This window comes from Platichthys flesus, chromosome 1 (assembly GCF_949316205.1).
Source record: "Platichthys flesus chromosome 1, fPlaFle2.1, whole genome shotgun sequence".
Lineage (NCBI taxonomy): Eukaryota > Metazoa > Chordata > Actinopteri > Pleuronectiformes > Pleuronectidae > Platichthys > Platichthys flesus.
Window position 1 is genome coordinate 30,520,687 of NC_084945.1, and position 144,179 is coordinate 30,664,865.

Here is a 144,179-nt window from a genome sequence, read left to right on the forward strand (position 1 = left end):
CAATTAAAAAAAACATTGAAGTATGCCGCATTAGTTGCTTTCTCCATGTTTAAGGCTAAGTGTACGATTCATTTCACACAATAACTGGTAGAATCACTGATACTATTTAATATATATTTAGTGTTTGGGCAGATTTAAATGTATGCATATTGTTTGTTAATCAGATCAATTATAATGTAATATTTAACAATTGTATTGTTTAAAGTAATTATCAGTGTGATTTCTTGCCAGATTTATTCAAACTGCGTAATGAACTAGCCCGGAAGTTATCACTACCACATCAGATCATGAAGGAGTTTGAAGCTTTGCGCTGCTGTTTGACCTGCAGTCAGCACAGCTGCATAAGTTAACATGTGCAAGTAAGTAATCAATGAATAATAATATTATATATATATATATTAATTAATTAAATTTAACATGTTCAATTTAATCCATCAATTAAATTTTATTTGTATAGCCCATGTTCACAAATTACAATTCATCTCATAGGGCTTTAACAGGGTGTGACATCCTCTCTCCTTAAGCCTCAGCAAGAGTAAGGAAAAACTACTAAAAACTCTTTTGACAGGGTAAAAATACGTAGAAACCTCAGAGAGAGCCACATGTGAGGGATCCCTCTCCCAGGATGGACAGAAGTGTAATAGATGCCACGTGTAGTAGAACATCATCAATAATCAAAGTCTCTAGCAGCATTTGATTACTGGCAAAAAAAACAAACTCCCACGATTTGTTGTGGTTTCTCTATGTCAGAAACGATAGAGTGCGTCGAATGAGAACACGACAGACAAGTACTTCGCGCTAGAACTAGAGATGTCATGAGAACCGATACTTACGATACCTTTCGATACTAAAATAACAAAACACCGACAATGCCCATTTTTTTGAAGAACTATAAGCACCGTGAGCACCGATGCCAGCTGTTAGCATCGGTGCTGCGCCTCTTCTGGAGCTGATCTCGAGACCAGAGAAACTCTGTGTTTTCACTGTTTCCACTAGAGATGAGCCGGATACTCGGCTGAAACGAGTATCCGGTACGGATAAAGCACTTTTGCCGAGCACAAGTATTATACAAGTAATACGAGTCATTATCTGTGCTCGGACTGAATGAAAATCCTCACACAGCGTCACAGCGCTCCTCCCCTTCACACACCGCTCTGCTCACTCACTCACAGAACAGCTCTCTGGCTCTCAGTCACTCAGGTTCGCGGGTCTTTTCCGTTAACGTTTAGGGTTTCTTCAGCTTGAAGTTTGTTTTTATTTCAGTTTTTACTTACTTATTAACCAGTAGAGGTCTGTTAAACGTGGGTTCGTTCAGACGTGGTGCTGGTAGAAAGCGACTCACGTTGAGTCTCTGCCTGTCGGAGATTATTATTGTTTTTTTTTAAACAGTTTTTTTTTTTACTTCACGCATTGAGTGTCTGACTACTCTCTCTCACTCTCTCTCTCTCTCTCCCTCTCTCTGCCGGTCGTTGGAGTTTTTTTTTTTTTTAAACCGTACAGATACAGATACAGATAATGCTGTACTCGCTCATCCCTAGTTTCCACTGATAATAAGCTGCCGGTCAGTCAATGAGCGGCTGCTTCACGTGAACGAGGCACTCAAAACAGGTCAATCTGAGTTGGGCTGTTTTAGACAATGTAAAAAGGGTGCTGTTTAAAATGATCCTTGTGGTATTTTGACCAAACTATGCTACAGACATTTCATTAAGACCCCAAGGAACCATACCGTAAAATGGGCATAATATCAATCAAATTTTATTTGTATAGCCCATATTCACAAATTATAATTAGTCTCATAGGGCTTTAAAATGGTGAGACATCCTCTGTCCTTAACCCTCTGCAAGAGTAAGGAAAAACTACTAAAAAACCTGTTAACAGGGTAAAATATGTCCCCTTTAAAGAGCTGTAAGTACCTTATCAACCCACTAGAGCACTGCCCTCCCAGAATTCAGGCTTGCTTGTCGTCCCTAACGTCTCTTAAAGTAGAGTAGGAGCCAGAGCTTTCAGTTATCAAGCTCCTCTCCTGTGGAATCATCTCCCACTTTCAGTTCGGGAAGCAGACACCATGTGTAAGTTTAAAACCTTCCTTTTTGATAAAGTATATAGTTAGAGCTGGTACAGCTTGTCTTAGACCTGCTCTTAGTGATGCTGCTATAGGTCTAGAGCAGGGGTGTCCAAACTACGGCCCGCAGTAAATTTTAATTTGGCCCGCCTCAAAAGAAATGTAAATTAAAAAAAAAGTTTCGAAGAAGTTGTACTTTCTTGATTCTTGTTGTCCCCCCCACTGTCAACAGTCAGCTCCAGTGCAGGGGGGCGTGGCGACGTGAGTGGCCCAGACCTTCATAACTTTTTCTATATATGGCCCTTGGGATAAAAAGTTTGGAAACCCCTGGTCTAGAGGGTCGGGGGACACATGACACACGGTGCCTCTTTTCTTGGACTGATAAATCGTAATCGAATCGTGAGGCTGGTGCTGATGCAGACCTCTAGTGAGCACACTGTCATCACAGTCACTGAGCTGAGTGGTGATGAGCAAAGACTATGCCAACAGTGCCTCAAGTTAAAACTAATTTGCCAAACGACAAAAACAGATATAGTTAATCCGTATGTTAAGTAATAAGTTAGGGCATATAGGATAATGTACTGCACTTAAGGGGAGACACAACATGTCTACATATTTTTCCCCTGTTTTTGTTGTTTTTCCTTTTTTGTTGAGGGTTAAGGACAGAGGATGTCTTACAATGTTAAAGCCCTATGAGACCAATTGTGATTTGTGAATATAGGATATACAAATACAATTTGATTGATTGATTTACAACAGGTGTATATATAAATTTGTATCTAATGATGCCATCAAAAAGGCCACCTTGATATTAAAATTAGGCATTCACTACATAAAATGCACCAATTGACACTGAAGTTGCATAGGATAAAAAACATTTGCTCTGAAATGTTGTTGGTATACTAAAACTAAGTCCTTGTCACCAGCTATTGTGTGTGTGTGCATGCGTGTGTGTGTTATTCTAAAAAAATTCTAAGATGAGTGCCTTGGAAACAGCCACAGCCGCCCTGAAAGATGGGTGGCTGTGGCTGAGGGGTAGAGTGGTTGTCCTCCAACCTGAAGGTCGGCAGTTCGATCCCCAGTCTGACCCATCTGCATGCCGAAGTGTCCTTGGGCAAGATGAACCCTGAATGGCCCCCCATAGAATAAAAAAGTGCTGCGAATAGATGCTATGTGTGTATGAATGGGTGAATGCAAAACTGTACTGTAAAGCGCTTTGAGTGGTCATGAAGTCTAGAAAATCGCTTTATAAATACAAACCATTCACCATTTATACTAGAATCTATAGTGGCATATAAAACATGCACATTGTGGAATAGTTTCCTTTGTTGTTGCCTGCTCTTGTGATAAAGCTAGTGAATACTAAATAAAACCATTGTCTGTTTAAACTGTTGAGTATTAAACTATTTTAAATATTATACCTGAATAAAGAAAACATTTTAACTTCACTCATGTTCACGTTAGCCTTTAACTTTGTCACACTGCCTCTCCAAAGGAAAAGCTAATAAAGGGAAGGCCAGGTTACATGCCTAAAGGTCTTTTTAATATGTTAGATGGAATATTTCTTTAGTGTTTGTGTGTGTGTGTGTGTGTGTTGGGGGGGGGGGTGGGTGTGTGTGTGGGTGTGGTGGCTTGTTTGAAGGGCTTGCTTCTTGCATCTGTGTGTGGTGAGACAGACAGACAGACAGACTGATGACTCTGACAGGCCAAACAACAGGTGTGTCCTTTGAACATAGCCCGCCGGCACACGAACTCCCTCCTAAGCTTTAGCCCGCTGATTCTTGTTTTCATCAGCAAAAGAAAAGACTTCTCCTCCTCCTTCTTGCTGACTGTCTTTCATCTGTGAGAAATACAGACAACACCTCTCTCTGTGCCTTTATGTCCCTCTACTGTCTCTCCTCATTGACGCTCTCATCTCTTTACGTTGCTATGTCTAGGCCTTGACTATACATTTCATTGCTCTGTTACTTAACAATAAGACTCACAGTGGTGAAAGAAGTAGCATTAGCAATAGAAAGCCCCAAATTTATGAAAGGAAGTACTTTTTTATTTTTGCAGAATGATCTGTTTCATAATAATGAGCATTTTATGAAACCGTTTCATAATAATGAGCATTTTATGAAACAGTTGAGCATTTAGGAATCTAATATTAATCGAGCATTATGCTGGGTAGTTCCTCTCCTTGCTTTCAATTAAACTCAGTTATTTTTATCATGGATTCAATAAACCATGAAACAATGAAAGCATTCCCCTTATATTCTATATCATGTTGACATGACAGCATCACGTCATTCATGCAGATTTGCCATCTACACATTCATGCTCTCACATTCCTGTTCTGCCACATCCAACAGATTCTACTGAATTCTCATCTGGTGGAGGTGAAGTTCACAGAACTCAATGTGAGGTTCATGAAACCAGTTTTGTAACCACTGGTTATCTTGGTTACTGTAGCTTTACTGTAACCAATTTAGATACTTTCCCTCCTTTCTTAAACAACATTAACCTTAACAATATGAGATAGAGCTTTTTTGACATTTCACCAAGTACTCAGGGAAGAATGCATTGGACACACTAAAAAGCACTTCTGAGTGTCGTTTGGTCCAAGACCCTGTATAAATATCTTCTCACACCGATTTTTCCAATCGGTTTATTTCCTGTTCTAACAAAATCTAGTCAACAGGGCTGTGAAGTCTTGTATACCCTAAAGAGTGCGGTCCTGGTCCACAGCTCGTATCTGATGCCAACGCGACACAGGATCCGCCATTACCACTATGCTCAGCCCACACAATATAGAATCCGCCATACTGGATCCACCATTGCGACCTCTGAGCCGCGATTCACAAATCGTATCAGGTATTCCGGGGAAGGGGGATAGGGATGGAGAAGAGGAAGGAGAAGCTGGAAAGAGAAGCTCCGTGTGTCATGTGTCATAAATTCCCTTTGCATCTTAGCGTCATCAGGGGTTTTTGCCCTGTAATCAATGATACAGGCCGGACTTAAGGCTACACTGAGGCTCAAGGTAAATCTGACTGGCTACTGGTTTGTATGATAGTACTATGAAAACCATGTGGCCCACTCAGTAGATCAGCCATCAATACCGCTATGCATTTTTAGACTAAACGCTTCCTATTTTGGAAAATAACAAGTTACGTTCTGCCTCACTAATTAGCTCTAACTATAAGCTTTATCAAAAAGGAAGGTTTTGACTCTACTCTTAAAAGAACAGATTGTGTCTGCCTCCCGAACTGAAAGTGGTAGATTATTCCACAGCAGAGGAGCTTGGTGGCTAAAAGCTCTGGCTCCTACTCTACTTTTAGAGACTTTAGGGGCGACAAGTAGGCCTGAATTCTAGGAGCGGAGTGCTCTAGTGGGTTGATAAGGTACTAACAGCTCTTTAAGTTAAAAATGCGCTATATTATTAAGGGCCTTGAAGGCGAGGAGGAGAATTTTAAATTCTATTCTAAATTTAACTTGAAGCCAGTGTAGCGATGCTAATACTGGAGAAATGTGCTCTCTTTTCTTGGTTCTCTTCAGGACACGTGCTGCTGCATTTTGGACAAGCTGTAGAGTCTTTAACGACTTACTGCTGGAGCCTGATAATAATGAATTACAATAGTCCAGTCTGGACTAGTTTTTCTGCATCTTTTTGCGAAAGGACATGTCTGACATTAAAGGGTAAATTAGGATCGAAGATCACTCCCAAGTTCCTCACTGTTCATTGGAAGCAAGAGCAATGTCGTCTAGCGCAGCTATATTATTAGATAATGTATCTCTAAGGTGTTTGGGGCCAAGTATTATAACCTCTGTTTTATCTGAGTTTAATAAGAGAAAATTGCGGGTCATCCACGTTTTTATGACCTTGAGACATGCTCGAAGTTTAGTTAATTGATTACTTTGTTAAGGTTTTATTGACAAGTATAACTGGGTGTCATCCGCATTGGAAATTTACCAAGTGTGTCCTGATAATGTTTCCTAGTGGAAGCATATATTATGAGAATAGAATTGGGCCGAGCACAGAGCCTGGTGGAACACCATGGTTAACTTTGGTGCGCACAGATGACTCATCATTAATTTGCACGAATTGGGAGCGATCAGAAAAATAAGATTTAAACCAGTTAAGGCTGGTTCCATTAATGTTAATTAACTGTTTGAGTCTTTGTTATAAAATTTGATGGTCAATTGTGTCGAATGCTGTACTGAGATCTAACAGAACGAGGACAGACACAAGTCCCTGATCTGAGGCTATTAGAAGGTCATTAGTGACTTTTGCCAAGGCTGTCTCTGTACTGTGATTGGCTCTAAACCCTGACTGAAAGTCTTCATATATATTATTTTCCTGGAGAAACTCACACAGCTTTCTCCACAACTCACAAAAGTCGTAGCTGATTGGCTACGACTTTTTCTAAATTTTTTGACATCAAGGGGAGATTAGATATTGGCCTGTAATTGGCTAAAACCTCTGGGTCTAGGGTGGGTTTTTTGAGTAGGGGTTTAATTACAGCTATTTTAAAAGACTGTGGCACATAACCTGATGATAATGACAGATTGCTAATGTTAAGTAACAAACTATCAATTAGGGGCAGAAAGTCATTTTCTAGGAATGGGATCTAAGATACAGATTGTTGGTTTAGAACCTGAGATTATTTTGGTAAACTGATCACGGGTGATCATAGAGAAGCTGTCTAAGTAATGGGAAGGATTCTCAGCCGTTTATGAGATCTCTGTTGTTGGGAGTGTAATAGTGCCAATTGAGGGCAGGAGTTGGTTGATTTTATTTCTAATAGTTAGAATTTTATCATTAAAAAAGGTCATAAAAATATTGCTATTTAGGGATCAAGGAATACTGGGTTCGGTGGAGGTGTGACTCTCTGTCAGCCTGGCTACAGTGCTGAAGAGAAACCTGGGGTTGTTTTTATTCTCTTCTGTTAGTTTTGAATAGTAGGCAGCTCTTGCTTTGTGGAGAGCCTTTTTATATTCCAGTCTATGAGATTTTCAACATGGTTTCTGGAGCGCCACTTCCTTTCTAGTTTTCTTGATAATTGTTTTAACTCATTTGTGTGGGAATTATAACACGGAGACTTAAGATACATCTAAGACTTAAGATACATCTCCACCGACTATACCTATAAAGAACCTATACCTATAAAGAAATAAAGTTTCACTTTATTAGCACTTATACAGGACTTACATATAGCACTTTATAGTTTGGCTTTCTTGAAGAATATTGTACTTTCTTGATTCTGGTTGTTCTGGGTTTGTACCCTCATGGTTGCATGCACTTATTGTAATTCGCTTTGAATAAAAGCTTCAGGTTAATGAAGTGTAATGTAGATAATATAACAAATTGCTGCTATAATAGACTTCACAGGAGAAGATGTAACAAATAATGTACAATAATAAACACTTTCATAACTTCAACCAATGAAATTACACAACCTGAATTAAATGTTGATGTACTGCTTTAATATTAAAAAAAGACTGAGCAGGATTCCTTTGAGAACTTTCCACTCCAGTCGCCAAAGTACTTGCTCATTGCAGGAACTGTCGTGTTTCCGCAAATAAAAAAATAAAAAAATGTAATTGAATTGAAATTAACAACTGTAAATCTAGATCTTGGGCGAATATGTTCAGCTGAAATGTTAATTAATGGAAATGATAGTAATAATAATTAGGTCATAACTCTGAAGTATTGTGAAGGGGTTGCCAATTTTTTGCTATATCCTGTTGCCATTGTTACAGATAATTTTCTGGCAACTATTCAACTGCTATCCTCCTATGGCAACAATATTGTGTGAACAATATTTCTTAATGATGATTGCATTGATTTTATTAGGTGTCTTGGTGATTGAAAATTTGATTTGGTATGCCTACTCACAAATTCTACCATTACTGGCAATAAAGCCTTAATTTCAATTGTAATTGCTGCTCCCTTCATTACTATCAGACATTCTGTGTGTACAAATACTTTAAACATTGACCTTTCCATTATGTTTCAAACATTTTCTCTTAATCAATGTTGTAAATACTGTTATTTTGTTGATGTGTTTAGTTACACACAACATCTATCGCACTGCTGTCAGTCCTGGCAGACCCTGACATGTGGCTCTCTCTGAGGTTTCTAAATCCCCCCCCCCCCCTTAATATAGATTTTTTTTGTAGCTTTTCTTACTCTTGTTGAAGCTTAAGAGAAGAGGATGTTGCATCTGGTAAATATAGGCTATACAAATACATTTTCAGTAATTTATTACATGGCAAATCAATGTATTAAATAGAATTAAAAAAAAACACACTGATGAAGAAAAGATAATTGAAATCATTTGCTGGACAAAGCATGGTGTGCTGGATAAGATTTGTATGACAGTTTTTCATTTTGCTTAGTTTGTTTTTACACCATTATATTACAGATATAATGCCTTGTCAGGCTGTTTTGTTTTTACTCATCCATTAGGAAAAGAAAATATCTCTAGTTTTACTTGCAGACAAATAATTTGAAACTCTAAAACATAATATGATGCCTCATGTGTTGCATCTTTAAGATTAAAGTTAGAATCATCCTTAAGGAAAGGAATGTAATGAAAATTGTCCCTGTAAAGGCTAAAGTTTGTGTTGTATGGACTGGGATGATATATTTGTACCTATTTATTTCAGAACTTCAGACATGTGAGTCCATATCGAAGATATGCACTTGAATGGGTGACACTGTGTGGAGGTTCAAAGATGATCCACCTGCTGCAAAGTTCAAAGCTCTTCCACCTGCCGTTGATCACACTGTAAGGAATTGGAGGGCCGGGCCTGATTCCAAACCACAGAAGGGTGTGGAGCATCATAACAAATGCATACGTGACTTTGGGGATGAAAGGACTTTGATTATATTGCAAACACACACACACTCGTACATGCACACACACAAACGCTTGCACATAGACACAAACACACAGACTTAGTACGGACCTTGCAGTTTTCTTAGTAAAGTAATCAGAGAATTTACTAAAATGTTATGTTATAAAATTTGTATGTATTTGTAATGATTGTAAATTACTGTAACATTTTACCTAATCAGAGAAGTTACATAGGTAAAAGCTGTCTGTAATAGATACCACTGCTTCCTGTAGGTTCCCTCGCCAGTGATCTCCCGGTAATCTTGAGTTGCTCAAGAAGTTTTTATTTTTACCCTTATCGCCCGACTTAGGATCGAGAGCTGTCCGGCTAAACCTTCTTCCCCGCTCTAATAATGGAAAAGGAAGTCAGCCACAGCCAACTCCCAGACTATGGATCACCTTCAATTTAAAGGGTTGACGGAGAGGGGAGAGGGGGAATTGCCTTTCAAACTGTGAAATGTCATTCACCTTGTGATAGTCCTTACAGAGCTGTATAGATCAATCCTTCACCAGGCACTGCTAGACTCTTCTATTACATCCCATCTCTAGCACAGCTGTCAACTCTTTCTGAAACACTTTTTGCTTGTGATCAGGAAGCCGATGGGGTTGAGAACACAGCCTCACCACCCGGGAAAGTCTCAACATGATGTTGTATGAGGTTAGTGCATCCTGGCAGGGGGAGAACAAATCAGCAAAATGCTACTGCAACATGGTTACATCCACTCTCTGGGTTAGGAAAAAACAAAAAATGTTGTCATTGTGGTAGGTGGAGAACAATCCACTGGTTGGTTGGCATCTGTGGTTTTAGATGGAGCTTTTGTGAGTCTTGGGCTCAGCTTAAATCTAATGCGTTGTGGTCAAACTGTTTCGCCTTTGGTTAGCTTTTGTTTGGAGTCCTTCCACCTTTGGTAGTTTTATGCCTTGTTTCTTTTTAGGGAATCCATGGTAGTAATTCTTAGTGTGGTGGCCAATGTGGGTAGTAGCATCCGCTCCAGAACATGTGCAGTGGCTTTTGGAGGGTCGCTGATTTTCTCAGGTTCCCTTCAACCCGCTGCGATTGAGTGTGTAAATACCCCCCACAATTTGCTGTCTGAGACGGTTGAGTTAGGTAGGTAGTGGTTTGAAATAGTCTTAGTGAGAAGAGGGCTTGACTCCATTGTTGTGAATATTGGTTGTTTGTATAACTGGCCCTTTGTAATTGGGTGTTTGGTAAGTGGTTTACTTTTGCCTTGGGTAAGTAATTTGCACTGTTTTGTTAACTGTTGTGTGAAATATGTCTGCCTTAGTTGAAGATTTCATATAGTCTCCCTCACAGGAGCTGTTTGAACGGTGTACTAAGGATCAGCTGGTAAAGATTGCTCAGCAGTTTGGAAATTGATATACCTGACTAAATGTTGAACGAAAATGTGAAAATTGCTGCAAAAAACAAAGGATGTGAATAGTAAAGTTCACCAGTAGTCACTTCTGTAGCTTTAACATTTGAACAATAGAGTTAACTTCTAATCTTACAGCTAGAACATGACAAAAGCAAAACAATTGGAAGTGGAAGTCATGTGACAGAAAACTGAACTAGCTAACATAGAACTACAGCAGTATAAACATAATTGGATTAAAAAAAAGACGGAAAACAGGTGGTTGAGGGGGCTGTTCAAAGTAAATATGAATTTGATGTGGCATCTAACCGTGTTCCTAAATTCACAGAGAAAATCCAGACCTATTTTTCTCTTTGATTAAGATGACAATTGTACCCTCCTGCTCCAGTGTGTCTTGGTGGGTGAGGCCCAAGAGGCTTAACCTTCAATACCACAGTCAGACATTAAAGAGTATGAGGTAGTCAAGGCAGAACTATTAAGAGCATTTAAGTTGGTACCTGAAGCCTACAGGCAGCGCTTTAGGAGGTTTAGGAAACCTTGAGACACAATTTAACCGCTTTTGTGTTTATTGAGAGCTTAAAACATTTGGAGACCGAGGACAAATATAAGATAGTGTGCCGGAAAAAATGTCGTAAATGTATATTTGAATAAATTACTTGCTTGAAAATACAAAGGTGTTTAAGGCACCTAAGCTACACACACCCATCAATATTTGGAACACAGGTATTGGCAGAAAAGATAAGATAATATTCAGTGTATCTAACATTATTTTCTTATCCCTGCAGGTAAAATAAGAAAGAAGCACCATACAAATGTTGGACAGCAATATGATCTTCCAGTTCTATGGTAGGGTACCCAAGCTGAGGTCCTATCCAGGAGTCCCTCCACAAACTTCTCCAACACCACCTTTTTAAGCATCTTGCCCTCTGCAGCAAAGCATCTCAGAACCTGAGCCCATCCGGGTTTCACGGAATCTACTGCAATGATCACCAGGCGACAGACCCAGTTGGTCCAGTTTAGCCCTCTTAACATGTCGGTATTCCCTTATTACTCACAGCGGAAGACCCAGCACCCCAGTGTGAGCCTCCCAAAGCAGGGGTAGAGGCCAGCAACACACCTCCGCCTTCGTCTCAAACATTTCCAAAAGGATTGTGGATCATGCCTATGGAGTGGCAATCTAATTTAATCTATAATCTAATGGAGTGTGATGCCAGCTAAAAGAGTGGCAGCCGACCGGGGGAGGAGTAGCTCCAACAAGCAGGCTTCCGCCAAGTTCTCAAGCACCCGCAGGAACTGCAGATTGTGTAGAGTGATAAGCCAACGCAGGACACCTGTGCAAAATCTATTTAACACTTGACCTGGCCTTCAGGAAGTACAATGTTCACAAATGAATGAGCTGCTAAAATCTCTCATTTTACTTAAGGATGTTTAAGAGAGTTTTTCCCTCCTACTCTAATTCAGTTGCACTTCTGGCTGAGCCCAACCTGCAGTGCATGACTGGAGGGCTGCACCGAGACTCAGAAAATGCTCAGGATCCAGCGCCAACCTGACCAGCTCCTGTTCTTCCTTACCGCAGGGCAAGCACCCCTCGCCATTCGGGGCAGACCACACAAATTAACCCTTAAATGCCATCTGCACTGGTGGTATCAACTCACTTCGTTTTGGAGAATACTTTCCCGCGCCTAAATATTGGCCCTGCAAATCCTGCAAATCTTACTCTGTACAGTGGTGGCTGTGCTGACGGGGGAACTAGAGTTTCCCTTAGTTGAGGACTCCATCGTAAGGTTTGTTGAGATTCCGAAATGAGTCACATCATATTTCATCATATCGGACTGACACAAACATTCATGGGTGTTGCAGGCGCTGTCATGGCAACAACATTAATATAAATTATGCTGCCCACAGTATATGTACTGTGATACACCTCAGCAGTTAGACAAACTCCTTCTTGACATCACGACTCTGAAGAAAGTTGTCCGTTGTCCACAGGTTTATTGACGTAAGAAAGAGTAAAACTAAAACACACAAAAGGCATAATGAATATAAACAAAATGCTTTCTTTTAACCTTACACATACACACAATGTAAATATACTGATTCTTCAATGAAATTAATTGCTTTGTTTAACCGCTACTTTTTATGAATTTACTGCTGATTTACTTACCTATGTTCCTGTAAACCACTGTATTTTAACATATCATCGACTATTTATTCTGTCATAGCGGAGAAGTCATTAACTATAATGACTCGATGGACTTTGTGCATAAAACTTCCCAAACTAAACATTGTCACAAAAATAATCATCTGCGATCATAAGTGACAATAAAACAAATCAATACATACCAACAATGCTGTCTAAAGGCATAAGATGCAGACAGACTCAACTGGATTGGAAAACTACTGAAAACAGCGGCTCTGAGCCATGCTCTTCCTTCACTTCCTGATCATAAGTCACCTGACATGTTAAAGGAAATTTCCTGTTTCAAAATAAAACGTATGTTTCAAAATAAAACGTATAACATTATAATTTAACCATTGTAACAAAACACTCCCCGTCTGTCGTGATTACACGCCACTCAATAAATCCTAAACAGTTCACTTCACTGAGCCTCTGGGAGGAGAAGAAGCACTATCTCAGAAACAGAAAGAGTTTAGTCACTGTGACCTTAATCTCGACCTTCCGCACCTTCCCGTCTTCGCTGGGGAAGGTCTGTGTTACCAGTCCAAGAGGCCATTCATTTCTTGGTACTTGGCTATCCTTGAGGAGAACAACACTTCCTGGGTTGATGTTCGGATGAGTGGACTGCCACTTCTTGCGCGCCTGTAGTGTTGGGAGGAATTGCTTTCGCCATCTGTCCTAAAAGGTGTTGGACAGGTGCTGGACCTGTCGCCACTGGCGCTTGTAGAGGTCTGAAACTCCAAACTCTCCAGTAGGAGCAAAAGGGACATTCAATATGGACCGCTCGTATGCTCATACACGTGAAGATTACGGCCCATCGTTTGCTGTGTGAATGGCCCCCTCTTGTTCTACGTGAAGAAACACTCCAAGGGCCGAACACATCAAGCCCGACATTCGTAAAGGGAGGTTCTGTCGAAAGACGATCCGCTGGAGACTGGCCATCTTTTGAATTGTAAGTGGGGCTCTAAGCCTTCTGCAGGTAATACACTGGTGGATGATGTTGCTCACTTTTCTTTTGCCACCAACTATCCAAAAGCCAGCTTTACGGATAGCCCCTTCTGTAAACAGACGGCCTTGGTGATAAATTTGTTCGTGGTGATGCTTGATGAGTAAGGTTGCAACCTGATGTTTGCCAGGAATAATCACTGGAGTCTTTTCTCTCTGATCAAGGTTTGCATTGTGGAGGCGGCCTCCGACTCTGAGAAGGCAGTGTGCATCAATTAAAGGATCCATGTTTTTGAGAGGACTACTTTTAGGGATCTGCTCATGTTTTTGAATACATTTGATCTCTTGACTGTAGACTTCCTCCTGTACTGCTTGAATGATGATGTGTGACACTTGATCAGACTCCTCAACAGTGTAGCCTGTTTTGCAGTGATGCCAGCCCTTACAAGGGCTGTTCTTCAAGGTCTTGTTGAAAAGACGGGCTATGTGTATGAGGTGAATAATGGCCCGAGTTAGAGACTTCCAGGATGAGAACTTTGAGAATCGTTGAGAACCAAGCTGCTTGGATGTTGTTGTAGTACTCAAAGTGGACACCAGAGGGCGAATGTCTGGGTCTGAACCTGGGTCCACCAGCTCGTAGGTGCTCTCTGAGGCATTTGTCTCCGGTGTGTACAGAGATTTAGGTCCACTCCACGACAGTTTGTGTCGTTCAAACGGCCTGCAGCGACAGAACGTGTAGCGTGGTCCGCAGGGTTCTGTTCTGTTGACACGTAGCGTCATTGATCTGGGTGAGAGGACCTTCGGATACGTAATACCCGGTTACTCACATATACAAAAAAGCGCCTGGTTTCATTAGAAATGTAGCCAAGGACTACCTTGCTGTCCGAGTGGAAAGTTGTAGCATCGAGCTGAAGGTCTAGTTCTGCCGGGATTAGGTCTGCTAACTCCACTCCAAGCACTGCTGCGCAAAGTTCCAGTCTCGGAATTGTTTGCTCAGGACGGGGGGTCAGCTTGGCTTTGCCCATTACAAATCCCACATGGTTATTTCCAGCAGAGTCAGTTACTTTTAGATATGCCACAGCGGAGATGGCTTTCGTGGATGCGTCAGAAAAGACGCACAATTCCCTTCTGACAGCTGCTGTGGGTGAAGTTGTAGTGTAGGCTCTGGGAATAGAAGCTGGGACAGTTCTTTCAAAGATGCTCTCCAAGATGTCCATGCTTCCTCCATTTCTTGGGGCAAAGACGAGTCCCAGTCACCTTTCTCAGTTGTGAGTTCTCTCAGAATTGCCTTGCCTTGTATTGTGACTGGCGCTACAAACCCTAGAGGATCATAGAGGCTGTTGATTGTGGACAAGACACCCCGTAGAGTGTAGGGTTTTATCTCATCAGAGACGCTGAAGTGGAAGCAGTCGGTCTGGAGGTCCAAATTGATTCCAAGACTACGCTGCATTGGCAGCGTATCTGCACTGAGATCCAGGTCTTTAAGGTCTTTTGCACGATCTTTGGCCGGAAAGGCCTCCATGACCTCCTTTTTGTTTGCTGCGATCTTGTGTAGTCTTAGGTTTGATTTGGCGAGAACATCCTGTGTTTTTTTCAACAGGTTGACCGCAGCTACGACTGTGGGCAGGGACTTCAACCCATCGTCTACATAGAAGTCACGCATCACAAAGCGTTGGACGTCAAGGTCGATGTTGAGCTCCCTGACCTGAACAGACTGGTGCAGTCCATGAATCGCTACTGCGGGTGAAGGACTATTTCCAAAGACGTGGACCGTCATTCGATACTCTGTAATGTCTTTGAAGGGGTCGTTATCTTGGAACCATAGAAAACGTAGGAAGTTCCCTATCGTCTTCCCTTACTGAAAAACAATAGAAGATCTGTTCTATGTCCGTTGTAAAGGCAATTGCTTCCTTTCTAAAGCGCATCAGTACACCGAGCAGCGTGTTGTTCAGATCAGGCCCAGTCAACAATACGTTGTTGAGCGTCACACCGTTGTACTGGGCACTGGAATCGAAGACCACTCGTATTTGTTTTGGTTTTCTTGGATGGTACACACCAAATATTGGCAAGAACCACTGTTCTTCATCCTCACTGGGAGGAGGGGCTAACTCAGCGTGACCATTCTTGAACATCTTGTCCATGAAAATGAGAAAGTGGTCTCTCATTTCAGGCTTCCTTTCAAAGTTGCGCCTGAGCGACGGTTCAATGCCTGTGGCCTGTTATTGGGGAGCCGTTGACGTGGACATTTAAAGGGTAATGGAGCTACCCAACTGTTGTTTACATCTTTTGTTAGTCCTTCTTTCATTATTTTCATGAAGGAGATTTCCTGGATAGACGGAGCCATGTTGTTGTCCTCTTTGGTCTGCTTGAATATGTTATGTCCTAGGCTGTCAACATCACAGTTTGATATCTCCTCAGGATGTGATTGGAGGTGATTTGTGGCCTGGATGTCACTGACTTTTCCTTTACATGGAACACGTTAGGTCACGGTTCGAAGAGAGTAGGGCCTCCCCGTTCAGTGGTGTTTGTGTAGAAGGCACTCGCTGTCGGTGGTTTGTGAACGTGGCCTAAACATACATTTCCCACGATAACCCATCCCAGATCCAACTTCTGAGCATAAGGTAGGTTGTGTGGGCCATTGACCTGTTTGCGGACCTTATGGACCCTGATAATATCCCGACCTAAGAGAAGCATAATTGGGGCCTGTGGGTCGATATCTGGGATGAGGTGTGCAACTGACTTTAGGTGTGCTTGATAAAAAGCTGCATTGGGAGTTGGAATCTCATCTCTGTTATTTGGAATGTCATCACATTCTATGAGGCTGGGTAGTGGGATGCTGACGGTCTTATCCAAAGATTCCACGACGTAGCCACTGGCCCTCCTTCCTGTCGCTTTCTTTACTCCAGCATATGTTTTCAATGAGTAAGGAGCACTTGGACTTTGGTCATTGAAGACTTTGAAGAACTGTGAACGAACTAGTGATCTGTTGCTCTGTTCGTCCAGAATCACATACATCTTCACTGCTTTGTCAGCGTGGCCGGCTGGATACACTTTCACGAGGGATACTTTAGAGCAGGATTGGTTCGTCACGTCTCCGCCACAGACATCTGTACATTTGGTGGTGACATGGGGTTGTGGAGAGCTATCCTGCTCCCCACCATGCTCTGGAGCCGAGTATGTGCCTTCAACCCAGGGTGCAGTTCCAGGATGAAGCGCTGTGTGGTGTTTTTCACTGTTACATTCATAACATCGAACATTAAATGTTCAGTTCTTTGCAATGTGTGATGATGAAGCACAGCACTTGAAACAGACGTTATTCTCTTTTAAGAATGTCTTCCAGTCTTCGATGGACTTTTCTCTGAATGCACGGCATTTGCGTAGAGGATGAGGTTTTTTATGGATCGGACACAGTTTGTTACAGTCGTCGAATTTCGTTGAGGGCTCCCTAGGATCAGAGATGGCTTTTGGAAATATCTCAGTTTTGTGAACAGAGACTTCTCGCTGTCTGTTTGGCTTCCAAGCTGTTTTTTCTGCCCTGGGAGACATGTCTGAGTGAGAGACAAAGTTGAAACTTGGGTCATTTTATGTAATGTGATACACCTCAGCAGTTAGACAAACTCCTTCTTGACATCACGACTCTGAAGACAGTTGTCCGTTGTCCACAGGTTTATTGACGTAAGAAAGAGTAAAACTAAAACACACAAAAGGCATAATGAATACAAACAAAATGCTTTCTTTTGACCTTACACATACACACAATGTAAATATACTGATTCTTCAATGAAATTAATTGCTTTGTTTAACCTATGAATTTACTGCTGATTTACTTACCTATGTTCCTGTAAACCACTGTATTTTAACATATCATCGACTATTTATTCTGTCATAGCGGAGTAGTCATTAACTATAATGACTCGATGGACTTTGTGCATAAAACTTCCCAAACTAAACACTGTCACAAAAATAATCATCTGCGATCATAAGTAACAATAAAACAAATCAATACATACCAACGATGCTGTCAAAAGGCATAAGATGCAGACAGACACAACTGGATTGGAAAACTACTGAAAACAGCGGCTCTGAGCCATGCTCTTCCTTCACTTCCTGATCATAAGTCACCTGACATGTTAAAGGAAATTTCCTGTTTCAAAATAAAACGTATGTTTCAAAATAAAACGTATAACATTATAATTTAACCATTGTAACAAAACATAAATACTTCCCCTGTTGCAAATTGTCTGCAAAGCACAGTTAGTTTTGTTTCTGTAATGCTTTTCATTAAGCTGAATTTATTTATTGAAGTGTCTTTATTTTTCAAAAGTTGTGAACTTGCATCTAAAGATTGTGACAATTGCTTAACAGTAATAAATTAAATTCAGTGTCCTGTCATGAAAAAAAAAAATATAAGACTATAAAATCCTAACTGTAGAAAAACTAGGGAGGATGAACGCAGTTTTAAATTTCACTCTGCACCATGGACTGTTAATAAAAAGCTCTGCACCAAACAAACAGCTTACAAACAAATAAAAAAGATACAGTATATTGAGGAGCACTCATTAATGACAATTAATAATTATTTTCAGTAGCTCCAGAGTATCACATCACAAACAACTACTTCCAAACAAGCATTTGTAGATTGGGCATTGCACAAGGACAAAATAAAAAGTAATTAGTGAGCTGTCTATTGATTTATCTGAATTTATGGGGTTGACTATATGAAATTGAGATTATTTAAATAATATCATGAAAACATAAAGTCTGTGGCTCTCTTGTTCTACCTAATCGATCAGCAGATGGCATTGACAAATGATGAATAGATTGGGCACGGTACACCTCTAACCCTTGAGATGTGCACACACACAAACACACACACTGAACTGCCCCTGTTGGTGTCATCACTCTTGTCCTACAACACTTCTAACACCCCAGTGGCATGGGAGAGTGAGCGCATCAAACCACCAAAAAAACAGCCTTCCTTGCTTCAGTGCGACAGAGAGGCTACACAAAGGCATGAGAGAGAGAGAGCAAGGAATAGGAGATTCCTTACATAGCTTCCCATTTGTATGCACGACTGCTGTCAGAGAAATGAAGGTATCCCCAGATATCCCATCCCTCCCTGTCCTTTCATGTGGCATTCAAAGGCAGCTCTTTCCTCTTTGGGCCTATTGAGATGCCACCACCTGTAACTGGATGCAAGGTTTTCTGTCTTTGTTCCCCCCCCTGCCCTTCTCTCTCACACTCTCACACACAGTCACACACACTAGGACTCTGGGATTGAGTGAAAAAATGGTAGAGGGAGTCAATGAGTAAAAAGGTTCCCATCTCGCTCTCAAATATCTCAATATCTCAATAACCGACTCTCATGAAGAAAGTGGCTAAGTGCAGCTGCATAGTGATAAATATAACATGATTGTCCCTTTATTGAAAAACAAAATTTACAGTCACATTGACAACAAATACAAACTATCAGATGTTTGAACTAAACAGGTTCAACGGTTTGTCTTTCACATATCTCCTCTATATATAAGCAAATGAGGAAGAACAATTACAGACATTGATATATAACAGCATTTCTTGAGAGAGCATCAGATGGTTCTTTGATTGATTGGTGTTTATTTGTTCTCATAATTTTTTCCTTCTGAAACTTCTCCAAAATCATCTCCTCTAAGAGCATGTAATAATTTATTTCTTATGATTTTATAATGCTTTTATGAAAATTATATATATTTTTTGATCACAAGGAATTGGATTTATATCAGATGAATCTGTTGCTTAATGCCACTCAAATACACATACAAATATAGTTGAATGAACGAATGAAACCAATATTTACAGTATTTTCTTAACCTGTCATGATAGAGCATTTTAGTCTGGACAAGCAAAAACTGAGATATTCCGAAATAATGATACAAGTTTCTTTCAGACATGAACTAAACTCTGACTTTCACAGCCTGGCCAGGTGGTATTATGTCTGTAGAGCTGCAGAAGTCGATGAGAAAAACAGAGCAGGAGATCTCAGGGTGAAAAACCGTCGTCATACATGTAGAAGACACCGAAAAACACGTCAAGAGAGTGTATGGTGAGAGCCAACACTTTCTGTGTCTGTTTGTTGTCAAGAAAATGACATGATCTCCACAGCGGAGTCAATATGTTACTTGCTGCCTCTGCCTGCTGCACCACGCGCCTGAATAATGCACTGTGATTGCAAGTGTGAAAGGTAGACTGCTAGTAAACACTGTAGCCAATTCTCCGGATTTCAGCTGCAGATCATATCTGAAAATGTCTATACACTCTCATAACCGCTGGCTGATTGTGTCTTTTCGGTCAGTATTTACTGGCAGGTAGCAGTGTCTACCAACAAACAATTACAAGCATTGCTGACCCTGTTGTTGTTGCAGCTGTTGTGAGTTAAATTTGGAATGTTATAGTACTGCTTACATGTTTAGGAGACAAAATATTATTCAAGTAATCTGCAACAATTCCAGTATCATTTGGGACATGCATGCATACCTGTTAACATCGGCATGTGTTTGCCCAGTGTTTGTGAGTTCTCATGTGGTATGCATTATCTGGCATGTAAGTACAGCTGAGGATGAAACTGATAAGTAGCCAAAATATATGGCAGGCAGAGATTGTATTAGTTTGAAAATACTGTTTTCAAACAAAAACTTAGTAGTATTGATGTAGCCTAAGACCTAAGGACCTATTACGCAGCAGCCAGAGGATTGGTGATCTCACCTTTAACCTGTCTAACCCTCAATCAGCACATGGGATTTCATTACTTTGTTAAGGGATGCACGTCTTAACCCCTCTTTCTCTCTTTTGAACCCTGAGGGTGTCTCTCACTCCCTGTGGGCTGAATGTTGGTAATGAGGTGACAAATTACTGTCTTAAATCTTGATTGAGAGGCCCCCCACTGACATCCTGACAGACACACAAACACACTCACACACACACACACAGACAGAGCAACTCTCAGGGATGTCCTCAACCCCCTGCCAACTGTAAAACAACAATGTTCCTGTTCCACACTCTTTACTGATGAGACAGCAGTGGTTTTCACTGACTTGTCATTTCCATTCAGCACTTGAAAGATCGCCTCTTCACTGTTTTCACAGAAGCTTCACCATTTGTTCTTCTTCTTCTTTGTTCGGTTTATTGACAGGTGGCAACCAACATCAAGTTGTATCCCCGCCATCGGGCACAGAAGATCAAAGGGCTGGTGTGTAAGCATTGATGTGTAATAATACATGATGAAACAAATGGAGTCGAAAACAATATGGAGATTAAAATTTGGTTTTTGTTACTAGGTTTAACAATCTAAGAAATCTGATAGAAAATTATTTTTAGAACAGCTTTTTCTAGTTATGGTTTTTAAACAGCATAATTGTACAAAGACTCATCTGACAGCAGAAGGATTAGAAGAAATATTACTTACTGCATCATCAAACCTCGAAGGTGTTGGTGAGGTATCATCTTGTCTTCTCTGAAATTATGACATGTATTGGCTGATAATTTGGGATCTGGAATTATCATAGTCATTGTTAATTTCTAACTATCTGAGATCTCAAAAGTAGTGTTAAAATGTTTACATGTCATATTACTTTTTCAGTACAATATCAGCTCATAACAACAACAATATTATAGTTTTGTGTTGCTGTTGCCTTAACCTTATCCGGGACATGTGTACCCAGTCCAATATCTGTAGTGTCACTGTCCTGCACTACAACCACCATCTACCTCAACTCCATCTAGGGATTAATTCATAAAAATACATCTGAACATTAAACTGAAGAAACAATTAAGTATTATACACATTTTGCAAAACACAATTTTGTTTTATATAAACATAACTATTGGTGACAGAATATTATCATTTGTGAAAGAGTCGTGCCATATCGAGACAACTTTCCCAGATGAAAAGCACATAAAATGCATATAAATGCATGTGTTAAAGATCAGGTGGTTGAACAGGTTTGCATGTCAGCATCTAGTTAGTGCATCTAGTGTAGTTAGCATCTTAAAAATATGTTCACATAAAATCTCAAGTTCATAAACAGAAAGAAAATAAATAAACTGTAAAGTGAGGACAACGGTTAAATGACCATTGACAGTAGCCAAGATATCACCAGTGCTAGTGAGCTTCTCCACATCGTCTTGTTACTACAAATTAACCTATGGATTGGTTGTTTATGTCTGACTTCAAATCTGTCTGATATGTTGGTAATGCTTATCATCCTATTTTACTGCATGCAAAAACAGGATGAGAATATTGTGCAGAAGCAGCATATAAAGGTTCAATGCAATAATATTTGTGGATCTAACAATTTATCATGAGGTTAGTTATATTTCTTAAGCCGTTTTCAGACATGACCTGCAGTTAAAAAAATCCAGAGAATTGGCTACAGAGTTTACCCACAGTTTACCTTTCACACATGCACAATAAAGTCGGGGGTTGTCTACACAGACGCATTCACAACAACAGCAAATCCTCGGCATTATTCAAGTGAGAGGTGGTGCAGCTGGATCCAGCGGACAGAGACAGGAAGCTATGTATCAACTCTGCTACAGAGATCATGTAATTTTCTTTACGACACACAGACAACATCAGCTCTTATCACCTCAAACTCTTAACATCTTTGTCGGTTTCTTTTATCTGTGTGTCGCCCCTTTTTCACCTTGAGATGTTTGTTATCTTTTAGTTTTTTTCATTTTTGCCTTTGAGGGATCCGTCTCCCAGGACGAACAGATGTGCAATAGATGCCAAGTGTAACTGAAAACATCTGCAAAATAACAGTATTTATAACAATGATTCGAAAAAACAGTTTTTAAGATAATGGAAACTAAATTAATAGACTACTCCTAGATTAGGATCCCCCATCACAATCAGATGCCACCATAATTCCACAATCCATCGTCATGATCCACTGCCGCCATTATGATCTTCCATCATGATCTCTGATTCGCGATCCACCATCATGAACTAAAAGCTGCGGCCCTGGATCTGCAAACTATAAAGCACAAGGACTCCGGGGAAGTCAAGTCAATAACATGAATTTATAAGACATTGATTTATTTAGTATGATAAAGAAGGAGAGAAGGAAAGAGAAGGTGCATGTGTCATGTGTCCCCCAACCTTCTAAACCTATAGCAGCATGACTAGGAGCTGGTCCAAGAAAAACCTGAACCGGCTGTATCTATAAGCTTTATCAAAAAGGAAGGTTTTAAGCCTACTCTTAAACGTACAGAGGGGGTCTGCCTCCCGAACTGAACCTGGGAGATGATGACATAGGAGAGAAACTTGATAGCTGTAAGCTCTGGCTCCTACTCTACTTTTAGAGACTTTAGGGACGACAAGTCAGCCTGAATTCTGGGAGCGCAATGCTCTACTGGGTTGATAAGGTACTAACAGCTCTTTAAGGTATAATGGTGGCATATTATTAAGAGAAAATCCTCCGAGAAAATACGGACTATCAGCGGACTTCAGTGGATTTCTGAAAGCAGCTTTATTTAACAAATTCCCTGAAAAAGTCTTGCCCCCCAGTGAGCTTTCTCATGGGAAAAATAACACCTCACTCCTTTTTTGCTCCCTCTCTCCCTTCTTCTCCCCCTTTTCCCTCTTCTCCAATAAAGAACAGAGAGCCGAGGGGCCATAACCGTGGCGAGGCAGATCTGTTTGATCCCCATGCCGTGCTATCTTCAGTTTTTCCATTCAGCCCGTACAGACGGGGATCATTGGAGTGGACCGCCTGTCTGCCCAAAGGGACAAAAGTCCCCCTGCTAATTGCTCCCACATCAAATGAAGAAGGACATCCCATATAGGAGCCCTCATATTGATGTAGAGGGGGAGAGGGGAAGTAAAAGGGACAACAATTTATCTTAAACTGGTTTTACTCTGATTAGTACTTGGTATTTGTTAATCATCAGTTGATAAGGTCTTCCTATTTGTTAAAATTTTGCTTTAAGGTTAGCCATGTGTTCTGGATTTGTATTGTACATTATTAGCAATTAGAAGTGTCAGAGTGGGTCCATCCACAGTGAAGCTTCATTCAGATTCTTCACTGCACACACATATATATAGCTTCCCAATATTCTTAAAGCTGTATTAATACATTTTATTATGTAAAAAATATGTTTTGATAAGACCATAGCAATCCTTTTTACAGAGCTCTTATCCCAGTTGCTGAATAGCATCTCTTAGCTGTGACTTTCAAGTTTACAGTCCACACACAGCCAAAACAATAGATTATAATTAAAAAAATAGTTTTCCAATGCTTAGTTGAAGAATAACCCTAAAAATATGCTTGAAGAAGATGAAGAAAACACTTATAAGAGTCCGTAATAGAATTTGATCTAAAACAAAAATTAGATCTCAGGTGAACACAGAAACAAAATATTGGGGGTGCGATGACTGTTGTGGTATCACATAGCTACTGAAGTCTCGTCGTAAGGTACACTCAAAGAAAATTTGCCTTTAAATGGTGTCCTCACAAATATATACTTTTTTATTTCTTCTTTTAACCACACTAAAGTCATTTTCATATGTGAATCTGGTTTCTGTATTGACCAACTGTTTGCTTGAAATAAAAACCAAGAAAGTTTAAATAAAAGCAATCCCTTCCTCAGCTTAATTCATTTATGCGACGGAATAATACAATTTGATTTGCAATTGGGACCAACTGTAATTATGAAATGCTATTTGCATATTAGGGCCTCATTCTGAAACTTGACATTTTACTGAAATGTGTCTAAACTATACTACACTTTACTCTGGTGAAAGGTTTTGAATCAACTACCTAGTTGTCAAGGTTGTGTACTAGACTAATGGTTTAACTAAGTTCCAATAGTTATACTTATTTCATAAAGGGAGAAGGATTTAAGTTAGAGGTCCACATTTTCCTCATCGAAGATGAGTCTTTTGGAAAAGAATTGGAGAGACATTACAAGATTAGTTCTGCCCATGCGACTGCCTGCTATGTTATTGGGTAGCAGACAGAAGCTGACTGACTGCCTGTTTGACTGGCTGCCCTCTTATTGTCCTACAGCAACGAGAGAGTTCAGTGGACCAGGACCCAGCAACAAAAGGCTTGGAGCCACCACTCTGTCTGTTTGTGTGCTCGTGTATGTGTGTAGCTGTCATGGCCCAGTGATATAAGTGTCTCGGGGCCCTGGTTAGATTCCTGCACCTCACAGGGGCTAAAAAACAGAGCTTTCCCGTTCGCTTCATAGCACCTTTACAAAATTGTATCACTTTAGAGCAAGCAGGCCCTGCAAACACAGTCCATATAGTCTTCAGACCAGTCACATGGAAGCTCCTAAACTTCTGCATCAAATGATTTGGTTCTCAAACTCCATCCTCCCACCTCAAATTCACCCCTCACTCACTCAAACCAGCCCTTCCTTTTCTCAAGTCATGCATTCCTGTTTTCCAATTGTGTTGTCTTTGTTTGACAGCGAGGCTTTGTTAGATGGCTGTTTTGGCTGGCGGTGCAATTTCAAAGTGTTTACTGATGTGCAGTCACCACATGATGTTGGATCTTGTTGTCAGAGGTCACAACCTGTTAGTATTCCGGTGTGGCCAGAGAGAAGCTCACATCTTGATCCATGCCGGCAGGTCACGCTAGGCCTTTCAAAGCAACCAGGCAAACACATCTTTTGGATGTCAGCTCATCCATCAAGCACACCTTAGGACTGTATCAGCCAAGCATGTAGCGCTGTCACTCAAAGGTAAGAAAGCTGTTGGAAGCAGGAAGCAGGGTCACAGGAGGACCTGCTGTAAATAAGTTGGTCAGAGCAGGGTTATGGTATGGAGCATTGATTAAATTAATCTTTTGTCTTGCAAAATATTTTAGTTTTGAAAAACTCTGAGGCCTTAAAAATAAATCAAGTTAAACAATTACTACACATCTGATGCAATCTATGAAATGATTTGTAAATATTAAGCAATCATAAACCAAAAAGGCTCCACATGGCTATTGAGTATTTAATTTTCATTGTATCAGTGTTCTTTTCCATTGTTGTAAAGAACATTTATAAAAGTCCACATGGTGCATTGTACCGATACGTTTGTCTTTCATTCTGATGGTGAAAGCTGGCAGGGCTAACTAGAGACTTGCTGCGTGTGAGTGATCTCTGTTAAAGAGGTGAAGTGTGCAAAGAAAGCACAGCAGATAAAGCCCCAATGTACAAATTGAAGTTAATTTAAAACATTTTGAAATAAACCAGATTAATACAATGTTGTTTTTGTTTGTTTAACAAGCAACAAATCAAACAAAAGAATACCAAAGGTTTAATAATATCAGGTATGTTTCAGAGATAATGTGTCTCTTAATGCGTTTTCTTTTTTTAATGAAGCATGACATTTATTAACAGCAGTGGAGTTATCAGGAGGAGATGGATAATGGACAACATTGTGCACAGCTGTTACACCAGAGACCAGTTTGATATCCACTACCTGTCGAAGCATTTGGACAACAAAATAATTATATTTGTTCAGTGAGAGGTTTCAGTTTAGGTCATATTACATAGATCTTCGGAAGTCACTAGGAACTTTTGAACTAAACCATGAAACATATAGAAAGGTGGAGTCACTATAGGTAGACATAGTTCTGTAAATTCTGATATGTGATTGAAAGTAAACAATTTCATAGAGCCATTATCAATATTTATTAGCAGTGGGATTTGAACCAATGACCTTGTCCGCCCAGATTATTCCAATTCTGTTTAATTATATTTTTCTGGTATAGCGCCAAATTACAAATTACAAAATACATAATCTCAAGGTACTTTACATAAACTAATAAAATTCTGTACATATCACTAGACATGGACCTTTCATCAGTAGCAGGAGTGATACACAATGCCCCTTATGATAACTCAGTAAAGAGAAACAAGATCTAGGCACACAAAATAAGATAGTTTCTCTTTTGTTAACAGCCTGCACAGTGCTAGAATGTGCTCCTGTTGATTAAGTCCCTGCCCTTTGTACACACATCGCTACTCCCCATTGGATGGTTTGTTGAGGAGCTCGGATCAGCCCCGCCCGCAAGAGTCGGTCACGGACCTGGCGGAGCGCCGAGAAGACGATCAAACTGGATTCTCTACAGGAAGTAAAACTCGTAACAAAGATTCTGAAGATGAACCTGCGGAGGGATTATTACCAAACAGCCTGCTTGACCCCGGTCGACCAATGCAGCCCAACCAACCTCCGGACGCTTAGGGTCTCGCGCTGCCCCCCAGATATGTGAAAAATCGACTTAAGTTCAGGAACAAAGTATTTTTACTTCATTAGTTCCCGCCACTGGAATTAGAAGTAAAAAAGTTCTGGGTCATCCAGGCCTTGATGTTCTTGAGACAATCCTGAAGTTGAACTACGTAATTAGATTAATCTGGCTTCGTAGACATGTACAGCTGGGTGTCGTCTGCATAAGAAAAGAAGAAGTGTGCGTGGGGCTTTCTGAAGATGTTGCCTAAAGGGAGCCTTTATAAGTTGAAGAGTATCGATCCAAGGAAGGAAACTTGTGGAACTCCATGACTAACTTGTGTGTGCATTGAGGAATCATTGTTAACAAATTTAAATCTATCTGAAATATATGACTTAAACCACCCTAATGCCTTAAATCCCTACATGTTCTTCCAGTCTCTGTAACAGAATCTTATGATCTATGGTTTCAAATTCTGCACTAAGATCCAACAGGATGAATATAGAAGTCCATTATCTGATGCCATGAAAAGTTCACTTTTAAAAGTGCTGTTTCGTTGCTGTGATGGATTCTAAGTCCTCGCTGAATTGTCTCCAAGTAATTCCTTTCCGTCTAAGTAATTGCATAACTGGTTGTCCGTCTAAGTAATTGCATAACTGGTTGTGCCAGAAAATGCCAGTGACATAAATTGTAGATGTAATTATAATTGAGTAGCTTATTTTGTCAGAGCCACCCCTCCTACATTCAGTGTTATGACAGTTTGGCTTTGCCTTTGTATTCATCAGTTTTATCAGACTTTTTTTGGGGTCCATGTCCTGTCTTCACTGAAAAAGTTCCCCAGTAATTCCCATTTCTTAATGGCATTTCACAAAGGTGGAAGAACTTACTGTAGGTGTAAGTGTGTTGTATTGACCAGTGTTGTTGTGCTGATTGTTACACCTGACTGTCCTAATCAGCTCTCAAGTCGCTTCATCATGAATTGGATGTACTACCCATCACAGCCCACCAGTGTGACCTATGACCTCTACTTCCTTTCAACCAATCAAGATTTTTTTACTTCTCATAGCCATCTGGTCAGATGTCACACAATATGTAAAAAATTATGTGATAATAATAAGGAAAATGTTGGGGTATGACGAATACAACTTGACTTCCAAGTTATGTGAAAATGAACACCAACCTTCTCGTTATATATTGACCCTCCCCAGTGTGATCCAGGTCATGTTTCATCCTCCCATAATTAGTCTCTATACCAACATTTCATCACAGATCTATTGATGAGTCTATACTTTGTTTTACATGATTTGTTTAAGAAACAAAAAAAAGGGAGAGTAGCAGCCATATTTATTAAAGATTTTTTTTTTCATATAACTTACAGATTTATTGACTTTGAAGAAACAAACACAAAATGTTTTAATGGTAACTTTTACTCTAGGCATTTAGAATTACACATTTTCAATACATCTTAGTTACAACTGGGAAGATATAAACAAAAAATCTTCAGAAGAAGAAAGAAATATAACCCTATATTTCTCATTTGTTAGCAATGAAGGGGTGGAATTGGGTGGGGTTGTGAGGGCCAGGCAGCAGGGGTCACAGGAAGGATGGAGGTAAGGATTAGGGGGCAACAATGAGTTAAATGTTCCCCCTCCAGACCACATGGAGGACGAAGCATCCCCCCAGTGTCCATAATTTGTCTGGAGTAATTGAGAGAGAGAGAGAGAGTGTGTGTGTGTGTGTGTGTGTGTGTGTGTGTGTGTGTGTGTGTGTGTGTGTGTGTGTGTGTGTGTGTAACCATGGCTCAGGCCTTGCTTTCTGGTAGTTGGAGTGGAGGGGCTCTCCAGAGTGGAGGACCCTCGCTGTCGAACAGGAATCTGAAGAGACCTCCCAGTAACCATCAGTGGTGGGACCCTGCAGTTCTGCTGATTCACAACCCTCAGTGCTCAGCGGGTGAGAGTGTAAATGTTGGGTGATTTAAAATGGGTGTTAGGATCATATGGGAATGCATGGACCAATTGCTAATAAGTCAATACAGGTAGAGTTGAATGGTCCTCATTCACCAATATCTTCTTAAAAATGTTCTTAAATTTGTTCTTGAGAAGTTTCCTAAGAAAACTCCACGTCAGATTCATGAAGTGTTCTTGAACTCCAGAATTGTTTGCATCTGTGTTCTTAAATTAATGAATAACATGTCTTCATAGGTAAAAATGATCGAACGGAAATCAAGAGACGGTGCCGCACTGGACTCAAACCATTAAATAAATTAACTTAAAATTAAGTGAAGCTGTATTGGGAGAAAGTTCCATAATTTTAGTGAAATATACAGATTTTAAGTCAAAAAATATATACTTTCAAACACAGAGGGAAAGAGAAGGAAGGGAAAAGAAATGGAAGGTGCACAGAGTTATCTGAGCTGGTGGTGCGCATCATTGGAACATCAGCACTTTAGGTCAACTCTGAGCTGATCATTTGTGGATACTCAACCTGAACCATGTACATCGGGACCCAACATGCCAGGTCGGGTTCAGACTAAATGTTCTGAGCATTGATAAACCCACAGAGCTGGGGGCACCCACAGGCCCTCACTATCTACTCACCACTATGCCGATTGAGGGGTGGGGGAAGTGGTTGAATGGAGTCCTAGCTCCTCAGTCAAACGACCCGCAGACAGAGCCCTGATCTATATAAGTCATTTTCAGAAGTTACAGGATGAAAGAAGAGGTGCTCTGGAGATTGTGTTGCATAACAACATCAAAATCAATATAGACCTCTATCTCACCGCTGAAGTGCTTAAGAAATGCAGTGAATAAGCTGAAGTCAAAAATAGTTAAAAGAAAAACAAATTAAGTTCCGACCCTATACCTCACAAGTACAGAGCGGAGATCAGTCTCCTTTCCACCTGGTAGGGGACAGGGGGACATCCTGACTGGCAGAGAGATCAGGAACTGGATGCGGCAGATGGCAGCACACAAGCCATGAAGAATCATCACTCTCAATTCAAAGAAAAACTTCAGGAAATTACGATAACCAGACTGGTCACATTTGACCCATAGGAGATATTCCAGATCTTGGTTGTGCCCAGGAATATATTATGGAGTTCCACACTAGTGGCGAAGAGAGTCTCGACTTGCTAATTGGTGGGTCATCTGCGTTTTGTTTTATTTATTTTAATTTGAACATTGGCTAGCATGAGGTCATATCATAGTGCCCCAACCATGTTTCATATTGGCCCCCGTTATTGGGGTCTGGACTTAAGCCAAGCCACTTCTTCAGAAACATCTGTTCTAAACATTTTCATTGAATCGTTGTTAGAGCTGTTCCATTGCTGTATTTAGGTTTCTTTTCTGAGATTTCACTAGTGCACAATCTTGACACAGGGAGGGGTTTCAAGAGAGAAAATACCTGTGATAATTTAATATACTATGAATAAGCAGTTCATTTAAGCCATCTCATTCAATGTAAAAGGGATAATAAACCCAGCAAACAGAATTAGAATATTATCAAAAATGAAATAGTTTGGGGTTGCAGGTCGTGTTCTTACAGGTTTCTCAAGAATATATCACTCATCGTATAATTAGGACGAAGAGGTGTAGCAATACTGTGCAATACACAAAAAGTATAATTTTAACAACTTTCAGAGGTAACAGACAAGGAAGGAGGTATACAATAGTTTCAAGAAAAATAGACTGCATTATGGTAACCTCTGGAAGTGTTTTTGCTTTTTACATAAGGATGTTTGATTTCATGACACGGGGTGCAGGAACTATTATATGCGGTGGAGACTGGAACATTCGTCTAAACATAAAGCTGGACTACTAAAACAAATTTGACTATTACATCAGTGCATAAAACATGTATGTCCAAATGGCAGAGCTGGGCATATTAGACGTCTGGAAGGACTTCAACCCATCAGATCGGGATTTTACTTTTTATTCAACACCTAATACCCCTAATATGTATCATATTCAAGCATAGACCACCATAGAGTACATTGTTGTGATGTCGGAAGTATTAATTTGTCTGACCATGCACCCGTTTTCTGCACTGTACATATTGGTGATAATGCAGTTAGAATGAGTGTTCTAAACAACCAATGATTTACGACCCAAATGATAAAGGACATAAGAATGTTGAATTGACTTATTGTAAGTCGCTTTGGATAAATGCGTCAGCTAAATGATGTGTAATAATAATGTAATTTAATGTTTTACATACCTGTAGTTTGTTGGAGATATGTTAAAATTTGTCATCAGAGGAAGAATTATATCCATAATAATAAAGAAAAACAACTAAAATTAACAAACCTTAACAAAGAATTGAAAGATCTTGAAACCCAACATAAAATGATACAAAGACCACATTAAATGACAAAAACTAAAAAATTACGAATGAAATAAATATTTTATACTCTCAAGAAACAGAAAAACATGACATTTGGAAAACAGAAATACTACCAATTTCTCTCAAAATCCATGAAACATCTGGGGAGAAAATATAAAAAAAACAACTAGCAGATACCACTGTGCCTAAAAGGGATCCATTTTCGAAAGAATCAAAAATACAAACAATATTCAAAAAGGGCTACAAATCTCGATATACTCAACACACTCAAACCTAGAGGACGAATAACAAATTGACAAGTTCCTTTACCCTCTCAACCTACCTGCTTTATTTGAGGACCAAAATCTGATATTAATAGCCAAAACAGAGTAATAGCGCAACACCACCATCTCTAGGCTGAAAGTGAATAAGTCACGTGGCACTGAAGGTCTATCAGACTGGTATACAGCTTTCAATCAATCAATCAAATTGTATTCGTATAGCTTAATTCACTTCCAGTAGGATTTAACACCAATCCTTTTTCAATTTTGCAACAGATGTTACATTTTCACCAACAATGGAATGAGGGGGTAATCACAGTTATTACAAAATAGGAAAAAGACAATTTCAGTGTTGAATGTAGACTACAAACTATATACAGCTATTCTCGCCAAAGCACCATCCCTATCCCCCAAAGACAAACTCATGATACATTCGACGATCAGTGAACATTCTTTATCCAACAGAACAATCTCAAAGGTCTCTTAGTAAGTTGGGACAAAAAAAGGTCTTTGATTCAGTGAGTTGACCTTTCTTAAAAAAGGTCTTGAAAAATTTGGCAGGCATGCCTGAGCATTTTTATTAAAAAGATATTCATACACTATATAGTGAGCCAACCGGTCAGATAACATAAATGGAAGCTATCAGGCAACATAATATTATAGCGTGGATCGAGACAGGTATACCAGATCTTGCCACTTCTTTTGGCGCTTTACTTTATCGAGCCTCCTGCTCAGTTGATAAAACGGACAAAAACATTACGGCATTTGCATAAATGGGATTGTGGCACTATATGCTGATGATTTTTTGGTCTTCACCATCGCATTCCTTAATTAATTAATTAACCATTTAACAGATAAGCTTGATATAAAATTAATATACAAAATACACAAATTCAAAATGTTAATTATACACCTTCAAAACAACTTAGAGAATTTCCAAATTAATTGGGACCAGACCTTAAGGAAATACATAGGACTGCATTTACAGAAGAGAATATTACCTTTAGAAAGATATAATTACTACCCTCTTTTATCAAATTACAAATCATTCAGTGGTGTGCCTATGAGGCTTGGTTTAAGCCTAACAACATGGATCATAGCTTTAAATCATGGATACTAATGGGAACAATTTATTTCCTCATAGGAAAGGGATAGCTGAAAGATTTTGAAAACCTCAAGATACACTATAACCTGGAAATTTCTGTTATTTTATAGATACCTTCAGACATGCAATTATTATGACCATAGCATTTTAAATAAAATGCTTTTATGATCCAATACTAAGAATATGTTAGAAGCATACAATTGAAAAATGATTCAAATAAGGGCATTATCACCCCAACCCTACCAAGGCCTTAGGACAACAATATCCCACACTACACAATATTTTAAGGTTTAATGGGAAAAAGATAATTTCAATTTCAATTTCAAATGAGGACTGGCTGGACTGATGTGAATTCAATTTGAAATGCAAAAACTTTTATATATGGTGGGAATTCGAATGGAAGTCCTCAATCAATTTCTTCCAAACACCAAAACAGGAAGCATATTCTACAAGAGGAGATGCCGTATGTTGGAGATGGTGTGGATCTCAGGAAGCCGATCACTGGCATATATTTTGGGGGAGTGACCGGCTAAAGCCCTTCTGGCCAGACTGTTACAAAGTGACGAGTGTACTTGACACTGGATGTACCCCTGCAGTTTTCCAAAATGTTTCTAGACAATAATCATATTTAGGTCAAGACAATCTGATAAATATGTTTGGTATCTTGACAACGGCTTGAAAATAAGCCCTTTGGAGGCCCTGGTTGCTTCCTGAGCGCCAATCCATCCAGGAATGTTTTTTTATTACTTTTTGGACTAAGTGGGTTAAGTACATAAAACCTTTGCAATCAGGATTTGTTTTGAATGAATGACTGTGATGTCTTTGTTTGTTTCTGCATATGTATGATATTATGTATATACAGTGCTTCCGGAAAGTATTCACAGCGCTTAACTTTTTCCACATTTTGTTATGTTACAGCCTTATTCCAAAATGGATTAAAGTTATTTTTTCATCAAAAATCTACGCACAATAACCCATAATGATAATGTGCACAGATTTGGGGAAGGGTACAGAACAATTTCTGCAGCATTGAAGGTCCCAATGAGCACAGTGGCCTCCATCATCCGTAAATGGAAGAAGTTTGGCACCACCAGGACTCTTCCTAGAGCTGGACGCCTGGCCAAACTGAGCAATCGGGGGAGAAGGGCCTTAGTCAGAGAGGTGACCAAGAACCTGATGTTCACTCTGACAAAGCTCCAGCATTGTACTGTGAAGACAGGAGAACCTTCCAGAAGGACAACCATCTCTGCAGCACTCCACCAATCAGGCCTGTATGGTAGAGTGGCCAGACGAAAGCCACTCCTCAGTAAAAGGCACATGACAGCTTGCCAAAAGGAACCTGAAGGACTCTCAGACCATGTGAAACAAAATTCTCTCGTCTGATTAAACAAAGATTAAACTCTTTGGCCTGAATGCTTGGTTAATGTCTGGAGGAAACCAGGCACCGCTGATCACCAGGCCAATACCATCCCTACAGTGAGGCATGGTGGTGGCAGAATCATGCTGTGGGGATGTTTTTCAGCGGCAGGAACTCGGAGACTAGTCAGGATCGAGGGAAAGATGAATGCAGCAATGTACAGAGACATCCTTGATGAAACCTGCTCCAGAGCACTCTGGACCTCAGACTGGGGAGAAGGTTTATCTTCCAACTGGACAACGACGCTAAGCACACTGCCAAGATAACAAAGGAGTGTCTTCGGGACAACTGTAAATGTCCTTGAGTGGCCCAGCCAGAGCCCAGACTTGAACCTAATTGAACATCTCTGGAGGGATTTGAAAATGGCTGTACAACAACACTCCCCATCCAACCTGATGGAGTTGAGAGGTCCTGCAAAGAAGAATGGGAGAAACTGCCCAAGCTTGTAGCATCATACACAAAAAGACTTGAGGCTGTAATTGCTGCCAAAGGTTATCCAGAAAGGATTGAGCAAAGGCTGTGAATACTTGTGTACATGTTATATTTGCGTTCTTTATTTGTAATAAGTTAGCAAAAAAAATGTATACAAACCTTTTTCACTTTGTCATTATGGGGTATTGTGTGTAGAGTTTTGAGGAAAAAAATTAATTTAATTAATTTTGAAATATGGCTGTAACATAACAAAATGTGGAAAAAGTGAAGCGCTGTGAATATTTCCCGGATGCACTGTATGCCGCTTCCTGAGCCCTTCCCCAAGGTAACGCCCACCATTCAATACTGCCTTTCTCTTCCAAACTGTATGAAGTTCTTATATTTGAAAAATATCTGGATAGTAGAAAAATTGAACTGTTCTGTTCTTGGTTTACATCTTGTCATATGAGTTGAAAACTGATGTTAAGAGAAGCAAATGTGATTAACCAGCTTAATGACAAATAGTCTCTAAATATTATTACGCAACTGACAGTCTTTAGAAATCAAACTAAACCCTGTCTTACAGTTTTTACTGAACTTCATCTATTTCACAAATTTGATCACTAACAGTAAAACAGCCTTTATTATAATTGATAACACATACACATACACAAGAAATTTGCTGATTTTTTTTATAACTCAATAAAGTTCTCAATAGAGGACAAACATGATTACTAAAAATGCCAAAAGCACATTCATCTCATTCCCAAATAATGTGGAATAGTGTTGTAGTGGTGGACATGGTCTTATTGGAGGATCTGGAGGTGATGAAGGTGGGATCCAAGGCTAAGATACAATTGGAGGATACTAGTGCATTGTAGTACGAAAGTATGCAAACAGATCACCTTAAATCTGACATCACACAATAAAAGGCTTTTCAGAGATACTCCAAGAGGTGAGATCAAACCCTTGTGTGACAGCAAAATTAAATGATTCAATGCCATCTAGTGTCAAGAGAGAAACATGTGTTCATTTTGTCCGTGAGCTTTGACTAACTGGTTTTCACAGAGGTGCAGTGTCCACCAACCAGGGTATCTCGAAATTGTACATAGAAAATGTTGAATGCCAAAAACTCATTTTTTAAAGAGGTTATATATTTGTTTGTTTTTCAGACCTGGTGGGTTTTTTGATGGCGTATTTCTGATCAAGGACTCTGAGGTGTCCTCCTTTGTTGACTACATCCATGGGACGACAAAACACCTAAGTTAATAAACATTGTTCCTTATTTTACGTTATTTAATGTTAAATTAATTCTTGTACCCTGTGAAAAAAGTGTTCCTCTTATGTATAATGTCAAACACCATTTTAGCAATATTTACACCTTCAATTAATGCTGATTATTGCTATGTATTTTGTCTTCTTAGAATCCTGCAAAAGGGCGATGAGGTACAAGTCAATGGGCGGCTGCACGAGAACCGCAAACAAGTCTGCAAGCAAAGTAGAAGAAGGCGTTGAGGTTGCTGTCTGCCGTCATGGATTCTTGCTTAAGGGACTGAATATGTTCTGTGGAGAAATATTTGCATAACCCTTGTATCTTCAAAGACACCTTGCTTCACAGAATGTGCAGTTTTTTTGCTCTGATGTGGTGTGCAAATACTGGCCGTATCTGCAAAGGGTTGTGCGTCACTGTCCAGAGCTGCAGGACTATGCGTCCATTTCTCTCCATCATGCATGCTAGAGCACATTCCTGGATGTGTGAGGTAATGATCATCAGTCTCATTATCATTTTCAAAACAGTGTTTCTCTTTTTCAAATGGTAACATTGAAGTGAATTTGTTGCAGTTGCAATGGGGAGGACGTGATCAACATGGGGCTGGGACAACCATTGGGGAGGAGGTTGAACAAGTCAACGGCTTCCTCTCCTGGGCAGCCATTTTTCCAAGTACGTGTCCAAAGCTGGTAAGTCTTTTAAATTTATTTATACATTTTTTGTTTTTCGTCTCCTAACCTGATATGAATTTTGTCTTAAGTTTGCACAGATATACTTACACTTCAAGCAATTGGCTGGAACAGGCGAAAAGCAGAAAACCTTGACTGAACATTGACCAAAAGATATATCAAGGTACAAACCAAGATACCTTTTTTGTTCCGGGGGTGGGTGATGTAGACATTATCTAAATTTTGTTTTGTTTTGTCAGACAATGCAAAGGATTACAGAGGCAACAAAGGACCTTGAGGAAATCAACACTGAGTTGTCTCTAGAGAAAGACACGGTCAAGCAATGGGTGTCAGATGTTCAACAGTGGACGACAGGTATTGTTGACAAAGAAATGATTTTATTCTTGCACAATGTCCTTTGTCTCTGTTTACACAAGGTCTACTCAAAAAGCTTGACTGTAACATGATAATGCCATGAATACATAATTTTTTTTCTTATCTTCACAAGGACCAACCAGCCCAAATGACTTGCAGAAGACCATTGAAGGACCATATCTGAGCATTTAGCATCGGAAATTTCAGCTTTATCGTCAGTCTGGTAAGACATAATGTATTAATTTCTATTTGGGGGGGGGGGGGGGGGGGGGGGGGGAAGTAGCCCATGATTTAAAAATAAACTACAATCACTGCACTGTGGTTATATACCTCCGCTAACCAGTGCAGTTTCTGTGAAAGTATTTTCAAATCCTTTTTTTCATATAAATATCACTAACATTTTGAAAACTGAAAGACAATACGATCATTGTGGCCTTGGCCTGTGACCTCAAGGTACCAAAATAGAATCCTTGATTTGGCAAAAGTTAAAATTTGTCCCAAATTTTAGGAAATTCTGCAATGTAATATGTTATTGGTGTAAGATTGGTCATCTAGGGTTAACTAAAAATGTTGTCTTGTCATTCTAGCCATCATTAAACACAATGCTACTGTGGAGGAAGCAGACAAACTCCCTCCTTCTAACGAGCTATTCCTGGCAATGGGAGTGTAAGTCCTTGATTGAAAGCCAGAGAATACAAAATCTCTCTCTCAACCCCTTGCTATATATGTAATATATATATACATATATGAGAGGCGGTGGTCTAGTGGCAGAAACTTGGACTATGGGAAGAAAAGGTCTCTGGTTCGTCTCTGGTTCGACTCCACGGAGTGACAACAAGAGACAAACCTGGATTAATCTGTCCAAAAATCCAAGAGTCTCCCTACCCTGTCTAGTGCCCCTGAGCAAGGCACCTTACTCCCCCAACATCTGCTCCCCGGGCACTGTTCATGGCTGCTCACTGCTCTGTGTGTCCTGCACCAGATGGGTTAAATGCAGAGGATACATTTACCTACCATTGCATGAGTGTGTTGTGCATGTCTGTGCATGTGTTTGGTATAAATAAAAACGAATCTTAATATAATTCATAACTCTTTTGATATGATATCCAGGTCATGGTGATATGGTACAGGAAAAGAAAGTGTTTGACAAGGTAATGCTGCTGTCCAGAATTAAAGAAGAAGCTGTCATTGTTTTTCGTGAGGTAAAGCAGCACTTGCAGTACATGAGAGGTGTGGTGGGAGAGCCTTCCTCTCAGCTTTCTGAGGCCATAGGCGGGCAAGGTAAAATACATTTTATTTGTTCTATTAAAACATTTTCCTTTTTGAAACATCTCAGGCAGTACTGAGGCATCAGCGGGGATGGAACGTGCAGGACTTCTCTACGTGCTGAAGAGGAGATTGCACGAAGTTCAAGCTCGTCAGGCTGCAGCAGGTAGCACATACCAACAGATTCTTGGGCAGCAAACTTATTTAGATGACTCCTCCTTTGAAGAGGAAAACTTGAAGAGTAACTCCTCCAGTGATGAAGAACTGTGATTAGGTAAGGGTGTGAATGAACTGGTGTTGTATGATGTCAGTACAATGTCTCTGTCTGTGCAATGGAATAGGCTGGTCTGTAAGGACGATTGTTGACTCTGGTTGAAACCATTTGTTTCTGTAGCTTATTGGTAGGTAGCCGTTGGCTTTGACAGATTTAGGTTTTAGCCACCTGCCTTTAAAAACAAAGGGAACCATCTTTATAGTTCTAACACTATGGTTTGTGTGTGTTCTACTCAAGTGAAGCTGTACAACTGTGCTCCACCACCACACTCCTTCCCGCAGCCTCCACTCGTGACGCTGAACCTCCTGTCATCATCAGACCAAGCAGCAAACCTGGGGTGCCAGAACTGTCTCCGTAGCTGACCGCTCTCTCTGGACCCCCTTTCCCCAAATGAATCAGAATGCACAGATCTGTCACTGCCCTACTGTATTTTTTTGTACATAATAAATTACATCTAACATAACTTATTGGGGGATTTCCTTGAACTTAGACACCATGTTATTGGCAGATAAAATGCTCAGAGTTGAACTGATGGGATGGGTGATGCAAGATGAGGGAGATATACCTGGATGCTGTGTGGGACATCTTTAGACATAGGAGTGACATTTACTCATGTTTCTCTGTTAGTGTTTGTATATTGTTCCACCTTCTGGTCTCCTTGGTACGGTGGCCCTGAGAGCTCAACGAACAACAACTTAAGAAAACACATGCAAGTTGACAAAACACATGCAAGTTGACAAAACACAAGCAAAGTAACAAAACATCTTCAACAATTTCACAACACAACACATTACAGAAACGCACTGCAAATAGACAAATGTGTTGCAAATAGACACACGCGCTGCAAATAGACAAACGCGCTGCAAATAGACGCACCAACACAACGGAAGTGTTTCCAGAGGACGGCTAAAAGGGATGGACACCGCTGCCACAGGAGACGCAAAAACGTCCAATACATCATACGTATTTGGTTCCGCACAGGGGTCGGCAACCCGCGGCTCTGGAGCCGAACGCGGCTGTGTTGTGCATATGTTTCGCGATCGCTGAACTTAACGAATCAGTTTTCATAATATTAACATGTACGTAACGATGAACGTGAGTGAACGTCACGTTCATTTTTTAAATCATCATCGTATCAGGCCCTCATGAAATACCAGGAGCGGGCGCGTGTGTGTGTGTGTGTGTGTGTGTGTGTGTGTGTGTGTGTGTGTGTGTGTGTGTGTGTGTGTGTGTGTGGCCAGCGCACCGGGGCTCCGACACCGCCCACTCGCTCGGAGAGACCCATAGTGAGCTCTGAGCTCTGAAGATGGTCCGATCTAGAGACATGCCGTCTTCTCCTCAGCGCTAACAAGCGCCTCCCACAGTCTGAAACTGGGGGGTGTGAGAAATTGGTTTGTTAATGAACGTTGGTCCAAAAGTGAAACATATGATTGTGTATAAAGCAAACATACATATTATGACCATATCTGGCCATTAAATACCACTTAAAACCGATTTGACAGATTTGATCCAGCTTGGACCTCAATGGGGTCGGAGAATGTACACCCCAGAGGGCCTGTGTTTGGAGCAAGATGAAATGTAAATTTTGTCGTAGAGCAAAAGGATAGACATCACCGTAAAGGTCTTGGCCTCGGGAGTAACATTATGTCAGTGGGAAAATTGTGGATGGCTCCTGCTCCTAAGGGATGACCTTTGAACCTTGCATCTGAGTCAGTTTTGATGGCTTACAGGATAGAAACTAAATATGCAACAGACATGGTATGAACTGTTTTGGAAAGGTCTTGAACTCCACTACCATAGCCCAATGAAAAACTATGAGGGGCGCCACTGAGTAGGGCCAAAACCTTGAAAAAACGTGATTTTACTGTTTTTTCTTAGACCAAAATACCACAAAGAAGCATGCGAGGTTCCATGTCACAATCTCACATAATAGTGAAAATACATTAGAACTACAAAAGGTGAGAACAACACACACACACGTACTTGACCATCATTCCGATTTGTAGTTCTTTGTATCCTTCTTCCGGGTTGAGATTAGGGTTCTAAAAATAGGGTTTGGAAAACATATTAGCGGTTTGTTTTTAACCAAATATGCTTAACCAAAGCATATGTGTTTAAATCCTGAAATCAATATCGTTATAAAAAACAGACACATATACGTCTACCAATGCTTTTTCACACTTTATTGTTACCGTGCTGTTCCGCGGACAGAAAAGAGTTAAAAAAGTTTAAATGGTTTACAATTTGTTTACATACAATCTGACTTCCAAACAAAAAAAAAAAAAGCTTTTAATGTTGCAGAAAATAAGATTTGTTTAACAGAATGAATAATAATGTAGACTGTTCGTACACTTGTTTTAAAAACTACTTTCTTGGCAATAAAAATTAAACATTGAATTAGGAATAACTAAGATATGCAGTGACCATATTTTATTGAATACAAGTAGAACATCAATACATTGGAAAACATACTAAATTATGATGGCTTAATTTTGTTGAAAAATGTTTAATATCGATGTATTCAATGGCTTTCCCTACATTGATATTATTTACAAAAATATACAATGAATACATAAGTGCGACATCCTCTGTCCATAACCCTCAACAAGAGTAAGGAAAAACTACAGGAAAAAAAAACTATTAACAGGGGGGGAAAAATGTAGAAACCTCAGAGAGAGCCACATGGGAGGGATCCTTCTCCCAGTGCAACTGATGCCGCTTTATCAGATCTGACAATTAAAAACACTTAAAGTAAACTTAAATATTAAACCCTAACCCTAACAGCAGTATTTAGGATTGCTAAGGGTCAACAACGTCCTCCTCTGGAATCTGCTGTCCACTGTCAAGACCCTATATAGGAAGATATAAGGAAAGACATGGTAATTTGCATTTAGTCCAATGTGTAAGATCCACAGAAAAATGCATTTCTCATAAATGTTTAAAACAATATTCAACTAATCACAGTGTCTGTGATTACTGTCCCATGTTAAAATGTCATTAATCACCTGCATGTCCATGTCCTCCTCATCTGAGAAGCTTTCATAAGCGCTTCTTAAAGCTTGCTCCTCAGACTCTTCAGGCTCTTCCCCCCAAACAAGGTCCAGCATTGATCCTTGAAGCCCTGCCTTTATCAGCTCCAAGTACTTTTGCCTCACAGGCAAGTTGAGATCGCTGCTGAAACAATCTGTGTGTTTAGTCTTGGTGGGTCTGTGCTGCCCTCTACAACAACACGGAAATATAATACACCTCCTCTCTGTGTTTTCTTTGCCGTCATTTGATTTCATTATAAACAATTAAGGAGAAACCGGTAGACACAGGCAAGTGATCCTAAAGCATCGACTAGAGTGATATAAATCTTTATCATCACTGATTGACAAATAAAGTTCTCCCTGCTCTTTTTAAATAATTGCAATGTCAATTCCAGTGAACCCTTTTATTTTTTTCTGCACAAACCATTCAGCACTAACAAACAGTGCAGTACAGCTGCCATTTGCACAGCTGTGCTGCTCTGGAGTACTGCCAGTGTTTTTGAGCCTACACAGGCTCACAAAAATACACACCCACAGACAGTGAAAGAGAGAGATATTAGAAAATTTGACTGTCAGCCTTTATTTACAGCAGGCTGCTTTAGATAAGCCATGTGATATCATTCAATTCTCATCTTATATAATAAAACTACAAGGATGAACGGAAGAAATAAGAGTTAAAGGATCATTTTCAGTATCTAGAAATAAAAGCAGTTCAGCTGCTTCAGACCCCACTGAAGAAACACCACCATTTATCTTGCTGTCCCCTCTAATGTTACAAATCCAGGCCTCAACTAAAAACTTTGGATTTTGATGCAAATATTATTGATATAAAATATTTTTGATTAATCAATAAATGAACACAATATTGTTGGATTAACTGATATTGACTAATTGTCACAGTCCCAGCTGTCGGAGACAGCAAGTGACATTTTTTATACTTTGATGCACTGAAACTGGCTGTTTTACAATATACAGCTTAAATGAGCTCAAACAAGTCATAAGACCTTCATTGTAAGAATGTAACATTTACTGTGTAAACATTGAGTTGTGGCGAAGGTTGATCGTTCGCCAAATGAGATGAAGTTGTCATAAATCCACTCAGCATTGTCCAGGCCTGAACAGCTCCATATGTCAATATTAACTCAAGGTCAAAGTGCAACCTACTGATCAGCGTGAACATTTGGTTGTTGTAACTCCACTGTACATTGTCCAATCAATCAATCAAATTAGTCCTGCTTCACGATGGCTTGGACTGTAATTTGTGATTAGTGGGAGTGGCTTGGCGTTGCGCAATATGCATGCAATGTAAAGCTGTTTCACTAAATGGACCCCCTATTATTTCATCTTAGCTCATCCTTAAATGATTGATATTCATACTCTTGTACCAAAACTATCCCATGAGCTATTACAACTATTTTAATTATTAATCTATAGAAATTTCAGAAACCACAAACAAAAAAGTTTGTGGATGCATTATTATGCACAGGGAGGTGCTCGAAGGGGAGAACACAATGTATATGTAAGTCCTACTAAAACTGGAGTTTTAAAACAAATGGAAACATGTTGGTTAACCCCCCTGTTCACTAACAGCACAGATGAATTAAGTTGCAATAACTTCTGGGTTACTACTTACTTGTCCAGATGATTTGGCTTGAGCAGCCATCAATGCGGCCATTAAGTCCAATACCAAAGGGTGTCAGTTTATAATAAGAGTCCATGTGCCAGATGAAATTTGGCCCAGGGACGCTGTATTGCATTCTTTGGAGTCTCCCATATCTTCTCCGTTATATGCCTTCTGGGTCCAAAATGTATTGTATTGCATATAAAAAGGTTTCTAGTGACCCGCAATCCTGCCTTTCAACATCTCTCAGTGAGCATTCAGAATCCATGGAGACAACCAGGGCCCCTTAGCTGCTCAGTGATGAAGTTCACAACTGAATCAAAGTCAATTTAATGCACCGCTGATAAAGTTGTTAAGTGTCTTCTGAAATGAAGAACACTCAGATATAGGTTATATCTAAAAGCAAGGCATAAAGCCATCTTGGCCTGTGTCAGGCCTTGATTGAAGAAAAATATGATGTGATAATCAAGCTCTTGCTCATCTGACATTTCTACAGTGAATGCAACAGTTCCTGTAATGATACGCTTTATTATGACTTATCTCGGATTAATAAGTTATTTATCCTGTTATCTCTGTAAAACAAAGGTTTGTTATCTAGAGATAGAAGAAGATAACAACAAAAATTATAGTTTAAGGTTGCACACACACAATACATATTAAAGCTGCAGGGATTATTAAAGGAAGACGGTGATATGTCTACAATTTGGATAATCTGCACATGATAAAATAATATAGCAAAGTACTAAAATAACAATAATGAGTAAAACTTAAATTTTGTCTATTTCAAATTAATAAATATACCAAACTGCGGAAATTTAATTAAATAATTAGATATAACAACTCTTGGTAATCATGATGATCAAAGCCAGAGCACCAATAGCTGGCAACATATCCATTAAGACTGAGCTTTAAACTTATTAACAAAAGAAAATGTGTGTAGATCAGCAAACATCACCATATAGAAGAGGCTTTTCTTCAGACTTGGTCCAGACCACCTCTGGTTTATATATAAATATATTTTGTATCTTTTTAATAAAACCCAAATCATCATTGTTTTTAAAAGTCTGCCATTGGAATTCTTTTGTTTTCTTTTAAAGTAATAATTTTACTTTTCTAATCAATTCAGCATTGGCATAGACCCTGAAGTCAGTTTAAATGTCAGTTTAATATACACATTTGTGTAGTGCAGCCCTCTATGTGGATATGTGTATGACATTTATTGGAGGGATATGATGTTTTCCAGACTCACAATTGAATTTATTTTACGTATTCCTAATAAATAATGTGAATAGATGTCCAAGCTGGGGAAAGAGTCGGGTATAAAGCTGAGGTAAGTACCTGCTGATGACCATTGCAGTAATGATTGGTTCCCAGCCTGTGCGCAGCAGGATGTGACTGGCTGGATGTTTGGAGGAGATTACCACCCACAGAGGCATGAGGCACAAAATCAACAGTTCCACCAGGTAAAGCACGTAGGGCAGCAGCTCTGTCCAGAGAAGAGTCTTTATTTATCATTTCCTTTTCACACTAATACATGTTGGCTCTTTGATGTTTGTGAAACAAGTGAAACAGGAGTCATCTGCTGGTCAAGAGTGGAAACTGCTCGGGATCATGCTCAGAGAAAATGTTTTCTGATCCTGAGCGTGTGTTACAGAATCTCATAATTATGACTTACTATCTCATTATTATGACTTAGTATCTCATAACAATGAGATATTATCTCATTATTATGACTTACCATCTCATTATCAATACTTTGTATCTCATAATTATGAGATACTGACTGTGGGTGGGGCGACACAGTGGGTGTGGGCGCCCCGTCAACACTCAGTATCTCATAACTATGACATAGTATATCAGGCCCAGGCACTAATCCACTTTATTGGAAATTATCCTTTGTAGGTCCTCAGGTCCGCCATTCACCAAACTTCGCTGGTCGCTCACGCACAAACAATCCCCCCCTTAGACGTCACTTCCCCCCATTTATAACATTCATGCCCCATGTCTGACAAACACTAGACATCTGCTGGCTTGTGAATTGGGGGCCCCTGGTCTGACACATGGTAGCTTGGAACACCCCAGCGATTGAAAATTAAATTTTTCAGGACCTGAAAGACCTTTGGCGTCTTCCTTCCTTCAGGGCGAAAAGCTCCCCCCATTTGGTGTAGTAATCCACAACTACCATCAGCACTGAATTCCGGGACTTGCTGAGTGGTAGCGGTCCAATGAAGTCCACTCCTATCATTTCCTCCCAGAGCCTTGACCTCTGTGGTCTGGAGTTGCCCTGCTGGTTAATCATAAGAGGGCTTATGCTGCTGGTATACAGTACAAGCTCGGACATGGCTCCACACATCTTTACTGACCATTGGCCACCAGGATACCCCCAGGATTTTTAGGAGGGTTTTCATCATCCCCAGATGTCCTCCAAAAAGACTGTTATAAAATTAAGCCAGTAACTCTGGCACAAGTACAGCAAGGACAACCATCTGGTAATTAAATCCCCTCGGTATAGCACTCCTTGTTGGTATTCATAGTGAATGCGACCACAGGTGTGGGCTGATTGATGGAAAGACTAAGCTCTTTACAAAGTCTGTTGGACTGCTGGGCACTTCCGATACCCTGAAGGGAGCTGGGTAAGACAGACCAGTACGATTTTGCAACAGAAACACAAATGCTCCCTTCTGATAATTGTGGTGCCTGGGATAGAGCATCAGGGACAACATTACAGCAGCCCTTTTTATAATTGACTCTGAATGAGTAAAAGCTGGAGCCGCTGAGTCCATCTGGTCAGGCAAGACAATGTCTTGCATTTAAGGGCCCAGGTTAGAGTGCTGTGGTCTGTGATTTCTTCGAATGTCTCCCCATCTAGGTAGTGCCACCATTTCTCAACTGCCCGGGCGACTGCAGTCTGAGGTGGAATACCACCTCAGACTGCTCTCTGAGGTGGAATACCTCAGTTCAGCAACCCGCAGTGTTCTTTAGACAAAGGCTATAACCCTTGATAGTCTGCACCAAGACGGCCCCTAGTCCAACATTGTTAGTGTCACAGTGAACCTGAAAGCCAACACTGCATTAACCCATCTTGGTGCAGGACACACAGAGCAGTGAGCAGCCATGTACAGCGCCCGGGGAACCAATGTTGGGGGAGTAAGGTGCCTTGCTCAGGGGCACTAGACAGGGTAGGGAGAATTATCTTGGATTTTTGGACAGATCAATCCAGGTTCGTCTTTTTGTTGTTTCTCCGTGGAGTTGAACCAGAGACGAACCAGAGACCTTTTCTGCCCATAGTCCAAGCCACTAGACCACAGTCACCGCTTGTTTATGCAGTGATGCTCTGTAGGCTCTCCTTCACACTGGCAGCTCATCTGTGGTTATGATCTTGCGCTTTAGGACCCCAGTTGCACCAGAGGACTCTGTCTAAACTGTAGACCACTTCTGCAGCAGTGGTCTAACCACCTCAGGTTGAGCCTATAAGAGAGGAAGGCCGGACTTCTCGATGCTAGCATTTTCTAATACCGCCATGTAGAAATTGACTATTGATTCACCAATGCAATGCACCCCGGGTTTGGGGTAAAAACTTCTGCTCTTTTACCCCTGGCAAAACATACTGCCTCAGGTGCGGCATTAAGACAATCTGGCTCGCACACATAAAATCTAGACCAAGCAATAAAGGCATGTACAGCTGATCATACAGCTGTACAAAAATATGTACTGTACGCTGATGGAGATGTGAGTATCATGGAGATTGAGGAGCAGGTTAGTTTTCCCTGGAGCCTTACTCTCTTGTCCATTGGCCATAACAACCTTTGGGATTTCGCACACGTTCAGAGTCTCTCCACCCCTCTTTAGGTTGTTCGATAAGATTCTATTCAGCAAATCTGATCCGCTGATTTTGTACAACCTTATTCTTTTACCTCCTGTCGTGGTAATTTCTACAATCCCACTCTACCAACGAGGAACGAGTGACAAATTCTCTTACAGTATTGTCACACTTTAATGCTCAGAGCATGGTGCATACAACAAAGGTCAGTTTGTAATATTGTAATATGCACAATGATGGGAAGCAGTTCTTTGTCTTTATACATTTGGCTCATCCCTCCCACTCTGTTTAGGGTTGTTACAAATTCAGAAGTCTTCTGATGAGATCAAGGCAACAATGCCTTAGTTAAAGCAATCAGGCCAAGATTCATTCAGTTATACAGGATACAGCATGATCAAGGTTACTTTGTATGAGTTTCAATCATGATCAATCAAAGGGGAAATTAACATGAACATAATGTGGTCAAAATGTTACATTTCCCGTACACCCCCTACCCCACAGAGGCAAATAATATCAACTGAGACAGCTTTAGTTAGTTACTTTTCAAATTCAAAACTATCACCCATCAAGCCGAAAAACCACAGTGGCGCTCCAGGGAGCTGTACCAAGGAAACGTGACGTATGTGTTTGAGCCTGCTTTGTGTTTGACGTGAATCAAGGGGCTTCCACTTCCCCAGTGGCCGCAGCAATTCGAGTTGGGGCCTGGACCGTGGTGAGGAAGAGAAACAAACGATTTTCAGAACCGAGAGAGAATATGGCAACAGCGACATGATGCATCATCTTATATCCGTGCTGCATGCAATATTGGTTCAACTGATCCTGGAGGTAAACCACAATATCATGGATATCGAATGGTCTTTCTGTTTGAGCAACCGCAGAATCCTGAGGGGCCTGCATAAAGTCGACAAACTAATAAAAATATCATCTATATTACTTAAAGACACAAGTATCACCCAATGTCTCAAGCCCAAAACAACCTCAAACTCAAAAATCTAAACAGACAGGACATTGTTGCTTCCATGAACACCACATCTCCAAAAAATTAGAACATTTTGCAGGATTTTGAGTTTTTTCTTATCTCAAGTGAATGCAATACGCTTCAGTAGCCTTGCTATTAGAAAGGGGGGAAATCATACATCTTCAGGGACATAAGACACCGGCACAAATATGACAGATTGATAAAAACTGAGTTCCAACTTACCTGCAGGTCTCAGATGAGGCAAGTGTAGCAAAGAGGAGGAGGCGTGCTCACCAGGGTGCTATGGCGAGCCAAGAGTCCTAAAGTCAGTCACATGACTTTGTTGATATATGGTCTTAAGGATATGGAGATGAGGGCATCATTCAAGGGCAAAGACCGTGGTGAGGTCGTAATAGATCTACTGTGCAAGTCTATGGAGTTCACTTTGTTCAAAAAGAGAAAAAGAATACCAGGTTAGAGTTTGTTTGACAGTTAATAAAGGTGACACATTATATAAGTATATAATACATAAGTCTGACAGTAAGAGAACATATTTTATGATTTTGAAGGAGCCATATAATTATAATTGTAATATTAGAGTCAATCTCAAAATTGTGCTGTTAATTCTATTTTTCAATTTTCGTGACAAATTTAACAGAATTCAAGATTCAAGTTTCAGAGCGGTAAGCCTTCGGGCCACCAGGGGGCTGTATGACGCTTCTATGCGCTGGTGATTCCGGAAACAGACTGAATGTAATGTGTACGTGAACAGTCACACACATTTTTCAGCGACGAGCTGCGGATACATTTTCAAACCTTGGGACTGATATTGAGAAGGTGGAGATGGCTGGCGGCCGCGGACACGAAGAGCTGTTTGACAGTATTTTCCTCGCGGATGAAAGGTAAGCTTTTCTGTATGTCAACAAGGGTCATGTTTTGTTAAAGCTCAGCTGGTTCAGCGAGAGCGGTTTGGCTTCGTTAACTTTCAGACAATAATTTTTCATAGCAAAGAAACACAGCCCTGCTTGGCTTTCTTGTCAGAATAAGAATAAAAAATGAGAAACCAACAATTATATATCGTCGTTGAGTTAAAGAATGGCAAGAAAGAAAGACGTGACACGGAAGTAAAAGTAAAATTTCAAAATAAAAGACTTCAACATGGAATGATAACCATAGGAGATAGATTTAAAAACCCATGCATTGGAAACATTTGTTCCATTACTTTATTCTTTAACTACACAGTCTTTTTCTAGGACATATTGAAGATAGTTGCTATTAGAGTACCTGGTTGTTATAGCCAGGTTAGTGTTGACCTCAATATAAAAGCACTGTATGAACATACATGAATGTTGGCTCTGTACTTAAAGGAATGGTTCACCCAAAAATAATTCACTCATTATCTACTCATCCCAATGCCGATTGAGGGGTGGGTGAAGTGTTTTAACTCCACAAAACACTGCTGAAGCTTCGGGGGTAAACAGCATAGCAGCCAGGTAGCAGCTAAATCGAATACAACTGAAGATATTAGGGGCTTATCTTCAGACATCAAAAAACAAACAGACAAAACAAAACATTAAAGTTATTATATCATACAATACCTGTTAAAACTGTACTACTTCAGATACTTACTGCTCATAGTTCTTATATCATACAAAAGCTGTTAATACTGTACTATTTCCTTTATTACTGCTCATAGTTCTTATATCATACAATACCTGTTAATACTGTATTATTCCATATATTTTTGCTACTGTACATATCTTATTTATTTACATTTCAAATACGCACCATACTCTGCACTTTAACTCCTTTTTTTGCACTTCTGGTAAGACGCTAAACTGCATTTCGTTGTATAAGTACTTTTACTGTGCAATGACAATAAAGTTGAATCTAATCTTATGCCTCTATACTGCTCATGTGATGTGTCATCCAAGTATCTGCAAGCTCAGACATTAATAATCTACTCTAAATCAGTTTCAGATATATCCAATTTAATTTTCATTAGTCATGGAGTCATAAGTTGAGGAGGATATTAAATTCTATTCTAGATTTTACCGGAAGCCAGTGTAGCGTAGCTAATACTGGAGAGGTGTGGTCTCTTTTCTTGGTTCTTGTCAGGACACATGCTGCAGCATTTTAGACAAGCTGCAGAGTCTTTAACGACTTACTTCTGGAGCCTGATAAGGCATTTATAATAATCAAGTCTGGATGTAACAAAGGCGTGGACTAGTTTTTCTGCATCTTTTTGAGAAAGGACATGTCCGATTTTTTTGATGTTATGCAAGTGAAAGAAGGCGGTCCTAGAAATTCGTTTTTTATGTGAGAATTAAAGGACAAATCAGAATCGAAGATCAATCCCAAGTTCCTGACTGTTTCATTGGAAGCAAGGGCTCTGTCGTCTGGCTATGTTATTAGATAATGTATCTCTAAGGTGTTTAGGGCCTCTAGAACCTCTGTTTTTTCAGAGTTTAATAAAAGAAACTTGCAGGTCATCCAGGTCCTTGAGACATGCTTGGATTAAGTTAATGGATAACATTGTTCTGGTTTTATTGACAAGTATAACTTGGTGTCATCCGCATAGCAGTGAAAATTGACTGAGTGTGTGTCCTGATAATGTTTTCTAGTGGAAGCATATGAGAAAAAAATTAGGCCCAGCACAGAGCCCTGTCGAACACCTAACCCTAACTTTGGGGGGCACAGATGACTTATCATTAGGGCTGCAACTAACGACTACTCTGATAGACGATTAATCGACTCATCGTATTCTGAATGTCACAAATCCTCAATTGCTCTTATTTACAGCTTTCAGATTTAATTTGAGGTTGTTCGAGGCAAAATAAAGATCGATACTTCATTAAAAAAAAAATTATTTGAATAAGCTTTGTTGCATATAAGGGTACTGTTGACACAAAAGCAAAAAGAAAAATCACGTTTTTGTCCAATTATAACCAAGGACAGGCAAAGTGCTAATAAAAAAAAATTATTTAAATTCAAGTTTCCCTTTTTCCTGTTAACATAAAGAACAGGGAAAGTATCAGAAAGAAAAACATCAGAAAAACTAAACTACAGTCTTCTTCGGACTGCATAATTGTGATTAAAAAAGACATTTGTCAGGCAATAGTAAAACATTATGCTTTTAAACTCGTTAAAAAAAGTTTAAACCATATTTTTGTAATGGATTCTAGAATCCTACGCACAGGTATATACGTTTTGTATAGCAAGCTAGCTAACAGGTTATCTTACCAAGGCGAGTCTGAAACGTTTACGTTAAGATGTCAAATTTTTGTTGACAAAGTGAAATAATGATAATAATAATAGGAAAAATCCTTACAATTTCAATAGGGCCTCCCACCGTAGGTGCTCGGGCCCTAATAAATATGATCCTATTAAGTGTTTTTTTGGAACTGATAGATCTCGGCTTACATTTGGAATTAAAAAGTAATCTTGGCTAAAAAAGGTTGTTTACCACTGGGTTAGAACATTGATATCCAAGGCAATATACATTTTGACTGTAGTAGGACAAGATGGAGTACTGGTTGGGTATAAATAACCAACCAGGCGGCAGCTCTACCAGATGCATATTTTTTTCATATAGTTTACTTTATTTATCTGTTGTTCATGTATCAAAGATAATCTTTATCTTCCTGCATGCATTTTCTAAATAAAGAGATTCAACTTAAAGCTGGGAAACTATGGACTGTTTAGAGTGGAAGAAAAAAGAGAAGAACAGGGAAGAGAGGGGAGAAAACAAAATCTTCATGGCCTGATCACCCTTTGCCAAAGTTTGAGGTTATTTATTCATTTATTTTTATTTACTGTTATTATTGGGAAAAAAAAACATTTGTTTTCACAGTACTGATTATTAACATAATATTATTGGTGTATCATTTCTTATGAAATTAATTGTTAAATTTCAGTTTTTTCCTTTTATCCACAACACAGAAGGAGAAGAACAGTAAATATTGACAACTAGAAATGAAAGAGTTTGAAAATGTAAGTACTCACAACAGCTATTGTTTCAGGCTCACAGTAAAGAGTGGGACTGCAGCAGGCACACCATTGGCTGAATCTGAGGATATTCAGTTGTTAAGTCATGACATGTGATATCTGTTTCCAGGTCCAAGCTCTGGTCCCTGACTGTTATTGTGGAACTCGCATGGTTAAATAGTTTAAATACGAAGCAAAACTGCAAGTTAGTTTTTTGCAAATTTTTTAGGAATCCTGACAAAAACATTATAATGGTTCTGACTTTTCTCACCCTAAGCTTTAACACAGCAGCTGTTTTAGTGTAAACTGAGCTTAATGCTGCAGATGCAAATGCACTAATAGGTCACTTACAAAGAAACCTGTCCCATGTCTCACGTTAACAACGGTGAAATAGTTTTGAATCAAGTACAAGTAAGCTAAGCAGCATCTAAATTAAGATCTGAAATTTACAGATTGTCTTAAGCTACTGCCACTGAGAGAGTGCAGTGTGACTGTTTTTCAGGTTCCGAGGGGTGGGCTACAAGGAGGGATTTGAAAGAGGAAAATGCAGAGGATTGCAGGAGGGCCACAGACATGGGGCCTCTCATGGCGCCAAGTTGTCAATTGAGGTGAGTGATTTTTTTTCTATGATGTGAAGCTTAATGTCAGTTTTTCAGAGAGCTTATTCATTTGGCACAAGCATAATTATATATGTATATATATGTATAAGTATATGACAGTAATTATGTTGTCTTCATTCGACAAGAACTAGTCTTTACAACCTTCCTATGTCAGAAATATTGAGAATATACATGGTCAGTCTTTCTTTTATGATTAGGAAGGGTAGTGTTACTTTCAAGTTGCTTACTGCCTCTGGCCCTCTAACCCCCTACAGATGTCCTTCTATTATGGGTTTGCCATCACATGGAAGTGCCTTCTCCAAAATAAAACGGAAATCAAATCAAGGTACAGTCTCTACAAACAAAGCAGACAACTACCATCACTTTTTACGTCAACACTCTGGAGCAGTATAATGATTGGTCTCATATTCTACATACTTCAATAAGTAAAACAATAGGAAGTAGTAGTGACAAGGGCAGCAACTAGGGCTGGTCGATATAACAATATCCATAATTATCCCAACATAACTTTTCCTCCATATAGATTTAAGACGATAGTCTTAGGTCGATATACGTCGATAGAACTCATCTCGTCAATGTCACGTCAACACAAACAGCCAATGAGAATGAAAATAGCGCAGCGCCAAACAATCATGTGGCTGGAATAGAGTAACACCCAAATCAAGTTAGGTTGACACACAGAACAGAGCTGCAGAAGAGCAACAGCACACTTCATTTTTGGGCTACTGCAGAGAGGAGGACGACTCTTCTTCAATGCAGTTACTGAACATTAAAATGTTTTCAGCTACGTTCATAGACATACCTTGACACACACAGTCAGGACATCAGGATTAAAGTGACCGGAACGATCAAGAGTCATGATCCGCCATCAACAATTAATAACTAAATACATGTGTTTATCAGTCTGTGGGTGAAGAGGGGCAGATACGAGCAGAGATACATACACACTCCTGCAGACAGAAATTCCTCCCACAGATTACAATGTAATTCAGTGTATTAACTTCACTGTTGCAAAAGAAGTGACACCCCGTTTATCCAGAAACATAAATATAAATTTAGCAGGTTTTTATAAAGATCAGTTGTACGTGTGAGTGATTAGAAAAAATCAGAGGAGCAGAGTCACTTGTTAACCTGCGGAGTAATGCGCCTCACTGCAGTGGCGCTGATTTAAGATAAGATACAACTTTCATGATCCATGCCACCGTGGGTAAGTCAGTTGTTACAGTAGCAGTCACATCAGAATGAGGAGCACAAGAGAATAAAGAAATAAAAAAAATGATATGCAGTAGAATAAAAAATGAAACTTTAAAAAATGCTGAGAATGTACACCTTTTCCCATAAGGTGGTTTGTATGAAATGTTATAAGTAAAGTGCAGTGGCACAGGATGATTGCACTAGCAAATGGACGGTTCAGAATTTGTCACCTCGCATCTGGCAGAAAGATGCAGTGGGGTATGGAGGGGCTGAGCAGACCAATGTGTTGCATGTAGCTTTTCATTGAAATTTAATTTTACTAATTTGAAAGAGTTATAAATACAACATCCATGTGTTGGATACCACGGTAAAAAAAAAATGATTTTCTAAGATACCATGTACTTGAACTTGAAACATGAACTTCTTTGTTAAAATATTTGAAAAATTGAAAACATACATACAAAGACATACAAATAATAGAGCATAGCACAACATAATAAAGTGCAATTAATGGTCAAAGTGCAACAACTAATGTCCCTAGTCACATTCCAGACTTCAAGGCATCTTTTCCAAAGGTACTGTGCAAAACAAAACAGTGGCTATAACAGTGCAGCCATTCATATGTTGAACGTGAATGAAAGTGAGGTTCATGTTCATTTTTTAAATCATCATCGTATCAGGCCATCATGAAATACCAGGAGCTGAGGAATGTGTGTGTGTGTGCGCGCGCTCACAGATAGCGGACACACAACAGGCCCCGGGGCTCCGCCCCTCGCCCCTCTCACATGCTCAGAGACCCACACAGTGAGATCAGAGCTCGTTCACATGAAGCAGCCGCTCAGTGACTGACAGGCAGCTTCTTTTCATTGGAAACAGTGAAAACACAGAGTTTCTCTGGTCTCAGCTGCTCAGAGATCAGCGTCGCAGCTCCAGAAGAGGCGCAGCAGCGATGCTAACAGCTGGCATCAGCGCTCACAGTGCTTATGGTGCTTAAAAAAACTGGGCATCGTCTGTGTTTTGTTATTATAGTATCGTAAGTATCGGTTCTCGTGACATCTCTAAGTATTAAACCCTGTCCATTATAAAGCTGTAGAGGGTACAGTGGGTGCCTAACAGTATATTTTGTGGTACTTTACTCTCATTTTTGCATCAGTTATGCTACTGTTGTATAGTCACTACTGCAGGGCTTGCACTTTGCATCCAGTAATGTACATTCTTAGCGTATTAAATAAAATTTAGCATTACTTTTGAATTCAGCCATTGACAAATGTTGATCTTTGTTGACTGCTTCTTGTAAAAATGCTAAGCTTATTAACTTAGACTGAAATACTTTTCCTTACAGGGAAAGGCTCTCCCACCCACGTCCTTACTATTACTTTTGACGACCCTGTGTTAGCCCCCACCCAGACTGCTAGGAACTTGGGTGTGACACTCAACAGTCAACTTTCCCTTACTGCCAACATTACTGCAACAACATGTTTCTGTAGATACATGCTGCACAACATCATAGAATATGTCCCCTTCTCATGCAGAAGATGGCGCAGGTTCTGGTCCAGTCTCTGGTCATCTCACGCCTGGACTATTGCAGCTCCCTCCTGGCAGGTCTACCTGCTAGTGCCATCCGACCTCTGCAACTCATCCAGAATGCAGCACCTCGACTCGTCTTTAACCAACCTAAATTCACTCAGACTACTCAGCTCCTCAGGTCCATTCACTGGTTATCAGTGGCTGCTCGCATCCGATTCAAAACATTGATACTTGCGTACCGTGCTGTAAACTGTGTTAAATAGGCCACCTGTTAAGATGGATGTCTATTATAGATGGTCGAGAGGTGAGATATGTCACATGATCTATGTCACATGATTGGAGCAGCGCAGCTCCAGTTGGCTGCATGAATTAGCTCGCAGGCGTCGCTCCAAAAAACTTCATACTACTGATCAGGTCCTGATAACTGATGAGTGTTTAACAGTTAAAGTGAGAGCCAGTCAGAGTGGAGGAGGAAAATGTGTGCATGTGTGCTGTTTGTTAGCACGGTTCTAGTTTCTGTAATGTTAGTTGCTAATAACTTAAAAGACAGCTAATAACTTTAATCTCTATTCATGCTTCACACAAATTGCACTGGATGTTTTTGTGTTACACATTTTTGAAACGGAAATGATGGTGATATTTTCAGGAGTGGAGCCTGTTCCAGAAACTGCTGCTGCTTGAAACTTCCATTAAACCACTAACTTTTCTTTTTCATGCCACAAAGTGGGGCAATTGAAACCCAAATCAAACAAAGAAATGCAATCTCGTTTAATTTAATTTGATTTATTGTTGTTGCCGTTGCTTCGATGTCACGGCATACACACAATTTTATACCCGGTAAGCCTGTACTAAGCTGTAGTACCGGGCCAGCTGCGCTCATTTTAAATATTGTTTGTTTCATTCTCTTCGGAGTTTATTAGACAAAAACATTGAAAAAAACTACTGCTAAAACACAACCTAGAGGAAACACTGATTTAATGCCTTACAATTATAAACACATTTTTTCAAATGTTCATTCGGTTGATAAACTTGTTACACATGTACAGTAACAGTGGCACAGGGACTGTTCAGAGATTAATTCCTTGATGAACTGTTTCTCTAAACGTCGCAAGATTCAAATCAGAGTTTGTGTTTGTGTCTGTGTGCCTTCAGAAAGCGTATAAAAACTCTGGAGACTCTCTTGGGTTTAATCCAAAACTCTTCTCACAATGATCCACAGTCTGCAACACTACAGGAGGAATTGGAGAAGCTTCGGGCCAAGTTCAGACAGGTACTCAACTGTTATTGATGAAAGATATCTTTGTATGGAGGTAATCATACTGGAATTAATTTATTTGCAGCAGATGTCCAATGTCACTTGTACATTAGCTGTTGTAGCCACTCCATGGCTCAGTTACTGTAAATTACCATTGTTTTTCCATCTTAACTATGTTACTGATCAATGGTTTGTTTAATACAGAGGTAAATTTTTAAGTAACAATGTGCTGGTTTGCTCAAATATTTGTGTTAAAGCCTATATCCATCGGCAGGTTATTTCTTATACTAAATCCAGCCAACTGTCTCATCTCAAAGGTTTGTTTGTCATACGCCGATGAGCTGTTTTTATAAGTAACTATGCCATTTATCCAATCCCGACATTATGACTTTTTTGAAAGAATATGGTATAGTTTCTTGTATTATGAGTTAAATCTGACGAAATCATAAATCTTCCCAAGCATTACAGCTGCTCAAAGCCTTTCATAAACACATTTGCAAATTAACAATGAACTAAATATCTGAGTATGGTGGTGTCTGAGACATAGCCGGCTTGCTCAAAGCAAACTTTAAGCCATGTTTTGAGTGCATTTGACTAATGGTGTTCCCAGCTCCCCATCTCTTTGGCAGTCAGAATCAATTCCAAAAAAATTACATTCTTTCCAAATTTCTATTCCTATTCCAAAATATATAGATCTTCTTAACATCAATTGACAAAATAATCTCAAATATAATTTGGAACACGAAGAAACCAAGAATTATGAAATCGTATTGCTGGATGAGTCAATGGGAGCTCCTGATTTCTGCCTCTACTACTGGGCGTGTATTGTTCACGGTCTCTCTTTTATAATATGAAGAATGTAAATTTTTGGGAATTGATTCTGACTTCCAAAGAGATGGGGAGATGGGAACACCTTTAGCTTAAATGTGTCAAAACATGTCTTTGAACAAGCCGGCCATGTCTCCGTCACCGCCATACTCAGATATTTAGCTCAATGTTAATTTGAGTGGCAAAAGTTTGTATGAAAGGCTTTGTGCAGCTGTACAGATTAAGACAAGAATCTGTAACATATTCTTTTAAAATAGTCATAATGTCGGGAATGGATTCAAACTGCTTAGTTACCTATAAAAACAGCTCAACGGCGTATGCCAGACAAAAGTTTGACGAGACAGGCGGCTAGATTTAGTATAAGAAATAACCTGCCCATGGATATAGGCTTTAAAAGCCTCCCAGAGTGTTCCTCTTGATACCTCTCCGATCTCATTATTACAGATATTGGTCTCTATCTGGTCAGAAATAAATTCAACAAAACACTTTATTTAGACATATAGTACAAACGTATTGATCTGCTGAAAAAGTAAGCTGAACTTTTAGTTACCCTTAGCACAGATTAAATACCTGTCCCACCATATTTAGTAACCTCTGCACTAAACACACTTAGCTGCCCACGATCTGTTTAGAAAGAGAGATTTGTATAGCATAATAACCTAGACATGTCAATATAAAAGTGCATAGTTATATCAATAGTGATATACAGTAGCAAATAAGCCATATATGCTGTATAAGAGGAGTTGATAATTGTCTCCATGTTGTCAACTCTTTTGAATGGAGCATCGAATACTGTAAGTGGCCCCTTCAGTCGGGGTAACAGGCAAAACTGTAAACACCAGAGCTTTAGTTTGCCAGAAGCATGGACTGGATGATGTTCTTAAGGCCACTGCTCATATCCAGCTTCAGTTGCTGGACCTGCTTGCAGTCTGTGAGGCTTGCACCATTGCATCTTCCAATGCTTTTTATAGGTTTGTCAGATTCCGTTGGAATGGGTTCTTCATTAATGTCGAACCTATGATCTGATCTCTTACCTTTGCTTATTAAGATGCTTCTTAAACTTGATGGACAAAAACAACATAAAGGAAATTATGGAGATTACTCACAAAAAAATAAATTTCAGACTTTCCAAATATGTCCCGGGGTGGAGGTTAGGGTCCCGCTTATGTGTGAAGTAATCAGTCTGATTCCTGTAAACAAATACTGTGGTAACACGTTTGTGTAATGCTGTTTAATAGATGCAATGTCAAATAATCAGTATATTTCCTTTTATTTATGATATTCATATAATAAAAATAGAATATAGATTATAATCATATTTTTCATTTTTTTCTGGGTAGTGGAAGGAAGCAAAGACATGTCATAAATATTTTTATACAGTCTGGTACACAGAGGCAAATGGCCGACGCCGCTGCTCCTGCTTTGAAGCCTGTCTTATATCAGTCTCAGTATGACTCTCCTGCCTGTCTATCATGTAATGTTCCTTTATTAGTAGAGCAGTTAAAGCAGACAGCTAACTTCTGTCTGCTATCATCTAGGTCTGCTCTATGTTGAATGTCCCAACTGACTTCAAGGATCACATCAAAACCTCCCAGGGGACCTCTTTCTGAATCACTCTTGATCGTGATGATGAAGAGGAGGAGCTGAGAGGACACCTGCAATCCGGATAGGGGAGGATCAGGATGAGCTGCTCTCAGTCAGCAGTCCTGCTGTTCCTCTCACAGGAGGCAGCAGCAGGTGACTGGTCTGTGGTACCTTTATTGTGTAAGGCAGTGACAGCAAGGGATTGGTCTCTGCTCTCAGGTTCTGGTGACATTTACTCGAACAGTAAGAAGAGATGACTGTTTTTATCTGTAGAGGGAATCTTTTGTTAAAAGACTGGATTAATTGCAGTGGCTCAGTGTGTTACAGGACCTGAATTGAGAACCTGTTAATGTAATAAACCGACTGCACGACATTGAGTTGTTTTCAACACAATTTCTTCTTTGATGTCCATTTACCGAGATTTGCCTTGATGGAACTTCCAATACTTTTCAATTGTGTAGGATTACAATATGTTTTCTTTGAGGTACTTTTTTGAGGTACATTTTTTTAAAATGTTTGTTCTTAAATTGTTTGATCAAATGATGTCATCAAGAAGAAAATGAGTCCTTACATTAATAAAGAATTTTTCATCTACTACACACGGCAGTGTGGTTGTACAGGCTATCATTCAAATATCACAAGCAACATCTTTAAACCTTGAAGTTAATTGGTGAAGCTTACACTAATTACCTTCAAATTCTGAAATGTGTGTTGGTTTAAATACACCAACGAAGTAGCCATCCTAAACATGCCTGTTTGGAACCATTCATTCTGACAGATAAAATAACATTTTAATTTGTGCAACACGATTACATGTAAATTGAAATTGCAAAGCAAGAAAAAGGATCATAAAAGCAACATTCCAAGATGAAGTATACACATAGTTAATCTGGTTGGACACTTTCCATTTTCATCCATTGTCCATTTTGTAATAGGGTAGGGGCTTTCCCTGGCCTTATGGCTCATTTGCAGGGCTATCAGACAGTCTTTTGTAAAACATAGAGGTAAGTCAATCTATATAATGATCCTAACATTTCATAGTTCCAGTTTTGTTCCAGGGTCCTGTACAGATAAGACTGGTATGGATTTGGAGGTATTGTTTGCAATTTCAATATTGTATTGTGTCATGATCAGCTACTATGCTCAAACTACAGCTTTTCTTAATACATGGTCATTCGAAGCAGACCTATAGGAATGGTTGTCCATCTGACCACAAATGCATATAATACGACTGAATCTCCGGTGATAAATATTGTCCCACCCAGTTGTTGTACACTCACATCTTTAATGAGCACAGCATACGGTGTTCCCCAGTAGTCGGCCTGGGTCCAATTTAATTTTTCCTCATTATATGCTTCTGTCACATCATAAACAAGCATGGTGTTTCATTTTATTTTCATGCTGATGACATGCAGTTGTACCTGCCTGTTAGACCCAAAGACCCTGGTGTTCATGGTTCTTTAAACAACTGTCTTTCTGAGATTGAGAGCTGGATGTCCAGAAACTCTCTGCAGTTGAACCCAGTCTAAACTGAGATCATTTACAGTTTTTCACAATTGTTAACACACGTTTTTCAAAACAATAACGGCTTTCTCAAAACTGCACACAGACAACTCAAAACCTCACACACAAAATGCTAAACCTGACACTCCCTTTGCAAGATGACTCTTTGCTATCAAATGTCTTACCTGTTCACAAAATGGAACTCGTGTTTTCATTTGGTAGACACAGCCATATTTTCAAATGACATACACATACCATTCATTGAGTACACACAACTAAGCATTTGCTTGCACACTACCAAGCATTTACAGCACACTGAAGTGCATAATTGACAACAAAATCATCGAAATGGAACACACCATATGAATGACAATGACTGGAGAATGATCCATTTCTCCTTTTGTAAAATGTCTGTGTAGACCTACTTTTTTCATAGTCAAACATAAAACAGCACACAAATATGCAGCAAAAAAAGGTTTATTTCGGTACACACAGAGAACAGTACTGTAAACCAGCCTGCCCCCCCCCCCCCTTCCCTCCCCTCCCTCTTCACAAAAATGAATTAGGCATCATGCCCCCAGTTCCTGTCTGGCCAAAGGGCTTCATCCAAACCAAATCACAGGCAATGTTCTCCCTATCCAAGCAGCGTTGGAAGAAACTACTCGAGTGGCGCATGAAGCCCTGACAGGCCTCGATACTCATGTCGCCACAAGCCTCCGCCATGGCCTGAAGCAGTGGGACCCAGTCCTGTGGGTTCCGTTCATACACCTTCCACCTCCAAGCTGAAAATAATTCCTCAGTGGGATTCAGGAAAGGAGAATAAGGTGGAAGGTATAGAACGGGAAAATGTGGGTGGTCCTGGAACCACTCACCCACTTGAAAGCTCACATTGTCCCAGATGATAACGTGAATGATCCGCTGTGGTTCATCTATCTGGCCAGGTGGTACCAGCAGGTCATGCAGGCCAACCAGGAAGACGAGGAGACGGGCAGCGTTATAGCCCCTAGGTGGGCATGACGATGCAAGATCCCATGGTGATTCATTGCAGCACACATTGTGATGTACCCACCACGCTGGCCTGGGACCTCAACAATGGCCCGCTGGCCAATGATGTTTCTGCCCCGTCGCCTCCTCTTCACCAGGTTGAATCCCACCTCATCAATAGAGATGTACTGGTACAAGTCATGAGCTGTGTCATGCTCCTGGATCCGATGACACAGACAGCATGAGAATGCAAGTTACAGTATGGACACAGAGAGGTCAACACAGTGGGCTACAGTGAGACACTGTAGAAAAGGAACAATATTGGATTACAGGTACAATACATGCATGTGTCAGTGCTGAATGTATGGTACTTACAAGCACAAACTCTTGCCGTAACTCCTTCATGCATGTGTTCCATTCTAAAGGGACCCTGAACACTTGTTTCATCCACATGGCATTCCTATGAAGAATGTGGTCCAATGTAGAGACGCTGACGGTCTGGACGTTTCTAAATGTATCATGGTCAGCCAGGATCCTAGTTTTTATTTGTTTGAGTGTGATAGAGTTGTTCTCACAAACCATATCTACAATTTCAGTCTCCTGTTCGGCTGTGTAAATGCAGTGAAATTGCTCAACAGACCTGAATGTTTAGAGAGTTGAGTATTTGTATGTTGTAGGTTGATGCTTTGAGAATTTACTTGAGAAGTGTGTGCAACAACTGAACATTGTATGTAGGGTTTTGACAACAAGGTGATTTGTAATTGACATCAGAGTGTAGTCAGAGTCTAATGCAGATAAGGGAGTGTGAAATAGTGCCAAATTGGGTCAAGCGATTGGTACATGAAGTGAAGGTTGTGCAAATTGTGCCGAATTTGCTTTTTGTGTGTTAACAACTGAGAAAAACTGTAAATTGGACCTGAACACAATACAAAACATATACTGCCATCTGCTGGTCTGTTATTGGATCAACCCTGCTGCAAAGAACCTTGGCATCTTGTTTGACCACAATTTAACTTTAAGCAATACACAACAAAGCTGGTAAAATCATGTTTTTATCTTCTCCCCTGTTAATAGTTTTTTTGGGGATGTTTTTCCTTACTCTTGTTGAGGGTTAAGAACAGATGATTTCGGTTAACCCTAACCTTGTCAAGCCCTATGAGTCCAATTGTAATTTTTTAATATGGGCTATACAAATAACATTTGAAAGAGTGATCTAACGATCCATTCCATTTTATTTTAAGATTTTGCTGATTACGTTTAAACATATATAACATATAACATAGTCAAATCAAAGTCAAATGAAGCAGCAGTTTACAGGGTGAAGAAGTGGGGAATATTAAATAAATGAATATATGTAAAGTAAGTGTATTTGTATGAGTGGGGGAGCAGAATGTACATGGTGACTGTTCAGAGTTTAGAAAAATAACATACTATGTAACATAACTTAACATAACATCGTAACATATAACATAGTCAAGTGAAGCAGCATTTTACAGGGTGAAGGAGTGGGGAATATTCAATTAAATAATATGAATATATGTATAACATCTAACATAGCCAGATCAAAGTCCAAATGAAGCAGCAGTTTACACGGTGAAGAACTGGGGAATATTAAATAAAATGAATATATGTGAAGTAAGTGTATTTGTATGAGTGGGGGAGCAGAATGTACATGGTGAATGTTCAGAGGGTAGAAAAATAACATACTATGTAACATAACTTATAACATAACATCGTAACATATAACAGACGGCAACATATGCCAGACGGCAGCAGTGTGAGAAGTCCACAGCCTGGGTGGCTCTGGTTTCTTGATGATCTTCAGTGCAGCCAATGATGCGCTCCACTGTCTTTACCACCCTCTGTAGGGCCTTGCGATCAGCAGCGGAGCAGCTACCATACCAGGCAGTAAGGCCTGAGAGGATGCTCTCAATGGTGCACCTGTAAAAGTTTGTTAAAGTTTTTGCAGCCATGCCAAACTTCTTGAGTCTCCTCAGGAAGTATTAGCGAGTTGAGAGAATTGAGGGAGTTACAATAGTCTAGGCGTGAGATGACCAGAGCCTGGACCAGAACTTGCGCCGCCTTCTGAGTGAGAAAGGGACATATTCTCCTGAAGTTGTGCAGCATGAATCTACAGAGGCGTGTTGGCAGTAAGGGAGAGTTGACTGTCGAGTGTATGAATACTGATAAATTTGGGTAAAGCAAATCACGGTTGGGTATAAATTCAAGGGCCTAAAAATCATTCTGGTGTAACCTTAGATTTGTTAACAGTGTAGCAGCTTTGCAGGGTAAATGTGACACACCCTCCATCTCTGTCAAACCAAGATACTCTTCCTTACACCCCACATCAATATCCATACACACCATACCTACTTTCACATCCCCCTTCAAGGTGAGAGCATCATTCAATACATTTGTGACCTCGATCGGCATGATGCCCTGTTCCACGTTGTAATGATCGTGGTAACCATGATATTGCAATTTTGAAACAGTGATTCAGCAGGCTCCAGCATGCCCTCTCAACCAGGCCATATAACAGCTAGTGCCGAACCAGGTCTATCTTGCCAACATATTAAGGGTAAAGTCATCCGCAGTGATATATGCGCTACTGGCCAGCCTCCTCAAAGCATTCCCAAACTCCTTAGCTGTCTTGTTCAGCTGCTGGCATCAGCCAATAAAGCTAGCCCTGCTCTATTTCCCATTGTCACATGGCTAAAACATCTTTTCATGGCTGCCTTGAGCAATGTAAAGTTGTTCTTAGCCTCCCTGGGAAACCCATTGCACATTTCCCTTGCATTACCTGTTAATCAAAATGTAGGTGCCTGATCCCAATGATTAACCTCAGCAGACAAATCTAACAAATCAGACGACTTGTGGCCTACTCCTGTATATGCTTGCGGCCTGAAGATTGGGTGGAGAATGGTAATAGTTTGTATTCCTAGTCGTGGGCAGCTGTGGCTCATGGGGTAGAGCGGTCATCGTCTGACCAAAATGTCAGAAGTTTGAATCTAGTCTCCCAAATTCCGCATGCAAGTTTCTTTGGACAAGATATTAAACCCCAAATTGCCCCTTCTTATATAAAGTACTGCACATATATGTGGTAAATGCCTTTGTATTTATATAGCGCTTTTCTAGTCTTGAAGACCACTCAAAGCACTTTTCAGTACCGTTTTACATTCACCCATTCACGCACACATTCATACAGTGCATCTATTCCCAGCACTTTGTTATTCTAGGGGGGGGGGGCATTCAGGGTTCAGCATCTTGCCCAAGGGCACTTCGGCAAGCAGATGGGTCAGACTGGGGATTGAACTACCGACCTTCAGGTAGGAGGACAACCAATCTACCCCTCAGCCACAGCAACCCAAATGAGGTCCAAAGGGTATGGGGCCCTTTCCTAAAATACTTTCAGAACCTTGAGTCGAGCCCTTGTCATGGTCCTTTGGTATTATAAAAGTATTACTGCTATTACTGTTGTTAATTATACATTTTTCTTACTTTATAGATCTGTTTGTTTTGGGTTTCGTTTATCATCTGTCCCTCAGTTGACCTCTGCTAGTATTATACTATGAATAACCGTATTATTCTCCAATAAAAATATTCACCTGAAAACAAAATTAAGTAGACCTTGGGACTTGGCCATAGACATTGTCTTCTTTCCCAACTCTACTATCTCCTCGTCATGTGAACTCAATAACTTGTGTTCAAGATTAGCAATTTATTTTCAGCATCAATGCATGCAGTGAGTTCCCTTCATTCCATCTGCAGAAGCGACAGCCACTTCACCAAACTCCATCTACAACATGTTTTATTGTGTAGTTGACGCAAATAACTCACTGTTCCAGCTGAAGACAACTGGCATGAAGTAAACAACTGTAAGGAATGATTTGTAAAAACAAAACAAAAAAAGGTCTATGGCTTACTGAGCAAGACACTGAATCTATTTATATACTCAAATCACTTAACCAAAAGTTTGAAACAAGAAACAAAAAGCTTTTTTTCCTTTCATAAATATAAAAAAAGGGGGAGGAAGGAAGGCAACTATGTGCCTAAAGGGGGAAACAGTCTCTTTCACCGAGACAGCTTCACACTCCCATTTACTGTTATGGCACCAGCATCAAAAAATGCCATGGCATTGTGGGTTTCCTTCATGGATGTTTCACCTCAAACAGATTTAACAGAGCAAGTAGGTACTGAACCAACAAGTAGAATAGAATAAGAGCTAAACAAAGACAAATACCTAAATTAGATATATATATGTTGACCGTGACTTGAGGTATTGTGGATCAAAGCATTTCAGTACATTGTCTAGTTTTTCCTTGTTTTTTGGAATAGTATTGAGAATCATATTACATAATTAGAAAAAACAAAAATGTATCACATATGATCTACATAAAAGCTGAGGGTGTAAATAACAAATTTTTACTATTCGAAAATTCCAAACTAGAATGGCAGAATATTGACATTTATGTATAAAAATGTAGCAGCAAACATGAGAAAAGCATTGATTTAAATCCATAACATTTTTTTTTTACATGTAGCTGGAATTTATTTCCTATAGCAGCAGAATACAGGGAGTGTTTCTCTCCTATTCTCTATCCTTAATGTACAATCAGAAAACTAATTCACAGGGTTCCTACATAGTTAGACACACTGAAAATTAAGTCCTGTGTAGGAACCCTGACTTGACAGAGTAAGGACACACCTCACTGTTGAGCCATAACCTTTGTTGCTCTTTGTTGTCTCACCCGTTTGTACTCTTGTCAAGTTTGCTCATCTTTTTAAGCAGGTCCCCAAAAAATGCAGGCCATGTCTTTTAGGTTTGTGCAAAATCACATCAATAGTTTCAACGCTCACCCTTTCTTCTAAGCTCCATCCAAGAGTCCATGTGCAGTATTTGAACAGAGCTGGAACAATGGAGGAGATGCTCCCTTGGCAATTTAGAGTCAGAGTGGAGTTTTAGGTTTATAAGCATTGATGGCAAAGCTGCTCTTGAGTTAAATGTCAGTAGGTGAAGCCTGGCTAGCAAACTTGAAAATCCAAGCTTTAATGAAAAAGAAGAAAAAAAAAGTATTATTTTAACTCTTACATTAGCTTCTGTGAGCCTTTGGCTCTGCACACCGAAGATCACCTAACAATGACATATCTTAAAATGCAGGTGAGGCTCTGCCTGTGTGAAATATTTGTTGGACAAAAACTCCAACCTGAGATTTAAAAGGCATGTTAAGTGATCCACTGACTGTATGAAACATAAATCAGTGTCCAGCAGCATTCAGTTTTGTTTTAAAAAGTAGGTTTGCCACGCTGGTCACTTTTGTGAATGAATCATTTGTACGCTGGTAACAACTGGTCAAAGCCCCATTCCATTTTCATGCTGTTTCACAAACTTTATCACGGTGTTCTTTTTAGACAAGCCAGCAGTGCTGACCAAAAGTGCTTTAAAAAAAACCAAAGCTGGAATGGTTTTAAGTTTAACTAATCAGACAAAGACAATATAACTAGATGTGGATTGCTCTGCTTTTGTGTGCATCTACTTGATCTTATCAAATTGTAGTGAGGTGAAAACGGTTAAGTGCAACCAACAACTGAACACAGAACCAACAAATGAACACAGAATTCCATTTGTACACACCTTAACCTCAGCAGTCCACAGTCCACAGGGTGGTAAAACAGAGCTTCTCACACTAGGTTTGGAAGAGGTATAAGACTAATTGATAGAAGTGTCAAAAGGATATATAATAAAGTGACTAAACATAAGCAATCAGGGATATATGACTGTCTACACGGCAACAACACAAAAAAGACGAGCTTAAACAGGAAGTCTAAAACATTCTAGGTACAACAAAGATATGAAAAGAAGGCCTATTCTCTATAGTACATTTCAGATGAAGACCTGAAGACAAACTACAAAGCTACTTTCTTGACGCTTTGTGATGTTTTAGTAGGCAAGGTGAGTCTGCTGTAATTGTATCATTCCTAATTTAACATTTTAGGAAACAAGAATAAAACAACAAGTAAAAGTGTTTTTTGTGGCTTCACTTCCAGCCCACACAGGTCATCAATATTCATAGTTTTTCTCCTGGCACTTGTCTAGTGTTTAGTTCATTTCCAAGGATGGGAGGGGACACTAGCAGGAAATGTAACGTGGGGTTTACTGCAGGGCCTGCAGAGGGCGCTCTGTCCCTTTTTGGCAGTCATAGCAGATGTCGTGACATGTTGGATAGGATAGTAGACCAACAGGTTGAAGAGGCATGAGGGGCTGATTTAAACTAGGGCACACACCTCTCCTCAGCAGTCTCTTCAACAACCTCTATCCATAACTGATCTTCGATCATCAGGTCATCGTGCAACGCAGCTGTTGATAATTCAGATGTTTATGTCTCTGACGTCTGTTGGAGTGCAGGACAGGTCCACGTCGTCGTCCATTAGTTTGGTTTCTGTTGTGCTGCTATGTTGCTGAGCCTGCTGCAGGCTCAACTCTAGCAAAGACTCTATCTGCTCCTGACATGAACGTAGGCAGTCCTGCAAGCAAAACAAAATCAACACTGAACCAAGACATTGAAAAACCCATTCAAATATGGCTTTGGGAGTGTGACCGTTTGCATACCGGGTCACTGCGAATGACTTGTGACAGGAAGTTGGTGAGGTTTTGGGAGGACAAGGAGGCATCTTGACTCTTCAGGTAGAGACCTTGAACAGCTGCAACCACACTTCCCGCTGCCACCATTGATGGAGGACTGGCAATGAAGTTAACATCTATTGGACAAAACACAGTTTTAATATACTAAAATATCCCTCATGACAGCTTGTCTGTCCGAACACAAATGACAGTTGAACAACTGTTTTCATGCTCTCTCTCTCTCTCTCTGCCACCCACAAAGAGGCTGGTTCTACTAGAGGTTTATTTTTATCCCACAGTCGCTAAAATGGTTGTTCATTGTGGGAACTGATGGGGCTATACAAATAATGCATGTATATATTTTGTCTGTTCATATAGAAAGCAGAACTTCCTAGATCGACATGGGTGCATTACCTGTAGCACAGAGTGCAACAAAGGTCTGGGCATGCTTCCTCAGGATCTGCTTGGTGGACGGGTAGATCTTCAGCTTGGACAGGAAGTGATCAATGAAGTCGTGGGGTGTGACTGAAGCCAGATCCCACTTCAGCTTGTTGAGAACCAGCAGTTCCATTTGCTGTGGATGGACCAGACCAAACACATTCACTTAAACTGACCCACTTGCTGCAAGAGAAAAATTAGCTACTCCTCACATCTGCTGTATCGTTCGCTTACTACAGCAGTCACACTTTGTCATTTCACCACCATATTGACTACAACCAAGGTTCTTATATGACTTTTTTCATTATTTAAATTATTCTAACATCATTTGCATCTCTAAATACTACATGCACATGAAATATCAGGAACCGTCTCCACCTAGATGGAATCACAGCAATGGTAACAGAAACATCAATAACTCAACAGAGAACAGTGAGACTGTGGTTTTTCATGTTCAGTGCACCTCTACCATGAAGCCACTGGCTGTCGCTGTGAGTCTGGGTTTTCTTGGCAGTCACTGAGACCATTCATGAAATAAGAGAGGCCTTCTAGTCACCATGGAAAAGTCTCAGACGGTAATTTAGCCACCACTGCACCAAAGCTGCGTTTCTATTTTCTTCAATTTACCCATATTTATTTGTGTTGTTTCAACAAAATGTATACTTAATGATCACGTGACATTGACAAATCAGATCAAGTGTTATACTGTTCTGGTCATGTGCTCTCCAATGTTTGCTGCTAATGTAGGTACAATGTGTGTTATACATCATCCATGACTGCAGACGGCAATTACCAGTAGTTCTCCAGGCTGAATGGAGTTGTCTGTGTAGATACAGAGTTTCTCTGCTGTTAAGGGAACGGTCTCCTTCATCTTAGATGCTAGAAACATGCATGTGGCTCCCAGCAGCTGTAGTCGGGTTTTCCTGGTGGCCTCCACTGATAAAAATCTGTCCAAATAGTTCATAGCTAGGGGGAAAACCTCCTCCTCGCATTTCTGTTCTTCGCAGACCTGAGAGGTGAGAGAAACACTTAGAGGTTGCGGTTGCTTTGTTGAAACATTCTTACATTAAAAAGTAAATGAATTAGAAGTTTTTTCCCCCACTGGCTCTTTTTTATACCAAACACATCTGTACTGATCCAACAGCTGCTCATAATCATCGTAAATAAATTCAACAGAAATGTAACGTTTTATGCACTTAATTTGTTGGATTTAAGAAATCATATAGTATGTGTAGCACACAACTGAATATAAACAAAATTTCGTATTCAACTGAAAACGCCTGGAATATATGAGATCCATTTTAGTGTTAAAACAACCTGCTGGAGTAAACAGGCGAGGATTTGTTTGCAGTCAGTTCAGACTAAGACACAAAGGTGGCGTCGATGCAAGTTTCACTCTCTAATTTCACCTTCGTCATCTTTTCAAAAAATATTTATAAATATAAAAAAATTCTCAGAGAGAGCACAATTAGCTTGAAAATGTAACACATCGAACGCTTGGTCGAATGAGGCGAAAATTTGTCGACTTGTAAATCGTTTGGTTTAAAAAATATATATATATAATTTCTCGGACTGAGCTCTTTTAACATGCTGCGGGTGCACTTCCCCGGCTCCGCGGCGCGCTGTTTCAGAAATTATTTAGAAATATTTAACTAGAGATAATTCAATCGAAAACTTAATGTAAATGTTGACAAACATTTGATGTATCAAAACCGACGTGTAAAACGAATCAAACGCTTCAGCACATATTAAAAAACTGGTTTCCCCCCGCGGCAACCTTCACAGACTCCTGAGAAGCATAACAAAGTTGAGCCGTGGGTTCCAGTTGAGCAAGCTGCAGCAGTCCCCATGTTTCAGTGTCAGGACAGAGATGCTTCTCTGACTCATTTAACACATTCACTGTCATAGTTACTGGTGTTAAATTATCAAAGACATTTAAATCCTTCTTATTTACGACGACAAAGATGGCGCATAATACTGGCACGGTCTAGACTGCATACGTGTACATTGCTGTTATTTGGGAATATTTTCTCAATTAATACAAAATCTGACATTTCATGACCATTGGGTGAATATAGGTGGAGAAACAATCAAACACAAAGTCGTTTTCGGTGCAAAATTACTGCAATCTGTATCCAATGCTCCTGTTAACTGCGAGGACCACCCAGCACTTGAGAGGACATACTTCTCAGAGCGTTTATGTAACGTGTGAATGTGAACAGCCACGAGCCTCTCGAAACTCAAAACTGTCACATCTACACTCACGTCTCATGTTTTCATGTACAATAGCGACAGCCCCACCGCTTAGCACCAATACCCATGCACATAACAATTGTAGTAAGGAAAAACAAACCTCTAACATCCATGTGGAAACTATTTTCCGCATTTTAGGAATAATATCTTTCTGAACACACTTGAAGTAGTTTGGAGACGGTAGGTAAGTTTCCTCTGCCTTCAGCATGGTGCGGAGAACTCGATCGTTGAGCAGGTTGACGTCCTGGTAGGCTCTCCTGATGGAGTCCACCTCGCAGCACAGTAGCTGGTCCTCCATGCTGCGATTTATATAATCACCGCAGATGTAATGATGTTGAGAGGTCAGTGTGTGGAAGCAGGGACAGGCGGTAGCAATCGGGTGGCTGCACTCAAATTGTTTTAAATCACGTTCTTTTTGCTACTGCTGCTCCTACGGCGTGCGCGAGCCCTCTGAAGAACACAACGCTGCCTTCCGCCGGACAAAAAACCTTGCCTCACGACCATGATTGTGCGCGCGCACACACATGCATACACAAAGTGTGGTGGCTTGTGCACGCTAAGGGGGAGGAGGCAATGGGTGCGCGCTTTGACGTCAGCTGTTGTGAAGATGGGGGGGGGGTCAAAGAGACAGGCAGTCTGCTAGTGAGCGCGCGAGGAAGGGATTCGATTATATAGATATATACAAGGAAAGAGAGAGGGGGATGGGGTGCACCCCCTCTCCACCATAGCCAGTTAACTTCTGAAGAGGAGGTAGGAGGCCCGGGGCTGAGTCTAGGGAACGTCTGGTTAAAAGCGGACCAAGGAGAGCTGGTGGGTCAGCGTCGATAGGGGGGGACCACGGCCCCCCCCCCCCTTTCCGTCTTACTGTATGTGCTTCAGACTGAAAGAAAGCAGCAGCTCTCTCAGAAAGCATGAGGTGACCACATGGGACAATAAACTAGACTCAAACTCACCATGGTGCTTTTTCACATTTACATTTACTCACGCTCCAAATAGCACAGGGGCTGGATTGCCTACTACACGTTTATTAGACCAGTCAACATTTTACAGGCTAATTGTCAACCCAGTGTTACTTAGTAGTTAAGAATATTTCAAACATAATGGTTCAATAAGAGAAAGAGACATGGCCACTATTATCCTACACCTGACCACTGTTAACCTAATGTGCATAAAGTAGTTAAATTAACAACCTCAGACTGAATCCCGTTTGAAGACTTTTTTTTCACAAGTACAAACACTAATGCAAACACACACACAAACGGAGGAGACTGTAGTTGCACCAATCAGAGGAACTGTTGTTACTAAAGTCAGCATTACTTTCATGTGGGGAAAACCTTAGTTCACTGTAAAGATGACATAGTTATTGATAACCAGAATGAAGGTCTTTTGACACTGTATAATAGTTTAAATAATTAAAAGAGACATTTCGTTATGCACAGCACTTTTTTCTCTACATGCATGCTTCTTTATTCACCCACAACCTGAAACCATTGAGTTGGACCGGAGAAGGCAAATCAATTAATTCAGGATTCATATATTCTACAACCTGTTGTTTACACAATGTACACCACTCAGGCCCTGTTAGTTGTAACTGACTTAGTTATTTAAGTTAAAATCAGCCATTCAGTTTTTTTTGTGCACATTTGAATGTAGTTTCAATTTGAATAGGAGCTTTTCACATTCCTGAAATTCCTGTCTGGGCTATTGGTGGACTACCGTAATAACTGGAGTGTAGAGTCAGTTCATACCATATCACCAATCTGTTGTTTTTGGGGTAAAAAATACATAATTGTTCTTTATGCAAAATATGTATTCACCATGCATTTACATGTTTAGCTGAACTGTGAACATGTTGATTTTTCCAAACATTTTAACTCTTAATCACCTTTACCCGCACTACATTTGTGTCCTGGCTCATAAATGTTTTCTTTTCCTACACATACTGTATATATTTATAATAAAATTTGTTGTATGACATTTACCAATGAGTCTTCCTCCTGTAAAATACACTGTTGAACTCAAACTGATCTAAACTACCTTACCATCACAGGTCTGTTGATGACCTTATTCAAAATATCAGGTGAGTACTGTATTTACATGCATTTTGTAGCAATTTACTTGCAGCACTTAACTAACTTCTTTTAATTTCATTATTTTTAAAAACGTTTGTTAATGGCAATGTGTTGAAAATAACTGCTGACACAGAAGGTCAGAAAAACAGCAAGCAGCAGTTAGTTCAACCCACTTGTTACTGATACAGGCTTTCTCTGGCAAACAAAGGGAGCTAGAGCATGTGACTTTTGCAGTGAGGCTTTTCTAGCAGCTTTATGGTAATAGGGGAAGGAAGTGTTTAAAGGGACAGCAAAGAGCTGAAGTGAAACCAGCAGGACACAGACTGGTTTAGACTACTGATCTCACCACCACCGCCCATGGTTACAAAATAAATTACTTAACAAGGTTGTGATTTTCAACATCAAGTCCATTGATACTGCTTTAGTTTTTTACTTTCTTTCACTTGTCCTGCCATGTGATGTTTTCACATTTTTACTCCTTTGTGTCGTCATTTTGCTTAAATTACTATCTGATTTCAACCATTTGTTGAATTGGCTCGACTAAAATGTTTAAGGCAGATGTATAATATATAATGCAGATTTACTTGTCTTGTGCTCTCTTGAGAGGTGAATGTCAGTGCTTGCGATGTGGATGATTGAAGAAATATAAAAAGGAACAGAAAGAACATCTAGTGATACTGTTAGGATTTCAATATTTTACCTAGTCTCTGTCTGACTGAACTCTAAATGAATAAAGATAGAAGCAGTTTGAGCCAGATAAGGCCTTCACGCAAATGATTAATAATAACCTTTTCCTTCCTAGTGTGTAATCTTGAAATTAGAATGTGTGAGGGTCACAGCTCTGTTTCGTTGTTTTGGTTAAATTGTTTTGAATGTCTGTACAAACAGAACATTGTTTTGATATAGCAAGAACACAATAATCTTTTCTCAAATTGTCAACACCATTGGCCCACATGCCATCAGCTGTGTCAAGGCCTTGGGAGTGGCTCCTTGTCACTTCCTTATTCCAATACCAAGAGGATGGCCTACGCCTGCGCACTTTCGAGGAGGAAGAACCAAGACCTACTGTTATAAAATAGACAGGCGCCGGCTGTTTGATGCGTTCTGATGGGTCTCGTGTTCTGATGCGACTTGTTGGATGCCCATTGCTTTGCTGATTGATACCTTTCATTGCTTTCTAAATAAATACTTGATTGAACAAACCGAGTTCGGCTCATCTTCTCATATTTAGGATAAACCAACACGCCTGACACTACCTCAAATGAAAATACAGAGGTTCCTAGGATATATTTTTCTATTGTCTAAACATACAGCTATTAACCATTATAATATCATTATTATAAGGTCGCTTTTTGATATGGTTTGCATACAATGTTCACAAATGAAGACTTCAGCTTACAGTTGATTTAAGAGTTTCACTTGGTGCACAAGCCTCAGTCTCTGGAGCAGTAAAACACACTTCACACTGTCCACATTCATTCAAGTCCCAGCTCTTCGTTCGTCGTCGACTTATGTCAAATTGCCTGCTGTGTAGCCCACACACATCTGTTTTCATCATCAAATGCATGCATTTTCTCACCCCCAACCATTCATTCATCTGTTTCCTCATCCTACCTTTCATTTAGTCAGTGGTGTAGCTGTTTGTGTGTGCTTTCATCTCCAACTCCCCCATTCTATTTTACTTCATTCTGTGCACCTTCTCCACTAAAGGCTGGCACATGCTTCTGCAACTGCGTCTGCGGCTTTTCAAGCAGCTGTGTCGGAGTATTTTTTTTTGTCGAAGACGGCCCTAGAGCGACTTCTTTGTGTGTGGCAGTCGTCGTCGACTGTGTAATAACATCGCCACTGCGGCTCCTCATAGCCTTTTTCTGGCGGACAAATCTGCCAGTCAGTGACAGGTTATGCAAGTGGTCATACTTCCGGATCTCTTCTGCTAAACAGTCTTCTATTTGGTCCCTATTCGTTCTTCTAAATCTTCCGTGGTTTCTGCCGGTATTATGGGGCATGAAACCGGAAATGCGACTCCGGAAAGGACGTAGTAAGCAGACCAATCACAGCCTTGCGGGCTTCGTGAGGTTTGCGGAGCTTTGCGGTATAGTTAGAAAAATTGGGCGATGCACGCAAGCACGTAAGAAGGGGTACGTAAGCATGTAAGTTGCCCGCAAGGGCTCTTGCGCTTGCTGATCAGCTGTGTCTCCTGGGCAAACGTTGATCACACAGCGATGATGTCCAATCGTGACTCCAGATCGTTCCGGTCACTTTAAGCCTGATGTCCTGTTCTGTGGACGTCACGTTATGTCTGGTGTTGTGTAGCAGGTTAAAACATAAACTCAAGAGCGATGTTAAAAACACAAAGTAAACTTCAGTCCTGTACGTATCCTAATAACTTGATCAGTGATGGTTTTTATTGTTGAAGTGTAAAGTGAGCGCAGGTCAGAGGGGGGTTGAGGAGTTAGCACACTCCGAAAGAGACTCTGACACGGGACTACCTCACCTTTGATGAGCGTTCTGGTCCTTAAGCAGCGGTGGTTGTAAACATTACCCAACCTGACATGGTTGTAACTCTATTCCAGCCACAGGATTCATTCAGCCCAGTGCTGTTCTCATTGTCATTGGCTGTATGTGTTGTGTTAAAACAAGGATGGCATGAATTCTATAGAAATTCTATCGACCTTGTCTTATATTTCAATCAAGGAAAGTTATATCACGATAATTCTCTTTATCTGTTTTATCGCCTAGTCCTAGTGGTACATAAAGGAAATAGGCGAGACTCTGCAACCATATTTATGCGTCTGCGTCAAAACTACACCATAGGTATGTACGTAGCCTGTGCACTTTGCCGAGTATTCACAGCTGTGCGTAGGTATGTGTGTGAGTCGCGCTGCATTACACCGCCGAAGCGCTAGTGGCGGTAGAGTTTCTATGTTGGTGTTGAGTGTCAGGTTATTTACAAATTCTCAGGCAATGAAGAGAAGGACGTTGTCTGTGTTCGTTTCTTTTTTGGGGAGGTACACATCAGGGTATGGTGTAGGACCCTACATAGAGTACACGTCTACATTATATAACATTTCATTTAACTGACGCTCTTATTCAAAGCGACTTGAAATAAGTGCATTCAACCCCGAGGGTACATACCCAGGACAAGAAAGTACAATTTCTATAAAATAAAGCAAAACTACAAAGTGCTATAATTAAGTGCCATTTAAGTGCTACTCAATTGTGTTAGTATTTTTTCTTATTCTTATTCAAGGTAAAGTCGGAAGAAGTATGTTTTTAGTTTGCGGCTGAAGATGTGTAAACTTTCTGATGTCTGGATGTCAATGGGGAGCTGGTTCCACCATTTAGGAGCCAGGAGAGCAAACAGTCGTGATTTTGATGAGTGTGTAGCTAGCAGTGAGAGAGCAACGAGCCGATTGGCCGAAGCAGAGCGAAGTGAACGTGTTGGGGTGTAACGTTTGACCATGTCCTGGATTTAGACTGGACCTGATCCGTTCACAGCATGGTAGGCAAGTACCGAGGTTCCGAGGAGCGGAGTCTACATATAGGTGTCGACTTCAATGGAGAAGCATGAATCGGGCAGTGTGAAGGGATGTTACAGTGGGGTCATTTGGCTTCACCCTCATTCTATTTCTAGCTTTGAGGTACTGATGCCTTCGTATTCTCTCTCTCTCTCTCACACACACACACACACACACACACGCACATACACACAAACACACAGTTTGTGAAGGCTTCCTTTGAGCCTGTCGAAGGGACAGGGTGAAAAAAAGACTGCAGAGAAAGAGGGTTTTTCCTTTTAATGAAACTTCATTCTCAGCTGAAGGCAGGACTACAATGATCCTGCAAAGATGGATAGGGAGATTTTCCTGTGTAGTTATCCGCATACACAGATTTGCAAGGTCAACCTGGGCGTGTGTGTGTGGGTGTGACTGGTTGTGTATGTCCTACACCACAACTGACATAACAGTATCTCTGTACTGGCTAGATGGGTAGGTGGGCAGGCCAATGTAGGGCCAAGGGCAATGATAAGAATGGGTCAGTGGGAGTATGTGAGGCGGTTAGGGTCGATGAACTGCATTAATCCCATATCTGTTATGGTGTGAGTCAGGTTTGGACCCCAAAGCAGACACAGACGGGTAGGTTGTAGAAGAATGAACAGAGTTTATTGTAGAAGAGGTTGGTGCAGGCTGGGGCGGCTGGGTGCTGGCTGGCTGGGTGATCCCAGACGAGACCAAGATGAGGCGCAGAGCGGAGAGTCACACCGAGATTCTGCGTAGGGGGAAAAACACAAGTAAGATGGTTTCCAAAAGCAGTTTGAGGTTGAGAGCTTCTGCAGCGCAATTGCTACCATCGGAGACGGAATAATCCAGCACTGAAGTGGTGGAACGACCAGGCCTTTATGGAGGGGATGATGAGTTGAGATTGAGAGCAGGTGTGTCTCGTCCGTAGCAGCAGGAGCTAGCCACGCCCCCTGCCACACCCAACCTGCACAGGGAGAAGAAGAAGGGAAGGAGGAGAAACAACAAAACCACTGACAGCAGCAAACAATCCTCACAATATCTCTCTGACAGACACACATGCCAAAGCTTGTGCTGGTTAATGATGCTTCTGGTAAGAAAGCGGTGAAATACACATAAAAGCCACTGCCGAAAATTTCTAGAGAGTTTGTGGTGATAAGAGTTTACACCAGTGCCTGTGTGTTGTCAATAAAATCAGGTGATCTCTGCAGTGGAGTAAAACATAATTTCCTATCTCTGTCTGCTACACCTGGCTGCTGAACCGGAATAATTCTGAGATTTGATACTGTTGTCAATGTGTCTTTGAAGAAAACCTCCCGCAGTGTTCAGCAGGTTTGAATGGCAAACTGCGGCTAAGCTCATAGTCAATTCTCCACATTTTACATCCAGGTCATGTGAGAAAACGGCTCGAAAGAGACACAAACTCATCACAGTTGTGTGCATTGGGTGCTGCGTTGACAAGATCCTGAGAATGAAATATTTGACATTCGGTAAGGTCAGGGTCCCAGCTGGTTCAAAGTGGCTTCATTTCGTGCCTCATTGACACTTTCTAAATTGCAATAAATTATTTGAAAAGTAATGTTTTCATCTGGGCATTTGGTAATTTCTATTTATATAATTTAACATCACATTTTAGAACACATCATGTAATGCTTGGAACTGGAGCCAGTTCATATTGCATTCCCATTTTAAGCACTGTTGAGTTTCAGGTAGATATTCCTCTCCTTTGGCAGACAGACCCTGATTTTTTTCATTTTTTCTGTAGGTTTGGCTTGAATAAATGAACTGGGAATGAGTGGCATTGCTAGTGTGGCTGAGCAGATTACAAGACAGAAGAGATGCATAAGCCATTTTCAGATAGGACCTATAGAGGAACTCCAGAGAATTTGGTCCGGACTTTATCCAGACGTTTCCATTCAAAAAAGTACAATGCAGCGGAAGGTTTTCTTTTCAGACCCCACAGTGAATCCTGCAGAGGATCTCCTACTGTGTTCTCACATCGGATCCGCAAGAGTCTCTGCAGAGTTTATACTAGAGGGCAGGCAAAGAAAGTATCTGGGAAACTCCAGACACCTAAGTTCAAAAAGCCCCTGCGTGGAAACTCTGGAGGATCTCAAGAGTTCAGTGCATGTCTTATAGCAGCTAAAGCCTGTTTGCACACATGAAAGTGCATCTTATCAGCCAACGCACTTAAAGAACCAAGTCACTGCATTGACCTCATTTGTATGTGAAAATAGCAGTTAGTGAGTCCAAAAAAATTAGTATTCTGTTAAGATATCTAGCATACTAGCGTTAGCATGCTAGTGATCTCAGTCACTAATCACTGGCTCACCCCATTTTATTTGCATATGTTTGCATTGATTTTGCATCATGTCTTTAAAGTGTGAAGAGTGTTCCCGAAACAGTTTGGACACCTCTTTACATAGTCACATGAAGCACCCTAATTTCAACAGCATGGAAAAACCCAGAACACTAAATCTATTTTACAGAATTAACTAGGTAGTACGTTATACATATAATATGTCCTGTATAATTGATATTGTTACAAAATCACAGCTACTTTGATGCATTTGTTTGGTTATGACTGACAAAACGGTACAGAATACGCTTTTGAAGGAGCAGATAACAGTATGTTTTTAAAGAACCACTACTAATTTAACTTCTGAATGTTTGCCTTATCAAGCAGTTGGCCAAAAAGAACCCTATATAAGCATATTTGAGAGCACTGCTTTTATTTCCTCAAACTGTACTCAGATCTTTGGACAGAGCTGATAAGGACTCCCTGCAGCTTAACCCCGAGGTTGAGGGTGTGGACTGTAAATATTTAACACAGGCTGGGAAAAACAGCCACATTGTATAATACTTCAGGTATGTAAGTAATAGTGCAGATGTAAAACTTTAAAAAGGGTGGTTTAAATTTCTTCAGTCCATAAAAGGTGCTTCACAAATTAGCAGATTTTCTCCTGCATATAGTTGGGGATTTATTATAGTAGATTTGTAGACTTGTATATATTTATTTGTCACCTAAACACAAAGCATTTAGTGATACAATAAAATTGTCTCCAGCTAGCTGTCCATGTCTCTATTTTGGTGCATGCACCTGTGTTTGTGTGTGCGTGTGTGTGTGTCTTAAAGTCATAGAAAGTCCAAAATTAGAAGTTACAATTAAATCCTTTATTTATGGTGTAGGCAAGGAGACATGGAAACACACACGCACACAATGCAGTGCAAAGTAAAGGCCCCATGATATGGTGCAAGGATGAATCTGAAATCTTAGGCTACATTGCAACTAATACATGGTCATTTTAAAACAATATTTCAAAACAAAAACAATCTCCATCCACATGTAACCCAGGTCTCATGACTTTAAAATAATTAAAAAAAAAAAAAAAAAAAATTCCGAACCGGAAGTGCAACTACTACTAAGTGCAAGCACTATAAATATCCAGATCGAGAGGCGCACTTCCTCTTTAATGGCTGAGCAGTGCAAAGTGCAAAGTGCAAAGTGCAAAGTGCAAAGTGTCATGAGTGAAGCTACCGGCAATCAACGGGTGCAGTGTGAAGCTACCGTTGACTCAGCGTTTGGAGCAACCTGTACACTGTTCAGCTCAGGTCAGGTTTTCACCCCCCCCCACCTTTCTTTTTCCCCCCTGACAATTGATGGCGAGCTATCCCTGTATGGACTTTTCAGAACCAACCTTTCCCTACGAGCCTCCTTGCCCTGCGAGCGGTAGGAGAGAACTAACCGTAACCTTTTTTTTTCCCCCTCCTTGGAATAACATTTTTTGGACCAACAGACTCTAATTAACTGAATCATATAACTGAATGAATGAATGCATGCATGGAGTGAATTAATGTATATAATACAACTTATATTTAAAAGCACCTTTTTGTCTCTGTGTCTTGGTATTCACAGGGGCTCCAACCGAACCTTATAGTCCACACTTGTTACACACACAAGCCACACTTTTTGTGGTGCAGACCACAATACCATTACAACTTCTTTATGAGTCACTTTAGTAGGAGTGAATGGCCAACCCTTTGTTATGCATACAAAGAACAATTGACACGTATGCCATACCCTGCACATAAATAACCTTAATGTTGGAACTCTGCAGTAGCTGTTTCTAAAAAAACATTGAAAGCTGTTACTCATACTTGAATATACAATAAAGCTTATTTTTTTCATCAATATTCTTCCACAATACAATTGAGAAGACCATTCATTATTATTTTTGATTGTTGTCACTGAAGCAAACAAACCAGGATATTCCACCCACTTTTGCTATTTAATACAGAGTGGCATCAGTGAAGCCAGAATTGGAGAAATAAACACCCTTGAATTTTGAAAGTACTGCGTTGTGCTGTTTGTACTGTCTCTGCGCTGGGGCAGATACATCAACTGATACTCACTAACATCCGCTAACATCAATTGGGATTGGGATTAATTTGTGTGGTTGATCATACCATGGATATTCTATATCTTGTGTTATGTTCTAGATTGGGACAGTGTTTAGTTTAAAAAGGCATAGAGTTACAGATGTGAATAACATTAGGAAACAAATGATCCTTCCTGACATCATTTTAAATGCCAAGAGGGACATTCATACATATTTTTGCAAATTTGAGCCTGTGTCACTGTCGTTTTTATCTGAAATCATAAGCCACATGAAACTAACTACATGCAGCCTTGACGTCATTCCCAAAAATGTATTAAAGAGGTTATCGACGCACTTTTATCAACACAGTGCAGCCCATTTGAATGATTCTTAATTGATCCCTAACAGAGGAAATTTTCCCTTACAGTTTTAAACATGATCTGGTCCAACTAATTTAAAGAAACCTAGCCTTGAACCCTTTGTTAGATTTTTGGCAAATCTCTCTTTGCAAAACCCAAGCAAAGTAAGAAAACATCTTCATAATTTTCACAACACATTACAGAAACGCGCAGCAAATAGAGAAATGCGCAGCAAATAGAGAAATGCGCTGCAAATAGAGAAACGCGCTGCAAGTAGACAAACACGCTTCAAATAGAGGAGAAACCACAACGGAAGTGTTTCTCGAAGACAGCTAAAAGTGATGGACACTGCTGCCACAGGACACACATAAACGTCCAATACGTCAAATTCAGTTCTACACAGGGTTCGGCCACCCGTGGCTCTGGCGCCGAACACGGCCCTTCAGCCCCTCTGCAGTGGCTATACAGTACAGTGTTGTGCATATTTTTTCGCGAACGCTGAACTTAACTAATCAGTTTTCATATTACAGTTTTTCTCCATTGCTTTGGCTCATTTCACAAAACAGAAATGACATTCTCAGAGCTCTAAGTGCAATTGGCAAAATAGCCCATATGGTTCAGCACAACTACATAGATCACCTTCAAAAGGTCATATCTCACCCAAAACAGTTAACTCAAGTTTCAAAACCAAATCATTTTATCATATAAAAGTCAGTGCCCCCATAATGAAAATGTCCTTCTCGATTGCTGTGGCTCATCTCTCAAAATAACATAGATGGTTCAGCAAATCTCCATAGCACACCTGCAAAAGGTCATATCTCTCCCAAAACAGACAACTCATCAGTCAAAACTAAATCCTTTTCTCAGTGCCCCCAAAATGAAAAGTCCCTTTGGCATTGTTTAAACACTACAGGTCAAAATGTTTAGATGTTTTTAGCAGTATGGCAGTGGACCATAGAAATATCCCTCATGTGCACATTTCAATCTTGGCTCAGTCCTTGAATGGTCACTGAATGGTTACAGTAGATGTTTTCTTTCCAGAATATTATGTGTATCAAACAGAAAAAAGATTTATTCAAGGTTTCACATAAAATATGTTTATTGAACTCATACTGCCATGGGAATTGTTACAGTAATTGCCATACATCGTGCTTACAGTAACAGAAAATGTGTACAGCACTATATACTGTCAAACAATAAGCACATCAAAACTAAAATTTGGTATAGTGAGATATGACCTTTTGAAGGTGATCTATGTAGTTGTGCTGAACCATATGGGCTATTTTGCAAATTGCACTTAGAGCTCTGAGAATGTAATTTCTGTTTCGTGAAATGAGCCAAAGCAATTGAGAAAAACTGTAAACTTACTGTGTGACTGGTGATCAAATGTGTGAAACTCAACCTTGATTACTAAAGTTCTAGTTGCACCTGAAAATGAAGCCGATGATCAAAGATATCCTTATTACAGTATATACCATGATGTTTTTCATGGTATTATGTGCCTGTACGATTTTGACAGTGGAGTGAACTATTGTGCAGGTGATGATGTAAACAATGAAATTATGCCAAAATGTTCTGCAGAGAACGACAACTTGACTGAGAAGCGACAGTCAGTTTTGACCAACAATATATATTCAATTGGTAATTGGGCTAACTGAAGGCAATTGTACCTAACCGTTTGCAAAGGTGGGCTAAATCATTTGAAATTTGTGCAAGCTGTTGGAAATTGTACTTGTCATTGCAAGGATGTGCTAATACAATTGCAATTTGATTAAAGGAATGAGATATTCCAATCTGTTGTGAACAAGTGCCCAGTGGTTTGGAGGTTTGCACGTGTTGTTTTGAGAATGTCATTTCTGTTTCGTGAAATGAGCCAAAGCATGGAGAAAAACTGTAATAACTTGAACGTAACGATGAACGTATGCTTATTGAGCATCATTAAAATAAAAATGAGGACATACAAGAGGACATGAAAATGCTCACAATTTTCAAATTTTTACTATTTAAAGTTCAGCAAAATGCGCCTAGCCAACAGAGTGCAAAAGGCCATATAATGTCGTGCCTCAGCCATTAAGATGTTGTGTGGGATACCAAAGAGGGCAGAGAGGGGATTGGGGTCAGCCACAAAGTGGTAAGCATTTTGAAGGGTATCAAATATTTTGGACCAGAAGTCTGTAAGCTTTGGATATGACCAAACATGTGTATGAGGGCTGCAGAGGACTGGCTGCATCTATTACAAGTGTCAGCTACATTGGGATAGAATTTAGACAGTCTATTATTGGTGTAGTAAGTCCTGTTTATGAGTTTACACTGAATCAGACCGTGTCGGGCACAGAGAGAAGAGTTGCGGACTAATTTAAGGATATTGTCCTTCTGATCTTCTTCAAAATTTAGCCCCAGATCCTGTTCCCACAAAAGTTTTCAGGGTAAATCAGGGTAGTTTTTCTGGGCAAAAATGTCTAATTTGAAAAAAAAACGGAAAAGGTGAGATGAGGTGGGATCAGTGATGCCGGTAACGCGCTACTTAGTAACGCGCTACTTAGTAACGCGTTACTCTAATCTGACCAATTTTTTCAGTAACGAGTAATCTAACGAGTTACTATTTCCAAACCAGTAATCAGATTTTAGTTACTTGTCCAAGTCTCCTTGCGTTACTATTTCAATATTTGTGGTTAAACCGCTGGGAACGTCCTGCGGCTGGGGGAGCAGTCGCCCCCTCACCCTCCTCACCACGCCGCCGGCGGCTCGGTGTACGGCACTCCTCTGCGTTTTTTTAGGGGGGGAGGTGCTCGTCCGCGGTGCGGGGGCTTTCCTTCTAGTATGCCGCGGGGCATACGGAAGGCGGGGACCGGTTGGAGGGGACCGGGTACGGCAGTCGGCGGCAGCAACTCTGGACGTGTGTCGGGGCCCTTCACGCGGATCACCTCAGCTACAGCGCCCGGGGGCGGGGGTGTTGTCGGCATCTGCTGAATGTAACTAATAAAGTAACTTGTAATCTAACTTAGTTACTTTTAAAATCAAGTAACTTGTAATCTAACTTAGTTACTTTTAAAATCAAGTAACTTGTAAATTAACTAAGTTACTTTTTCAAAGTAATTTTGGCAACACTGGGTGGGATTAAATTTAGACGATACGTCACTGAAGGACATGAAGGTACCATTGTCGTAGAGGTCCCTGATAGATGATACACCACTCTCCGACCACAACTGAAATGTAGAGTCCATGATGGATGGTTTAAAACTGTGATTATGGGATACTGGGGAATGAATAGAGGAACCTTGCAAGCCAAAATGTTTCCTGAATTGTAACCATATCTTATATGACTGCTTAACTACTGGATTATCACTGGCTTCAGTGGCCGACACAGGAAGTGGGGAGCACAGCTATGACCGCAGCGAGACCTGAGATGATGACATTTCAATATGGACCCAGGCAGGCTGGTCGGTGGTAGGTTTGTCAGTTCAGTACAAGAGCTTGAGAATATTAGCTGCCCAATAGTAATATAAAAAAATTGGGAAGAGCAAGGCCCCCTGTGCTCTTAGGAAGCTGCAATAACCTTTTCTGCATACGCACAGGTTTATCTGCCTGGAGAAATGTTGATATTGCCTTATCCAGTTTAGCAAAACACTTTTTTGATGGTAAGAACAGGAATATGCTGGAAAAGGTAAAGGAATTTTGGCAGAACCGTCATTTTGATGAGGTTCACCCTACCGGCCAACAATAGAGGCAATGAAGACCATCTATGAAAGTCCTCCTCAACTCTGCCAATCAATGGGATAACATTATTATTGAAAGTGTCAGTGTTAGAGACCTTGTAATAAGTATACCCAAATATTTAAAACAGTTATCCACTCTTTTAAAGGGAACTATGTGGTCTGGCAAGTCACCAACTAAGTTATTAATTGCAAATAACTCACTCTTTCCAAAGTTGAGTTTGTAGCCAGAGAGTTGGCCAAATTGCTTTAGTATGTCCAAAACTATCTGGAGAAATGTGGATGGATTTGATACATAGATAAGTAAATCGTCTGCGTACAGTGACAGCTTGTGTACTGAACCTTGGCGGGAGAGGCCCTCAAATCCATTCTCAGATCTCAGTCAGATGGCTAGGGGCTCAATAGCTATTACAAATAATAGAGGGGATAGTGGATACCCTTGCCTTGTGCTGTGGTGGAGCTTGAAGGGGGGTGATACTGTATTGTTTGTTTGCACAGAAGCTACTGGTGTGGAGTATAGCAATTTCACCCATGAAATAAAACCTGAACTTAGACCAAACTTCTCCATCATCTCAAATAGAAAGTCTCACTCCACACTATCAAAAGCTTTTCAGCGTCCAGCGACTACCTCTGGGGTGCTGGAGCTGGGTATGTTCAATATGTTAAACAGTCTTCTGGTGTTGTGGAATGAGTGCCTCCCCAGCACTCATTCCAGTCTGTGGAAGAATCTCCTGGACACAGAGGGCTAAAATCACCAGCTCCCCGTCCACTCTAGGAAACTCAACAGTGTTTAGTGTACTGGCTGTACTGGACTGGGGTGGTCAGTGGCATATAAATAAGAATAAAATTTGGTGAATGTTTCATTTATGGATTTTGGGTCAGTAAGAATTACGCTTGGTGTTTACCTAATACTGTGAATAAGCCTGGAGGCAGATGCGGCTCTGGCTTGCTGGGCAAGGAGTTTTCCAGCCCTGTCCCCTGATTCAAAAAATCGCTGTCTAGACTTGAGCAGTTGCAATTCTGCTTCATTTGTAGATAAAAGGTTAAACAAAGTTTGGAGTTGTAAACGCTTTTTATAAAGTAGCAGGTCTGGGTTATTAGTGCAGCTATCATGGCCTCTCAAGTATGCCTTAAAAGTTTCCCACAAGGTTCCTTTTGATACTTCTGGTGTGTCATTTATTTAAAAAAATAGTTGTATATTGAATCTCAGGAAGTCTACAAAGGGGTCATTAGATAATAAATGTGAATTAAAGATAGATAGATAGATAGATAGATAGATAGATAGATAGATAGATAGATAGATAGATAGATAGATAGATAGATAGATAGATAGATAGATAGATAGATAGATAGATAGATAGATAGATAGATAGATAGATAGATAGATAGATAGATAGATAGATAGATAGATAGATAGATAGCTTTATTCATCCCCGAAGGGAAATTAAGTCATAGCAGCCGGTATATTTGAATACAATGAAATACAATAGAATAAAATAAATAAAATAAAATATTGAGGTAGGTAGAGAGAATAAAAACAGAAACACAAGATAAATATGTAGATAAAATGCAGTGGCAAGATGATGGTAATAGTACTGATGATATGATGGTAATGTTATTGTTACACAGTATATAAAAATAGTACAGTATATATAGTATATAATATAATATAACATAATATATATTAATACATGATAGTAATTATACCAATATAATAGCAGTATATAGTAGTAATGACAGCAACAGTATATATAATAATAATAGTAAATATAATAATAATAACATGTACACATGTATAAATATGTGTATACAGACTTATATATACAAAGAATATACAAAGAGTATGATATAATATGATATGATATATAGTAGAGGTATAAATATAAGTATTTGACTACACAATAGATAATATAATATACTATGAGTGTAAGAATATGTAGACAGAGTGCAAAAGACAATATTATTGTATAAAAAGATATAGAGTTTCAATATGGTTTATATTAACACATATCACATATGATATGAAGTAAGTGTTCCAGTATATGTATATAGTGTTGTACAGGGTACACAGTGCGAGGAGACAGGTATATTTAGTGCAGTTCTGTGATGGTGGCTCTGACAGAGGTAGATGAGTTGTACAGTCTTATTGCGGTTGGGAGGATTGATTTCCTATATTGTTCCTTAGAGCAGCGGGGTTAAATGAGTCTGTGGCTGAAGCTGCTCCTTAGCTTGTCCAGTGTTTTGTGGAGGGGATGAGAGGGATTGTCCATGATTGCCAGCAGTTTTGCCAGCATCCTGTCCTCCACCACCTCCTCCAGGGTGACAAGCTTAGAGCCAACCACAGACTCTGACTTCCTTATGAGTTTTCTCAGTCTGTTGGCGTCCTTTGCCTTGATGCCCGCACCCCAGGACACCACAGCAAAGAAGATGGTGCTCGCCACAATAGACTTGTAGAACATCTGCAGCATCTTGTTGCAGACATTGAAGGACCTGAGCCTCCTCAGGAAGTAATGCCGGCTCAGGCCCTTCTTGTAGAAGGCCTCTGTGTTGGTGGACCAGTCCAGTTTATTGCCCAGTGTGACACCCAGGTACTTGTATGTATATGTATACATGAGTGTATATTAGCAGTTAGTCTGTTGTCCCCCCAACAATGATGTGGTATCTTTTAATGTTGGGAATAGAATTGAAAAACCTGGATATGAATTGTTCATCATCACAGTTTTGCGCATAGACACGATAACCTTAGCGGAAGGTTAAAAAAAGAAAACAAAATAGAGAATAAAGAAAAAAAGAAAAACGGGGCAATGAAAAACAATAAAAGAAACAAAGTGCAAAACCCCATCCCCCTCCCCAGCCCAAACACACGTTCACAGTGCCCCCCACTTCTCTACCCCACACACACTGACCCCACAAATATCCACAACCCTTGCACGAAGGTGCCATATTTCCTTAGCAAATTCTCCCGGGGTTCCTTTCCTCCAGTCTCCCGCCCTGCAAAAAACAGTAGTCTGATCGGTAGAAAATAATAATAATAAAATAATAATAAAGTAATCCTCATATATGTAGACTGGCTTGTCGTCATATTTAAGTTCGCCTCTTTTTTTACCGGCAGCAAGAATGACAGCGTCTTTGGTCTGGAACTTGTGAAAACAGATGATCACGGCTCTAGGTTTTTCCCCCTCTGCTGGTTTGAGAGCGCGATGAGCTCTATCGATCTCTGGGGGCGAAGGAAACACATCTTTCCCCAGTACATCCACCAGAAAGCCAGAGAAAAAAGCTGTTGGCCATGAACCCTCGACTGCTTCAGACACACATATGAGTAGTGTGTTGCACCATCTGCTTCTCCCCTCCAGGTCAGTTAGCTTGGCTTTCAGCTTTGGATTATTTTCAGCCATAGAGGTTACTTGAGTTTCTATGAACTGCAGCTGGTTCAGCCCAGATTCCAAATCAGATATTCGCTGTTCATGGTTGGTTACCGTGGATTGTATCCCATCTAACTTTGCGTAGATGTCCGTCAGCTTGTTTTCAAATCGTACAGCGAGTGAGTTCATTTTGGTTAGCAAGTCCACTCTCAGCTCCGCTAGCATGTTTGCTAATGTAGCATTGTCGATAGCAGTGTCCACTGGGGCAGCTTGTTCTGACTTTTTCGACGGCTTGCTTGGTCTGGACGACATGTTGTTGGGCAAAGAACTTCTTTGGGTGCCGTTTGGTATTCAGTTGTCACTGAGTTGAGATAATTTATATTGACTTGTGGTCAAAATGGAAACTTTGCGGCAGGAGCCTGAAAAAGCGCGACTTTTTCTACTCACCAACCGGAAGCACGTTCATTTTTTAAATCATCATCGTATCAGGCCATCATGAAATACCAGGAGCGGGCGAGTGTGCGTGTGTGTGTGTGTGTGTGTGTGTGTGTGTGTGTGTGTGTGTGTGTCCAACAAAGAATGTATAACCAAGAGGCTGCAAAGAGACATTTCAAGCTTCACCTGATTAGTTTTTCACTGGCTAGCCCAGTTGTGTTTGTACAATATTTGTGCTGTATGTAAATAAAGCTTGACTCAACATATACCATTTCTCTGTACAATATGTTCAACATATAACATCAGGCATCACATGAATGAATCTTTAATCTTGATTAACTGCAGTACTTTTGGTGAAGGATTACTAATACATTATAATATTTATTAATATATACATTATTAGTAACAACTACATATTCATTTTGTATTATTAATATTGTGTGTGAGGGGTTTACCCACGTTTGTACTGCAATGACCCAGGATGACCAATAGCAACACTTCTACCAGTCAATCACGAGTGACTATTCCTGTTAACTTGTATGAACTGAACTTTGTACTAGTTTATGAGAGGTGTGAACGTGTACAATACTTTGGAACCACAAATAAATACAAATTATCCAGTCCTGCTTCCTACAAATCAGAACCATCTCCAAAATAAAACCCGTACTTTCACATCCGGACTTGCAAAAAGTTATTCATGCACTAGTCTTCTCTAGACTGGACTACCATAACTCCCTCCTCTCTGGCATAAGCCAAAAGTCAATCTTGCCTCCAACTAGTTCAGAACACAGCAGCTTGGCTTCTTACCATTGGCTGCCTGTCTGCTTTTTAATTGATTTTTAGATGTATTGATCACCTTTAAAGCATGCCCCCAAGCTACATAACATAATTAATTACCCCTTATGTGCCTCCAAGCACAGGTGGAGCCCTGTTTACTGTTTCAAAGTCGCGGTTGAAAACAATAGGTGACCGTGCCTTCGTCATCAGGGCCCCATGGCTTTGGAACAGCCTACCTGAGGAAATAAGGCTCGCTGAGTCAGTGACTTCTTAAAACCCACATTTATAGACTTGCTTTCATGTGATACTGTGATTTTACTGCTTTTTTGTTTCAGGTTTTAAATTACTTTCTTTCATTGTTGTCAAAGCACTTTGTAAACTCTGTTTTTAAAAAGGACTATATAGATATAGTTTATTATTATTTATAAAACGGAAAAATGTGTAAAAAAAAAAAGTGTTTCGAGTAGTTTAAAATGTCCAGATGGATGTGGCATTGTTAATCTCCATTGGCAGAGCATTCCAGAGGGTAATGGCCACCATTCTGCAAGCTTGGTCTCCACAAGTTCTGCATTCTTATGTGGGGAATGTTTAGTAGACTTCGGTCAAAGTATTGAATAGATCCTGGTTTGTAGGTGATCCTGGATTTAACTGGAGCTGAGTTTTGCAGGTCCAAGACATTGGACCTGAAATTTTGTTTGGTATCCAAGCCAACACTCAATTGGAGTAATCCAGGGGGGGCGGATGAAGGCATGGGTTTTTAAAGTGAGGGTCGGATTCTGCTGATGTTTTAGAGTTGGTGAAAGGCAGTTTTGGTGACACACTTGAGTTCAGGATCACGCCTAGGTTGGAGACTTCAGGAAGATAGGTAGATCATACAGTCCTTCACAGTGAGAAGTAAGTAACCCACCCTCTAGGGCATTTCTTTTATATTGAAGGCGCCTTTTAAAAAACAAACATTTTTACCCGACGTACATCCTGTATGCACACGATCGTATGATGTGTTGGCAAAGACAGTTTAGGAGAGATGTGAGTTAGCTGTTAGTCCGCAAAAATGTCAGCCCACATTAAAAAAAGAAAGATCGATACAGAATGTATCGTTTTTAACAAGACATGTACTGCTAAGTATTTATTTACTGAGGTCAAGGGATGGAGCTGTGAAGACCAGCTTTGTTATATCCCACAAAATTGCCAAAAATAGTAAGCCATTATCTGATGCAGAGTTTATTAAGGAGTGTTTGGTGGACTATGCTGTACGAATATGCCCTGAAAAGAAAGAGCAATTTGAGAATGTATCCCTCTGCAGACGAACCGTTACGAGAAGGATCGCGGACATCGTGGGAAATCTTGAGCTTCAGCTACAAAAGAAAGTAGCGATTTTTACTTTTTCTCCTTGGCTCTGTATGAGAGCTGTGATGTCCCCGACACAGCCAAGTTACTCATCTTTGTACGTGGGATGAGGAAAGACTTTGAGATTACGGAGGAGCTGGCAGCAGTGCGGTCAATAAAAGGGATGAGGACTGGGAGTGTTTCACGGAGACTTTGAGATCACGGAGGTAACTTCATGCTTGGACAAGCTGTGACTCAAATGGGACAAACTGGCAGGTGTTACAATCGATGGTTGTCCAAATCTGACAGGGAAAAACATCGGACTTTTGAAGTGGATGCAAAATAAAGTGAGGGAAATTAACCCAGAAATTAAATTGCTTTTTTGCATTGTATTATACATCAGGAGGTGTTGTGTAAGTCAGTGCTAAAAATGAATCATGTTAATGATGTTGTTACTAAATTAGTTAACTTTATCAGAGCAAGCGCATTGAATCACAGACAGTTTGTTGCACTTTTGGAAGACCATGAGAATGAACATGGTGACATAGGCTACCACACAGTTGTAAGATGGCTCAGTCTGGGCAAAGTGCTTAAAAGAGAATGGGACTTAAGAGCAGATATTCAAGAGTTTTGTGAAAAGAAAGGCAAGGACATCCAATGGCTCTCAGATGCAGACTGGATGGCAGATCTTGCATTTGCTGTTGATGTCACTGCATTAATGAATGAGGTAAATACCAAACTGCGAGGCAAGGGCCTATTTGCACATGAAATGTACAGCCTGGTGAAGGCTTTCATGAGAAAGTTGCAGTTTCTTTCAAGCTGGTTGGAGGGTGCCATTCTCAACCACATACCAATACTGAAAGAAACCACACCATCAGTTGATCACCTCCACAAATTTCAAGACTTCAAAACAGTTGAAAGTGAAATGCACATGATTTCTTCTCCCTTCACATGCAGTGTGGATAATGCACCCAGTGATGTTCAGCTCAAACTCATTGACCTGCAATCTGACACACTATTGGCAAAGCACTTCAACTCAGTATCACTGCTGGAGTTTTATTCTTCTCTCAAAGAGGAGAACTTTCCATACATGAGGAGGCAGGCTCAGAAGATGCTGGTTCTCTTTGGATCTATTTACATATGTGAACAAACATTTTCTGTGATGAAGTCCTCTCTCACTGATGATCACCTGTCAGCTGTCCTTCGCATATCCACCTCAGATATTCAACCTGACATCAGTGCACTTGTTCATGCCCAAAACAAACTAGATTTCTCTCACTGAACAAGAAAAAAACCCCAGAAAAACAGCAAATGGGGTGATTAGACTATATGCAAATAATAAGTTCTTTGAAATACTGCAAAAAACTTGCATATTTTGTTCACAACTGTTCTTGTAAATGTTGATTAAAGTGTGATATAATGTTGGCGTTATTACTTTGCTTGCCTCACTTTTTCATTGCCTTATCATAACATTTACTCTTACCAGTAGAAGCTTATCAAATTAATATGAGTAGAATTGAGTTCAGCCTATTGGTCCAGCCCTCCACAACTGTTTATGTTTCTCATCTGGCCCCTTGGAAAATGATTTGCCCACCCCTGCTCTAGGGAATAGGCCATTCATGTATTTTCATTTTGCATGCATTGTCCTGGAATACCCTATCATTGAAAGATGGGATGGATGTAGCATTTATTTAGGAATTGGCTTGAGGAGATTCAAGATTCAAGATTTGTATTCTCAAATGCACACCAATAACATTAAGCAGTCGCTGACAGTGAAATGCTTGAGTCTCAGGCTTTCTTCTAACAATGCTCAAGTAATTACAACCTATACAATAAAATAAGATAGAAATAGTGTCGTGCAATAGTAGGAGTAGAATTGACGTTGGCTAATTATTAATAATCATGAAATATGATTATTAAAATAACAATTATTTATTAAAAATAATCAAAAATGATAAAGCTATTAATTAAGAACAGTAACACATTTAATTTGAAATGATACGGTTATCCATTAATAATAGTTAAAATAATTAATGAAAACAATAAAATTGTCAATTAAGAATAATACAAATCTGTAATCATTGCTTATTGTCGCGGGGCACCACCCTGGTTACAGGGACCAACGAGTCAATCTATAAAATATCAGTCTCAATGATATAAGTTATATTAATAATCTCAATATTTAGTATTAATGATTATATAATAAACAACGAAGGGTTTTAAGTTCGAGCACAGGTAATCATAATCCAGCTGCAATCACATACATATGCACAAATAATCACAGACTACAGATACTTTAATTACAAAAGCATTTATTAAAAAGGGGAAATAAAGTTATAATGTTATTCAATGATTCATCATTTTAACAAGCTCCGATATTTCAAAGATAAACACAGCAGCAGCACTTATCACAATTCAGAAAATACATGTAAAACCGGCGGTCTACCTATGTATGTCTGTCTCGGTATGTGTGTGTGTCTGTGTCAAAGTGTCTCTCTGTGTGTGTGTGGGTGTGTGTGAGAGAGCGAGAGAGAGAGAGAGAGAGAGAAAAAGAAGAGGGGGCGTGGCGATGACGCAGTCACGTCACAACCAAGATGGCAGCCGATCATGAATCGTGGAATCAAGGCCTAAAAACTCTCAAAATGGCGGATTGACTACAAAACAAGATGGCGGAGCCGTTATGAATTTAGAGCCAGAATGGGAGGAGAGGGAGAGAGGAGGCGTGGCAATAATGGACTCAAAATGGTGGTTTAACTTGCGTTATTCAAAATGGAGTCTATGTTAATGACACCATGTGGCCGGAGCTCACCCTGGTGGTCGTCACATGAATTACACAAAGGGATTTTCAGACAAAGAGAATTCTTTGTCTCTGCTTTGGCGTTCGGCCGCATGGCTTCCAGATGTGTCCAGCCTCTGAATATAGATTTAACTATGTTACATGAACTGTATTCTAAATACAGATCAGATGTGTGTATAGGTCGGCTTAGAAGGAGAGAGAGAGAGAGAGAGTATACAAGGACAGAGCAAAGCTCTTAAAAGCAGCGTCAGAGACAAGTTACATTTACTTTACCACTCAGCACCCAAGTGGCATTGTGTGCTGAGGTTTGACCGGTAAAGTATCTTTAAAGTTGTTCAAACGGTCACAATGAGCTGGAGACGCTGCTCACGGCGCTTAAAACTATGGCACAAGGCCGTAACCGGAAACCGGAAGTGGCGAATCGCCGCTAAAACACTGGAGACTCGGCGGGTCTCATACAAAACAAATACATTCAAGTATTAAAACAATACGCTACGTATTAGATTAACATCTGCCCAGACAATAAAGCCTCTTACTTTGACCTTCACGGTGTTGCATGCGCGTCTCGCGCGGATATTTCGGAAGTCCAGTGAATAATCGTGGCCGCTCAAGCTCTGTTGCGCTGGTTCCTCTGTCGCAGCGGCGTCGGCTGGCCGAATAGGAACGGATTCTGCTTGCTCCTCAACGGGATGAACGTCGGTTGACGCAGCTGTGGATTTGGAAAGAAAGTCTCTGAGCTCGGCCAGCGAGCGAGCGAGTTCCTGTGCACGGCCTTTTCAAGTTAAAAACAAAAATAGTCTCTATCAAAGTAAGATCAAACTTAAGATAAAAGAAAATGAACGAAAATAACTCTGGTTGCCCCCTTTAGCAACTAAATCATCTGGAAAGACCCGGAGGGGTCGGTTGACGTCTTCAGAGCAGGGGAAAATGGCTGATAAACTAGAAGTTAAGGTTACCCCCTTTAGCAACTAAAACAGCTGAAATCGTGATGTCTTCAGAGCAGGGTAAAAAAAATGGGCGATTATTGATGTCTCAGTGGTTTTATTCTACCTGAGAGATTCTGCCTCCTTGAGGTGCTGGTCATAGGATGATGCTGGCTTTAAGCCAATTGAGTGTCAGAGTTGGACCTCAGTGGGCGGGGCTTGGAACTCAGCGGGGGTCCTGAAGGCTCTTCAGGACATTTTCCAACCACCAGGGGGAGATTCTCAGGCCTACTGGAGAATGTTTTCCCTCCAAAAGTTTTACAATCCTTTGTCCTCACCGTCGGCTCCAGGCTGTTTGAGGAAGGTGTGAATTAAGACTGAAAACTGGCCAAACTGGTTTCAGCTTGGCCTAGCAGGGCCCAAGTATTTACAACCCACTGGGGAGTCTACCCCAACAATAGTGTAAAATAGAATAAAATGGAATATCAAAATTTAAAAAAGAAAATAATGTATATATATATCTAAATATATATAAACAACTGAGGAGAAAATAAAACAACAAAAGTGCAAATATGCAGATATGTCACGGAGAGGAGTTTAAAAGTCTTATGGCCTGCGGGATGAAACTGTCTCTGAGCCTGGTGGTGCGGGCCTGGATGCTGCGGTACCGTCTGCCAGATGGCAGCAGGCAAAATTGTTTATCGCTGGGGTGAAAGGGGTCTTTAATAATCCGGCTGCTCTTCTTCCTGCACCGCTGGGTGTAGAGATCCTCTATGGATGGTAGCGCTGTCCTGGTGATGTGCTGGGCAGACTTCACCACCCTCTGTAAAGCCTTTCGGTTCAGGGCGGTGCAGCTGCCATACCAGGTGGTGATGCAGCCAGGATGCTCTCTATGGTGCATCTGTAGAAGTTGCAGAGAATCCTGGAGTCCATGTGGAGCTTCTGCAGCCTGCGGAGGAAGAAGAGCCGCTGTCTGGCCTTCTTCCTGATGGAGTCTGTGTGATGGGTCCAGGTCAGGTCATCAGTGATGTGGACCCCGAGAAACTTGAAGCTGCTGACTCGCTCCACCGTGGCCCCGTTGATGGAGAGGGGGGCGTGTTCTTCTCCTCGTCTCTTCCTGTAGTCCACAATCAGCTCCTTCATTTTGCTGACGTTGAGATGGAGGTTGTTGTCCTGGCACCAAGATGTCAGGGCTCTGACCTCCTCTCTGTAGGCCTTCTCATCGTCGCCGGTGATCAGGCCTATGACAGTGATGTCATCAGCAAACTTAACGATGGTGTTGGAGCTGTGGGTGGCCACGCAGTCATGCGTGAACAGGTAGTACAGAAGAGGACTGAGCATGCAGCCCTGGGGGGCCCCAGTGTTGAGAGTCAGGGTTGAGGATGTGTTGCTGCAGATTCGCACCACCTGTGGTCTGCCCGTCAGGAAGTTCAGTATCCACTCATGGAGGGCGATGTTGAGCCCAAGGTCTTTGAGCTTGGTGACGGGCTTCAGGGGCACGATGGTGTTGAATGCTGAACTGTAGTCGAAAGGTGAAAGGTGTAAATGAGGTGGCCGAGAAGGGCTACTAACTGGTGTTTGGTGCGTCTAACTGCCAGGAGACAGTTTGATTAGAGTAGAGAGGTCCACTGTATTTTACTGAGGAAAGGTATGCAGGGAGATTTCTACTAACTCAATAGTGGAGCAACGATGTGACGTTTTGACGAGATGAACTGATGATAAGAAAGTCATAAAGAGTTGTATTTTGGCAGGCAGTTTGTAATTGTTGTTTAGGATCCAACATAGGCTTCTGAAAGAGAGTCAAAAGAAACATTTGGTTGTTGGGGAAGTTAAAGGGTTGGGTGGGGAGGGAGAAAGGAAAGGAAGGATCAGATATAAGAAAAAGGATTGACTGGGAAAAACCAACATGATTTGCTTGAGGTTAGGCCCTGAGAGTTACTGGATGGGGCTCTTGGGCTGCGTAGAATGAAAATTGATGAACAGAATCCATACTGTTGTAAGCAGCTGAAGGAAGGGTAGGACTGATGATGGGATGTGCCAGTTATGTGAAAGCTGCAGACACAGGGATGAAAAGAAAGATGACATCACCTGAGATAAATTTGACACAGTAGACACAAAGCATTCCTCAGCTGTGGAGGCAGCAGAGAAAATTACTAATTGCATGTTGGTGCTAGTTACCCCTGACAAGGATGCATGGAGGCTTGGTCCATGTTGTAGCCAAATTGTTGCTGGAGACTGAATCGAGATGAATCGATTTTGGTTTGTTGCCGTTTTGGTGGAAGGAAATATCTTTCCCTTTCAGGAATCGTTGGAGACAGGAGCTCCATCAATGAACCTTGGAAGTAGTCGAATAACTAATGTGGTGGATTAGCCGGTCACTGAACAGTACAGAGCAAGACTACGATGAGGAGAGGATTCTGTAGTCATGCCTTTGGCGTTCGCGGTAATGGGCAAAAAGTAGAAGAGGACCCCTGGAACCTACTGTTTTGAGAGTCAGTTGGGTTGAACCAGGCAGAAAGTCCACTTTGTTAAAGAAAAGTGTAAACAAAAAAGGAAAATTCAGGGGTTTTCACTTTGTTGTTCAGGGCAGAAGCAGCGGTTGGTTTGCACCATACAGGAGTTCCCTGTGTCCTCCCTGCCCAGTCCTGCTGACCTGCACTAACTTTAACTAATAAACACCGACAGGAATTGTTGTCATTTAGTACGTCGCAAGACGTGGCATACAACCACAGTGCCGGAGGAATCCAGATTTATGATCTGACACGTCGATTTATTAATGATTACATTATTTAAGTTTGTCATAAAAATCATAACCATCCGATGCTTTTTACAAAGCTGGTTACATATACTCTGTGCCAAATGTTGAATATTTATTCATGAGGAATTTTGTTCAACTCAAAGCTGCCTCAGTAGAAAGTGCAGCCTAACGTGTGTGTCCAATCAAACTCCAATCTAATCACAAGCATCGGACCACAACCCCACGTAATCTGAGCCAACTCATAGAAGTGACTAGTAGCCACAGAGCAATGATTGTGGTCGTCAGAGATAATTGTCTGAGAGTTGTCACCGCTCGGAAGCAAACGCCTTAGCTCTGAAGTTGGACTCACGTGCTAATCAGGAGTAAACTGGATTGATTCCCTGGAGCTGCCGGCTGGCTTATGCCTGAACGACTGACAGACTTGTGTCTTGACAGCAGTGCGAGTACCCTGTACATATTGGATATAAGAATGCTGATGTTAAAGCAGCGACATGGACACTTCTCTTTCTGATTACTTTCCTGACTTGTTAGTATATGAAGATCCGCAAAACTGAACAGATTATTTTTGTTGCACCTGTTTTTCGGAGGTGAACTGGATTGAACTGTGTTGCGCTTGTGAGGGAGACTGTATAAGACATTTTTTATATTCCAATTGAACTCTGACATTAAGACTGTGGGAGACACATATGCACACCCTCTTTCCTACTCTACTTTTTTTACTTTTGTTTGGGTAGTTTTATGTGAAGTCAAGTCCAAAATGTTCTCTAGTGTTCAATACCACTGTGCCCCTGAAGCTTATCATCAAACTCAGAGATCTTGGGCTAAACATCGCCCACTGTGATTGAGTCCTGAACTTCATGACGGGCAGACCGCTGGTTGTGTGAATAGGCAGAATGACACCTGACTGTAAACACTGGCGCCCCCCAGAGCTGCATGCTCAGAATAAGTCTGCATGCTCAGAAAAGGTCTTGCGGGAACTAGCTTGAAGGAGGTTGATGCCAGGGAGTGTGTTAATATCCCTGATATATATAAATAATCAATAAAAATGAATTATAAAAAACTTTGTACATGTACAACAAGCTAAGGTAGATGTCAACTTGGAAAGACAATTAAACTTTCGAGGGCTGGTGGCAAAATGCAGCATCACCAGTGTGGATGTGCCGAAAACATATACACACACACATATATATATATATAGTGTTGTGCATTAACGTTCAATGAAGAACAGTGGCAAAAAAAAGTTAAATGAAAGTAGATCGAGTTTTCGCATCTGTTGCTAAATGACCAGATATGAAGTAACGGCTGGTTTGTACCGTACTGAAGTTTCCTGTGTCCTTCCTCCACACTCCAGCTCCACTTTAACTAAACAAAAACACTCATCGCAACTTATTATTACCTAATCAGTACATGAAGTTACTTAGTGTTGGTTTGATTCGCTTTATGAGGCTGAATTTAATCATAATCTCAGTACAACATGAGACCTGACGCACAATCAGGACTCAGTGTTAAAGTGACCAGAGCGATCTGCATTCATGATATAACACCATCGATTAATACCTAAATATATGATTTTAAGTTTGTCATCTAAATCATTACCATCCCAATTAAAAGAATTTAACAAATTAATGTGAACTAGGTCATTTTTGGAACTGGGAAATTTTGCAAAATTCTTAAAAATAACTAACTCATTTTCATGTATTAACTGGACATTGAACTGGCAAAAAAACATTTCCATTGTGGCCAGACTCCTGCATACTCTACTCACGCGCTAGACCTTACCTGAAGTGTTAGAAATGGTCCTGTATTGTGAAGTGTTTGACTTAGACAAACTCCTGCTGCATTCATCATATGTAAAAGCCAAACTCCAAAAGATACACATACACAGAGTTCATGTCTGAAAACAGCTTTAATGTGACATTTGTTAACATTCTGGAAATGACCTTGGTTATTGATCGCAGCAGCTGCTCCCTAATCGACTAAATATGCTCTGCTGCTTAATTCCTTATTAGAATCATGGTAATATGGACTATTGATCGTGGAGCAGAATTTATTTGTCTACACAGAAGGACATCCACTGTTGAACATAAAACAAAAGACTGAATTGATTTGTCCTGTATTCCCAACCTTATGTTCCTTATGGTAATAATCCTAAATTTTTTACATTCATTTGTGAAAATGTAACCTTAAAATGTTGCACTTCTGATCATAGTATAAGTATACTGTACACCTTCAAAAAGAAAAGAATAAAATCATTTACAATCACAGTGGATTGCATGTGGTAGGAGGTTCGAGAGTTGTTCAACTCAAAGCTGCCTCAGTAGAAAGTGCAGCCTAACGTGTGTGTCCAATCAAACTCCAATCTAATCACAAGCATCGGACCACAACCCCACGTAATCTGAGCCAACTCATAGAAGTGACTAGTAGCCACAGAGCAATGATTGTGGACGTCAGAGATAATTGTCTGAGAGTTGTCACCGCTCGGAAGCAAACGCCTTAGCTCTGAAGTTGGACTCACGTGCTAATCAGGAGTTAACTGGATTGATTCCCTGGAGCTGCCGGCTGGCTTATGCCTGAACGACTGACAGACTTGTGTCTTGACAGTAGTGCGAGTACCCTGTACATATTGGATATAAGAATGCTGATGTTAAAGCAGCGACATGGACACTTCTCTTTCTGATTACTTTCCTGACTTGTTAGTATATGAAGATCCGCAAAACTGAACAGATTATTTTTGTTGCACCTGTTTTTCGGAGGTGAACTGGATTGAACTGTGTTGCGCTTGTGAGGGAGACTGTATAAGACATTTTTTATATTCCAATTGAACTCTGACATTGAGACTGTGGGAGACACATATGCACACCCTCTTTCCTACTCTACTTTTTTTACTTTTGTTTGCGTAGTTTTATGTGAAGTCAAGTCCAAAATGTTCTCTAGTGTTCAATACCACTGTGCCCCTGAAGCTTATCATCAAACTCAGAGATCTTGGGCTAAACATCGCCCACTGTGATTGAGTCCTGAACTTCATGACGGGCAGACCGCTGGTTGTGTGAATAGGCAGAATGACACCTGACTGTAAACACTGGCGCCCCCCAGAGCTGCATGCTCAGAATAAGTCTGCATGCTCAGAAAAGGTCTTGAGGGAACTAGCTTGAAGGAGGTTGATGCCAGGGAGTGTGTTAATATCCCTGATATATATAAATAATCAATAAAAATGAATTATAAAAAACTTTGTACATGTACAACAAGCTAAGGCAGATGTCAACTTAGAAAGACAATTAAGCTTTCGAGGGCTGGTGGCAAAATGCAGCAACACCAGTGTGGATGTGCCGAAAACATATACACACACACATATATATATAGTGTTCTGCATTCATGTATTCCTGTATTGTGAAGTGTTTGACTTAGACAAACTCCTGCTGCATTCATCATATGTAAAAGCCAAACTCCAAAAGGTACATATACACAGAGTTCATGTCTGAAAACAGCTTTAATGTGACATTTGTTAACATTCTGGAAATGACCTTGGTTATTGATCGCAGCAGCTGCTCCCTAATCGACTAAATATGCTCTGCTGCTTAATTCCTTATTAGAATCATGGTAATATGGACTATTGATCGTGGAGCAGAATTTATTTGTCTACACAGAAGGACATCCACTGTTGAACATAAAACAAAAGACTGAATTGATTTGTCCTGTATTCCCAACCTTATGTTCCTTATGGTAATAATCCTAAATTTTTTACATTCATTTGTGAAAATGTAACCTTAAAATGTTGCACTTCTGATCATAGTATAAGTATACTGTACACCTTCAAAAAGAAAAGAATAAAATCATTTACAATCACAGTGGATTGCATGTGGTAGGAGGTTCGAGAGTGTGTGTGTGTGTGGTGGGAGTTGTTATCAAACACAGTTTTATCCGAGAGGAGGCAAACAAATATGTGGCTCCACATGCTTGTAATTTTCTCATTGCTCTCTGTCTATTTGTTGCTATACCTTTCTCTCCATCGTCTCCTCCCACATTGTGGTTGCTCCATCACCACATCAGAACACACTGAGATACAGACCATTTCCACCAAACACATTTATTGTTTGCTGCATGTCTGTATTCTGTTTGTTTGTTGCTGGTGAGCGCCAATTTGGGGGGGATTATATTTTCAGATTGTCCATTAGGGACAATTCAATTCAATAAAATTGTATTTGTATAGCGCCAAAACATAATATAGATTATCTCAAGGCACTTTACATAGGAGGTCAAGGGAGGTGCTCAGTGCATGATGGGTGTTGCCTCAGCAGTCTAGACATATAGCAGCATAACTAAGCGATGGTTCAGGACTCACTTGATCCAGCCCTGACTATAAGCTAAATGATATATATAAATAACATTACGGTCATGTTGGGAGCCAGGAAAAACAGAAGGCAACCGGCATCAGAAGGTGAGCATTTTTTAAGATGAGCTCCATCAGCCTAACCTCCAATCACCTGCTGGACCTGAAATACCGCCATAGGAAGGGTAAATGGTTTTGTATTTATATAGCGCTTGTAGTCTTGATGACCACTCAAAGCTCTTTAAACAGTACAGTTTGACATTCACCCATTCACACACACAATCATACAGTGCATCTAAAATGCAGCACTTTTTTGTTCTATGAGGGCCATTTCGGGGTTCAGCATCTTGCCCCGATGACACTTCAACATTGGGAAAACTGGGGATCTGTAAAACATCAATATATAAAGGGGGCGGGGAGGGGACACGGCTTACCACTAAGAACAAACAAAAAACTAGGGCTACGTTGTAGCACTTGCGGGCCCGAGCACCCGCACGTTGAAGCCTGTTGCGGTCGGTGGAGAGAGCGATCGATGACCAAGCGCACATATCCGATCGAGCATGCACTTCTCCACGTTGTATGCGTTTTGCGCTCTGCGGCAGTAGGTTTGACAGTAGGTGGCGCCATCACTATTATTACGCACAGACATATAGATCTGTTCAAGTAGGCGCTCTGATGTAGCGTGAGAAATTTTGTGTCAATTGGACAATGTTTCCGCAACTTAATTTTCACACTGATCAATAGGTGGCGCTATGATCCTGAACTAATATTCATATATGGAGCTGTTCTATTCAGGATTGTGATCATAGGTCAGTAGTTTGGAGCCGGTTGGATAATGCAGAGTGGATTAACAAAGTACTTCCTGTTTCCTGGCGAATCACTAGGTGGCGCTATGACACTGAGGAAATATTGACACATAGAGCTGTTCAGGCTTGGACTCTGACCATGTGACAGAAGTTTTGTAGTGATAGGACAATGCACAGTGGAGTTATGATAACATCGTGTCCTTTGGCGAAGGAAAATCCTTCGCCGCACATCAATGTTTACACGGTTTGAGGAAACGTCACAATTCTGACCATGATCTAATGACTTGACTGATCTGATTTGAGCTGTATATTGTAAATCAGCCAGGAGCAGTTCATCAAAGTATAAAACATGTCACTTCCTGTAGCCACCAGGGGGCGCTGTAATTTCAAGTCATAATTTCTGTGTAGATGTCTTCAGGATGGCACCCTTGTCTTACATGTCTAGTTTGGACTCGATTGGACAATGTATGTCCGAGATACAGAACCTCGTGTTTTGATGGCGTTTAATCAAACTCAAGACGCCACGCCACGGTCACACGGTGTGACGAAAGGTCAATCTCTTAATCACTTTTTATCTCCATCTTGTTGTGATGGCACTGATCTTAATTTGAAGTTAATCTGATGAAAGCCCTGGGACAAGTGCATCAAGTAAAAATGTGGAATATGGAAAAAAAATGGCCACTTAATCCAAAATGGCGGCCTCCCTGTTTGGTCAAGCATACCTATCCAAGATATTTTTTTGTTTGTTATGAAACGACACATGTCCCGATAGATTTGTATAAATGTCGGCCATCGTAGTGCCTGGGTTGCCCTATAGGGGGCGCTGGTCAGTTTTTTTGCCACGCCCATTTCTTAAAACCATATGAATATCTTCAGGGGGGGGCTGTTGTTACACACATGTAGTTTGAGAGAGATAGAATCATGAACACTGAAGTTACAGCAATTTCGTGTTTCACGGCGAGTTGATGAACTTTAATGCCACGCCATTCATATGGCGTTTGACGAAAAGTCACGGTAATCTTATGTCTTCATTGTCAATGTCTTGGGACCCATTTGATACAGTTTGACATGGTTGAGGTCAGTGGATGAGGAGAAATTCATCCAAGTGTAAGACAAGCAAAAAACAAGACATTTCCTGTTGCCACCAGGGGGCGCTGCGGTTTTAAGTCATCATTTATGCATAGATGTCATCAGGCGGGGACTATTGTCTTACAAGTCTAGTTTGGACTTGATTGGAACATGTATGTCCGAGATACAGATGCCCGTGTTTTGATGGCGTGTAACCAATTTTTAACGCCATGCCACGGTCACACGGTGTGATAAAAAAAAAATCCCTCAATCATTTTTTATCTCCATCTTGTTGTGATGACACTCATCTGAATTTGAAGTTGATCTGATGAAAGCCCTGGGACAAGTACGTAAAAGTAAAAATGTGGGATATTGCCAAAATGGCCACTAAAAGCAAAATGGCGGACTTCCTGTTGCGTTTTTCATAATGCTCCATGAGACTTTTTTTCATGACTGGTCACGATACACCTATATCCAGATTTTGATGAAAATCCGTTATGTGGAAACCTAGGGGCTGGTTCCAGGGGGCGCTGTAGAGCCATTTTGCCACGCCCAATTCCAATTACTCCAGAATACTAAAATATCCGCAGACCTTGAATTTCCTGCAAAGTTTCATAACTTTTTGAGCATGTCTAGACCCTGAAAAAGCCCCCCAAAGGGAAATAATAATAACTAGGGCTACGTTGTAGCACTTGCGGGCCCGAGCACCCGCACGTTGAAGCCTGTTGCGGTCGGTGGAGAGAGCGATCGATGACCAAGCGCACATCATCGATCGAGCATGCACTTCTCCACGTTGCATGCGCTTTGCGCTCTGCGGCAGTAGGTTTGCCAGTAGGTGGCGCCATCACTATTATTACGCACAGACATATATATCTGTTCATGTAGGCGCTCTGATGTAGCGTGAGAAATTTTGTGTCAATTGGACAATGTTTCCGCAACTTAATTTTCACACTGATCAGTAGGTGGCGCTATGATCCTGAACTAATATTCATATATGGAGCTGTTCTATTCAGGATTGTGATCATAGGTCAGTAGTTTGGAGCCGGTTGGATAATGCAGAGTGGATTAACAAAGTACTTCCTGTTTCCTGGCGAATCAGTAGGTGGCGCTATGACACTGAGGAAATATTGACACATAGAGCTGTTCAGGCTTGTACTCTTATCATGTGACAGAAGTTTGGTAGTGATAGGACAATGCACAGTGTAATTATGAAAACATCGTGTCCTTTGGCGAAGGATGATCCTTCGCCAAACATCAATGTTTACACGGTTTGAGGAAATGTCACAATTCTGACCATGATCTAATGACTTGACTGATCTGATTTGAGCTGTATATTGTAAATCAGCCAGGAGCAGTTCATCAAAGTATAAAACATGTCACTTCCTGTAGCCACCAGGGGGCGCTGTAATTTCAAGTCATAATTTCTGTGTAGATGTCATCAGGATGGCACCCTTGTCTTACATGTCTAGTTTGGACTCGATTGGACAATGTATGTCCGAGATACAGAACCTCGTGTTTTGATGGCGTTTAATCAAACTCAAGACGCCACGCCACGGTCACACGGTGTGACGAAAGGTCAATCTCTTAATCACTTTTTATCTCCATCTTGTTGTGATGGCACTGATCTTAATTTGAAGTTAATCTGATGAAAGCCCTGGGACAAGTGCATCAAGTAAAAATGTGGAATATGGAAAAAAAATGGCCACTTAATCCAAAATGGCGGCCTCCCTGTCTGGTCAAGCATACCTATCCAAGATATTTTTTTGTTTGTTATGAAACGACACATGTCCCGATAGATTTGTATAAATGTCGGCCATCGTAGTGCCGGGGTTGCCCTATAGGGGGCGCTGGTCAGTTTTTTTGCCACGCCCATTTCTTAAAACCATATGAATATCTTCAGGGGGGGGCTGTTGTTACACACATGTAGTTTGAGAGAGATAGAATCATGAACACTGAAGTTACAGCAATTTCGTGTTTCACGGCGAGTTGATGAACTTTAATGCCACGCCATTCATATGGCGTTTGACGAAAAGTCACGGTAATCTTTTGTCTTCATTGTCAATGTCTTGGGACCCATTTGATACAGTTTGACGTGGTTGAGGTCAGTGGATGAGGAGAAATTCATCCAAGTGTAAGACAAGCAAAAAACAAGACATTTCCTGTTGCCACCAGGGGGCGCTGCGGTTTTAAGTCATCATTTATGCATAGATGTCATCAGGCGGGGACTATTGTCTTACATGTCTAGTTTGGACTTGATTGGAACATGTATGTCCGAGATACAGATGCCCGTGTTTTGATGGCGTGTAACCAATTTTTAACGCCATGCCACGGTCACACGGTGTGATAAAAAAAAAATCCCTCAATCATTTTTTATCTCCATCTTGTTGTGATGACACTCATCTGAATTTGAAGTTGATCTGATGAAAGCCCTGGGACAAGTACGTAAAAGTAAAAATGTGGGATATTGCCAAAATGGCAAATAAAAGCAAAATGGCAGACTTCCTGTTGCGTTTTTCATAATGCTCCATGAGACTTTTTTTCATGACTGGTCACGATACACCTATATCCAGATTTTGATGAAAATCCGTTATGTGGAAACCTAGGGGCTGGTTCCAGGGGGCGCTGTAGAGCCATTTTGCCACGCCCAATTCCAATTACTCCAGAATACTAAAATATCCGCAGACCCTGAATTTCCTGCAAAGTTTCATAACTTTTTGAGCATGTCTAGACCCTGAAAAAGCCCCCCAAAGGGAAATAATAATAACTAGGGCTACGTTGTAGCACTTGCGGGCCCGAGCACCCGCACGTTGAAGCCTGTTGCGGTCGGTGGAGAGAGCGATCGATGACCAAGCGCACATCATCGATCGAGCATGCACTTCTCCACGTTGCATGCGTTTTGCGCTCTGCGGCAGTAGGTTTGCCAGTAGGTGGCGCCATCACTATTATTACGCACAGACATATATATCTGTTCATGTAGGCGCTCTGATGTAGCGTGAGCAATTTTGTGTCAATTGGACAATGTTAACACAACTTAATTTTCACACTGATCAGTAGTTGGAGCTATGACCCTGAACTAATATTTATATGTGGAGCTGTTCAGATCAGTATTGTGATCATAGGTCAGTAGTTTGGAGCCGGTTGGATAATGCAGAGTGGATTAACAAAGTACTTCCTGTTTCCTGGTGAATCAGTAGGTGGCGCTATGACACTGAGGAAATATTGACACATAGAGCTGTTCAGGCTTGTACTCTTATCATGTGACAGAAGTTTGGTAGTGATAGGACAATGCACAGTGGAGTTATGATAACATCGTGTCCTTTGGCGAAGGAAAATCCTTCGCCGCACATCAATGTTTACACGGTTTGAGGAAACGTCACAATTCTGACCATGATCTAATGACTTGACTGATCTGATTTGAGCTGTATATTGTAAATCAGCCAGGAGCAGTTCATCAAAGTATAAAACATGTCACTTCCTGTAGCCACCAGGGGGCGCTGTAATTTCAAGTCATAATTTCTGTGTAGATGTCATCAGGATGGCACCCTTGTCTTACATGTCTAGTTTGGACTCGATTGGACAATGTATGTCCGAGATACAGAACCTCGTGTTTTGATGGCGTTTAATCAAACTCAAGACGCCACGCCACGGTCACACGGTGTGACGAAAGGTCAATCTCTTAATCACTTTTTATCTCCATCTTGTTGTGATGGCACTGATCTTAATTTGAAGTTAATCTGATGAAAGCCCTGGGACAAGTGCATCAAGTAAAAATGTGGAATATGGGAAAAAAATGGCCACTTAATCCAAAATGGCGGCCTCCCTGTTTGGTCAAGCATACCTATCCAAGATATTTTTTTGTTTGTTATGAAACGACACATGTCCCGATAGATTTGTATAAATGTCGGCCATCGTAGTGCCGGGGTTGCCCTATAGGGGGCGCTGGTCAGTTTTTTTGCCACGCCCATTTCTTAAAACCATATGAATATCTTCAGGGGGGGGCTGTTGTTACACACATGTAGTTTGAGAGAGATAGAATCATGAACACTGAAGTTACAGCAATTTCGTGTTTCACGGCGAGTTGATGAACTTTAATGCCACGCCATTCATATGGCGTTTGACGAAAAGTCACGGTAATCTTATGTCTTCATTGTCAATGTCTTGGGACCCATTTGATACAGTTTGACATGGTTGAGGTCAGTGGATGAGGAGAAATTCATCCAAGTGTAAGACAAGCAAAAAACAAGACATTTCCTGTTGCCACCAGGGGGCGCTGCGGTTTTAAGTCATCATTTATGCATAGATGTCATCAGGCGGGGACTATTGTCTTACATGTCTAGTTTGCACTTGATTGGAACATGTATGTCCGAGATACAGATGCCCGTGTTTTGATGGCGTGTAACCAATTTTTAACGCCATGCCACGGTCACACGGTGTGATAAAAAAAAAATCCCTCAATCATTTTTTATCTCCATCTTGTTGTGATGACACTCATCTTAATTTGAAGTTGATCTGATGAAAGCCCTGGGACAAGTACGTAAAAGTAAAAATGTGGGATATTGCCAAAATGGCCACTAAAAGCAAAATGGCGGACTTCCTGTTGCGTTTTTCATAATGCTCCATGAGACTTTTTTTCATGACTGGTCACGATACACCTATATCCAGATTTTGATGAAAATCCGTTATGTGGAAACCTAGGGGCTGGTTCCAGGGGGCGCTGTAGAGCCATTTTGCCACGCCCAATTCCAATTACTCCAGAATACTAAAATATCCGCAGACCTTGAATTTCCTGCAAAGTTTCATAACTTTTTGAGCATGTCTAGACCCTGAAAAAGCCCCCCAAAGGGAAATAATAATAATAATAATAATAACTAGGGCTACGTTGTAGCACTAACGGGCCCGAGCACAGGCAATTTCAAGTCTGTTGCGGTCGGGGAAGAGAGAACGTTCGATGACCAAGCGCTCGTCTCCACATTGCCTGCGTTTGCCCTGTGCGGCAAGGAAGATCGCTCCACTTCTTCTGGCCAGCCGCTGGTGCTGAACTAGAGGTAAGTAACCTTCAAACTATCCAACATAACCTATTGCTTTATCTATCATCATATGCTTACATGGCTCAAGTTCTTTGTAATATGTAATTGTTATAAAAGTTACCGTTTATTTATCACGTCTAATGAACAGATTGAAGCAAGATAACTCGACAGTCTTGTTTTGGTTGTGACATTATTTTTTTTAATGAGTTACTATCAATACGCTACACGTGTACGTTTCATGTGATAGTAACTGTTTCACCAATATTCTGATACAGGATGGTATATCCGCCATTACTATTTTCACATTGTTTATTTAGTCTGTCATGGAGTTGTAGAGTGAATTAGACAGTAGTGATAACATTATAATGTCCACACATCAGTGTTGTAAACACTTCTCCAATTAATTATATAATTATGTTTTCACACTGAGGGAAGTGGAGAGACTTGATGTGGACTGTTATCAACAGCTCTGTGGGAGATCATCACCTTGAATATTACAGATGAGGTAGAAGGACATTTTATCTATGTGTACAATGTTGTATTTCTTTGTCACGTTTTATCAAAAGCGATTTAAAGTATGTGCATTTAACCATTAGGATACAAACCCAGACCCTAGTACATCGGTTCTAGCTGAAATAAGTAGTGCTTCATAAACAACACAAAACATTCATAACAGTACGCTTCTGCTCCTCATTAATGCAGCTCCTGATGTCCCCAGCAGCAACATGGTGGAGATCTGCAGCTTCATGCTGGTCAACTGGAAGACAACTGATTAAGATTAAAAGATTAAGATTAAAATCCATGTATTCATCCCAAACACATGCACAGACATGCAAAGGCAAGGCACACTCATGCAGGTAGGGAAATTTAATCGCTGCTTTTTACCCATCTGGTGCAGGACACACAGAGCAGTGAGCGACCATGTACGGCGCTCGGGGGAGCAGATGTTGGGGGAGTGAGGTGCCTTGCTCATGGGCACTAGAGAGGGTAGGGAGACTCTTGGATTTTTGGACAGATCAATCCAGGTTCGACTTTTGTTGTCTCTCCATGGAGTCGAACCAAAGACGAACCAGAGACCTTCTCTGCCCATAGTCCAAGTTTCTGCCACTCGACCACCGCCTCTCCTCATGCATCATCAAACTAGTAATCTACACATCACTCCATGCGTTGCTCCCTTAACTACAGATGGCCTGCGAATGTCATGGAGTTTTACAGTGAATTAGACAGTTTAGGTATGATTTTAATCTCCACACATCAGTGTTGTAAACAGTTCTCAAATTAATTATAGAATTATGTTTTCACACTGAGAGAAGTGGAAAGACTTGATTTGGACTGTTATCAATAGGTCTGTGGGAGATTATCACCTTGAATAGTACTGATGAGGTAGAAAGACATTTTATGTATTTGTACAATGTTGTATTTCTTTCAGCACTTTTATCAGAAGGGACTTAAAATATGTACATTTCACCATGAGGATATAAACCAAGACCACAGTACAACAGTTCTATCTGAAATCTGTTGTGCTTTATACACAACACAAAACATTCTTTAACAGTGCGTTTTTTCTCTTCATAGATGAAGAACTGCAGCACCTGATGTCCTCAGCAGCAACATGGTGGAGATCTGATTTGATACACTTTAGATAAGAAGCCAGTGTTTTATATTTCTGCTTTGCCATAAGAGACAGAACATGGTCATCACAGCTGTGTCCTTCAGGCTCGTCTGTCCCTAATAAAATGATAGGAAACATGAAAGTGATCGTCATTATTGTAGAGGAAGAGTTACATATGAACAAAGTGTGTAATCTTATTTTCTGTGGATATTCAACTGTGTATTTGAATATGCTTTTGGATTAAAACGTGCACTACCATGACAATGAATGTTTTTAATGGAGCTATTTCACATTAAAAGTATTGCATTATAATTTAATACATTATGTATTATGTGCAATACTTTGATTGTTTTTAAGTAATGAAATCAGGTCTGTACCTGGAGTCAGTGTTCAGTCTGGTTGGATTCAAGTTGTGTGAAGTTGGACCTTCTAGAGGAACATGAAACCAATACACAGATATGTAAAGTCATACATGGGCCAGGTTAAGTAATTAACAGACTTTTAAATGGTAAAAATAAAATATTAGTTCAAAGTTAATCAGAGCATAATCATTTCAGCTTAGGAAATAGTTAGTGTACATCAGCATCAAATTCTCTATTACACTGTCTGTTCTAATAAAGATACAAGGCTATAATTTATTTATATTTAACAGAACAATTCAGTGAAATCTGCCTGAGATTACAATGTAAACAGTGCAGGCAGCAGAACGTTTAGCTTTCTCTGTAAGACATCATAACAATACTCTGAATAAAGAGCTTTGGAAGTTGAATTCCCCTTTAAACATCTGCTCTTAAAATACAGATGTGACTTTAAATACGCACGTTTCAATTGATCACTGTAAGTCTGTTTCAGTAGAATAACTAACTGTGTAACATTGTCAAGTCAAATGCCTTGGCGAGTGAAACCATTTTATAGCAATAGATATCCTGATGGAGCTAATTCACCGGACACACACAGTCTCCTGTCTCAGATTTAACCTCATAAACTAACGCATGCCACTGCTGGGCGGACCTACTCATGTCGGTTCATATCGGTGTGTGTCGGTAATAGTGCCGTTCGCATTAAACAGGAGTTAATGCCCCAGATCGGAGTTCGTATTTAGCCTCCATGCTAACGGACGTTAGCTCGAATGCATGGTACTAAAACACCCTGCGAATCACTTCTACACATCTAAATAAAATACTGAGCTTGACTTACCACAGAAACGGGAGCGCAGACGTCTTTAACGTGTCCGTCAGCAGAACAAGCAAAACATCAAACTGTGTTATTCATCCGATACTGAGTGGGAGGTTTCGAAAGTCTCGAGTTGTGTTCAATGACACAGGAAAAAGTAAGGAGAAGGGAGGGCGCAGCTCACTGTGACGTCACGTAAATTTCAAACCACTATATCGCTTATTATAGCGATATAGAGGTAGTTACGAAAAAGTTCACCCCCTCAGAGTTTTAATGAAGGAAGAACATAGCGATTGAGACTAAAACCAAAGTTTGAATAATGCTGTAAACAGGTTTAATTCTACTCTAAAATTGGGCATTTTAACATGGGATTCAATGGGACTCTCTCCGACGAGCTGATGAACTTTCAAGCCATGCCATTAATAAACCGCATGATAAAAAGTCACAATAATCTTATGGCTACATTATCAATGTCTTGAGACCCATTAAACAAAGTTTGACATGGTTTTGCATATTGGATGAGCAGGAATACATCAGAGTGTCAGCTATACATTTCCTGCTGCCACCAGGGGGCGCTGTCATTTTAAGTCACGATTTCTGTATAGATGTCTTCATATCGCAACTATTGTCTTATGTGTCTAGTTTGGACTTGATTAGACAAAATATGTCCAAGATACAGAAGCTCGTGTTTTAGTGCGTTTCACCGAAGTCTCATCAAACTTTAGCGCCACGCCACAATCACACGGTTTGACGAAAAGTCGATCTTTCAATAACTTTAGATCTTCATTTTGTTGTGATGACAGTCGTCTAAATATTAAGTTGATTTGATAAAAGCTGTACGACTAGTATATAAAAACATAAAACGTGACAAAAACAAGACTTTTCCTGCTGTCACCAGGGGGCGCTGTCACTTTAAGTCACGATTTCTGTATAGATGTCTTCATATCTCTACTCTTGTCTTATGTGTGTAGTTTGGACTCGATAGGACAAAATAAGTCTGAGATATAGAAGCCCGTGTTTTGATGGCGTTTAATCAAACTTTAACGCCACACCACGGTCAGACGGTTTTGCTAAAACGTAATCCTTCAATAACTTTAGATCTCCAATTTGTTGTGATGACGATCGTCTAAATTTGAAGTTGATCTGATGAAAGCTGTACGACAAGTACATCAAAGAAAAAATATGGAATATGACCAAAATGGCCACTAAAGTCAAACTGGCGGGCTTCCTGTTGCGTTATTCATAATGCACTGATGGACTTTTTTGTGCATCTAGTCATGATACACAATAATCTTTGTTTTTTTTGAGGATCGGTGAATGCTAAATGAGGGGCTTTTCCGTAGGTGGCGCTCTTTAGCCATTTTGCCACGCCCTTTTCAAAATACTCCAGAATACGTAATTTTACGCCGCCTTCGAATTTACTGCAAACTCCTACAACTTTTTGAGCACATTAAAGCCCTCAAAAAGCCAATTCATTTAAGCTAAGAAAAATAATAATAATAATAATAATAATAATCATTTCAATTTCAATAGGGCCTCCCACCGATTTCGGTGCTCGGGCCCTAATAAAAATCCTTACAGATTCAATAGGGCCTCTCACCATTCGGTGCTCGGGCCCTAATAATAAAAATCCTTACAGATTCAATAGGGCCTCTCACCATTCGGTGCTCGGGCCCTAACTAGGGCTACGTTGTAGCACTAACGGGCCCGAGCACAGGCAATTTCAAGTCTGTTGCGGTCGGGGAAGAGAGAACGTTCGATGACCAAGCGCTCGTCTCCACATTGCCTGCGTTTGCCCTGTGCGGCAAGGAAGATCGCTCCACTTCTTCTGGCCAGCCGCTGGTGCTGAACTAGAGGTAAGTAACCTTGAAACTATCCAACATAACCTATTGCTTTATCTATCATCATATGCTTACATGCCTCAAGTTTTTTGTAATATGTAATTGTTATAAAAGTTACCGTTTATTTATCACGTCTAATGAACAGATTGAAGCAAGATAACTCGACAGTCTTGTTTTGGTTGTGACATTATTTTTTTTAATGAGTTACTATCAATACGCTACACGTGTACGTTTCATGTGATAGTAACTGTTTCACCAATATTCTGATACAGGATGGTATATCCGCCATTACTATTTTCACATCGTTTATTAAGTCTGTCATGGAGTTGTAGAGTGAATTAGACAGTAGTGATAACATTATAATGTCCACACATCAGTGTTGTAAACACTTCTCCAATTAATTATATAATTATGTTTTCACACTGAGGGAAGTGGAGAGACTTGATGTGGACTGTTATCAACAGCTCTGTGGGAGATCATCACCTTGAATATTACAGATGAGGTAGAAAGACATTTTATCTATGTGTACAATGTTGTATTTCTTTGTCACGTTTTATCAAAAGCGATTTAAAGTATGTGCATTTAACCATTAGGATACAAACCCAGACCCTAGTACATCGGTTCTAGCTGAAATAAGTAGTGCTTCATAAACAACACAAAACATTCATAACAGTACACTTCTGCCCCTCATTAATGCAGCTCCTGATGTCCCCAGCAGCAACATGGTGGAGATCTGCAGCTTCATGCTGGTCAACTGGAAGACAACTGATTAAGATTAAAAGATTAAGATTAAAATCCATTTATTCATCCCAAACACATGCACAGACATGCAAAGGCACACTCATGCAGGTAGGGAAATTGAATCGCTGCTTTTTACCCATCTGGTGCAGGACACACAGAGCAGTGAGCGACCATGTACGGCACTCGGGGGAGCAGATGTTGGGGGAGTGAGGTGCCTTGCTCATGGGCACTAGAGAGGGTAGGGAGACTCTTGGATTTTTGGACAGATCAATCCAGGTTCGACTTTTGTTGTCTCTCCATGGAGTCGAACCAAAGACGAACCAGAGACCTTCTCTGCCCATAGTCCAAGTTTCTGCCACTCGACCACCGCCTCTCCTCATGCATCATCAAACTAGTAATCTACACATCACTCCATGCGTTGCTCCCTTAACTACAGATGGCCTGCGAATGTCATGGAGTTTTACAGTGAATTAGACAGTTTAGGTATGATTTTAATCTCCACACATCAGTGTTGTAAACAGTTGTCAAATTAATTATAGAATTATGTTTTCACACTGAGAGAAATGGAAAGACTTGATTTGGACTGTTATCAATAGGTCTGTGGGAGATTATCACCTTGAATAGTACTGATGAGGTAGAAAGACATTTTATGTATTTGTACAATGTTGTATTTCTTTCAGCACTTTTATCAGAAGGGACTTAAAATATGTACATTTCACCATGAGGATATAAACCAAGACCACAGTACAACAGTTCTATCTGAAATCTGTTGTGCTTTATACACAACACAAAACATTCTTTAACAGTGCGTTTTTTCTCTTCATAGATGAAGAACTGCAGCACCTGATGTCCTCAGCAGCAACATGGTGGAGATCTGATTTGATACACTTTAGATAAGAACCCAGTGTTTTATATTTCTGCTTTGCCATAAGAGACAGAACATGGTCATCACAGCTGTGTCCTTCAGGCTCGTCTGTCCCTAATAAAACGATAGGAAACATGAAAGTGATCGTCATTATTGTAGAGGAAGAGTTACATATGAACAAAGTGTGTAATCTTATTTTCTTTGGATATTCAACTGTGTATTTGAATATGCTTTTGGATTAAAACGTGCACTACCATGACAATGAATGTTTTTAATGGAGCTATTTCACATTAAAAGTATTGCATTATAATTTAATACATTATGTATTATGTGCAATACTTTGATTGTTTTTAAGTAATGAAATCAGGTCTGTACCTGGAGTCAGTGTTCAGTCTGGTTGGATTCAAGTTGTGTGTCAAGTTGGACCTTCTAGAGGAACATGAAACCAATACACAGATATGTAAAGTCATACATGGGCCAGGTTAAGTAATTAACAGACTTTTAAATGGTAAAAATAAAATATTAGTTCAAAGTTAATCAGAGCATAATCATTTCAGATTAGGAAATAGGTAGTGCATATAAGCCCACAACTCTGTATGACACTGTCTGTTCTAGTAAAGTTACAAGGCTATGACTTACTCATATTTAACAAAAGAATTCAGTGAAGTCTGTCTGAGATTAACGATTTAAATACTGAAGGTGGGAGACACGGTTATTTTTCACTGTAACACGTGACAGGACATCAACACCGTGACTCTGAATAAAGAGCCTTAAAAGACGTAGTGCTCCTTTGAACAGCTGCTCTTACAATGTGTAGCAAGTGCTAAATCTCCATTAGTATAATAGTAACAAAAATCACCCTTTACATAATTGAACATATATTTTCCATGTGAACCCCTTTAACACAGTTCAATTCAGGAGCAAAATATAATTTATACAGTATTTATTAGAGCTAGTATTAGTAAACAGATCAAACAAATGCAGTACAACACATCACACATCCACAGTGTCTCTTTTGCTTATCATCACAGTCAGTCAGAAGTGTCCGTTTAACTTACGTAGCAGTTGAGAGATGCTTCGTTGGAGCTAGCAGGAGCTAGCTCATAGCCAGTGCTGCTGTTGAGAGCGGCAGAGTTCACACAGGAAAAGACACAACGGGAGAGGGGAAAAAAGCTTTGAGTGCGTCCCACACTCTAACCTGCTGAGCGAACAACGTCCACAGTGACTCCGCCGCCGTCCTCTCATCCAGACTCGCCAACCGTTCTCCGGTTCTTCGTGATACACAGCTCCGCAGCTTGTGACGACGTAACTTTTTTCAGAGTCTCATGAGGCGTTCACTTGCAGCTGTGTTAAATGCAGCTTCGTTTGTCATGGCGAGTTGAAGAAGTCTGCTGCAAAGCTATGAATAATCCGCATGATGAAAACTCACAGCAATGTTATGCCTACATTATCAATATATTGAGACCCATGTGACACAGTTTGACATGGTTTAGCAAAGTGAATGAGGAGAAATACATCCAAGTGTGAGACGTAACAAACCGAAAGCGGTCTCATGCTGCGTTCATGGTAACTCTGTTAAAATGGGTTTCATTGGTCATGGTGAGCTGATGAACTTTGATGCCACGCCATTAACAATCTGCATGATGAAAAGTCACAATAATGTTATGCCTACATTATCAATATCTTGAGACCAATTTGACACAGTTTGACATGGTTTAGTAAAGTGGCTGGAGGGAAATACATCAAAGAGTAAGATGACCAAAACAAGACATTTCCTGATGCCACCACGGGGCGCTTTCCTTTTAAGTCATGATTTCTAGGTAGATGTCTTCCGGTCGCGACTCTTGTCTTATATGTGTAGTTTGGAGTCGATTGGACAAAATATGTCTAAGTTACAGAAGCTCGCTTATATTGGCGTTTAGTCGAACTTTGAGACCTCACCACGGTCACACGGTATGATGAAAAGTTTAAATATTGATAACTTTAGATCTTCATCTTGTTTTGTAGAGTCTCATCTAATTTTTAAGTTGATCTGATGAAAGCTGTCTGAGTAGTACATAAAAACATAACACGTACCAAAAACAAGACATTTCCTGTTGCCACCAGGGGGCGCTGTGATTGTAAGTCACAATTTCTGCACCGATGTCTTCTGGTGGCGAATCTTGTCGTATGTGTCTAGTTTGGACTCAATTGGACAAAATATGTCTGAAATATGGAAGCTTGTGTTTTGATGGCGTTTCATCAAACTTTAACGCCACACCACGGTCAGACGGTTTTGCTAAAACGTAATCCTTCAATAACTTTAGATCTCCAATTTGTTGTGATGACAATCGTCTAAATTTGAAGTTGATCTGATGAAAGCTGTACGACAAGTACATCAAAGAAAAAATATGGAATATGACCAAAATGGCCACTAAAGTCAAACTGGCGGGCTTCCTGTTGCGTTATTCATAATGCACTGATGGACTTTTTTGTGCATCTAGTCATGATACACAATAATCTTTGTTTTTTTTGAGGATCGGTGAATGCTAAATGAGGGGCTTTTCCGTAGGTGGCGCTCTTGAGCCATTTTGCCACGCCCTTTTCAAAATACTCCAGAATACGTAATTTTACGCCGCCTTCGAATTTGCTGCAAACTCCTACAACTTTTTGAGCACATTAAAGCCCTCAAAAAGCCAATTCATTTAAGCTAAGAAAAATAATAATAATAATAACTAGGGCTACGTTGTAGCACTTGCGGGCCCGAGCACCCGCACGTTGAAGCCTGTTGCGGTCGGTGGAGAGAGCGATCGATGACCAAGCGCACATCATCGATCGAGCATGCACTTCTCCACGTTGCATGCGTTTTGCGCTCTGCGGCAGTAGGTTTGCCAGTAGGTGGCGCCATCACTATTATTACGCACAGACATATATATCTGTTCATGTAGGCGCTCTGATGTAGCGTGAGCAATTTTGTGTCAATTGGACAATGTTAACACAACTTAATTTTCACACTGATCAGTAGTTGGCGCTATGACCCTGAACTAATATTTATATGTGGAGCTGTTCAGATCAGTATTGTGATCATAGGTCAGTAGTTTGGAGCCGGTTGGATAATGCAGAGTGGATTAACAAAGTACTTCCTGTTTCCTGGTGAATCAGTAGGTGGCGCTATGACACTGAGGAAATATTGATACATAGAGCTGTTCAGGCTTGGACTCTGACCATGTGACAGAAGTTTTGTAGTGATAGGACAATGCACAGTGGAGTTATGATAACATCGTGTCCTTTGGCGAAGGAAAATCCTTCGCCTCACATCAATGTTTACACGGTTTGAGGAAACGTCACAATTCTGACCATGATCTAATGACTTGACTGATCTGATTTGAGCTGTATATTGTAAATCAGCCAGGAGCAGTTCATCAAAGTATAAAACATGTCACTTCCTGTAGCCACCAGGGGGCGCTGTAATTTCAAGTCATAATTTCTGTGTAGATGTCATCAGGATGGCACCCTTGTCTTACATGTCTAGTTTGGACTCGATTGGACAATGTATGTCCGAGATACAGAACCTCGTGTTTTGATGGCGTTTAATCAAACTCAAGACGCCACGCCACGGTCACACGGTGTGACGAAAGGTCAATCTCTTAATCACTTTTTATCTCCATCTTGTTGTGATGGCACTGATCTTAATTTGAAGTTAATCTGATGAAAGCCCTGGGACAAGTGCATCAAGTAAAAATGTGGAATATGGAAAAAAAATGGCCACTTAATCCAAAATGGCGGCCTCCCTGTTTGGTCAAGCATACCTATCCAAGATATTTTTTTGTTTGTTATGAAACGACACATGTCCCGATAGATTTGTATAAATGTCGGCCATCGTAGTGCCGGGGTTGCCCTATAGGGGGCGCTGGTCAGTTTTTTTGCCACGCCCATTTCTTAAAACCATATGAATATCTTCAGGGGGGGGCTTCTGTTACACACATGTAGTTTGAGAGAGATAGAATCATGAACACTGAAGTTACAGCAATTTCGTGTTTCACGGCGAGTTGATGAACTTTAATGCCACGCCATTCATATGGCGTTTGACGAAAAGTCACGGTAATCTTATGTCTTCATTGTCAATGTCTCGGGACCCATTTGATACAGTTTGACATGGTTGAGGTCAGTGGATGAGGAGAAATTCATCCAAGTGTAAGACAAGCAAAAAACAAGACATTTCCTGTTGCCACCAGGGGGCGCTGCGGTTTTAAGTCATCATTTATGCATAGATGTCATCAGGCGGGGACTATTGTCTTACATGTCTAGTTTGGACTTGATTGGAACATGTATGTCCGAGATACAGATGCCCGTGTTTTGATGGCGTGTAACCAATTTTTAACGCCATGCCACGGTCACACGGTGTGATAAAAAAAAAATCCCTCAATCATTTTTTATCTCCATCTTGTTGTGATGACACTCATCTGAATTTGAAGTTGATCTGATGAAAGCCCTGGGACAAGTACGTAAAAGTAAAAATGTGGGATATTGCCAAAATGGCCACTAAAAGCAAAATGGCGGACTTCCTGTTGCGTTTTTCATAATGCTCCATGAGACTTTTTTTCATGACTGGTCACGATACACCTATATCCAGATTTTGATGAAAATCCGTTATGTGGAAACCTAGGGGCTGGTTCCAGGGGGCGCTGTAGAGCCATTTTGCCACGCTCAATTCCAATTACTCCAGAATACTAAAATATCCGCAGACCTTGAATTTCCTGCAAAGTTTCATAACTTTTTGAGCATGTCTAGACCCTGAAAAAGCCCCCCAAAGGGAAATAATAATAATAATAATAATAATAAAAATCCTTACAGATTCAATAGGGCCTCTCACCATTCGGTGCTCGGGCCCTAATAATAATCATTTCAATTTCAATAGGGCCTCCCACCGATTTCGGTGCTCGGGCCCTAACTAGGGCTAAGTTGTAGCACTAACGGGCCCGAGCACAGGCAATTTCAAGTCTGTTGCGGTCGGGGAAGAGAGAACGTTCGATGACCAAGCGCTCGTCTCAGCGTTGCATGCATTTGCGCACTGCTGCAAGATAAACGCTTCACTTCCTGTAGCCAGCAGGTGGCGCTATGATTTTAAGTCATGGTGTCTTTGTTGATGTCATCTTGTTGTGATGACACTCGTCTAAATTTTCAGTTGATCTGATGAAAGCTCTCCAAGAAGTACTTGAAAATAAAAAACATGGAATATGGTCCAAATCGAAAATGGCGGGGTTCCTGTTGCGTTTTTCCAATTGCTCCGGCGCGTTTTTTGTGCATCTGGTGATGATACACAACTGTCTTCAATTTCGTGAGGATCAGTGAATTCTAAATGAGGTGTTTCTCCATAAATGAGGGGAAGCTCCGTTGGTGGCGCTGTTGAGCCATTTTGCCACGCCCATTCTTTAAAACCATCTGAATAACTTCAAGGGAGGGGGGCTGATGATACACACATGTAGTTTGAGGGAGATGGACCCATGAACACGGAAGTTAAAGCGTTTTCGTGTGTCATGGCGAGCTGATGTTACGCCCTGCCACAGTCAGACAGTGTGACGAAAAGTTGTTTCTTTGATAACTTTAGATCTCCATCTTGTTGTAATGACACTCGTCTAAATTTTCAGTTGATGTGATGAAAGCTGTACGAGAAGTATATCAAAGTAAAAGATTATGGAATATGACCAAAATGGCCACGAAATCGAAAATGGCGTGCTTCCTGTTGCGTTTTTCATATTGCTCCGGCGCGTTTTTTGAGCATCTGGTGATGATACACAACTGTCTTCAATTTCGTGCGGATCAGTGAATGCTAAATGAGGTGTTTCTCCGTAAATGAGGGAAAGCACCGTTGGTGGCGCTGTTGAGCCATTTTGCCACACCCATTTCCAAATACCCCAGAATACGTAAATTTTCACGAGGCCCATAATCTGCCCTATAGATGTTGAATGCATTCTGTAGTGAGAACACATTCAAGCACATGTCCTACACCTCCATGAGAGGGGGGAGGGGTGAGAAGGGGGAGGGATGAGAGGGGTGAAAGGGGGTGGGGTAAGATGGGGGCGGGGTGAGAGGGGGGCGGGGCCTTCAAAACAGGTTGATCTGAGGAGGTCTGTTTTAGACAGAGTAAAAAGGTGCTGTTTTAAATTATCCTTGGGGTATTTTTACCAAAATATTTTACAGACATTTCATTAAGACCCCAAGGAACCATATCAACTGTGGTGAAATGGAAATAATATGTCCCCTTTAAAGCGAATTTGTCTCCTTTAAGCGTTTTCGTGTGTCATGGTGAGCTGATTTGACGCCCCGCCACAGTCAGACGGTGTGTCGAAAAGTTGTTTCTTTGATAACTTTAGATCTCCATCTTGTTGTGATGCCATCCGTCTAAATTTTAAATTGATGTGATGAAAGCTCTCCGACAAATAAATCAAAGCGCACGATGTACAAAAACAAGACATTTCCTGATGCCACCAGGGGGCGCTTTCCTTTTAAGTCATGATTTCTAGGTAGATGTCTTCCGGTCTCGACTCTTGTCTTATATGTGTAGTTTGGAGTCGATTGGACAAAATATGTCTAAGTTACAGAAGCTCGCTTATATTGGCGTTTAGTCGAACTTTGAGACCTCACCACGGTCACACGGTATGATGAAAAGTTTAAATATTGATAACTTTAGATCTTCATCTTGTTTTGTAGAGTGTCATCTAATTTTTAAGTTGATCTGATGAAAGCTCTCCGAGTAGTACATAAAAACATAACACGTCTTAAAAACAAGACATTTCCTGTTGCCACCAGGGGGCGCTGTGATTCTAAGTCACAATTTCTGCAGTGATGTCTTCTGGTCGCGACTCTTGTCGTATGTGTCTAGTTTGGACTCAATTGGACAAACTATGTCTGAAATATGGAACCTTGTGTTTAAATGGCGTTTCATCAAACTTTAACGCCACACCACGGTCAGACGGTTTTGCTAAAACGTAATCCTTCAATAACTTTAGCTCTCCAATTTGTTGTGATGACGATCATCTAAATTTGAAGTTGATCTGATGAAAGCTGTACGACAAGTACATCGAAGAAAAAATATGGACGATGACCAAAATGTCCACTAAAGTCAAACTGGCGGGCTTCCTGTTGCGTTATTCATAATGCACTGATGGACTTTTTTGTGCATCTAGTCATGATACACAATAGTCTATGTTTTTTTTGAGGATCGGTGAATGCTAAATGAGGGGCTTTTCCGTAGGTGGCGCTCTTGAGACATTTTGCCACGCCCTTTTCAAAATACTCCAGAATACGTAAATTTAAGCCACCTTCGAATTTGCTGCAAACTCCTACAACTTTTTGAGCACATTAAAGCCCTCAAAACAGGTTGATCTGAGGAGGTCTGTTTTAGACAGAGTAAAAAGGTGCTTTTTTAAATTATCCTTGGGGTATTTTTACCAAAATATTTTACTGACATTTCATTAAGACCCCAAGGAACCATATCAACTGTGTTGAAATGGAAATAATATGTCCCCTTTAAAGCGAATATGTCCCCTTTAAGCGTTTTCGTGTGTCATGGTGAGCTGATTTGACGCCCCGCCACAGTCAGAGGGTGTGTCGAAAAGTTGTTTCTTTGATAACTTTAGATCTCCATCTTGTTGTGATGCCACCCGTCTAAATTTTAAATTGATGTGATGAAAGCTCTCCGACAAATAAATCAAAGCGCACGATGTACAAAAACAAGACATTTCCTGATGCCACCAGGGGGCGCTTTCCTTTTAAGTCATGATTTCTAGGTAGATGTCTTCCGGTCGCGACTCTTGTCTTATATGTGTAGTTTGGAGTCGATTGGACAAAATATGTCTAAGTTACAGAAGCTCGCTTATATTGGCGTTTAGTCGAACTTTGAGACCTCACCACGGTCACACGGTATGATGAAAAGTTTAAATATTGATAACTTTAGATCTTCATCTTGTTTTGTAGAGTCTCATCTAATTTTTAAGTTGATCTGATGAAAGCTGTCTGAGTAGTACATAAAAACATAACACGTACCAAAAACAAGACATTTCCTGTTGCCACCAGGGGGCGCTGTGATTGTAAGTCACAATTTCTGCACCGATGTCTTCTGGCGGCGACTCTTGTCGTATGTGTCTAGTTTGGACTCAATTGGATAAAATATGTCTGAAATATGGAAGCGTGTGTTTTGATGGCGTTTCATCAAACTTTAACGCCACACCACGGTCAGACGGTTTTGCTAAAACGTAATCCTTCAATAACTTTAGATCTCCAATTTGTTGTGATGACGATCGTCTAAATTTGAAGTTGATCTGATGAAAGCTGTACGACAAGTACATCAAAGAAAAAATATGGAATATGACCGAAATGGCCACTAAAGTCAAACTGGCGGGCTTCCTGCTGCGTTATTCATAATGCACTGATGGACTTTTTTGTGCATCTTGTCATGAGACACAATAGTCTATGTTTTTTTTGAGGATCGGTGAATGCTAAATGAGGGGCTTTTCCGTAGGTGGCGCTCTTGAGCCATTTTGCCACGCCCTTTTCAAAATACTTCAGAAAACGTAAACTTGCGCACATTTGTAATTTACTGTACACTTTAGAAACTTTTTGAGCACGTTAAAGCCCTCAAAAAGCCAATTCACTGAGCGAAGAAAAATAATAATAATAATAATCTTTTCAATTTCAATAGGTCCTCTCACCGATTTCGGTGCTCGGGCCCTAATAATAATAACTAGGGCTACGTTGTAGCACTTGCGGGCCCGAGCACCCGCACGTTGAAGCCTGTTGCGGTCGGTGGAGAGAGCGATCGATGACCAAGCGCACATCATTGATCGAGCATGCACTTCTCCACGTTGCATGCGTTTTGCGCTCTGCGGCAGTAGGTTTGCCAGTAGGTGGCGCCATCACTATTATTACGCACAGACATATATATCTGTTCATGTAGGCGCTCTGATGTAGCGTGAGCAATTTTGTGTCAATTGGACAATGTTAACACAACTTAATTTTCACACTGATCAGTAGGTGGCGCTATGACCCTGAACTAATATTCATATATGGAGCTGTTCTATCCAGGATTGTGATCATAGGTCAGTAGTTTGGAGCCTGTTGGATAATGCAGAGTGGATTAACAAAGTACTTCCTGTTTCCTGGTGAATCAGTAGGTGGCGCTATGACACTGAGGAAATATTGACACATAGAGCTGTTCAGGCTTGGACTCTGACCATGTGACAGAAGTTTGGTAGTGATAGGACAATGCACAGTGGAGTTATGATAACATTGTGTCCTTTGGCGAAGGAAAATCCATTGCCGCACATCAATGTTTACACGGTTTGAGGAAACGTCACAATTCTGACCATGATCTAATGACTTGACTGATCTGATTTGAGCTGTATATTGTAAATCAGCCAGGAGCAGTTCATCAAAGTATAAAACATGTCACTTCCTGTAGCCACCAGGGGGCGCTGTAATTTCAAGTCATAATTTCTGTGTAGATGTCATCAGGATGGCACCCTTGTCTTACATGTCTAGTTTGGACTCGATTGGACAATGTATGTCCGAGATACAGAACCTCGTGTTTTGATGGCGTTTAATCAAACTCAAGACGCCACGCCACGGTCACACGGTGTGACGAAAGGTCAATCTCTTAATCACTTTTTATCTCCATCTTGTTGTGATGGCACTGATCTTAATTTGAAGTTAATCTGATGAAAGCCCTGGGACAAGTGCATCAAGTAAAAATGTGGAATATGGAAAAAAAATGGCCACTTAATCCAAAATGGCGGCCTCCCTGTTTGGTCAAGCATACCTATCCAAGATATTTTTTTGTTTGTTATGAAACGACACATGTCCCGATAGATTTGTATAAATGTCGGCCATCGTAGTGCCGGGGTTGCCCTATAGGGGGCGCTGGTCAGTTTTTTTGCCACGCCCATTTCTTAAAACCATATGAATATCTTCAGGGGGGGGCTGTTGTTACACACATGTAGTTTGAGAGAGATAGAATCATGAACACTGAAGTTACAGCAATTTCGTGTTTCACGGCGAGTTGATGAACTTTAATGCCACGCCATTCATATGGCGTTTGACGAAAAGTCACGGTAATCTTATGTCTTCATTGTCAATGTCTTGGGACCCATTTGATACAGTTTGACATGGTTGAGGTCAGTGGATGAGGAGAAATTCATCCAAGTGTAAGACAAGCAAAGAACAAGACATTTCCTGTTGCCACCAGGGGGCGCTGCGGTTTTAAGTCATCATTTATGCATAGATGTCATCAGGCGGGGACTATTGTCTTACATGTCTAGTTTGGACTTGATTGGAACATGTATGTCCGAGATACAGATGCCCGTGTTTTGATGGGGTTTAACCAATTTTTAACGCCATGACACGGTCACATGGTGTGATAAAAAAAAAATGCCTCAATCATTTTTTATCTCCATGTTGTTGTGATGACACTCATCTGAATTTGAAGTTGATCTGATGAAAGCCCTGGGACAAGTACGTAAAAGTAAAAATGTGGGATATTGCCAAAATGGCCACTAAAAGCAAAATGGCGGACTTCCTGTTGCGTTTTTCATAATGCTCCATGAGACTTTTTTTCATGACTGGTCACGATACACCTATATCCAGATTTTGATGAAAATCCGTTATGTGGAAACCTAGGGGCTGGTTCCAGGGGGCGCTGTAGAGCCATTTTGCCACGCCCAATTCCAATTACTCCAGAATACTAAAATATCCGCAGACCTTGAATTTCCTGCAAAGTTTCATAACTTTTTGAGCATGTATAGACCCTGAAAAAGCCCCCCAAAGGGAAATAATAATAATAATAATAATAATAATAATAATAATAATAATAATAATAATAAAAATCCTTACAGATTCAATAGGGCCTCTCACCATTCGGTGCTCGGGCCCTAATAACTAGGGCTACGTTGTAGCACTTGCGGGCCCGAGCACCCGCACGTTGAAGCCTGTTGCGGTCGGTGGAGAGAGCGATCGATGACCAAGCGCACATCATCGATCGAGCATGCACTTCTCCACGTTGCATGCGTTTTGCGCTCTGCGGCAGTAGGTTTGCCAGTAGGTGGCGCCATCACTATTATTACGCACAGACATATAGATCTGTTCAAGTAGGCGCTCTGATGTAGCGTGAGAAATTTTGTGTCAATTGGACAATGTTTCCGCAACTTAATTTTCACACTGATCAATAGGTGGCGCTATGATCCTGAACTAATATTTATATGTGGAGCTGTTCAGATCAGTATTGTGATCATAGGTCAGTAGTTTGGAGCCGCAGTTCATCAAAGTATAAAACATGTCACTTCCTGTAGCCACCAGGGGGCGCTGTAATTTCAAGTCATAATTTCTGTGTAGATGTCATCAGGATGGCACCCTTGTCTTACATGTCTAGTTTGGACTCGATTGGACAATGTATGTCCGAGATACAGAACCTCGTGTTTTGATGGCGTTTAATCAAACTCAAGACGCCACGCCACGGCCACACGGTGTGACGAAAGGTCAATCTCTTAATCACTTTTTATCTCCATCTTGTTGTGATGGCACTGATCTTAATTTGAAGTTAATCTGATGAAAGCCCTGGGACAAGTGCATCAAGTAAAAATGTGGAATATGGAAAAAAAATGGCCACTTAATCCAAAATGGCGGCCTCCCTGTTTGGTCAAGCATACCTATCCAAGATATTTTTTTGTTTGTTATGAAACGACACATGTCCCGATAGATTTGTATAAATGTCGGCCATCGTAGTGCCGGGGTTGCCCTATAGGGGGCGCTGGTCAGTTTTTTTGCCACGCCCATTTCTTAAAACCATATGAATATCTTCAGGGGGGGGCTGTTGTTACACACATGTAGTTTGAGAGAGATAGAATCATGAACACTGAAGTTACAGCAATTTCGTGTTTCACGGCGAGTTGATGAACTTTAATGCCACGCCATTCATATGGCGTTTGACGAAAAGTCACGGTAATCTTATGTCTTCATTGTCAATGTCTTGGGACCCATTTGATACAGTTTGACATGGTTGAGGTCAGTGGATGAGGAGAAATTCATCCAAGTGTAAGACAAGCAAAAAACAAGACATTTCCTGTTGCCACCAGGGGGCGCTGCGGTTTTAAGTCATCATTTATGCATAGATGTCATCAGGCGGGGACTATTGTCTTACATGTCTAGTTTGGACTTGATTGGAACATGTATGTCCGAGATACAGATGCCCGTGTTTTGATGGCGTGTAACCAATTTTTAACGCCATGCCACGGTCACACGGTGTGATAAAAAAAAAATCCCTCAATCATTTTTTATCTCCATCTTGTTGTGATGACACTCATCTGAATTTGAAGTTTATCTGATGAAAGCCCTGGGACAAGTACGTAAAAGTAAAAATGTGGGATATTGCCAAAATGGCCACTAAAAGCAAAATGGCGGACTTCCTGTTGTGTTTTTCATAATGCTCCATGAGACTTTTTTTCATGACTGGTCACGATACACCTATATCCAGATTTTGATGAAAATCCGTTATGTGGAAACCTAGGGGCTGGTTCCAGAGGGCGCTGTAGAGCCATTTTGCCACGCCCAAATCCAATTACTCCAGAATACTAAAATATCCGCAGACCTTGAATTTCCTGCAAAGTTTCATAACTTTTTGAGCATGTCTAGACCCTGAAAAAGCCCCCCAAAGGGAAATAATAATAATAATAATAATAATAATAATAAAAATCCTTACAGATTCAATAGGGCCTCTCACCATTCGGTGCTCGGGCCCTAATAATAAAAATCCTTACAGATTCAATAGGGCCTCTCACCATTCGGTGCTCGGGCCCTAATAATAATAATAATAATAAAAATCCTTACAGATTCAATAGGGCCTCTCACCATTCGGTGCTCGGGCCCTAATAAAAATCCTTACAGATTCAATAGGGCCTCTCACCATTCGGTGCTCGGGCCCTAATAATAATAATAATAATAAAAATCCTTACAGATTCAATAGGGCCTCTCACCATTCGGTGCTCGGGCCCTAATAATAATAATAATAATAAAAATCCTTACAGATTCAATAGGGCCTCTCACCATTCGGTGCTCGGGCCCTAATAATAATAAAAATCCTTACAGATTCAATAGGGCCTCTCACCATTCGGTGCTCGGGCCCTAATAATAATAATAATAATAATAATAATAATAAAAATCCTTACAGATTCAATAGGGCCTCTCACCATTCGGTGCTCGGGCCCTAATAATAATAATAATAATAAAAATCCTTACAGATTCAATAGGGCCTCTCACCATTCGGTGCTCGGGCCCTAATAAAAATCCTTACAGATTCAATAGGGCCTCTCACCATTCGGTGCTCGGGCCCTAATAATAATAATAATAATAAAAATCCTTACAGATTCAATAGGGCCTCTCACCATTCGGTGCTCGGGCCCTAATAATAATAATAATAATAAAAATCCTTACAGATTCAATAGGGCCTCTCACCATTCGGTGCTCGGGCCCTAATAAACCAACATGGAGAAAATACTTACAAAAGCAGCAAATTTAAGCAAACGTTAGCTGGTTGACGCTGAGAATTGTCTACCGTCGCAAGGTTTTTTTGCAAACTGGAGAATTCAGGCGATTCTCTGTATTAATTATAATAATCAAAAACGCTGCTGAGTTCTCTCGTATTGGAGAGAGGTGAGAAGCGAGTCCGGGGACATACATTCTGTGTGGATCTGGACAGCGGAGCGAACACTCATGGTAAGCGTATTCACTGAGCTCTCGTTGACAGTGGAAAACACAGAGCAAGGATAACAGCACCACCCCTAGACAGGGAGGGGGAACAACACAAAACATAAACATAAACATACACCCAATGTGAATCAGAGTCATAACACTGGGACATCCTGATAATAATGAGAAGAATATCGTTAGATGATTCACAAAAAGCATACAAATAAACTTTTCACTGTTAGTTGAAAGCGGCCGAGTGAGTATACTACTGACGTAACTGAACATCTGCAGAATCTTCCATAGCTGCTGATTATGTGATTTCGACCAGGTGTGGAACTCGTGACAGGAGTGGAGACTGCGCCCAGGAGGGCACACAAAGGGAGGGAGGAGAAAAAGAGGGGAACATAGAGAACAGGGAAAAACACGAGCAACGACCTTAGCCGTGGCACATACTATATGTCAACTGAATCCAATAACTAATTAAATGCTGAACTATGGCTGTCAGTGGCAACATCTACATCAATGTTGATATCACAGTCTATAATGACTTTATCTGTCATAAGAACGAGCTCAGATAAAATTCAGAATTATGGGTAGGTGGACGACATTATGCATGATAACCAGATGAACTGGTTTATGCTATTTCAGGCTTAAATTTACATGGTTGATGATGAGACTTTAAAAGGAGTTTTATCTTTAGGTCAAGGGTTGATAAGTCAGATTTAAAGATTGTGGCAACCCCTCCAACCTCTGCCTGTACTTCGTGGAATATGTGTTTTAGTATGGGTGGGGGCATCGCTTCAATTAAACCCACATATTCATCTTTCTGCAGCCAGTTAGACAGAATAATTCGATCTGACTATCAGTAATCAGATCATTAATGAATAGGGATTTGGTGGCCTGATATTGAGAAACCAAATTTTATCCTTCTATTTTTTGGTACAGATTTAGTGGTTGTATTAACTTTTACTAGATTTAAATGTATTACTCCTCTCCTGTCTAATAAACTTGATGAATGCTGTCTCTCCCAATCAGACCAGTTTTTCCCAAAAAGGACTTCTCCGAAGCCAATGATTTTTTGTGGACACCGAATCGACAGCCAGCTCTGAAGGATGACATACGGCTTTACATGTCATCACTGGTCACATTAGGCCGGCGTTGCCCGCTCTGGCCTCATGAATAGATTTGAATGTGGTTGTCGGTTCCGCTAACTTCATGTTTCTCAGGATAGAGTCACAAATGCCCAGCGTTGGTTCTCAGCGGGTGTGCGCTGCATCAATCAATCATATATTATTTGTATAGCCCATATTCACAAATCCTAAATAGTCTAATAGGGTTTTAACAAGGTGTGCCATCATCTTCCCTAAACCCTCAACAAGAGAAAGGAAAATATTGTATAACCTACAGTCTTGTTGTATCAAATTCCGTGGTCAGCAGCCACCACGATCATGATCCACCATCACGATACAGGATCTGCCATTATATTACGATGAGCCAGCAAATTACAGGATCCGCCATTATTATCACGATCAGCCAGCCCGATACAGAATCCGCAATACAGGATCTGCCATTTCGATCACGATCTCAGATACGCAATCCACCATTATAATCCACGATGTGGTCACAGCCGCGGCCCTGGATCTGCGGACGATAAGGCATAGGGAATCTGGGGAAGAAGTCAAGAGAAGAGGAAAAGAAGCTGGGAAGAGAAGCTCTGTGTGTCATGTGTCCCCCGACATTCAAAAGCTATAGCAGCATAACTAAGAGAAGGTCTAAGACAAGTTGGACCCGCTCTAACTATAAGCTTTAACAAAAAGGAAGGCTTTAAGCCTACTCTTAAATGTACAGATTGTGTCTGCCTCCGGAACTGAAAGTGGTAGATTATTGCACAGCTCTATCGGTCTGCAATTGTTTTGTTTTTTAGAAGGGTTTGATTACAGCTATTTTAAAAGGACTGTGGTACATATCCTGATGACAAAAACAGCTTGATTGTGTTCAGTAACGTACTATCAATTAGGGGAAGTAATTTTGTAGGAATGGGACTTAAGATACAAGTTGTTGATTTAGAACATGAGATTTTTTTGTCAGCTAATCAAGGGCGATCTAAGATAACTGTCTAAATAATTGAAGGGATTCTCCGCAGTTTGAGATTTCTGTTCTTGGTAGGGTGTTAGTGCTAATTGAGGGCAGGAGACAGTGGATTTGACTTCTAATAGTTAGAATTTTATCATTAAAGAAGGTCATAAAGATATTGGCTTTGTGGAGGGCCTTCTTATATGCTTTAACACTATTCTTCCAGTCTAGGAGATTAATAACAGGTTGCTTTTGCGCCACTTCCTTTCCAGTTTTCATGATACTATTTTTAACTCATGCGTCTTGGAATTATACCACGGAGCAAATTTGACTCTTTTTTAGAGGTGTTATTTTGTCTAATGTTAATCGTAATGACCTTACAGAGCTATCGACGAGATGAACAATCTCAGTGGTGCTAGGGTTGTTAAAGAAGGGATGGAGGTGCGAACACCTACATGTAACATAGAGAGTAACAGCAATTCTAGCCATTCATGGATGTTCTTTTAGAATTGGTGATACAAGTAAGGGAAGAAATATGGGGATGCTGGGGGAGCCATATTCAGAATTGGGGGTAATAATTGCTCCTAATAAACTGTTTGTTTTGTTATATTGTTCTACCTTCTGGTCTCCTTGATCAAGTCTAGATTAAAATCTTCTGCATAAGACATCAGCTGCTGCCTGAGTTCTCCTTTCACCAGCTTCCAAAAAAACTTCCATAACAATCAGTTATGCTGAGTACACCCTGGAATTGCGCTCTGTGCATTAATTCTGTGGCAGTAGACCATGCCACGGGGCTCTCCCACACACAGCCAGAGCCACACGTGTTGCTTTTATGCATACTTCATTAATAACTAGGGATGCACCAATATGGAAATTCTTGGCCGATACCGATATTTAAAACAACAATCTAGCCGATAGCCAATACTGATATTCGTTCATTTTGTTTTTGTTGTTATTCATTCACCCTTTTGTGCCAGGAAATAATTAAATCATTATTTAAAAAGCACTATTTTAATTTGTCAGCCCTTTATCACTCTTATCTTTTGATGAGCACAAATTGAATCCGATTTATGAAACAATCTTTGATTTAACTAAACTATATTTAACAGAGACATATTATGCCCATTTTACCGCAAGTTGAAATGGTTCCCTGGGAAATGTCATGAACATATTTTGGTCGAAATACCACAAGGACCATTTAAAACAGCACCTTTTTACCCCTTCTAAAACAGCCCTCCTCACATTGACCCGTTTTGAGTGCCAACAGTTACTCCGGCCGTTTACCCGCGCTTCATTATTTCTTCACTTTCACATTCAGAGCACTGGACAGAAATCACATCGCATCAACACCCACCGTGGCCTTTCGCGATGCTTTGTTTCAATTAAACAGTCGGATTCCCCTGGTCCGCACCAGTTCTAAGTCAGCTGCTAGGAGCCAGCCGAGGCGCACTGCCGGAGGGGTCCCGAGAAGGGCCAGACACGCGTCCAGAGTCGCTGCTGCCGACCACCGTTACCGGTCCCCTCCAACGGCCCGCCTTCCGCACCGGCGACGGACACCACCCCCCGGCCCAAGAGAAAGAAAGCCCCAGCACCAGCGATGCCGTAAGGCGCCGCAGACGAGGACTTGCCCCCCCAAAAAAACCTTGAGGCGTGGAGAGGAGGGTGACGGGGTGTCTGCTCCCCCAGCCGCGGCAGGTGCCCAGTGGTTTTACCACAAATTTGAACATCGGTCAATGAAATCAGTGAAAGTCAAGTTTATTACCGAAACGCCGGTATAAGTAAACAAGGCGAATATCGGCCGCTACCGATCTGTGCATCACTATTAATAACCACAACCAAGATGGCGGTGCGTGCACAACGCTAGGCTCAGCGTCTCCCCAGATTTAGCAAAATAGTTATTATCTGCCTACTCGTATCAAGTCTACTCACTCATAACAAATCTGGCGATAACTGTCTACAGCCGACAGGATCTTTTGGACATCGGATCTTGTACTACTACCCACTTTTTCGATGGTCCAAGGCTCATTCCCGAGATCGTCAGAGCTACCAACCCAGCTGCGCCGACTGGAAGTGCTCACAGCCGGCGTTGAGATCGTAAACAAAGATGGGGGAAGAGAGGTGGGCTAAGGGCTAAGCTAAAGCTAACTCCTCACGCCAATGTTCGGTCTCTGGCGAACAAAATGGATGAGCTGCGGCTGTGGATCACCACACACAAATGGATTATGGACTGCAACATCATGATTTTCACAGAAACATGGCTCAACAGCAGCGTTCCCGATGGCACCGTCGAGCTAACGGGGCGTTACCTCCTCCGGGCAGATAGAACAGCTGATGACTCCGGTAAGACCAGAGGTAGGGGCCTGTGCATCTATGTGAACAAAGCTTGGTGCATGGTCACTGTCATTCACTGCTGCACTGAGACTCACTGCTCTCCTAACCTGGAATACACTCCTGATCAAAATCTTAAGACCAGTTAAAAAATTGCATGAATTTGCATTTTGCACTGTTGGATCTTAGGAAGGTTCTAAGTAGAGCTACAAAATGCAAAAAGAAGAAATGGGAACAAGAGACCAAAAGTTGTGAGCAGGCAATTTATTGAAAACAACAATTTAACTCAAATAGGCTCTTGATGGCAAAGGCAAAAAAGCTCACCGTCTTTGAACGTGGTAGGATTGTTGAACTGCATAAACAAGGCCTCTCACAACGTGCCATCGCTGCTGAGGTTGGACGCAGTAAGACAGTCATTTTGCATTTCTTAAAAGATCCTCAGGGTTATGGAACAAAAAAATCAGGTGGTAGACCCAAAAAAATCGCACCGGCGCTGACCCGAATGGCTGTCTGTCAAGACACGGGACGATCCTCGTCCCAAATTAAGGCCATTACTGGTGCTGACTGCAGCCCAATAACCATCAGACGGCATCTGCGAAGGAAGGGCTTCAAAAACAAGAAACATCTTCAAAGGCCACGTCTCCTTCAACGCCACAAAATTGCCCGTTTAGACTTTGCAGGGGAGCACCAAACATGGGACATTCAAAGGTGGAAGAAAGTTTTATTAACATCACTCTTTTGGACCATCCTGCATGTTCCCCTGATCTTAATCAAATTGAGAACATTTGTGGATGGATGGCAAGGGAAATTTACAAAAATGGACTTCAGTTCCAGACAGTGGATGCCCTTCGTGAAGCCATTTTCACCACTTGGCCCAACATTCGCACTAGCCTTTTGGAAACACTTGCATCAAGCATGCCAAAACGAATTTTGGAGTGATCAACAATAATGGTGGAGCTACTCATTACTGAGTCAGTTTTTGACACTTTAATTTCTGTTCTAGGAGGTTTTTTCAGCTGATGAACAGCCTACTTCAGTTAAATTGTTGTTTTCAATAAATTGCCTGCTCACAACTTTTGGGCTCTTGTTCCCATTTCTTCTTTTTGCATTTTGAAACTCTACTGAGAACTTTCCTAAGATTCAACAGTGCAAAATGCAAATTCATGCAATTTTTTAACTGGTCTTAAGATTTTGATCAGGAGTGTATATCATGGTTAAGTGCAGATTGTTCTGTCTGCCGAGAGAGTTCACATCTACTGTTGTGACTGCAGCCTACATCCCACTGCATGTTGCCATTAGCAAACGTCAGACATCACACCCGTAGGCAGCCTTTATTGTTGTGGGTGACTTCAACCACTCCAGGTTGAAGACTGTGCTCCCCAAATTCCACCAACATGTCTCCTGTGCAACGACAGGAGTCAAGACTTTGGACCATGTTTACACCAGAATGGCTGGTGCATACAAAGCCGTCCTCCTCCCCCACGTAGGACAGTCTGACCACCTCTCTTTGTTCCTATTCCCCAAATACACACCACTCATCAAACGTGTGAAACCCACAGTGAGGACAGTTAAAGTGTGGCCAAAGAGAGCAGACACTGCACTCCAGCTCCGGTTCGAAAACACACAGATTGGAGGGTGTTTGCCATTCAGGCCACACTGGACTCCCACACAGACATCGACTCCTATGCCTCTTCCGTTCTGGACTTCATCAGCACCAACATCAACAATGTCGCCACCCTCAAACGTTTCTCTAGATTCCCTATCCAGAAGGCTCATCCAGGGCTGACCTGAAGACGGGCATCAAGAAGGCCAAGCACTGCCACACGCAAAGGATAGTTAGTGCGCTAGTGAGCACCAGATGGAGTAGACGTGTTTCTCTTGAGCTCCTCTCCATGCTATAAAATAATTCGGTATTTAATTTAAAATTCACCAGCTAACCCAATCTGTTTTTGATTCAGGCAACAACTAAAAGCGGGGAGATGCGAAAAGCGAGACTGACCGTGGAAAACTGCAAGATAAAAGACTAAAACTCAGCCCTCGCCGGAGCTGGGGCTAGCACTAGCACCTGTCATGACGGACCGGGTGGCTAGCAAGGACACTGATGCAGAGTCGAGCAGCATTCTTCTGGCAATAGAGAGCATTAACAAAACGATGACTGCTCAATTTGACACATTATTGGCAACCCTGGCATCCACTCAAGCATCTTTGGTGAGTCTTGGAAACCGTATGACTGAAATCGAGGAAGCTAATTCCAGCTACGATCTCCGCCTCTCACAAGTTGAACAAGCCTGTATGCAAATACAGATGGAAAACCATGCCCTCCGCTCAAAAGTGATTGACCTGGAAGTCAGAATATAAAAATTGTTGTCCTACCTCAAAAGATCGAGAAAAATGGCCCTGTTGAGTTTCTGGGGAAGTTTATTCCTGAACTGCTGGGTGCTGATAACTTTCCCGGCCGGTTGTTGTGGATCGAGCACACCATCTAGGGAAGCAGTCTGCGGTGGAGGATGCAAGACCGCGCGCAATGATAGCCAGGATTCACCACTTTCAAATCAAGGAGAAGATTCTACAGCTTTCTCGCCAACAATTCTCCTTGACGTACAACGAAGCGGCGATCCATTTCTTCCCCGATTTGCCAGCTGAGGTGATAAAACAGCGACAAGCTTTCGATGATGTGCATAAAAGGGTCAAGGAGGCTGGTGGGAGGGTTGGTTTCATCTACCCAGCCCGGCTGAGGGTTACCCTGGGTAATTCGGAGCAGGTATTTACCTCATCACAAGAAACCGAGCTGTTTGCAGGGTCTCTGTCCTGAACATTATATGCGATTTGGATGGCTATATTTTTCGATATGTGGCATTTTTTAATGTTTGTTTTTCCTGCAATCACACAGGTTGGGACACTCTAATGACCGTTGTTTAAATGATGTTAATAATTTTGGAGAGAGCACAGAGCTCTTTTGTTAGCTTAGCTAAACTATCTTTTCCTATGGTCCGACAGCCTCTAAGCCTATTTGTAGGGAACGTGTTCTCACTTTGTTTTGGAAAGTGGGGCGGGGGGAGGGGGGGGCAAGTTCTTAAGTGTGTGTTTTTTTGTGTTGTTCTCCTTTATGCGGTTATCAGTGTGTTTCAAGGAAGTTATATGTTCACATCACTGTACTTAGATATGCATCCTAGTCTTTCTTTAAGAGGTGGTGGCATTACTTTTACCATGTCCGAATGTCCGTGTATTAGGGCATGCAATTAAAAGGGCAAAATTATTTTCTCATTTGAAGTCCTTAGCTGCAGACATTATATTCCTACTGGAAACTCTTATTAAGCCCACTAGAGTAAAGTTGCTTAGATGCTGCTGGGTCAATCAAATATTCCAGTCTACATTCTCCAGTAAAGCTCGTAGAGTGGCTATTTTGATTAGCAAAACTATCCCATTTTGACATGTTTCCACCATGTGTGACCCAAATGGCAGATATATTGTAGTGACAGGCCACATTTGTTCACACCATGTCACACTTTTAAATGTATATGGTCCCAATTCTGATGACCCAGATTTTTTGTGTAAGGTCTTCAATTTACTGCCCAGTCTCTCAGATACGCATGTGATCATAGGTGGTGACATCAACTTTGTGCTTGATGATTTTCTGGATAGACCAGCCCAAACAAACCTGCCGCCTTCTGCTGCCTCCACAGCCTTAAATAATCTAATGTTATCCACACATCTAGTTGATATATGGAGGCTTCAGCACCCCACACATAGGGACTATTCTTTTTTCTCACAAAGACACAAATCTTTCTCTAGAATCGACTATTTTTTGCTTGACTCAAACTTGATTTCAAACGTGATCTCCACCTCATATCATAATATTCTAATTTCTGATCACTCTCCGATATCATTGGTGCTTGACCTCAACCATAAGAGACAGCACTTTAGTTGGCGTTTCCACCCTTCACTTCTCTCTGTCTCCTCGTTTTCTCAGTTCATTTCTGCTAGGATCTCAGATTTTTTGGAAACAATGATAATCTAGAGGTTACAGACTCCACCTTATGGGAAGCTTTTAGGGCTGTGCTTAGAGGACACATTATGTCTTTTGAAAATTCAATGAGGAAAAAAAAGAAGAAGCGCCTTTTAGAAATTGAAAAGGATCTAACGCAACTAGAAACTGCCTATAAATCTTCGGCTGATTCTGTCACCCTACAAAATATTCTTAAACTGAGGTATGAATATAATTATACTATCTGCCCAGGTAGAGGACCAACTGTTTAAATTGAAACAAAAACAATTTGAACTTGGAGACAAGCCCCAGAAGCTACTAGCCTGACAGCTGAGAGGTTTGCAGGCTAGCAGAGCTATACATCAATCAAATCAAAATCTAGGGACATTATCACTGAGCCCAGCAATATACACAAGCGCTTCAAGGAATATTATCAACAATTATATACATCCAAAGCTAAAGAGGACACCTCTGCGTGGCTGGAGAATCTGAACCTCCCCAAGTTAAATGACGAGGCATGTGAAGCGCTAAACGCTGACATTACTGCTCAAGAACTTCTGGATGCTATAAAATCCCCTCTCCCAATGGTAAAAGTGCTGGCCCAGATGGTTTTGGAATCGAACTATATAAGAAATTCCCTGAACAGCTGACTCAGGATGTTTAACCATTCATTTGAAACTCAAAAAGTTCCAAACTCCTTGTATGAAGCATCATCTCACTTATTCCAAAAGAAGGGAGAGATGAGACTGAAACTTCATCCTATCGTCCAATTGCATTGCTGAACAAAATTGATGGCAAATAGGTTAAACAAACACATTGCTTCCATTATTCATGCAGACCAAACTGGTTTCATTCCTGGTAGGTTCTCCTTTTTTAATTTTAGAAGATTAATGAACATAATGTACCATAGCTACAGTAAGGATTAGAAAGTGGCAGTCCTCTGCTTAGATGCGGAGAAAGCGTTTGATCAGATAGAGTGGGCATATATGTGGAGGGTATTGGAGGAATTTGGATTTGGTGACCGTTTTGTCTCATGGATTAAAATTCTAATCACCCACCCTTCCTCATCCATTCTAACAAATCAAGAAAGGTCAGCTCCTTTCCATTACATCGTGGGACGCGCCAGGGTTGCCCCCTTAGCCCGCTCCTCTTTGCGATTGGTATTGAGCCCCTTGCTATTAATATTAGATAGCACAGCTCTCTTGAACCCATTCACCTGGGAGATGTGAACCACCATCTATCCCTATATGCAGATGATGTTGTAATTTTCATGTCACAGCCTCAACAGTCTATTCCCATTCTGTTAGACCTCATAAAGTCATTGGGGGAAGTTTCTTGATACACAATTAACTGGCAAAAAAGTTAAGCTTGGGGATAACCATGAAGTGGCAAGTGGTGCACCCTCCCGCTCTCTATGGTGGGTCGTATAAATGCTATCAAGATGGTTTCACTGGCAAGATTCCTATACCTCTTTCAGAACCTTCCTATTTTCCTCACAAAGTCATTCTTTAAGTTACTAGACTCAATAATCATGCCTTTTATCTGGGGTATGAAAGCTCGTAGAATATCAAAAACTAATTTACAAAAACCCAGAGAGAAAGGTGGATTTGGGCTGCCATGCTTCCAGCATTACTACTGGGCGGCAAATCTTGCCCATCACCTGCCCATCACAAAAGTGAAAAATCGAATAATTATTAATTGTTTGAAAATTTGGCTGCAAATTAAGAAGTGCTGTAAGCTACCTGGTAACTCTATCTATGCTCCATTTTGTCATAATCATGCATTCACCCCTGCTCTCTCAGATGCAACTTTTTTATAGTTGGAGACAAAAAGGCATCTTAGTTCTAAAAGATTTGTACATTGACAAACATTTTGCCTCATTTACTCAACTAAAAGAAGTTTTCCCTTCCGTCAACACACTTCTTTAGATAGCTTCAAGTTAGAAACTATGTCCGACAAAACCTGACTAAATTTGAATCTCTCCCTGACGAAAGTAGGATTTATAGTTTCGACTCCTATGCCTCTTCCGTTCTGGACTTCATCAGCACCAACATCAACAATGTCGCCACCCTCAAACGTTTCTCTAGATTCCCTATCCAGAAGGCTCATCCAGGGCTGACCTGAAGACGGGCATCAAGAAGGCCAAGCACTGCCACACGCAAAGGATAGTTAGTGCGCTAGTGAGCACCAGATGGAGTAGACGTGTTTCTCTTGAGCTCCTCTCCATGCTATAAAATAATTCGGTATTTAATTTAAAATTCACCAGCTAACCCAATCTGTTTTTGATTCAGGCAACAACTAAAAGCGGGGAGATGCGAAAAGCGAGACTGACCGTGGAAAACTGCAAGATAAAAGACTAAAACTCAGCCCTCGCCGGAGCTGGGGCTAGCACTAGCACCTGTCATGACGGACCGGGTGGCTAGCAAGGACACTGATGCAGAGTCGAGCAGCATTCTTCTGGCAATAGAGAGCATTAACAAAACGATGACTGCTCAATTTGACACATTATTGGCAACCCTGGCATCCACTCAAGCATCTTTGGTGAGTCTTGGAAACCGTATGACTGAAATCGAGGAAGCTAATTCCAGCTACGATCTCCGCCTCTCACAAGTTGAACAAGCCTGTATGCAAATACAGATGGAAAACCATGCCCTCCGCTCAAAAGTGATTGACCTGGAAGTCAGAATATAAAAATTGTTGTCCTACCTCAAAAGATCGAGAAAAATGGCCCTGTTGAGTTTCTGGGGAAGTTTATTCCTGAACTGCTGGGTGCTGATAACTTTCCCGGCCGGTTGTTGTGGATCGAGCACACCATCTAGGGAAGCAGTCTGCGGTGGAGGATGCAAGACCGCGCGCAATGATAGCCAGGATTCACCACTTTCAAATCAAGGAGAAGATTCTACAGCTTTCTCGCCAACAATTCTCCTTGACGTACAACGAAGCGGCGATCCATTTCTTCCCCGATTTGCCAGCTGAGGTGATAAAACAGCGACAAGCTTTCGATGATGTGCATAAAAGGGTCAAGGAGGCTGGTGGGAGGGTTGGTTTCATCTACCCAGCCCGGCTGAGGGTTACCCTGGGTAATTCGGAGCAGGTATTTACCTCATCACAAGAAACCGAGCTGTTTGCAGGGTCTCTGTCCTGAACATTATATGCGATTTGGATGGCTATATTTTTCGATATGTGGCATTTTTTAATGTTTGTTTTTCCTGCAATCACACAGGTTGGGACACTCTAATGACCGTTGTTTAAATGATGTTAATAATTTTGGAGAGAGCACAGAGCTCTTTTGTTAGCTTAGCTAAACTATCTTTTCCTATGGTCCGACAGCCTCTAAGCCTATTTGTAGGGAACGTGTTCTCACTTTGTTTTGGAAAGTGGGGCGGGGGGAGGGGGGGGCAAGTTCTTAAGTGTGTGTTTTTTTGTGTTGTTCTCCTTTATGCGGTTATCAGTGTGTTTCAAGGAAGTTATATGTTCACATCACTGTACTTAGATATGCATCCTAGTCTTTCTTTAAGAGGTGGTGGCATTACTTTTACCATGTCCGAATGTCCGTGTATTAGGGCATGCAATTAAAAGGGCAAAATTATTTTCTCATTTGAAGTCCTTAGCTGCAGACATTATATTCCTACTGGAAACTCTTATTAAGCCCACTAGAGTAAAGTTGCTTAGATGCTGCTGGGTCAATCAAATATTCCAGTCTACATTCTCCAGTAAAGCTCGTAGAGTGGCTATTTTGATTAGCAAAACTATCCCATTTTGACATGTTTCCACCATGTGTGACCCAAATGGCAGATATATTGTAGTGACAGGCCACATTTGTTCACACCATGTCACACTTTTAAATGTATATGGTCCCAATTCTGATGACCCAGATTTTTTGTGTAAGGTCTTCAATTTACTGCCCAGTCTCTCAGATACGCATGTGATCATAGGTGGTGACATCAACTTTGTGCTTGATGATTTTCTGGATAGACCAGCCCAAACAAACCTGCCGCCTTCTGCTGCCTCCACAGCCTTAAATAATCTAATGTTATCCACACATCTAGTTGATATATGGAGGCTTCAGCACCCCACACATAGGGACTATTCTTTTTTCTCACAAAGACACAAATCTTTCTCTAGAATCGACTATTTTTTGCTTGACTCAAACTTGATTTCAAACGTGATCTCCACCTCATATCATAATATTCTAATTTCTGATCACTCTCCGATATCATTGGTGCTTGACCTCAACCATAAGAGACAGCACTTTAGTTGGCGTTTCCACCCTTCACTTCTCTCTGTCTCCTCGTTTTCTCAGTTCATTTCTGCTAGGATCTCAGATTTTTTGGAAACAATGATAATCTAGAGGTTACAGACTCCACCTTATGGGAAGCTTTTAGGGCTGTGCTTAGAGGACACATTATGTCTTTTGAAAATTCAATGAGGAAAAAAAAGAAGAAGCGCCTTTTAGAAATTGAAAAGGATCTAACGCAACTAGAAACTGCCTATAAATCTTCGGCTGATTCTGTCACCCTACAAAATATTCTTAAACTGAGGTATGAATATAATTATACTATCTGCCCAGGTAGAGGACCAACTGTTTAAATTGAAACAAAAACAATTTGAACTTGGAGACAAGCCCCAGAAGCTACTAGCCTGACAGCTGAGAGGTTTGCAGGCTAGCAGAGCTATACATCAATCAAATCAAAATCTAGGGACATTATCACTGAGCCCAGCAATATACACAAGCGCTTCAAGGAATATTATCAACAATTATATACATCCAAAGCTAAAGAGGACACCTCTGCGTGGCTGGAGAATCTGAACCTCCCCAAGTTAAATGACGAGGCATGTGAAGCGCTAAACGCTGACATTACTGCTCAAGAACTTCTGGATGCTATAAAATCCCCTCTCCCAATGGTAAAAGTGCTGGCCCAGATGGTTTTGGAATCGAACTATATAAGAAATTCCCTGAACAGCTGACTCAGGATGTTTAACCATTCATTTGAAACTCAAAAAGTTCCAAACTCCTTGTATGAAGCATCATCTCACTTATTCCAAAAGAAGGGAGAGATGAGACTGAAACTTCATCCTATCGTCCAATTGCATTGCTGAACAAAATTGATGGCAAATAGGTTAAACAAACACATTGCTTCCATTATTCATGCAGACCAAACTGGTTTCATTCCTGGTAGGTTCTCCTTTTTTAATTTTAGAAGATTAATGAACATAATGTACCATAGCTACAGTAAGGATTAGAAAGTGGCAGTCCTCTGCTTAGATGCGGAGAAAGCGTTTGATCAGATAGAGTGGGCATATATGTGGAGGGTATTGGAGGAATTTGGATTTGGTGACCGTTTTGTCTCATGGATTAAAATTCTAATCACCCACCCTTCCTCATCCATTCTAACAAATCAAGAAAGGTCAGCTCCTTTCCATTACATCGTGGGACGCGCCAGGGTTGCCCCCTTAGCCCGCTCCTCTTTGCGATTGGTATTGAGCCCCTTGCTATTAATATTAGGCAGCACAGCTCTCTTGAACCCATTCACCTGGGAGATGTGAACCACCATCTATCCCTATATGCAGATGATGTTGTAATTTTCATGTCACAGCCTCAACAGTCTATTCCCATTCTGTTAGACCTCATAAAGTCATTGGGGGAAGTTTCTTGATACACAATTAACTGGCAAAAAAGTTAAGCTTGGGGATAACCATGAAGTGGCAAGTGGTGCACCCTCCCGCTCTCTATGGTGGGTCGTATAAATGCTATCAAGATGGTTTCACTGGCAAGATTCCTATACCTCTTTCAGAACCTTCCTATTTTCCTCACAAAGTCATTCTTTAAGTTACTAGACTCAATAATCATGCCTTTTATCTGGGGTATGAAAGCTCGTAGAATATCAAAAACTAATTTACAAAAACCCAGAGAGAAAGGTGGATTTGGGCTGCCATGCTTCCAGCATTACTACTGGGCGGCAAATCTTGCCCATCACCTGCCCATCACAAAAGTGAAAAATCGAATAATTATTAATTGTTTGAAAATTTGGCTGCAAATTAAGAAGTGCTGTAAGCTACCTGGTAACTCTATCTATGCTCCATTTTGTCATAATCATGCATTCACCCCTGCTCTCTCAGATGCAACTTTTTTATAGTTGGAGACAAAAAGGCATCTTAGTTCTAAAAGATTTGTACATTGACAAACATTTTGCCTCATTTACTCAACTAAAAGAAGTTTTCCCTTCCGTCAACACACTTCTTTAGATAGCTTCAAGTTAGAAACTATGTCCGACAAAACCTGACTAAATTTGAATCTCTCCCTGACGAAAGTAGGATTTATAGTTTCTGGCTTGGCCCGCCGGATTCAAAAGGCTTGATTTCAAACTTTGTCAGGGTATTCTATGAACAGGTGAACTGTGCCACCCACTCTTTGAAAAAGGCTTGGGAGGAGGAACTGGGTCTCCAGATTGATGACATTGTTTGGCAGAAGGGTCTCAGCAGAATCCAATACTGTTCTATTAATGCCAGACATCACTTAATCCAGTTTAAGGTTATGCATAGACTCCATTATTCGAAAACCAAACTACATAGAATATATCCTACTGTCTCTTTTGTGTTATCGATGTAAATCTGCTGACGGATCCTTAACCCACCTTTTCTGGACATTTTCAAAGCTGTACGACTTCTGGTGTGCAATATTTAAGTGGTTTTCTGAAATGTACAACTGTGTGTTCAAACCTGAACCAGAGGTGGCACTGTTTGGCTCCTCCCTGTCTCTTTTGCCTCAAAGTATTCCAGTACGGCACACCATCATGTATGGAATGTTAATTGCAAAGAGACTGATTCTAAGGCTGTGGAGGTCAGAAGCAGTGCTACTCTTCAAGACGTGGCTATCGGAACTTACTTCTCTATTGCATATGGAGAGGATCCGATACAGTTTGACACACAATCTTAAACAATTCTACAAGATCTGGCAGCCATTCTTGGACCATCTTGCTCAATTTGATGGAGATCTAGAGCAGCTATGAGACTCACAATAGGCCACTCGACTCTTTTTTTTTTTTTTTTTTTTTTTTTTTTTTTTTATGTATTTAGTGTACTAGTGATGCATCAATACATTTCAGTGTCTTGAATTGTACGCCCTGTTTGTTAGTTTTGTGTGTTTGTTTGTTATGTTCTGTTTTTATGCCTTTATTTTATTTTATTTCAATTGACTCTCTTTTCTTTCTTTTTCTGTTCCTTTCATTTTGGCATAATTTATTACTTATTCCTAGTATTTGTCTGTTTTTACTTAACTACCTGAAAAAACCCTAATAAACAAAATGAACAAAAAAAAGAACAACTCCGACACCAGAAGTATGTGGCAAGGCATCCAGGCTTTAACTGACTAAAAACCCACCAACACCACCTCCCAAAACAGCGATGCCTCCTTCCCTGACGAGCTTAACAGCTTTTATGCTCGCTTTGACAGGGACAACCAGGAGGCGGCTATCAAGGCTGTGCTCACTAAAGACCACCAGCTCCTCACACTCTCCTCCATCGACGTTTGTGCTGCACTGAGCAGGATCAACGCATGTAAGGCTTCTGGCCCTGTTGGCATCCCCTGACGCGTGCTCAGGGCCTGTGCTGGGCAGTTAGCTGAGGTCTTGACTGACATATTCAATCTGTCACTGGCCCAAGCAGCTGTCGCCATGTGCTTTAAAACCACCTCCATCGTGCCGGTGGCTAAACACTCCACTGCAGCGAGCCTCAACGACTTCCGCCCTGTTGCACTCACCCCCACATCACTCTCTTCATCATGCTCGCCCAACATGGCGGCAAGCATGATGAAGACGACGAGGAGGCAGAACTTGAACCTGGACTCGCTAAAGCGCTGGATTTGATGACTAATAAGCTAATGATGGCTATTAAGGACAAACGCAAGCCTTTGGCTAAAACAGGTCTCTCTCATACTACCGGCTGAAGAG

At 40.8% G+C, this 144,179-nt stretch overlaps 3 protein-coding genes and 1 long non-coding RNA gene across 17 annotated transcripts; 2 read left to right on the plus strand and 2 right to left on the minus strand.

Moving 5' to 3' along the window:
* Window positions 1-12,288: 12,288 nt before the first annotated feature.
* On the minus strand, window positions 12,289-17,643 carry LOC133956282 (uncharacterized). Of its 3 annotated transcripts, none has more exons than XM_062391201.1 (2): window positions 17,451-17,643; window positions 12,289-16,988 (listed from the first exon to the last, which is right to left on the minus strand). In XM_062391201.1, exon 2 carries the CDS (start codon window positions 14,218-14,220, stop codon window positions 13,303-13,305), a length of 918 nt encoding a protein of 305 aa, XP_062247185.1. In that variant the 5' UTR covers window positions 14,221-16,988; window positions 17,451-17,643; the 3' UTR covers window positions 12,289-13,302. The 3 variants fall into 2 exon arrangements, with proteins under 3 accessions (XP_062247185.1, XP_062247200.1, XP_062247192.1); XM_062391208.1 differs by having other exon boundaries at window positions 12,289-17,131.
* A 1,864-nt stretch (window positions 17,644-19,507) lies between these two features.
* On the plus strand, window positions 19,508-38,495 carry LOC133956299 (uncharacterized). 10 transcript variants are annotated; one of them, XR_009921124.1, is made up of 11 exons: window positions 19,508-19,522; window positions 20,609-20,665; window positions 35,352-35,443; window positions 35,604-35,939; window positions 36,022-36,138; window positions 36,210-36,301; window positions 36,378-36,492; window positions 36,626-36,715; window positions 37,080-37,158; window positions 37,829-38,032; window positions 38,270-38,495. It is a non-coding gene; the product is annotated as an uncharacterized LOC133956299 (long non-coding RNA). The 10 variants fall into 10 exon arrangements; XR_009921122.1 differs by having other exon boundaries at window positions 35,352-35,939; XR_009921118.1 differs by lacking the exons at window positions 19,508-19,522; window positions 20,609-20,665 and adding an exon at window positions 26,311-28,595.
* A 9,680-nt stretch (window positions 38,496-48,175) lies between these two features.
* Window positions 48,176-59,050, plus strand: lto1 (LTO1 maturation factor of ABCE1). Of its 3 annotated transcripts, none has more exons than XR_009921134.1 (6): window positions 48,176-48,362; window positions 51,950-52,055; window positions 52,322-52,392; window positions 54,794-54,966; window positions 55,941-56,058; window positions 58,410-58,441. XR_009921134.1 is itself a non-coding variant. In XM_062391280.1 (6 exons), coding segments are annotated over exons 2-6 (369 nt in total). In that variant the 5' UTR covers window positions 48,226-48,362; window positions 51,403-51,451; the 3' UTR covers window positions 58,482-59,050. The 3 variants fall into 3 exon arrangements, 2 of the variants coding, with proteins under 2 accessions (XP_062247252.1, XP_062247264.1); XM_062391280.1 differs by lacking the exon at window positions 54,794-54,966 and adding an exon at window positions 51,403-51,453 and having other exon boundaries at window positions 48,226-48,362; window positions 58,410-59,050; XM_062391268.1 differs by lacking the exon at window positions 54,794-54,966 and having other exon boundaries at window positions 48,192-48,362; window positions 58,410-59,050.
* A 5,635-nt stretch (window positions 59,051-64,685) lies between these two features.
* On the minus strand, window positions 64,686-70,734 carry ccnd1 (cyclin D1). The gene is made up of 5 exons (XM_062391292.1): window positions 70,353-70,734; window positions 68,793-69,008; window positions 67,976-68,135; window positions 67,550-67,698; window positions 64,686-67,464 (listed from the first exon to the last, which is right to left on the minus strand). Exons 1-5 carry the CDS (start codon window positions 70,548-70,550, stop codon window positions 67,309-67,311), a joined length of 879 nt encoding a protein of 292 aa, XP_062247276.1. The 5' UTR covers window positions 70,551-70,734; the 3' UTR covers window positions 64,686-67,308.
* Window positions 70,735-144,179: the final 73,445 nt, after the last annotated feature.

Excerpts from the sequence above, each read along its gene's own strand:
- LOC133956282 (XM_062391201.1), bottom strand. The coding sequence starts at position 14,220 with ATGACGCTACGTGTCAACAGAACAGAACCCTGCGGACCACGCTACACG.
- lto1 (XM_062391268.1), top strand. The coding sequence starts at position 48,304 with ATGGCTGGCGGCCGCGGACACGAAGAGCTGTTTGACAGTATTTTCCTC. Across the intron at positions 48,363-51,949 it reads ATTTTCCTCGCGGATGAAAG|GTTCCGAGGGGTGGGCTACA; the intron begins GTAAGCTTTTCT and ends ACTGTTTTTCAG. Across the intron at positions 56,059-58,409 it reads TTCGGGCCAAGTTCAGACAG|GTCTGCTCTATGTTGAATGT; the intron begins GTACTCAACTGT and ends GCTATCATCTAG.
- ccnd1 (XM_062391292.1), bottom strand. The coding sequence starts at position 70,550 with ATGGAGGACCAGCTACTGTGCTGCGAGGTGGACTCCATCAGGAGAGCC. Across the intron at positions 69,009-70,352 it reads TTTCCACATGGATGTTAGAG|GTCTGCGAAGAACAGAAATG; the intron begins GTTTGTTTTTCC and ends CTCACCTCTCAG. Across the intron at positions 67,465-67,549 it reads AAGTCATTCGCAGTGACCCG|GACTGCCTACGTTCATGTCA; the intron begins GTATGCAAACGG and ends TTTTGCTTGCAG.